This window comes from Neopsephotus bourkii, unplaced genomic scaffold, assembly GCF_033783945.1.
Source record: "Neopsephotus bourkii isolate Nb327-2 ecotype Australia unplaced genomic scaffold, CSIRO-AGI_Nbou_v1 NB_1652, whole genome shotgun sequence".
Classification (NCBI taxonomy): Eukaryota; Metazoa; Chordata; class Aves; order Psittaciformes; family Psittacidae; genus Neopsephotus; species Neopsephotus bourkii.
The window spans coordinates 234,614-373,671 of record NW_026902126.1 but is presented as its reverse complement, the minus strand read 5'-3'; the positions used below and the strand labels follow the sequence as shown (position 1 = coordinate 373,671).

The 139,058-nt window shown below is 44.0% G+C and overlaps 7 protein-coding genes across 14 annotated transcripts in view; 4 read left to right on the top strand and 3 right to left on the bottom strand.

The window, feature by feature from the left end:
- HECTD4 (HECT domain E3 ubiquitin protein ligase 4) overlaps positions 1–69,628 on the top strand; it is a 71,072-nt gene extending 1,444 nt beyond the window's left edge. Inside the window, exons 2-76 of one of the 6 annotated variants that reach the window (XM_061374722.1) lie at positions 10,013–10,530; positions 13,124–13,213; positions 13,559–13,689; positions 15,692–15,800; positions 16,440–16,578; positions 17,507–17,677; positions 18,661–18,724; positions 20,145–20,306; positions 20,402–20,515; positions 21,643–21,783; positions 22,142–22,374; positions 22,639–22,784; positions 24,873–24,943; positions 25,529–25,634; positions 26,264–26,384; positions 27,269–27,397; positions 28,578–28,702; positions 29,501–29,654; positions 29,943–30,043; positions 31,127–31,325; positions 32,766–32,912; positions 34,065–34,169; positions 34,913–35,076; positions 35,414–35,647; positions 35,880–36,072; positions 36,236–36,340; positions 36,426–36,514; positions 36,772–36,947; positions 37,408–37,543; positions 37,671–37,812; positions 37,922–38,088; positions 38,648–38,794; positions 39,143–39,327; positions 39,847–40,000; positions 40,161–40,441; positions 40,747–40,936; positions 42,019–42,100; positions 42,723–42,925; positions 43,100–43,235; positions 43,855–44,037; positions 44,305–44,475; positions 44,858–45,027; positions 45,512–45,627; positions 46,523–46,626; positions 46,905–47,066; positions 47,200–47,348; positions 47,614–47,693; positions 47,820–47,983; positions 48,543–48,780; positions 49,211–49,347; positions 49,520–49,646; positions 50,014–50,151; positions 50,284–50,420; positions 50,590–50,750; positions 51,311–51,492; positions 52,836–53,041; positions 53,347–53,477; positions 53,679–53,884; positions 54,704–54,883; positions 55,174–56,477; positions 58,146–58,353; positions 59,387–59,610; positions 59,694–59,845; positions 60,054–60,160; positions 61,096–61,219; positions 61,937–62,127; positions 62,717–62,863; positions 63,529–63,648; positions 63,786–63,941; positions 65,811–65,914; positions 66,743–66,964; positions 67,389–67,555; positions 68,010–68,205; positions 68,320–68,542; positions 69,231–69,628. In XM_061374722.1, coding sequence (XP_061230706.1) covers positions 10,013–10,530; positions 13,124–13,213; positions 13,559–13,689; positions 15,692–15,800; positions 16,440–16,578; positions 17,507–17,677; positions 18,661–18,724; positions 20,145–20,306; positions 20,402–20,515; positions 21,643–21,783; positions 22,142–22,374; positions 22,639–22,784; positions 24,873–24,943; positions 25,529–25,634; positions 26,264–26,384; positions 27,269–27,397; positions 28,578–28,702; positions 29,501–29,654; positions 29,943–30,043; positions 31,127–31,325; positions 32,766–32,912; positions 34,065–34,169; positions 34,913–35,076; positions 35,414–35,647; positions 35,880–36,072; positions 36,236–36,340; positions 36,426–36,514; positions 36,772–36,947; positions 37,408–37,543; positions 37,671–37,812; positions 37,922–38,088; positions 38,648–38,794; positions 39,143–39,327; positions 39,847–40,000; positions 40,161–40,441; positions 40,747–40,936; positions 42,019–42,100; positions 42,723–42,925; positions 43,100–43,235; positions 43,855–44,037; positions 44,305–44,475; positions 44,858–45,027; positions 45,512–45,627; positions 46,523–46,626; positions 46,905–47,066; positions 47,200–47,348; positions 47,614–47,693; positions 47,820–47,983; positions 48,543–48,780; positions 49,211–49,347; positions 49,520–49,646; positions 50,014–50,151; positions 50,284–50,420; positions 50,590–50,750; positions 51,311–51,492; positions 52,836–53,041; positions 53,347–53,477; positions 53,679–53,884; positions 54,704–54,883; positions 55,174–56,477; positions 58,146–58,353; positions 59,387–59,610; positions 59,694–59,845; positions 60,054–60,160; positions 61,096–61,219; positions 61,937–62,127; positions 62,717–62,863; positions 63,529–63,648; positions 63,786–63,941; positions 65,811–65,914; positions 66,743–66,964; positions 67,389–67,555; positions 68,010–68,205; positions 68,320–68,542; positions 69,231–69,367 — 12,984 coding nt within the window. In that variant the 3' untranslated portion in view covers positions 69,368–69,628. The other 5 variants (XM_061374721.1, XM_061374719.1, XM_061374720.1 and 2 more) reach the window with 5 other exon arrangements.
- A 2,185-nt stretch (positions 69,629–71,813) lies between these two features.
- On the bottom strand, positions 71,814–81,344 carry TRAFD1 (TRAF-type zinc finger domain containing 1). Of its 3 annotated transcripts, XM_061374730.1 has the most exons (10): positions 81,123–81,344; positions 79,666–79,801; positions 79,538–79,591; positions 78,158–78,431; positions 76,496–76,762; positions 75,896–75,966; positions 75,579–75,794; positions 74,234–74,360; positions 73,803–74,130; positions 71,814–71,947 (listed from the first exon to the last, which is right to left on the bottom strand). In XM_061374730.1, exons 1-10 carry the CDS (start codon positions 81,170–81,172, stop codon positions 71,923–71,925), a joined length of 1,548 nt encoding a protein of 515 aa, XP_061230714.1. In that variant the 5' UTR covers positions 81,173–81,344; the 3' UTR covers positions 71,814–71,922. The 3 variants fall into 3 exon arrangements, with proteins under 3 accessions (XP_061230714.1, XP_061230712.1, XP_061230713.1); XM_061374728.1 differs by lacking the exon at positions 71,814–71,947 and having other exon boundaries at positions 73,506–74,130; XM_061374729.1 differs by lacking the exon at positions 71,814–71,947 and having other exon boundaries at positions 73,506–74,109.
- Positions 81,345–81,404: 60 nt separating this feature from the next.
- NAA25 (N-alpha-acetyltransferase 25, NatB auxiliary subunit) lies at positions 81,405–109,793 on the top strand. Its single transcript, XM_061374724.1, has 24 exons — positions 81,405–81,555; positions 84,669–84,754; positions 85,178–85,316; positions 86,663–86,781; positions 88,662–88,736; positions 89,546–89,653; positions 90,091–90,169; positions 90,693–90,804; positions 91,599–91,688; positions 92,027–92,196; positions 92,960–93,072; positions 95,334–95,541; positions 96,106–96,192; positions 97,215–97,395; positions 97,990–98,089; positions 102,381–102,532; positions 102,818–102,943; positions 103,250–103,493; positions 103,717–103,840; positions 104,197–104,262; positions 104,776–104,873; positions 105,031–105,141; positions 105,533–105,679; positions 107,995–109,793. The coding sequence occupies exons 1-24, from the start codon at positions 81,498–81,500 to the stop codon at positions 108,115–108,117; spliced, it is 2,916 nt and encodes a 971-aa protein (XP_061230708.1). The 5' UTR covers positions 81,405–81,497; the 3' UTR covers positions 108,118–109,793.
- A 1,964-nt stretch (positions 109,794–111,757) lies between these two features.
- On the top strand, positions 111,758–115,754 carry ERP29 (endoplasmic reticulum protein 29). The gene is made up of 3 exons (XM_061374738.1): positions 111,758–111,946; positions 113,744–113,882; positions 114,989–115,754. Exons 1-3 carry the CDS (start codon positions 111,827–111,829, stop codon positions 115,489–115,491), a joined length of 762 nt encoding a protein of 253 aa, XP_061230722.1. The 5' UTR covers positions 111,758–111,826; the 3' UTR covers positions 115,492–115,754.
- A 1,535-nt stretch (positions 115,755–117,289) lies between these two features.
- On the top strand, positions 117,290–129,937 carry TMEM116 (transmembrane protein 116). The gene is made up of 11 exons (XM_061374739.1): positions 117,290–117,406; positions 117,511–117,557; positions 117,692–117,755; positions 121,333–121,464; positions 125,299–125,400; positions 126,929–126,978; positions 127,360–127,443; positions 127,524–127,662; positions 128,119–128,263; positions 128,378–128,451; positions 129,039–129,937. Exons 1-11 carry the CDS (start codon positions 117,359–117,361, stop codon positions 129,237–129,239), a joined length of 1,086 nt encoding a protein of 361 aa, XP_061230723.1. The 5' UTR covers positions 117,290–117,358; the 3' UTR covers positions 129,240–129,937.
- LOC133223744 (disintegrin and metalloproteinase domain-containing protein 20-like) lies at positions 129,924–133,045 on the bottom strand. Its single transcript, XM_061374726.1, is given in 2 exon segments — positions 129,924–132,565; positions 132,567–133,045. Coding segments are annotated over 2 exon segments (2,730 nt in total). The 5' UTR covers positions 132,924–133,045; the 3' UTR covers positions 129,924–130,192.
- Positions 133,046–134,559: 1,514 nt separating this feature from the next.
- LOC133223745 (disintegrin and metalloproteinase domain-containing protein 9-like) lies at positions 134,560–137,392 on the bottom strand. The gene is made up of 2 exons (XM_061374727.1): positions 137,129–137,392; positions 134,560–137,048 (listed from the first exon to the last, which is right to left on the bottom strand). The coding sequence occupies exon 2, from the start codon at positions 137,029–137,031 to the stop codon at positions 134,794–134,796; it is 2,238 nt and encodes a 745-aa protein (XP_061230711.1). The 5' UTR covers positions 137,032–137,048; positions 137,129–137,392; the 3' UTR covers positions 134,560–134,793.
- Between the last annotated feature and the right edge of the window lie 1,666 nt (positions 137,393–139,058).

The following is a 139,058-nucleotide window of genomic DNA, read 5'->3' as shown; positions in this document are numbered from 1 at the left end:
AGCCTGCCTTGCACTTCTGACAACATGGTTGTTCACCTCATGATGTGGAATCTTTATGGTATTTAGGAAAACTTCCCCCAGCCTTATCTAGGGAAAGATATTTTCCTGCTGAATGTGCGTTTTCTTTTCGGTGTGATGTGACACTGGGATGGGAACATGAGCTGCTCCCGTGAAATGGATGTTGGCAAGTATCACATGAACAGGAAAAGACACTTTTAAGGTGGATGACTTATCTCTGTGTGGAAACGTGGAATGATTCTTCCTTGTGATCAGTCCACTCTGGCATTCAGTGCAGCTTGTGTTGAAAAAAATATTGCAATTCTCTACATAGTTCTAGAAGCAGCATCTAGTCTAATAACTGTGTTAGAAAAATACACGCTCCCACAGCATTATTTCTGTTATAGCCTAATAAAGGAAGATATCCTTCAAAAATCCAAATAAAAATCTAAACCAAGCCTTTGCAAGCTAGGCCAGAAGTATGTTCCAGCATGAAGCTTGGCACACAACCTACCTTGACTAACACTTCACCTCTGGAGAATTTTTTGTTAGTGGTAGGAATGTCTATGAAACTATAGTTATTTGGGGGAGATAGGGGTGGAATTAGTGTTACTGTGTCTTGTCCTTTGTGACACTTGTATAGTGAGGGTTTCAGCAGCCCAGTGCCACTGATTCATATAATTTTTCCAGTTCCAGATATTTTTTTCTGTTGTTCATTTTTGCAGCATGAAACTTTCACATAAATAAACAAGACTTTTTGCTGTGGTGCTGACTTTGACCTATAGCCTTAAGCCACAGAATATTGAAGCATTTTATTTCCTTCCACTGAAAGAATTGATGACTGCAAGTGACATTTTTCAGATCCTGCCTGTACAATGGTTTATAGGTGTTGGTATCAAGGGGGGAGGGTTATAAAAGTGACATTTCAAGTGGTGTAAATGTAAATTATTCAGCTCAGAACTTTTCTCTGCTTTTAAAAAAATTATTATTATTATTTTCAATAAAGGGCTTCCTTTGTAACTGGCATGGCTTTGAGGAGCCATTTTGTGGAAATAGGTGCATACATCTTACTGAAGTGTGCCCATGCCATTGACTGATACATCGAGTAACTCATTTGCACTGGTTCTACTCCTGTGTGCAATGTAATAAATATATTTGAAAATGGCCCACATTGGAGTCTCTTGGGATAGGTTATTGGACAAGGGTAGGAGGTGCTGCAGCTGCTGCTTTGATTAGTAAACTTTTTTAATATACTTCTTGTGCTTCATCAGTGGTGGTCAGAACCCTGACTGAATTTCTGATATGATGTACATACTTAAAAATTATAGTACATTGAAATGGAATATTTTCTAGGGGACAGGCAGATATTCTGGTCTGGTTTGTTTGAATATCCCTTAAAAGAGTTTATTGAAAAATGTCCATGTATTTGGATGCATTTCCTTTGTCCTGTTCAGAGGTTTTGTCTATAGAAGGAAAAGCAGAGGAAAAAAGTGTTATGGAACTGGTATTATAACAGGAGAGGCTTATGAGAACTTATTGTTATTTTGACTTCCATACAAGTTCTATTTTTTCATATGTATAAATACATAGATACATGTATATAAATGTATATATTTTTTTCCTTAGTTATGTTATGAAAGTGTTAGTCTTCCCTTTCATGTGAAGATAACTTCCTTTAGCAGTATCTTTAGATTTAAAGAGTGGTGGGGAGGGTTGGTTTGGTCTTATTTTTTGTGATGTAAGTGATGTATGGCAACTTAGACTGTCTGTCAGTATATTTACAAAGAATATGTGTGATCAAAAAGAAAGGGGGCACTTTTTTTAATTTGATGGGTGTTTGTAATGATTCACGTATAAAAGCTGCTCCTGGTATGGGTTTGCCAATAAAATCTTCTGAAGAGACACCTAGATTGGTTAGCAATTATGCAAGCTTTGCACCTTTAGTTTAAAGCCTTTCACACAGAGAAATTACTTCCTTCAAAGTGCAAAGTCTTCTGCTTCTTGGAGATAACCTGAGGTGAGTAACACCTGAAGATGTTGCCATGGCGTTTCGTCCGGTCTCTGCCCTGGATGTCAGTGCTGCACCAGAGGGACAGCCATATGGAAGATGAGCTGTTCTTTAATGTGCTACAGTGGAAACTGCAGCACTGCCAGAATCCTCCCCACAAACATCTTCCACAGACAGGAACTCCTTGGAGTGGGGCAGGAGGGATGTCTGAAGGAGAGGTCCCTTAAACCATGCAGTTTCAATTCAGCTAACTAGCGAATAGGCTCACTTATATTTTTCCACAAGGAAACAAGTGGGAAGAAAGACAAATCTTCAGTATATAGTCACAGTATAAAGTAGAACAACCTTATGTGTCACTCCACTTAACTTGTAAGCACCCTACGTTTTACATAACAGCCTAACAGAGCGAATTTGGAGATCTGTTCCTGCTGCTCTGCATAGCCTGGAAAAGTTCTGAATAGCTGACTTTATTTTTCTTCCTCTGATACATTTTTAACATGAAGGTGGAAGTGTAGCTCCTACCTCAGTAGCTGCCTGCATCATGTATATGCCTGCCCTCATCTAATGTTTTGATTCTTGTCAAGCTGTTATTGCAGGGCAGAGTATGCAATGCCCACTGTGGGCTGTTGTTCTGCACCACAGGTCCTTATTTATAATCAAATGTAAAGGTAAAAAATAGGATAAAACTGAAAAAAAAGTGGTGTCCTTTCCTCTTCCCTCCAGTATGGTCTGGGCTGGCCCTCGAGGGAAAACCTGCGCAACTGGAGTCCTGTGCTCTTGTAACAGCATGTGCCAGTCCTGTGTGTTTTCTGACAAAATAATTTAGACTTCAAGGTGTCTGCTGAACTTGAAGCTTTCACCCATTTTCCTCATGGAATAGAAGAAACACTTTGTCTATTTTCCGTGATTGCTGAAGGAGAGAGCAGTTCTCTATAATTATATAGGTCAGTGCTTCCCACATCTTTCTGTTGTGACCTTACTTCCATCTACAAGCTTCACCTCTGTCAAGATAAAAATCCCTAATGCCAGCATAAACAATTGACGTTTCACTAAGTGGATGACCCCTCTTGGGGTCACGGCCTCTAGCTTGGGAACTGCTGATCCAGGCATTTATGTCGGCCTTGTATCTTTCCTGGTCCTGCCTTTGGCAGCCTCTTCCATTTCAAATAGCCCAGTATTCCTCTTGGAAAGTATTCATAGCTTTCAGAGTAACACCGGTTGAAGCTATTTCTTGAAGTTAATTCTCCACAGGAAGAGAACCTTACAAATGTCAGCAGTGCGCAGAAGTTGATGACGGTCGGGCATCACTGGAAGTCTCTCACTTGCCCTTTGAGAGGATTCTGAAATCTTGATGGCTTTTCCTTCAAGCTCATTTTCATTAGGTAATTGTGGAAACCACTGATATTTTGTGATTTGATCTCCAGCAGAGTTGCTGTTGTTATCATCAGTTGTCATAAAATAACCTGTTTGGATTTGTTAGACTAGTATAATACAGACTACCCTGCCTCTTGGCTTTTTAACTCTGAAGTCATATCCTAGTAGAGAAATATTAGAAAACTTCTAAAGGAGGATTTTGCAAATATGTTCCCCAAATATAGTTCTTACTGACTGATCAGGTCAAACTCATCTCTCAGATGTTGGAATGACAAAGATTTTACTTCACCTTTCACAGATGTTTTCATCTACTATTTAAATAAGAGCCAAAGAAATATTTTAATGAACAAATAAAGAAACACTTTCTTTTAAACACAAATTCTGTATGTGTGTTTAGCTTATCTGTACTCTGTAATTCACCTCAGATATCAAGGTTATTTGGTAAATTCATACAGTTACAAAAGATGTTTGTTACAGTGTCGTGTACTCTGTAAAAGATGCAGGTTTCTTAGTGCTTATTTCTGAGCAAGTGATTACATTTCTTTTGCTGTCACAAGGGGAAAATAGTTCATGCTTTTAGCTGAGTTGTTACAAAGCTGTTCTGCCATACACAGCATTTGAACCAGTTAAAAGGTTAAAATTTATTGGATCAGAAAAAAACAGTTTCAAGAACAATCTTGAAACTTGTAGTTTTCAACTGCAGCACCAAAAGCTCAATATAAAGTATGCAGCAGCTACTAAGAACTTGTAAGACTTCAATATCTAAAGCATCAGGATGAAAACGTTTGCATGTATTTATATATTTTACTGACACTTGGGTGTATCAAACAAAAAGCCTTATAGAGGGCTTAGAAAAATGTTTTGAAAGAAACCAAGGCAGTGTTTGCAGTAGGACAGCTTCCTACTGTGTGGCTTTAGAAACTGCTGGAAACAGAAAGGATTTTACCCAGCACAAAGTGAAAGCCTGGGAGTATGCGTGCAGTGTTGTTACGAGAGCAGTGTACATTTTGGTGTATATTTCAGTTTTCAGGGTACCTTTAAAACTCAGTTCTGGTATTTCATAGAATAATCTATAAACCTTATAATTCAGTCTTTTTTTCATAAGATTTTATTTGTATTTCTAGAGACAAAAGAGCCAAGTACACAAGTAATGCTCTCTATATGTTAACTGTGTGATACAAGAGGAACGAATGACCTTATAGCTGTAGCTTGCACTGAAAGTAACATGGTTAAATTTTTTCATGCCACTGTTAAAGACACTTCATGATTTTGAGGTTGTTTCTGGTTTTCTGTATGGTTTTGTCCTCTTGTGAGATGGGAATAATACTTGTATAATGCTCAGGGGGCTATTATGGATCTAATTGATATTGGTTAATGTACCACCACCTTCAGGAGGTTGTGATCCTTATGTGTGAAGTTCAGCTAATTTAATTATGTAGAGAAAGAATGAAAAGCTATTTTGGAGATTTAAAGGCTTCCACTTGCATTATGTAACTTAGGAGAAAATACACCTTTGTGAACAGCTTCATTCCTCATCAATTCCCTACGTAGTAGAATCAAAACAGATCAGTGAAACCACCATTTTCAGCCCAAGACTGTTGTTGAAGGTAGGATGCTGGGAGAGCTATTGCAAAAACTTTTTGTTCATGCCTGTTGCTGGCCCTGTGTTTCCTTCTTTCTTTTCCATTCTACCTGCTGTTCCAGGCCAGGGAACTGATCTAAACCAAAAATGTAGCTTAAAAAAGCCCCCCGGATAATCCACAGACACTACTGCAAGAGCCAAGGAGAGAATGAGGAGGGGACAGGAATTTTAATCAGAGGAGAAAGCTGCCTTTCAGTGGCAGCTCACATTTGAATTTACTCTATGTGGTCATAAAACCTCAGGCTAAACTCTTCGTGTAGACTAGTGTGTCTTAATTGTAGAACGTCCAGTATTTATTAACAGTAGATAAATGCTTTACACTGATAATAGTGGATGCCAGTGACTGCTTTCTGCAGCAGTATTGGCAAAAATGTTGTTTGATGGAAAGAAGTATCTGGTTAAGGTCATGTAGTGCAATGAAATAGGAAAAAAATGAGGTACGGCAGGAATGATGACATTCTGCCCATAGCTGATGATTTAAAATGAGCTACCTTTTGTGTCTCTTGATGTTGAAGATGTCAGTGACCAGTTTGAGTGATTGAACTTTGCATCAGCCATTTTCTAGTTATTTATTAAAAGGGATTGAAAATATTAAACAAGGAAATTATATCTAAGGACCAGACACTGCAAAGTTAAAGTCGTGACAATTAACTTTTTACTAACACATTTTTTAATTAAATGCCACTTCAGGCTGTGAAGTGTGAGACTTTAAACAGCAAAAAGTTTTCCAAGGTAGTCTGTGCTAACCAGAAGTAAGCAAAGTTGAGAAGAGGCAGCAGTCGCAATCCTGATGTATCCACTATTATTGCAATGTGACTGAAGAGTAAGTTTCTCATTTGCAGAAAGTGTCACTGTGATGTTTACCCTACTTAGGAAATTGGGTATAGAGAAAGATCTTCTTTAAAAGTGGTGTTGTTTTTATTTCTTCCCCTCATTTTAGTGTCCTGGTTATACCAGAATTTATACTGAAAGAGCTTTCTTGCATGAGAATTGCACTTTGTGCACTGGTATTGCATGTTTTCTTTGCTCATTAAAGTTATTTTTAAAACTCTACATTTCTAATATAAAGGGTTTTTTTTATAATATTATGGGTTGTTCTTAAGGAAAACATTAATAAAAAGCAGCAAATGGACTATTTTAACACCACCAATGAGCAATGAATAATTTTTTTTCTCAATTCTCTTTACATTTGCCTTTATGACTATGCTATTTTCACTATTTTTCATGTCCTTCTTTTCATAGGATGTTAGTCTACATTGGTTTTGTAGCTTGGCTAGTTATTTTTTGCTAATTCCGAATATAATCTGTATGTTCAGTTTCTGTTTAGTATTCTTCCTTTAAGCATATGCTTTGTGTTTTTAGCTTGACAGTGTTTCTGGTAAGCTGCTATCTCCGTTAGAGATTGTCTTTTGAGATGTAAGTACATACTTGGGTAGCTTGTTTTATGGCAAAGCAATGTGGTTGCTACATTCTTGTCATCTTCTTAGATTCTGTTTAAACCTTGTTAGTAAAAATGGACCGGTGCTGTGAAGTGATTATTTACTGGTTCAGGTGACTGCTTGTGATGTGGTGGCTTTTGGTTCTGTGCTGCTGAGATCTCCCTGACTGTTGTATAGGTAAATATCGAGTCAAGGTGCTCAAATACCACTGATAAAAGGATGCTGGAAATTAGGCCTGAATCAGAGCTCACACTCAAGTGTAAATGGTGAATCTGTGCTTATTTAACAAAGAGAATGGTCAGATCCAGATAGCAGGAGAATCAACTAATTTGGGGGGGAGGAGGGGAATATGATGATTAAATTTTGCTGGGGGATTTAAAAAGGGAAATTTGGCTGAATGTTCCTGCTTAGGTAGCCTGAGGAAACCCTCTTTAGTGGTTGCAGCCTTGGGCGAAAGATGCTCAGGGTGGCTGAGTGAATCAGCTGGGTAAAGGATGGGGAAGCCCTTTCTGATTCAGGCTTTGCACATGTTGTTTTAGCATAGATTTTCTATTTCTTCACCCTGTCTTTTAGAAACACTGGTAGTTGTGTTGTCTATTCCACAATTTGTGAATAAATGTGGTGTGTTGGTGTTTTTCCTTCTTGCATTATATTTTATCTTGCTTTGACTTAAGATAGCTTCAAGGTAATAAGCTTTGCCTGAAGATACAAGAAATGTGTAGTCAGTGTGCTGAGAAAACCTTGGCAAGGGCTGTGATTCCTTTGTGAAGTCTTTAGGCTCGCCAAAGGGAAGCCGGATCTATGGCATGGTCCAAGTGAAGCTCTGTCCTTAGCATTGGGTTAGAAAGGGATGTGTTTTGCTAACCAGAATGGTCCCCTGGTGGGCAGCAAGTGTCTGAACCCTGAAAGCTCCTGAGTTGTTTGTCATAGCCAATCGCTGTGAAATCTTGGTCCTGAAGCTCTTTTTTGGAGGTAACTCTGTGTACTTACCTTTAGTTTGTAAATTATCTTCTGAGGAAAACAGACTTTAACAAAGTTCTTTGAAGATTCCTGTATAGAAGGTGACCTTACACTGTTCTAATATCCTGTTACTATTTGGAAGTGCAAATGCCTACTTAGACCTTCAAGTGACATTGAATGGTTAAGTTTTTCACTGGTTCCATAAGCTGTGTATGAAAGCTAGATGGTGTAAATGGCTTTATTTTCAAAAAGCTAAGTCCCATTTTGGAACTGTCGCCTAAATCTCTTGGATCTAGTATACTTCATAAACTGTTAACCCAAATTAGTGCATGTTTTCTTTATGAAAGACCAAAGCACAACACTCTTGACAGTTCCAGACAGGCCATGCTATGCTTATAAAGCAAGTTATAAACTGTGAGCTCAGTGAGAAAATAAAAGTTCCTCAGGGAAAGGCTTTTCATCAGCATATCTGCAAACGTTTGACACTAACAATTTGGTTACAGTTTTGTTGGTGAGAACCCATCACACATAATATTGGTAATTTGAAGGACACTGAAGAAACATTCACCAGTTGCAGCTGGAACTTGGTCTTTGGCTGTGTTTGCGATTGGGCAGAAACAAAGCGAATTGCATGTATTTGAATATTCAAACCTTCTGCTTGTTACTACATCCTGGGTACAGGTTTGGTTCAAAGTCCACATGAGGCTGCACAGAGCTTGTGAATTAACATAGTGGTGTGCTTATAATTTAGGTGGGGGCAACTTCTTGGATTGAATTGCAGGGTTCTGCTGTGTTCATAGGAAGGGGAGAAGACAATGAACAGCTCCCTCTGCCATGGAAGTACAATCTAAAAGGGAAAGCCAACCAAGCATCACAGCTTATTTTTTTGTGGTGTCTGTGTTGTTAGCATAGCCGAAGACTACAGACCTGTTTTTTTCAGCATTTAACTCTCAAGATGAATGCACAAATCCTCTTTTTCCTCCATCTCTGCAGCTGTTATCACTTAGCTGAGGATCTGTCACATATTTAGCTTAGTTCAAGAAGGTCAGAAGCAAACTGGTGTAGAAAGTGATTGCATCTACAACAGGAAACAATTAAGCTTACTTCTGAGACAACAGAACACTCAAATTAACATGAGGTAGTTATTTTAAATGTATAATATGTGGTTTAGGGATTAATATTCTTAATCTCTTTGAAGAAATTAATTAAAAGAGGTTCATTAGTTTTAAGAAGCTCAATGCTAACATCTATTCAACTGTAATTATTATGTGAATTACTTTAAAGTGAACTTTTCATGACTCTAATGGCAAGTGTTCTACTGAAAAGCTGTTTCACTGACTTCAGGAAGGGTGTTTGTCGACGTGGCAGATGTGAGTTAGCCTGGAGCATTTTACCAAGCTTCAAAATTCTACAATTAGACATAAATATCTATTTCGTATTCTGTGTGACCATTGCCTGCCATAAAAAGAAAAACCCCAAACCAAACAACCCTGTACGAAATTTCCTGTTGCATCTCTTGATCTTTCAAATTCCCCTTCCCTTTTTTCTTTTCCTTTGTAATGAAGCTCAGGAAAGGGACAGCTTTACAGCGTGAAGATGGGACAAAGAAAGTGTGTTTGGTGGATGAGATGAGGCATGTGGAGGCAGAAGCCCTTTGGACACTGGATCCAAAGTACTGGAAAATGTTTGGCTTGTTACTTTCCTTGAGGTTGCAGTTGCTTAAGTGACTTTGCTATCTCGGCTGTTCTATGCTGTAGGGATAAAAATTGTCTGTAAATTACTTAAAATTGTGAGTTCTTTCAAGTCCCGAGCTGGCTACTAATGCATAAGTGTGTCTTTCTGTCATGATTTATTTGCTTTCTGTTGTTCCAGCTTTGTCTCCAGTTTTACTTAGAAGTGCCAGAAAGGCCCCTTTCTTCTGTCTGAAGTGATGACGATGAGACTTTTAGGTTTTTAAGCTATGGCAGCAGCTGGAAGTATTTTAAGAAAGGTGCAACTAAGTGTCATATGATAAAGTTGAGGAGGGGGAAAAAAAACAAGGGAGGGAGAGAGCATAACAAAAATCTTAGTCCATTTTAGAGAACTGGTTGGTTGGTTGATTCGAAAAGCTCTCCAGCTAGAACATACATATTCTTACTGTAGAATATTCTTGACCTGTTAGTTTCTGTAGGAGGGCCCCTAGGACTCTCCACCCCCTTAGTCCTTTTGAAGTTCTTGGTTTTAAAAAAAGCTTTGGGGAGGCAAGTCTTTATTTTCAAAGTTACCGTTTTGTCTGTATTTTTCTTTACAATCTAGATTACTGTTGGTTTAGTATCACGATTTGCAGATCTCTGTCAGCACTTCCCAAGCCCAGGCTTCAGTGTCAGCGCTGACTCAGCAGTAGCAGTCTCCATACCACTTGCATGCTCTTTGGCCTCTGATTTAACTTTATTCATGCCCAGAAATGTAAAGCAAAATATCCCACAATCTGTTGTAGAGGAGAGGTGGTCTAGAAATCATACTACCACCCATATGTTACTACTTTTTTTCCCATTAAGAAAATTAAAACCTGTATAAATACCGATTTTTTTTTTTTTTTTTACCTCCTTTCAGATACTAACATTTGAGACCAAGAACCCAACGGAGCTGGCTGAGCGCTTGCGGTCGGTGTGTGGAAACCAGAGTAATGCTTATGCTCGGCTGCTGGAATACCGCCTGAATGCCCTGCGTGGACTCTGGAATGCCCAGCGCCAGCTTGCCTTGGAAGAGCAGCATGATCGGGAGAGCTCAGGGGATGAAGAAGCTCTGGCCTTGCTCAAGCGTCAAGGCTTGTTACAACAGCCTGAACAGGCACCGTTTACTTCACGGATGGGGCTTCTGTTGGTCTTTCCCCTCATTCAGTCTCAAAGTAGAACAGACCCTTCTCTCTGTAACATAACTGCTGAGGTGCTGTTGAATTGCCTTCGAGACTGCCAACCTTTGAGTTTGACTAAGGAACCAGCTGACTGTCTTAATGGGATAGAGTCTTTGCTGTGCTCCTGGCTGGAAGACACTTCTGCTTCAGGCCAACAGATTCCATATAAGCAAAAAGAAAATGCTGCTGCTGCCCTAGTTGCCTTGGCTTGTGCAAGGTAAGGAAGCTGTACTGATGTGTCATGGTGTGGGTGATGCTGTTAGTAAGTGGTTATGTTTAACCGTAAGAACCAAATGTGATGTGGCCACACAGCTGATACTAGGTTTTGGTTTTCACTAGTCTTTGTCTTTCTAATATTTAAATTTTGGTTTGGAAAGGGTGGAACTGATAAACTAAGCATTGTTGGGTTTTTTTGGCATGTGTTTAGCATATGTAAAACCTGAAGTATCTAGATTGGGAATGCCTCTTGTGTTTATTGCTACTTCTACTACAGTGATCTGTTCTAGGAATGGTTCCAAATGTTTTTATCATGGAGGAAAGTCGTCCCATTTTTCCCTTTGTACTGCCCCATTAATCCTGTAGCTTATTCACCTTCACTGGGCTGTAGAAGACATTCCTGCCAAGTTTCAGGGTATTTAGGTTCAGATTTGATTTCAGTGTTGCCTATTAAACATCTGGAGGCCTTTTTCCATTTCGTTGCTGGGGAAGAGTTTGACCAGCATAGGTTGAACAATGCTGTGTGCCCTGCATGGGTTTAGCACAGCATCAGGTTATTGAGGATGAAGTAGCTGTAATTGCTTTTAATAAAAGCTTACTCTTTTTAGGGGATGGGGCTTGGGGAGAGGAGGAGGAGTACACAAAACTTAGCTCTGAAAACTCTATGAATGTGAGTCTAAAATGACTAGTAGCCTTTTGAAAATCCCAGCTTTAATGTTTCTTAGATTGCAGCTTTGTCTGTCAAGTTTAACTCTGATTTAAGATGTTGAATTTCTCAGATGTCATGATTTGCTTTAGAAATGGGTTTATTCAAATGTAAAACACTCAATTTCTAGTGTACTTGTTCTAATGAAGTCGATGAGAAATCTACAGTTCATGGCAAACTCTTCTGCATTGACAACTGCCTTATCTAAGAGGCAACGTACTTGAACATAGCTCGGATAAATTGGATTTGATAAACACAATCTCATTAATTTTTTCCCCAGATGCCAATTTTTAGGAAGTATGGGATGTTCTTTTGCAGCTGAATCTGTAAAAGAGCTAAATTTCAAATAGAGCTTTTGAAATGAAGGTTGATCTTATATTTTCTTTGGAAATCTGTCTTGCATTGCTTACAGAACTGTAATATCCCAATGTGCTCTGTTCACCTTTGAAAGCTTTGAATTTTTCCTTTAAATATGTAAGTCATGTTGGGTACCATTATAAAGAAAAAAGTCTGCAAAATGAGACTGTTATTGAGATTCTTAGTTGCAATCTTGGGTGCTTCATATTCCAAAGAATAAAACAACAGGGTAAATATTGCTTTTAATAATTTATTGATGTGCTTGAAAGTCCTCAGTGTTACTTTTCTCTGGGATGAGGTTTATCAGTGAAAGCATACAGCTGAAAACGGCAGTGGGAAAACAGGGTTGGGGGCATGAAGGAGGAATGTTAAGGAGCTAAGACTGGCCATGTGTGACAGCAAGCAAAAGGCTGTATTCAGCAGAGTGCGTGGAAAAGATCCCTTCAATTGATCAGTCATGCTTCTGAAAAAATCAGTTCATAACTGACTACTGTCATGCCTAAGATGCAGGCAAGGTTCTCCTATTTAGCTAGGCTGTTATGCCTGGAAATAACACCACCACGTCTTTCAGAGGATGACTTCTTCCTAATACTCTGACTTTTGGAACAGAAACTGTGAAAGATATTTTTTGAAGACCTCTACATCTCTTTATTTCTAATAAAAACCCCTGTCATTTCCCACTGTATTAACATACAGATTTCACAGGTTCTCCAAAAAAAGTGTTCAACTTAATGAATGAACAAGAATTCTAATTAGAGTTACAAACTCCATATGTTTGTGAATGCCACAATAACATTTTAAAGCAACACCCTTCTAGGCAAGATTTAGAAACAACTTCTACTTGGGTTTAATGTTGTTTTCAGAAGTATCTAGTCTTACGTACTTACAATGTACCTTATATGCATTTAAATGCATCACTTCAGAAGGGAAAAGCTTCCAAATACATGTTTAGAAGCAAAAGGAATCAGAAGCTTGCTAATCAATTAATTAGTCTGGTCTTTTCTATTTTAGTCAAGAAAGCCGTTCTCTGGCTATGTCTGCAGCAGCTCTTACTAACACTTTGGCTCAGCCCCAGGAAGACCTGCAGATTGTATTTGGAGATCTAAATACATTTAATCAGCTCCAAGAAATATTGGAAGTAGCTGTCTGTAATAAAGGCAAGGTTGAGGTATTTTATCATGTGCCCACATTGCCTTCACCATACATGTTGTTTATGACACAGCCTATGGTTGCTTGCTCTCCCTACTCGCACAGTGCTTCTCCCTCTCCTGAAAAGACAACATGATTTAGACAAGCAATTCACCAGCATTCTTCCTTTGTGTTACCCTCTCTTCCTCTTTTCACTTCCTCCACAAAAGAATGAAAATCATCCAGAAAAGAAATGCAAATTAGGACAGAAGCTTGATGACATATCTTGGATGTTCTCTCCTTATGGTACTGGATATGATACTCTACATAGATGCTGTTGTCTATGTGCATTCAGTCTTGTTTCAATAGACATCTTTAATTCATGTTTTTCTTATCCTTTTAGAGGGTCGCTGAAAACCTTTGTTCATACAGTGCATCTATTACAGAAACAGACTGATCTGGGATCCTTGCCTGTGGCTGATGTATTATACAGGTTTGTAGCAACTTTTCAGACTATAGCACTTTTACATCAGGTGTGAAGATGTGAGTGCATTTACAGATGAATGTCTTTTTGATGTGATTAAAAGGCCTTAGAGTTATTGAAAGCTCTGGGAAAGGTCAAAATTTAGTCCATTGCAGAAGGACATTAGGAAGTCAAATCTAAAAGTATCTACTAATTGTTTCTTGGGTGTTCTTATTTTTTAATCAAATATTGATGATTCCTTTAAATGAACTCTGACAAAATAATTGCTCAAAATATATCTTCATCTTAATTTTTGATTTAGCCATCTTTGCTATCACTGTTCTCTATGCATCTTATTTTATTTTCTGCTTAAAGGTTGTTGCTTTTGGAGGGAGGACCTGGATCACCCTCTTGTTTGCTTGGTGGGAAGCATATTGTGTCTTGGGGCTTTGAAGACATGTTACCTGCACCCGATGCCAACAGTAGTTCCAGCAGTGAAAGTAAAGGTGAATTCCTCCATCACTGTCAATATCAGCAGGAGAGGTCAAGATGCTTTTAGTGGGGATATTTGTTTAAAAATTAATGTAAAGCTTTAGAATTGGAAAAGGATTTCTCCTTTTCTGTTGGATGTAAAAGCAAGTGTAGCACATAGCAAATAACTGAAAGCTGAAGGGTTTAGAAGTACCGTCTTTAGAGAGAACTGGGCATCACAGGCATGTTGATACCTTGAAGCCTGATACATAATGAGAAGGGAGAGCAGCAACTACCCGAGTTTGTTGTTTTAGTCTGTGCATGCAGAACTGAAGCTTTGAAAATGTGGACCCAGTTAAGAGTTGGGTTAAATAGTTTGGTTTGGTTTCTCATACCTCTTCTCAGTCACTTCATCTAACTGGATATGTGAATGATTTGTTTGCTTTTGAAAGTTCATTTGGGGATCAGCTGGACAAAAATACTCTGTTTTGTATTAAAATAAAGAGGCTAAATCTCAAGTCTAGTGTGCCAATGATAGTATGGTGTAATGCTTCGGGGTTTTAATTATAAGATAATGGGGTTCTGAAAACGTTGCTGCTTGTTGAAGGTCAGGTGCTGTGTTAAGTTGTCCAGTAATCAGGCTGGAAGAAACAATCAAAAGCTGTAGGTACAGTCACCCTGTACAGTCACTCCTTCAGGGGGAGTTTTGCAGAGGTCAGACTGAGTTTGGGTGTTATCCACCCATTAGTCCCTCAGTAAGTAATTTCTTTGTCCTGTGCTGTACTGAGTAGCTGGTTATCATTGAAAGTTAAGAAAGTTGGCATTACTGTAAACGTATTAGTTCAAGCTTTGATGTCATCTCATAAAGTTTAATGCAAGCCATAGGAATTTACAAGTCTGAGCTGTCATTTTAGGCTATCTACAAATTTATTGTTGGCATCTATATTTTGAAGATGCTTTCTTGCTGTGAGAGCGACAAGATCCTTTTCGCTTTCCCTGTTGGCTGTTCAGGTTTCATGAACTCAAAATAGGTTGACTGGACTTGAGTCCCATCTTGGTTGTTAATAATTACTCTGTGAGCGACAAACCTATGTTTCAAAGACAGTTTGTCTTAATTTACCAGTGCTCAGAGATGGAAGGGTCTGCTTTAAGAAAAGCAGAGCTGTACCAGAAATCAGATCAAGGCTCAATATTAGGTTATTCCTTCCTCACAGTGTGTTCTACCAGTGGCCCCAAGCAGGAGGGCTTGCACAGTTTGTATTTCGTCTTTTCGCCAGTTCTGAGTTCTGAACAACATTACCTGTTACAAAAGCAGAAGATAATCATCTTTTGCTGCTTTGCATCATTCTGAAGTCATTTAATAGCAAAAGCTCAAGTTGCTTCTGATTTAAGTGAAGGAATTTTCCACCTGAAATTACTTTGTTTTGAGCAGTCCTGTGTTCCTGAGCACGGTTGGGTGTTATAGTCAGTTCCTACTCTAGTCACAGTTTAGAATAGCGTGCAGTAAAACCAAGTTCAAACTCAGTGGGGTTTTTACAGCAGCTTGGGCCGTAATACTCAAAGATGGGTCTTTAACAGTGAAATGAGAACACAACACAGGAAAAATAAATAATTTAGAAATGGATGATGTACATTTGAATCATGAAAAAACAGAGCTAATGTCATTTATTATCTTAAAAGAGAAGCTGAGTGACTAGCACCTACTTCTTCAGTTTATTTGGCAACAGTAAGGGATTTAAATAGCTCCAGTATTTGTGTGAGTGAGGTGTAATCTTGGGCACCTCTGCAAGGCTTGAAAGAAATGTACAGAAATACTGCAAAAAGGATGGACTTTGACTCTTAGTTCACAAATAGCTCTTAGAACATGGAATAATAAATTCAGTATTAAAGAAATGGCTCTGACCCCTTGACCTGTCAGGAGCATCTGCTGGGTTTCAGTTGCTGTGGAAGCTGCTGCAGCAGCGTAATGACCGTGACGAATTCCTTGTCCTGTGTGTTACAGTGGTGGTCTTGCTCTGTTCTTTCTCCCCGATTCAGATGCAGACTTAGGGCGCTGTCTTGCAGCAGATGGGCTCTATCTTTATACAACTAATTCAGTGGGCAGAGGAATAAGCAAATTAGGATCTGGATTACATGGTACTTTGCGGTAAGTGGCAGTTGAGTATTTACTATTCTGCAGTTATTGTTTTAGGAAACCTCATGTTAGACGTAACAAGTCTGGGGCATGTTATGCATTTGCATTAAATCCTATTTTAATGTTTGGTTTTCTCATCCGAAGTTCTTCTTGAGTATGTTTTCTCTAGAACTACAGAATAAATCAGGTTGAAAGGGATGTCTGGAGGCCATTTAATCCAACCTCCTGCGAAGAAGTGCATTAGCTGAATAGCTACTATATAACACCAGGACAGTAGTATTTTAGATTTCAGTTTTTTAATGTACATGGGTTTGTTCTTTGCTGAGGGGGTTATACTATAGCCTACTTTAGTGACTTTCTTATTTATAGTTTTACAATTTCTGAATTGTAAGTATTTGTTTTCTAATTATGTCATTCATTATATTAATGATTAGTGCAGATGTGACTCACTGAACCTTCTTGCTTCTTTATTGCTTGGAAGTCATGAGGCTTTCATATGCTTCAAGTCTTTTACAACAGAAATTACTGCCTTATGCCGACTTGAATTCAAGTTCAGTCAAAGTTCAAGAATGTGGTTGTGAGTTGTTCTTGGAAAGCAAAAAAACCAGCGCAGGGTTTTGAAGGGTTTTAATATCCTACTTTTTTTGCCAGAGGTTTTGTGTACTGCCGTAATGAGGAGCTGGAGAGCGGGTGGGTTGCTTTTGGCAACAGCAAACTTCTTCATCGACCCGTCTCTTTTGATAATAAGCCTCACTCCCTTTTCCAGGTTGTGGATCAGCATACCCTTCAGGTAAAAGGAACAGTTCATTGCAGAGTTAGAGTGACAAAGCATTCTTAATGAGTCACAATCGTTTCTAGCTTTAATTGATTTTGTCCTTGAAGTCTTCTTTTTACTTTGTGAAACTGCCTTTTTGCAACTCCCCATTGAAAGTATTGCATGATAGAACTTGCAAGTTGTTACAGACATTACTCTGTTTCCATGTGTTAATATATGTATATATATGTGCTTGCACACATGTATGTGTAGGGGTATACAGACTTACACTGTACTGTGTTAAGATAATACTGCAAGAGGTAGAATATCATATGGTCACATTATAAAACAGTCAAAACAGTAGCAAAATGGACATTGATTTGAGCTGAAAACATGATCTTCCTGAACAGCTCATTATTCTTCTACTGTAACAGACTTCAGATATTGTTTCTGATCTGATTGTGTTTTGTGGGTAAACAACTGTCATCCTTTGTAAAAATGGATAGTTTGTTACTTTGGGTTTTTTTTCCTGCCATGGTTTTAAGACTGGATATGCACATTACTGTGTGTTTCCTCATACTGAGAATGTTTGGATTCCCCTTTTCTTTCAGTTCCAAGTGATGTTTCAGAGAAGATGCAGAAAGTAGATAACTCTTTAGCATGTAGATTTTCCATATGGTACTGCAGGTAATGCTGTCAGCCATTACAGAAGAGAAGTTCCTTTTACTTTTAGATGTGTTAAATATTTAGATACATAAGCTATTTTTTATGCAGTAGATCCATTTGGCAAACATTATAGCATAGCTCCTTGTAACATACATGCAGTAGTACTAGTCCAATAATAAGCCTCTTCTGGACTAACTGCACTTGATCTTGATTGATTTATTTATTTTTGAGTACATTATTAATACTTCTAAGAACAAGCTTCACCATAAGAACTGTTAAGATGCTCTCTGTCTCGTAGGTCTGTCAAATAATCCCAATGCCAGTAAATCACTTCCCAGTTGGCAGCACTATGACAACCGTGCATCTTTCTTCAGATGGCACATATTTCTACTGGATTTGGTCTCCTGCAAGCCTCAATGAAAAAACACCAAAAGGCCACTCTGTCTTTATGGATATTTTTGAACTAATAGTAAGCAAATTATGTGTTTTTCCTGACTCTGGAGTCAGTAGCATCGCTCCTGCTTAATCCGATATCATTGTTTTCAAAGCAACTTATTAGGTTTGAATATTGATATGTGTGATCTGGATAGCTGTTTGTAATGTGGTTTACAAAATAAGTTTTAACTGAACAGAAGGTGTATTGTTCAATTATGTCTTCAGAGGATATACAGCTACTATATTTAGCAATATGAACTGTAATATAAAATGTATTTTATTATAATTAGCAATTGAATTTTATGCTGGGTAGTAATTCAGTGTATTAGGATTTAAAGCATTGTTTATTGTGGATGTGCTTCATTGTGATAAAAGCTAATCAGGCCCAGTTACAAATACAGTTGTTTTCTTTACACTGCATTTTATAATTTAATATGGTCTTTTATGTTGTATGACGGTCATTGGGTTTAGTATACAAGTGAATGCAGTTCAAAATACTAAGTCTGGAGAAGTGTATCAATAGTTTGAACTTCCTTTTCTCTCACTGGCTTACATATGTGTATATTTCAGATATGTGCATGCATTTATGTATGTTTTATTTGACAATGAAGCATCATCATCATCATGTAGTCTAAGAAAATAATCAGTTACAGTTTTTGCCTGGCAAATGATGTAAAGGCCTTTTACAAAACTTACTAATGAAACGTCATGAAGAATATAAAGGAGGGTTGAATACTTTTAAGCAGAGTTCCATAAATAAACCTTAGATTATGCCAAGCAGTTCTGTCTAAGGACAGACCAAATAGAAGATACTCTATTGAACCACAGAGTTGCAAACAACACATACTCATCTGTCTAGCTTTCTTGACACCTTTTCTGCAAGAAATCTTGACAGCAGAGTTTAAGTTTCTATCCCTACTTGATACGTTGTTGTGTTCAGTTTTACTGTTCATTTAAGGTAGTTTATCTCCTATGGATTTCAGTATCTAAAAGTATTTTTTTTCTCTATTTGAATAGGTAGAAAATGGTATATGTATAGCAAATCCTCTACAGGAACGAATTATATTAATGAGAAAAGAGGGTGAGTCTGCAAAGAGTATAAATGAGATGCTGCTGAGTAGGCTGTCGAGGTACAGAGCCTCCCCGTCTGCAACACTGGCTGCTCTCACTGGCTCTACAATCTCCAATACATTGAAAGAGGACCAAGCAGGTCAGAAAAGGTTTTACTGACTCTCAGTAACATTTCATGGTTGTTTCTTAACATATAGTATTAGCTCTAATAATATGTATTGCATATCTTAAGATATGTGATAAAAACTGTTCATTTTTTCCCAAAACAAGTGTTTGAAATACGTAGTATTTGCTTAATGCTTGAATTACAGGTTCCTTTGCAGGAACCTGTAGGTATTGTAAGAAAAGTGTAAGAATGAAAACCAGACAAAATGCTTGTAGCTCTTTTCCCCATGTATTCAGTTACAGGACTGGTTTGTGCCACATTTGTTCAACTGGGTTTCTTATTGTTAGGTAAAAACAGACTGCAGTGTAGGAAATGAAACTGTTACAGTTTCACAAGGAAGTTGAGTGTTATAAATGGGAGGTAATTTTGCCTTTTTGAGGTAATTTGCACAATATTTGAGTATTCTTTTATGGGCTCTCTGAAACTATGCAAGTTAATTAGGGAATCTTGAATGAACAGCATTGATGGTTTTCAGAATGATCTGGAGCTGTGTTAAGATTTGTCTTAAGATTTTATTCAGTTTATCCTGAATTACTTCTCTTCTTCCTTTATATGTATGAGTTTGCTTTGAGTTTCAAACAATTAAAGGTATTTCCATAGAAATAAATTATACAGGAAATAGATATGCTTACAGGGGAAACTGGCAAAGAATTAGCTTGAAGATCTATTTTAAAGGCTATGTTTTGCCCGATAACAACTAGAGTGCTACAGAAGAGTAAGTGGTTATTCTTGGCTAATTCTTTAGTCAGTGCTCAGAAGTGTTGATGGGCTGTCACAGGAGCTAGATCATTATGACTGTATATGTTTCATGTGGAGCAGAACTTAAAATAGTAAATGCGTAGTGAATCTCAAATGATCTCTCTATCTTAAAAGATTATTTATCTCTAAGATGCTGCTTTCCATATGTTCATCATCATAGAATTCTGAAAACAGTTTTGTTTATACTGAAACTTAGGTTCTGAATTTTCCAGGTTTGGAAGCAAGAGCTTGCTGTCTTTTTAAATGTTTAAATTGTTCTCTTTAGTTAAATAACCTGGCCAACTCTTTGTATCTTCCTGGGGATTGATGCTGAGTGTGTGGGATTGAGGCCACCCCTATATACAACCTCTTAAAGCAACTTCTAAATGCTGCAAAATTCAGCTTAAATGAATTTCCATATTGATTTATTCGAAGCCCTGAATACAAACTGCCTTGTTTGCTGCCCCTAGTTGTGATTTTTCTAATGTTATAAAGAAATACTGCATTGTTCTGTTGACTGTTTCAGCTGCAAACACTAGCTGTGGGCTGCCACTGAAGATGTTAAGGAAGACTCCAATATACACATGTGGGACATACTTGGTGATGCTGGTCCCACCCCCAGGTGGATCTGGCAGTTCAGCAACACGCTCACTTTTTGGAGGAACAAGTGCTTTATCATCCTTAAAAAGTAAGTGGGACCCATTTGTGGCAGATTTTGAGTCCTTGCCTCTCTGAAATACAATAAACTTCTCAGGAGTTGATTGGAGACTCTGTTCTGTGTAGTTCTTGCCTCCAGCTTGGTGTTCAACATTTCGGATGGGCAGTTCACAAGCAGAGCAGATCTCATTGATGCTGCAGGAAGTTCACTTGGACGTGGTGCTCTAGTTCCAGGGCTTGGTAAGAAGTAGATCTCTTTTCTAAGAATATTTCAGAACTAGACATATCCAACCCTTAGACTGTAAATTGTGGGGTTTACTGAGCAGTAAGCAGCTTTGCAGGTGGTGGGGTTGCATGTCTGTGGTGAAGTTTTGTAAATGCAGCGTTTTTGAGACTTCAGAATTCCCTGAAGGAATTTCCAGTATCTTGCTTCTGCAGCTTCAGCTTCAGGCAAGCTCAAGAAAAGTCTGTTCTGCAGCAGAAAAGAATCTTGAAAGAAGTCTGATTTATTTTTTTTAATATCCTGCGTATGTTGTCAGGTGCTGCAAAGTTCTGGGTATCTTCTCTCTATATTTAAAAACACATAAATGCATCTTGGCTGGGAAGATGTTTGTCATGAGATAAATAGCTATAAAATTCTAAATGCTGGGTATGGATAGGTATAATTGTATGTTAACCTGTTAGCTGCTGATACCGGAGGTTTACCTCAGTCATTTGAAACGTGGGGAAATAGGTTAGTTTTGAACTTCTAAAGTATAATAAATGGCCTCTGTCATGGAACAGTCCTGTCCATAATCCACTCATCCCTTTCCATATACTGTTTTGGACTTGTAGGCTTTGAGCTTTTCCAGAGATAAGTCTCTAAGTATAAAACTTTGTTGGCAGCTGGACAGTGTGAACTGTCAGTTTTATTAAAGCTGTTGTTTTTACCACAAGGCCTTTAAAACAAGTTCTAAGGTGCTTAAATGTCAATGTAGTAAACCAAATGTTAAACTTGCTTCTCTGTTTTTCTAGAAGTTACTGGTATCTGATGCCAGACTTATCTACCGTTAGTTTGTGCACTGTGACAGCATGTGACCAGTGGTGGAGGGATGGTATATGTTATGTACTTACAATGAGCACTGGAATATTTACCTGAAGCAGATGCTGTTGTACACTTGAAACATCAAAAGGGATGTGCATTTGCTTCATTCCTTTGTTAAGGAATCTCTTTTTCACGTTTTTCATTCCAAAGCACTGTTACTAAATTGCTGTCATGACAGCAACTTCTAAAGCAAATATTTTGGCTTTCTATCTGCTATGAAAATAGCTTGGTTTTCTAACAAATGTTCTAAAATTTGATATGCAGAATATTTTCCTTTTCTCAGGTGCCTGTTATGATACTATGAATAACATGATATGGACATGCTCCAATGACTACATTGATCAGTGGTGTAATCCTGGGAACCAGGCATTCCACTGTGTCTGTCAGAGGCTGGGCGTGAGTCATGTCATTACAGAGCCCAAAGGTGAGTAAACCTACAGGTCAGACTTTTATGCCAAGTGGAATTGAAATGTGACATTATCATAGACTAAATATACAGAAACTACCTTCTGAAACATACTGTTAAAAGCTCTGAAAGCGTTTATAAATATTGGTCATGGTTTCTTTGCTGTAAGAAAGGAAAAAACAAAAAGCAAGTTGTGTTTGGAAGTTTCTGGATTTTGTTGCCATTATCACATTAAAAAAGTGGGCAATTCCTTTGTCTTGTGGACACGTGTTATGAAGTTAGAGGTGATGATGATGGTATACTGCATTGTATAAGCAAATACTAATGCTATAGTCTGTGTTTGTAGACAGCATTTAAACTGCTTTTCTTCTTCTAGGGGATGCAACAAGCACAAATGAGGTTATTAATCAATTACTGCACCATGTTGGTGCCATGTGTATCCATCAACTCAACCTGCTCGCAGCCAGCAACAATCTCCCCATAACAAATTTTTTGGGCAAGCAACATCCAATAGAAGCACATCACCTCAGCAGCATTTGTGACATTATGGAAAAAGCTATGGTCAATGGAGATACCTGTATAATACGCTGCATCCTTGTTGTCTTTCAGGTACAAAGGCAATTCAAATGTACTGCACAACAATTGAGGGGAGAAAAAGAAGTTGTTTAGAATACAGGCAGCCACTTAATTTTATTAGGGTTTCTTTTTTTCTTCGTTGCATTCAACTGAATGGAGATTGACTTAGCAGTGGTTTGCAGTATCTTATACACCCATCATCAGTTTCCGACTCTGATTTCTAGTGACCTGGACAGAAAAAGAATTCATATGAGCAATGTTCAAGGTTTTAATATTGTTGTGTTTAATCTTCCTTAGGTGGTTTTTAAATTTTTCTTCAGCCCACAAACTGAAAGAAACAGAGATATTGTTAGAAGGTCTGGTCTGTTGCTCTGGCAGTTACTGATGGCACCACGGGATCAGATTTGCTCTGAAATCCAGAAGGAGGTTTGCCTAGCTATTAGGTAAATATCTGTTTTGTCAAATTAAACTCAGATTTTAGATTACTTGAAGATGCTGGAACAATGAACATTCAAATTGTATTCAGCAGTTTAATATGATGAAATGAAGGTTGACATAGTGTGATAAAATTATTATGATTTTTATCTTTGGAAGAAGGGAAATACAATCTGTTTGTCATGATGACAGTGAAGTAACAGGTACTAATTACTTTCCATTCTTCTCACTTCTTGTTTTTTAGTGTCTTTCCTAGGGATTTTTTAATGTTTAGTATCATAATTCCATTGAAGCACAGTGATGGCTAAGAATGACTTCCTTAAATAGCTCACATACTGTACTGGTGGTCAGGAACAGGCAAAGCTAATGTGGTCAGCTGCTATACTGTGTTTCAAGTGACAATACCAAAATTCTCCTAAACAAAAGGGAGTGTAAGAGGAAGCAGAATGAATAAATAATACTTGAGGAATGCTGTAAGATTGGAGGCCCAGAGGAAAGCACAAGAATGTCTTGTCAAATTCAGGTCTGTCTTTAGAAAACAGGAATCTGTTTAGGCAGAAGAGTGGGCATTATGTGTCTGGGCTGATACACCAGGTCACCAAACACTTAAACAGACTGGTTGCTTTAGCTCCACATCGTATTAACGACTACATCTCTTGAACCTGATGCTGTGTAATTTCCTTTCTCTGGCTTGTCAAAACAGCAGCATGACTAAGTACAGGGAAGCGAGCAAAAAGTGTGATTGTGTATCACGAAAATGAGATAATGAAAATCTCAAGGACAGGGAATGCTGTCTCAAATGTCCCAAGTACAAATATAATCTGCTTTTAAGTGGGAAGTGCTCCAAAGGTTGAGAACAAAATCTTCTGAAGATCAACCTGCATTTTTTTGTGTGTGAATCACGACATTCCAAATTTCAATGGCTTTATGCAACTCTGAGTGAAGAAAAATGGCATATCTTCAGTATGATTACCTGGCATTGTCAGGGTTTTGCTTTTTGACAGGGAGTATGATTACCTGGCATTGTCAGGGTTTTGCTTTTTGACAGGGAAACAAGTATCAGGAATTCTATGGACAGCTGCTGCATTTTCCCTGTGTTTAGCTCTATGGCCTCCAATTACTTCTAAAAAAAAATCAGAGGTGGAGGTTAGGTAATATCTCCTGTTTTCTCACTGAAATATTCTGATACCAACAGAAACCTCATACTTCGGTTGTAATGTATGGTAGCTCTTCCTAACGTTTGTATCACAAGTTGGTCAGCATGACCCAGAGGGAGGGAAGCTGCAATAATCCCTGCTCTCAGTGTGAAGCTGAAAAGCATACCAGTTTTCTTTCTATGAGAATGTTATTTAAAAAGAAAGGGGGAAAAGGGCAGGAGAGAAAGTCTGCATAATAGTTTCAATGCTCCAGACAATCATGAGGTATTCCTTTTAAGTTACTGTGTTCTCCTATCTTGATGTGGTAATTCATGTAGAAAGGACAAAGTTCATCACAAGTTAGAGCGGAAAAATATCTTCACAAGGAGTATTTATGCATAGCTGTGTTGTTTCTTAAACACTGATTCTAGACTCTTCAGCTTATCTATGACTTTTGTAAGGAGCCAGTCTTTAGTAAGTATAAGACTGCAACCATGGTGGCTTCTTGCTTGCCATCTTTTTGCATTTTCCATTGTTCTTACCACACATAAGCCATCCCCCATCACCAGAATTGAGGTGTTCTCTTAAACCAGCATCCATTTCTTCTGACATCTGTCCATTTCTAGAAAAAATGATTGTGCTGTCATATATATATATATATATATATAAGTGATTAATGTGGAGTTTCTCAGGGGGCAGCAAATTGCTCTGGAAGAAGCTTTGGCACTGCAACAATAAAATATAGCTGATCAGAGCTGATTTCTGGAGAAAGTAGCTGCTTATTTTATGACTAATATAAATGCTAAAACATGGAGGATGCCTTTCTAAGTTGGAAGAAGCTGTTAGGTGGTTGTTCTAAATGTTACATCAGATACTAAGGCCATTTTTCACATGTCCATTGAAATGATTTTGTTTGCTTTTAAGTACATTAAGTAATCCATGGTTTTATTTTTTCTTTAGCTCTGGTTTAAATATCCTGTATCCTGGAGAAGCAGAAATCAATAATTTATTGAAATTAGTCTTAACTGAAGGTGAGAATGTCTTCTTGACATGTGAAAGTGTGGGTGGCTTTTTTGTAGTTGAAACCAGAAAGTGAAAATACTTCTAGGAAATTACAGAATGCTTCCAGTTCTGAACCTCCTTCTGAATGGAGACGTGGGCAAATGTAGATGAGACGTAGAAAAGGGAAGTTGGTTTCAATCGGGCAGCTGTTTGAAATGGAAAAGGATTAAAGTTCTCTTTTGTCACTCTTAGTAATGTTTTCTGTCCAGGTTGTGTTTTAGAGTATCTACAGTTAGTGTTAGTCATGGCAATTACACAGTGACCAGAGGTAATTCTTATCCTTAGTGAAACAGTAATGCTCTACTTGCATTCACCATGAAATGGGGGTCTGGGCTTAGAAGCAGCTGATGCACAGTTAATATGTTACTTCATAGAACAGTGTGCATCCATCAAAATAAGTTTCAACAAGCAGTGATATCAACAGGGAATTGGGTTATGCTGTAAATATCATAATTTCTGAGAAGTAGCATATATTAAGCAAGATATGTGAGGAAATAAAAAGAAATTATTTCTGTAAAATGCTGTTTTGCCTAAGTTTTTGCATTCCATTTTAGGAGAGAGAAATAGTGGTCTCTCTCAACTCCGTGATGTTATCCTGACTAATTTAGCTGAACAGCTTCAGAACAACAGATTTGGAAGTGAAGATGATGATCACTATAGGTAAAATGCAACATTATGTTCCCCTTTTTCCCCATATATAATATTTCTGTGACCTGCTTTAAGTAATCTTGCATAAAATTCTGTTGAAGTTGCTTGTTATTTCACTGGCAGTGTGAACTGAAATCCTGTCCTTGTGTCTGGAATGGGTAGAGTCTCATTAGGACAAAGGAGAGAGAGAGGTTGGACTAATTTTAGGGGGAACTTTGGAGACTTCTGTACACAGACTTAGGTTTGGATTCTCTGCTACTTCCTGTGTATACAATAAATGTCAATGATAATTCGTAAGTGTGGTATGATGACACCATATCACTACATTAGGTGACTCTTCAGCAATAAAACTGTCAGTCTCAAGTATCTGTTCAAGCTGGGAGAAGTCCTTTTTTCTTTTTTAGGTGTCATTAGAAGCCATTGATTTATATCAGCACAGTGCAGGAAATCACTTGCAGTGATTGTTGTTTAACATTTCAGACTTGGTTTTCTTTGTGTCTGAATCTCAAGTTGAACAGGTATTTGTTTTGGTTTCACATGATTAGTGATGCAGCTTGCAGAGACTTTTGAGATGAGCTAATCAAAACATTAGACTGTAATTAGACTGTTAACATTTTACATCTTTCTTGCATTTTTTGAAGACTAAATGATGAACTTTTGCACTACATTCTCAAGATTGTTGTCCGAGAATCTTGTGTCTTAATCACCAAGTGCCAAACTGTATCTAAAGATGATTTTCAAAAGCTTCTTTCAACTGTGCCTGTAAGTAAAATGTATTTTGATCAAAGTATATGTGCCTTTGGCTTTTTTTCCTCCTTAAATCTATCATCTTCACCGAGTGTATAGAGGTGAAGCTTCTATGCTTGTGTTTCTTAACAAATACAGGAAAAGATTCTTTTGTTAATGCTGTGCAGGGAAGGAAGAAAGAATTTCTTAAAGCAAAGCAAATTGTAAAGTAATGCTAAACCGGGTTTATATGTGGATACATTTTCCAGTTGCTCTGGTAGCTGTTTGAATTGAAAAGAAATCTGTGTATCTCAGTCTTCAAAGCATTGCAACAACTTAAAAACCAAACTCTTTCTGCAGCTGTGTATAATGAGTCAAACAAGCAGAAAGGATTAGCATTTGCAGACAAAAATTTGGCATTATTGAGTGGTAAGAGTATGCAGAGATGTTTTCAGCAGGATCAGCTCCTTGAGCTGGTTGAGGGCAAAGGCAGGTGAGCTTGCATCCCAACACTGAGGAGGGAGGGATGCAGGGAGATGGGAAAGGAGAAGTAGTGTGGAACCGTTGCCTTGAGGAATGTGATTGAGTTCTATGGATGCATTATCCTTTAAAAATCAATGAATGTTACAGTGCTTGAATATTACTACGATGTTACATAGTTGAATAAAATTATACTACTTCTTTGTGTTTTGCAAGTTATTTCACAAAATGCAGTGTTTTGCAACCAGTTTCTTCTCTTAAACATGTGTTAACAAGCTTACATTAAACCAGCAAGACAGTTCTGTTCAAGGGAAATGATTCTGCTTTTGCTTGTCCTCTCCCTTAACTTTTTTCCTCTTTTACATTTCAAAGTACAAGGATTGCCTGAACCAAGGTTAAGTGGTTTAGATAATATAAAGTTCTACTTATTTATGTTAAAGGCTGCATCTTCGTGTTTGCGATATCTGATGGCTGTACAGAACCACCTCCTCAGTAACACTATTCTGATTAAACCTGATGAAAATGATGACAGTGACAGCTCCTTGCAGGGAGAGACATTGAAGGTACAGGTAAACACCAAGTTTTATTCTAGCATGGCTCTCTCCAGTCAGTGTTCCTGTGACACCTCTTGTTTCTGCAGTGCATTCTACTGACATTGTTTTGTTAGTTCTTTTCCTTTTGATATAGTCAAGTTATTGTAGATAGTTTTTTCCTGTTCTCCAGCTCAAGGCTGCAATTGTTCTGTGTTCAGGATTCCAAGTTGGGTTCTGTGTTGTTAGTAAGAGCAGGCATTTCCTAAATATACATATGGTGAGGTTTAAAACGTACTTTAATTAATATGGGTTAGTAAAAAAAGTCTATGTGCCAGGAATCCTTCTGGAGGCATTACCCCCCACTTCCTCTGCTCCAAATCACTTGGGTGGTCACTTTTCAGACATAAATAGGAAAGTTTTTCCTGTTTGCCTTTCTGGCTTCTGCTTTCTTTCAGTTACAAAGCTCATGTAGAACCTCTTTCACTTACAAAGCTCATGTAGAACCACTTACTACATCTGTTGTCAGAAATAGCAGCAGTGATGTTTGTGGCAGGGAAACTGAGGACAGGGCTTGTAGACAGTGGTTGTTTTGTTGGTATGTTTATTAAAGTGGTGTCATTTCTTGTTACTGCTGGCATAGTCTGGAATGAACTCATAGAAGTCCTGTCTTAGCATGCAGCTTGTGTCATTAGTAACAGTAACAGTTCATCTGTAATGGCATTGATACATGAATTTCTGGTGGTGGTAAGCTGGTTTTGTCTGCTACTCTGAGACTGTGCCTGTAATTTGCTGTAGTTCGAAGTTACTTGTTCAGGCTCATTGAGTAAATGCTAAATATTGTAGTACTTTTCTTGTCTCACTATTCACCCATGTTTTCATTGTTCAGTTTCTCTCTCTACAGTGATCCTCATACCTGCTAGAACATTCTGTCACCCGTGCTGTACCTTGGCTGGCTAACAGCTTGCTCTCCTGTGCTGGACTTGGGGATTCCTTCCCTCTAGAAACTGGATGTGCATCCTGTAAAACATGCACCTAGTTTCTCCCAGCACTTTGGGTCTTAGCATTAATCAAATTTAAGTCTTGGATGAATCTCCTGCTGCAGGCCTGCCAGGTCACATTATCATTATTCTCATTTGGAAATCCATCGTTTTGTTCTGTTGCCCTCCTTTTGTATTCTCTAAGAATTCAAGTATCCTTTAACTCTTTTTGTACCTAGGAGCTGAAGACCAGCATTTTGTCTCTTGCTACGCAAATTCTGACAGGATGCGATGAAGTCTTAGAAATGCTGCAACAAGTCACCACAGCACTAATAAACAGTGACATTTCGGACAGAGAGCAAAGGTAAGACAAGTATGTCAGTGCTAATAGCTTGATGATCTATAGAGACTTCAAATTGCAATGGTTTCAGTTAGAATATTATTTATGAGTCAAGTAACTGGAAAAAAACTGTAGTGAAGTCATTTTATTCCATTACAAGTCTTGGATGTTGTTGTGATACCTGCATAATTCAACAGATAGAGTCACTTTGCCCTTCCCTATCTCCCCTCCACTTAAAATATACATTGGGAATGTGATGTAGACAAAAACAGCGAACCTCTTTGCCTTATTAAGCAAACACCTTTCTCTCCTGGTCATGTTTCAGGTTTCAGCTTCTAAGCTTTTCAGTGCCTGCAAGGTTATTTTTGTTTATTGACAGCGCACAATTCCTTTGAGATACTTTCAGATGGGTTTCATACTCAAATATGTTTTTGTAGATAGAGGTTCTTTTAAAGTACTTTGAGCTGCGTGTGCTTGGAGCCTGGTATATGTACTGAACAAATACAGTTGTGTTTGATGTGGACTTTCATTGCATGCCTATGGGAGCTTACCATTTTCCAAGTAGTAAACTCTTGGTTTTTATTGTCTTCTGGTCTTACTTGTTTGTGAGAGTTGACAGTAAAGACCAGGTTTCACTTTGGAGAAATTGTAATGTTTTCAAGATATAAAGGTCTTTTTTGTTGTTTTACGAATGCAAATCTCTGCTGAATTTTGAGTTGCCTGCTTACACAGCCTATTACAAGATTAAACAGACTACGAAAAATAGTAGTGATACTCCATGAAAATAATTGTTAACTATGCAAACTTTGATTCTCCTGACAGATTAAAAGGCCTGGAGCAAATTACAAAGGCTACTATGCTTGGACATCTGCTTCCTGTCTTACTGACATCCCTGATGCACCCAAATTTGCAGACTCTGACTATGGCGGATGCCTTGATGCCTCAGCTGGTGCAGCTGGTTCTTTACACAAGTCAGGTATGGTTTTTGTGTCAGCAGTTGTCTACAAAGGAAAACAGATGTGACGTGCATATTCTGAAATACTGGAGGTCTTGGTCAACTTCCTGCAGATCACACTGCAAGAATTGCTTTAAGAGCTGCAAAAGCTGATAATGCTGAATGTTAAATTTGAATTGTTACAACAGCTATTAAGTATTGATTCGTTGTCAATAACAGCTTACAGTGTGATTGTTAATATAGTTCAATTACAAGATGTTAAAATTACTTACTGTTTGCATGTTCCTAATGCTACATTTTGTGCCACAGACTGCACTGCTGCTTAAAACTCAGTCTCCGGTTTTCTCAGAACTGAACAGTTCTCCCAGTGGTGCATCAGAGCAGAAAGGGAAGCTCTTGCCTGATGAGAGGTGATTTCCTTTACATTTGGGTCTTTTCATGGTTTAAAATATCTTAGCTGTTCATTTAACCATTGCTGAGGCATAAATCTGAAAGCAGCAATCTCATCCCCCCCCCAGATTTTAACTTGTTTGATTAAAGGTAAAGCTGTAATGGTTTGTAAGGCTGTCTTAAAGATATATAAGCCTTTGCAAAAGGCAATTAGTTCTAATTTCTTTTGCATATGGAACTACATTAATAGTATCTTCAGGTTGTTTGCACAGGGGAGGGTTTGTTTTGGTTTTTTCCCTTCCCCTAAAGCATTAGGAATTAATTCTAAATGTTCCTCTTACAATAAATTAGGCTAAGGAAGATCATCAGGAGAAAATGCAGATTGCTCTGGCAGCATGAGATACAGTATTAAAACGATTGGAAACATATTAAATGGTTTCATTTACATAGAGAAGACGATTTAAGTCTTACATTTAGGTCCTATATCACTTTGAGCTGAGACACAGCTTCTGCTTAGAAACAAAAGCATGCAGCTAAATGAAATAAAAATGCTTATCATTGCTATTTGCAGTGTTGCAGAATTTGTAACATTAAACAACTTGTGATAATGTGCCATAAACTGTCTGAAAACAGTCTGAAATAGTTTGAAAACTCTAAATTTATTTTCAGTCCTCCTCCAGATCATAAGCTTCAGTGAAACATGTTGTTTTATGACAGGGTAATCAGTTTTGAGTGCTCTTCCAGGAGGGAAGGGTTTTTTTTTATGCTATCAATCGTGTTAAAATCCCTATATAATATATAATACTATTTACTTTTCCATGGTACTACTTAGATTGCTTACCATAATTTGAAAATTAGAAAGCATAGGGAAAAGTTCAGATCTTACAGGTTAGGGCTTGGCATAGTTACTTCTAATGTACATAGTTGATGCTTTTCAAGTTCTGCACGTCCCCTCAATATGCCTAAAATGAGGGGTCAGTACTTTGTGTCACTATGTATCATTACTGAGAAGTGATTTTTAAGTACTTTATAGTATGACATCTGGATACATAGTAGAAATCTGTGTGCTAAACTGTAGGACTCATTGTTTACTCTGATTTCAGAATGCTGGAAGAGAAAGAAGAACCCGGTTTTCTGACGGGTTTGAAGATCCCAGCTCCCTGGGCTGCTGGGAAGACTGTAGAAACAGTTCATCCCGTCAGGGATAACTATAAATTTAAAGAAACTGTCCATATCCCAGGAGCCCGCTGTTTATATCTTAGATTTGACAACAGATGTTCTTCACAATATGATTACGACAAGGTAAGCAAGGGCCAATTCTGAAATGCTTTCTTTTGTATACATTTTCAGCAGCAGCACTTCCCATTTTTGTCTTTTCTGCCCCTTGTCTTTCATGATTTCCAGGATCATGCAGGAGATTTTTATTGATAGGAGCTTATTAGTGTACTGTAATGTCACAGTCAACTTGTCTGGCTGTAAAGTACAGAGATGCAGAGAGGTTATTTCTTGCATGGCATAAGTGTGAATAACTTGAGTTTCATCTTAAGACTTAGCTAAATGATAGAGAATGTACAAAGAGTTGTTGACATGAAAAGACAGGAAGATGAAGGTAAATGGCTTGTGTTTAATTTCTGTCATTCTTGAAGAAACAATCAGAAAGATATGTATTTAATTCTTCTTTTATATTGTTTCAGAACATAATATCCAGTGATTGTTTCAGTGTTTAAGACCTATCAGTTGTGAGGATCTTTTGTTAAGGGTTAGGCTCTGCAATTAGGAAATTGCCTCAAAAGATGTCGGGAGCAGTGGTAGTTACGGAATAGGAGAAATGTAGTGTGCTCCAGAGGTTCTGGAGGGGGAGTTGTTTTGGTTTTCTCCCCCTCAGAAACTGATACCAAACTCTTCCATTATTTTTCAAGTTCATTTCAAGATGGCTCAGAATGTCACAGTTTGACTTCCTGCTCATTTTTGCTGCTGTTCAGTTTTGTTTATTTCCCCAGTTTTTATCTGGCTGCCTCCAATGTCGATCAGCACAGATCGTTTAAACTGGGCAGCACTAGAAAGGTTATTTTTGTTTTTCCCTGATGATATATGCCTTTTTTACACGGATTAATATGAATGAGTATTTTCAATTCCAAGAACACAACTACTAGCACTTACTTTGTATAACTGGAGAGCTACTTGTGCTGCTTACTAATTCTTGCCTTATATTCTCTAACGTAGAACAAGTCCTGTGATGCTCACTTCCGTTAGTTATTTATAAATGTCTTTAACCAGTAATGGGTGACGTTAATATTAAACTCCTCCAGAAAACTTTGGGCCTCATCAGGTTCCCACTGAATGATAGAACTGTTTAGGCTGGAAAAGACCTTTAAGATCATGGAGTCCAAACATTAATCTAGCAAAATACAAACTTTGATGGGAGCAGGATCAATCTGTTTATTAGTAGAGAGACAGTATGTTCTATTTAGCTCAGCATGAGGAATGGAAGTTGGGCTATCTCCCAGTTTCTGCTCCCATTCCACTGCTGACTTGCTGTGTGACCTCGGGGGCAAGTCACTTAATTTCCTCTCTGCCTCAGTTTCCCCATCTGTAAAATGGGGATAATAATACTTGCCTACTCTCCTCACAGGGCTGTTGTGAGGATTTGTTAATGTTGGTAAAGCGCTTTGAGAATCTAAAGCGCGGTGGAAGTGCTAAGTATTATTATTATTATTAGATTTTCTTGTTTTTCTCTTACAGTCTAACAGTGTATTTTATGTTTTGAAGTTGGTGATCTATGCTGGTCCTAACACAAACAGTAGGAAGGTTGCTGAGTATGGAGGCAATACACTGGGATATGGCAGCCGTAGTGTCTTAGGAACTGGTTGGCCGAAAGACTTAGTAAAGGTACAGTATTATAATCCACCGATATTTCACATAGAAAATTCCCCTTTGGAAACCCTGTTGAGTCCTTTTTAGCCCTTTATAACAATGAAGTCCAAGCTTTTAAGTGTATGGTTACCCATCCTGAGATGAGTTCTTAAGTGGGCTGTTAATGTCCTTGGGGAATAACTTTAAACTTGGTTCTGTGTTATGTGTGATGCTTCTCTTTGAGCTTATCTTGCTTTGTTATGTCTTACTGGGATTCGTTATTGGTATGTTTCAGTCCTGGAGTCTCTAATGGCACTACTGTTTTCATTCATTGATCTTTCTAAGAGAAATTCTTGCACAGTCTCAGGTTGTGCATATATTCTTAAGGTCTGTGGGCATAACTGCATTTTTTGAACGGTAACCCACAAATATAACACGTAATAAGTGTAACATTTACGTTGGTTTTTAAAATGACATTGGATGCTTTTGGCACTTAAGCAAGACAGAAAAATCCCTTAAACTTCTTGAAATTTCAGTATTTCAATAGTTTTGCTGTGTGTTCCCTCTGTATGCAGCATCATTTGTTTCCTTACATGTTTGTGCTGCTGCCTTGTCCCACACTAAAACTGGGCTTAAATATGTGACAAAAAATTTCAAAAAGAAACCAAAAAGTAAAAAAGTGGAAAGCAATTTCCAACAAGCACTTAGTTGTTCACAATTAATGGAATTTCATTTAGTTTTCAGACGTAGACCTTTATACTGGCCTTTTAGCAAACTTTTCTATTAATGTGTTGATGTTGTTCTACTTGAAGAGCTTGTCTGTCTGCCCTCAGGAAGAGAACTGTTGGTTATTGCATGGGTTCTTGCAGACAAACAATCAAAGTGTTCAGATGAAAAGCAAAGCCAAGCAATACAGGCTGATAAATTCTGTAAGTGCAGTGGTTGTTATTGTTTTACTGTAGCTAGCCAGCAGCAAAATTAAAATCAAATTGTCCACTAAAAGATATCCGTACAAAAAGGGAAAAACTTTAGATCGGAGTATTTAATCAGTGATAAAAATAATACCTAAGTGTCATTAAAAGCATTAATGCATAAAAATAAACTATTTTAATGAAAAACCTGTTTGTTTGCCTCAGTTCTTAAATGTTTCTTCTTTTTTCTTTCCTTCGTCCCCATCAAAATTTGAAGGTGGAAGGAGATACTGTCACCTTCTCCTTTGAAATGCGGAGTGGTCGTGAGCACAACACTCCAGACAAAGCCATGTGGGGCTTTGCTTGCACTGTTCGAGCACAGGTACTCAAACACGACAGATGCCATGGGAAAGGCTCAGCCTTGTTTGTCTTCTGTCTGTAACACACTCCATATCAAATAGAAATGTACTTCAAAGTTGGAAGTTAATGTTCAAAGCTTACTTGTTTCTTATTACTTACTTACTTTGGCAGTAAGACAAATCATCTTTACAATGTAAAGGATCTAAGTTTTAGGCTGTGGCATGGCTTAGGGTTTTATGAAGATAGTGATTACCAAATATGTCTTATCTGTCTCTTGTCATTGACACTGGACTTGGAGGAAGTCACTGTAATACCTTTTGCTGCTCGTAGAGCAGGATTTCTTTGGAGGGATGGGTATCTTGTAACAACCTGGAAATCGGGGATTTAAAGAGAATAATGATTCCAGCCTATAAAGAAGAGAGGGGAGGGATTCTGGGATCAAATGAAATGAAACGAGTCCTTCTACCAGGAAGCTAGGACTAGGCCTGTGAGATCACAGACCTGCTGAACCAAAAATGACTTTACCTTTTCTTTTTTCTTGGTTCAGGAAAATAATGGATTGTTCTTGTATGTTATTTTTAATTGTTAAGCATTTTTTCATTATACCTATGTGTAAAAGACATATGGTTGATATATAAAGATAGCTATATATAGATGTACTTATAATCTTACGTATATATAAATATAAAATCAGCTATCTTGAAATGTATTAGGGAAGGACTTCATGGTTAATTTGAGTACAAATTATCACTCTTCCTATTACAGGAGTCTTCAGAGGATGTGTCAGGAGGGTTGCCTTTTCTAGTTGACCTGGCACTTGGCCTTTCTGTGTTAGCTTGTTCTATGCTGCGAATACTATACAATGGACCAGAAATTACCAAAGATGAAGAAACCTGTCAAGAGCTCTTAAGATCTAAACTATTACAAAGGTAAAAAGATAGTAACTTTGATCTGAGTTCCAATGTGGGTTATTTTCTGATGGAAGGGGATTTCTGTACCTGTGCTCAAGTCTTGTGTTTTAAGGTGATGTTGTGACAGTTTTTCCTGCAGTTTGTTCAGCAGCTCTGTGTTGCCTAAAACAAAGGGAATAGTCCCTAGAAGAGAGATTTTCTTTAGAGCAAATAGAGGAGGATTGGGCTATGCTTGGTACAAGCCAGATTTAATATGTTAATATGTAATCTGTCCTTGTAATGTATCTTTCTGGATGGGGGGAAGAGTTAGGAGGGAAGGAAAGTCCTTTTCATCTGTTCTTATTTCTTCTTCCAGGTGCCAGTGGCAGGTGGAAGCCAATGGTGTCATATCTCCAGCCCTTACACCAAGTCCTTCTCCATTGCCTCTCACTATAGATGAAGATAGAGAATTTACATACCCTTCTGATGTTCTAGTGCCTCCCGTTGGACACTATTTTGATCTGCCTAGAATTAGGCTGCCTCCAGGAATCATGATCAAGCTCAGGGAAATTTCTGGACGTGCTCGGCCTCAATTTAGACCTAGTATAAAGTAAGTAGTCATTGTTTTGCTCTAACTTGACTTTTATTGTTTTAATGTTCGGTGTCAAAGTGAGCTAAAGAAGCAAAATGAAGATGCGGGATGCCTGATGTGTATGATGGTATGAGTTTAATATTCTGTAAATACTTGTTTGTAAATCAGCATCTAGTGAATTGTAAATATGAATTGTCAAAGTTTGCCCATTATTCTTTCTTAATCAGTTTGGCTTTACCTATAATCCTAGGGATGTGATTCAGCCAGAAGTAATGGAGGAGATGGTAGTTTCGTGTGTGATAAAACATCTGAATTTGGTTGATGCACTCCAGTCCCTGATAAATTTCCAGTATCAGGAGGAACATGCTGAAGAATATGATTTACTTTGTAAAATTATGGGAGAGACCTTTAAGAAGCTAAATGCCATGGAGAGACAATTGCAGGTAAAAATAAAAATACTAAGAGGGTTTTTTTGAGAATAAAGGTGTATTAACAGCATTTTAGAAACACAGAAATACAAAATGTACTCAGATTTCTCCTTTTAAGACTTCTTCTGCTCCTTAAGATGACCAACTGCAGTAAGTGTTATTTTTGTCCCTTTATTAGAGTGTGGCTGAGCTAGAGCAGAAATGGCAGAACGAGGTAGATGACGCCATGCATGGGAAGCTGGAGAACAATGTCCCATTCTTTTATGATTATCACTTCAATGAGGTAAGCATTGTGGCTGCTGTGTGTGTGCTCCTGCTTCACGCTGCTCACTCAACAGATATTCATCCTTTTCCTTCACTTTGTTTAGAGCAAGATGAAAGAACTAGAACTCCTGTGTTCAATGAAAGAAGTTTCTTTTGATGGAAGTGATCTGGAGAATGTGGTCCTGGCATTAAGGTTGGTAGCTGGCTGTGGAGTGGACCATTTAGGAAAGGTACTTAAAAGAGCAGCTGTAGAATTATTTGTGTTAAAAATATTAGTACCTACAGGTACTTACTAACAATTTATTTCGTTTTTTCTGCTTTTTACTTTGTTGGCATAGAACAGGTTAATGCTGTATGTCTTCTAGAAAGTAACCTTTCTCATGGTAGCATTACAGAAGGCATTAAAACATAATCAAGTTTGCTTCTTTTATTCTTCTTTCCTAATCTTAGGGAGAAGTTTTTTCAAGAGGTGAATTCGCTGATACAGAAGACCTCTCATCCCCTAGCGAAAACCAAAACACTAGTGAAGAGCCTGATGAACAGAGCAGAGCTGTTACTGCATGTCACTATTGCAGCACAGTCCGGGATCACAAGAAGTATATCTGGTACCCCTGCAGAGACTCCAGGTATAGATCTCATGACCAACATTGTACTTTCTTTTTTACCTTTTTCTGAAAAGATAAGTTCTTCCTTCCCTCTTATTTTCCCTCTTTCACTTAAAGTAAGAAAAACGATTAATTTTAATTTATCAAAATAAATTAAGCCATTTACAGTAAATGAGGTTGAGTCTTTGTTTTCTGATTGCCCTAATGATGGTAAATTAAGGTATGGCTAATAATAAGTGGAATTTAAACTTTAGTCTCCTGAATTATTGGGAGAAAGATGCATAACCTGGTCACATCAAATCTAACTTGATACAATACCTGAAAAAAGGGAAGTCCTCAGAACTGAGTTGCAAATTCTTGCTTAAGCTGCATTTTCCCTTCTGGATGTTACAGCGTTCACTGAAATGTCCACACCAATTTTAAAACCAGTTTGTACTCCTATACCAGGAGTGACATTCTATCATATTGTGTAATACTGCAGCCTGTAAATCAGCGTCTGAAACAAAAGTGATCTCTCACGCTGTCCGCCAGCCCGTCTTCCTTCGCAGTATGTCAGCACCATCCGACTTGGAAATGATCGGTAATGAAGATATCGAGTTTGCTAGATCAAGTCAAAGGTATGCGAGGGTTTATTCCACTAAGCTGCTTTACAATACTGTGGCCTGTGTTGTTAAAATCATCGTAGCCTTTGCAAGCAAAGCCTGGCTTATTGCTGACCCTCGTAACTCATCTGTGTTCTCATAGGCGCCGCCACGTTACCAGCCACAGAAGTAGCTCTTTTACTCTTCTCCAGTCACTGACCATTGAGGACAGCAGAGATAAACCCACGTACAGTGTTCTACTGGGGCAGCTCTTCGCTTTCATTGGGACAAATCCTGACCAAGCGGTATGTCCTTTTGAATGTGCTAAATCTTCATATTTCCAAATTCAAACTTTCACAAGGAAGGGAGGTGTTTTATCATGTCTCATTCACAAAACCAAACACGATCTCATAGGTGTCCAGCAGCAGTTTTCTGCTTGCTGCTCAGACGAGGTGGCGGCGTGGGAACACGAGGAAGCAAGCCCTGGTGCACATGAGAGAGCTGCTGACAGCAGCTGTTCGGGTTGGAGGTGTGACACATCTTGTAGGCCCAGTGACCATGGTGCTGCAGGGAGGACCAAGGTTAGTTTATTTATCTGAAAAGAAGTGTTTCAGTCTCTGTAGAAGATAGCAAATTGCTTTGCACAAAGAAAAACCATGAGGAGTGACTAGCTGTGAGGGCTCCAGTTTGTAGAACTAAACTTGCAACAACCATTTGGGTGTTTGTTGGGTTAAAAAGCAGAAAATTCTAAAAAATGCTTTTATTTGGTAGTAGATGAACTTTCCTTTCATACTTGGATGATGTGTCCACAGATACATCTAAAGGTATCTTACTCTCTTAATTCTATGTCCATATTAGTTAGGTATTAGTGGTAGACTGAGCTGGTACGAATACTAAATCTGATAAATACTTTGTGTTTTGTTTGTGGTCAAATTTCAGTCCTGTTTGAAATAAAACTATCCTACTATCTTGTTTACATATGTTTCATATTAAAGCACTAAGTGATTTGAATTTTACTTCTGATTGTTCTTTGGGTAATTTTGAATATGTGCTGATTATGTCTTTAAAGCTATATTTGGAAGTTAGTTCATTTTATTTAGCCTAGCAAACCTACCATTTCAAATATCTAACTGCCAACAGAATTGAAGAGCTCACATGTGGCGGGATGGTGGAACAAGTCCAGGAAGCTTTCGGAGAGACAATGACGTCTGTGGTCTCACTGTGTGCTCGCTACCCCATTGCCTGTGCAAACAGCATTGGCCTCTTATGCACTATACCTTACACAAGGTATGAATGTGTTTCCTGCAGAAAGGGAAGGAGGGCATCCTTAATAGGTTTTGCCTTAGGGAGAAATACTACCTAGTATATGTGTACTTCCTTTCTTCATAAAGCCCTGTCCCATCTGGCCTTGAACACTTCCAGGGATGGGGAGTAATGAGGATTATCTTGAGAACATCCTGTTAAATTTGCTTAGAGTACGGAATTTTACCTGGGGAGGAGAAGGGAGAGGCAGAACCATCTTTCTGTCAGTGAAGTGACTAATGGCTGAGTTAACAGCACGTTCTGTATTTCATTGTCTGTTGTTTGGTGACTGAAAAGTTACTTAAGTAAAATCCAAATTTCTCTTTTGTACAGGAGCGAAGAGAAATGTTTGGTACGTAGTGGCCTGGTACAGCTTATGGACAGGCTTTGCAGTTTAAGCAGTCAGACAGAATCCAGTTCAAATGAAAAACAGACCAAGAAACAGAAGGTGGCCACCATGGCTTGGGCTGCCTTCCAGGTGCTGGCCAATCGGTGTGTTGAATGGGAGAAAGAAGAAGGTAGGAACACTGCCAAATAGGTTTCTGTTGTGTGCTTTACAATTGTTTAAGTGCCTGAGATGTGGTGTAAGTGTATTTAAAATAGGCCATTTGCTCACCATGACTTCAGTACTGTGTGGGTTCTTCAGAACATACAAGTAGGTACAAAAATAAGTTGATTTTTCTTGATGCTTTTTTAATTCTAGGAGTTCTTTTCCTCCTCGTGGGAGTGTTTATGTTGCAGATACAAGTCTGTCACTTGGTTCTGTCTAGACATAACCAGAGACCCTGAGTGATCCCTGACAGGTTTCTTCTGTGATAGCATTCAGCCATAACACAAACTCATACATGTGCAGCTACTGGCTGAGGAACATAGATGTTGTATCAAGTTTTACTTTTAATTAAAGACATTTTCTATATGGTTTTTTTGCTATAGCAGACCAAAAAAACTTACTAATTTCAGTTTATGTGTAAGGAATTTGTAGACATGTCCATTCACTTTGTTAATTCCAATTGTGTATTCTTGCGCTGCTGTTAAAGGTGGCTCGACAGAAGCTGTTCACTCTGGTCTGGCTCGCCAGGTCTCCAGCCTTCTTACCAACCACCTTGCCCGAGCCACAGAATGTTGCGGTAACCAAGCTGCAGGAAATGATGCGCTACAAGATGTTCTCAGTCTTCTTAATGACCTGTCAAGGTACTAGGCCTTTGCCTCTGAAGTATTTTTTTGTGTATGAAAGCAGGTGGGGGTTCTTTAGGGGTATGTGTATATATATTTTACAGTAGTGAAGGTAAGATAACTTTCAAAATCATTCTAAACTGACACTTACTCCGTCTTGGTGTTTAATCCCTTTCAGGAGTCACATAGGTAAAGCAATCCTGAGCCAGCCAGCCTGTGTGTCCAAGCTTCTGTCGCTTCTCTTGGATCAGCGTCCTTCTCCAAAGTTGGTCCTTATAATCCTCCAGTTGTGTCGTGCTGCACTGCCTCTCATGAGTGTTGAGGACTGTGGAAACGTGGAGTTGCCTCCCTGGAGTTACTCAGTACCCTCTCTGAACAGTGAACAGGATGATCCCAGTGACCCAGCCTCCAAGATTGCCTCCTTGCTGTTGGCTAAACTGGCGGATTATGTTGTACCAGGTACCAGCATCTTTCTGGTGTCATGCTAATCTGAGAAACTGCCAAGCAAGTCATGTTTCTGCAAGGAGTTTTTGTACTGACAGAACAGGAAAAGGTATATGATGTGTCAGTGTTAAGATAGGACATTTCTGTGACTTTCCACCTGGCTCTTAATTTAACTGTTCTCAGACTGAGTGTCACAGTGATGAATTAGATTCATCTCGGGTGTGTTAGCATTACTTTTAAGGGCAGGAAAGTTTGTTGATAGAACTCATGGTTGTGTGTTTTAATTCCTTTTGTTTTTCTTTTTTTCCTTTCTACTGAAGGGTGCCAGACAGTTCTTTCTCCAACTGCCTCTGAGCCAGATACTACTTTAGCAAAAGCAAGCCCTAAAAGTTCCATAAAAGGTGATAAAGATCCTGGAGAAGAAAGTGAAGCAGTGGATGGTAAACTTTCTATTTTTATTCATAAACGGGAAGACCAGTCATCCCATGAAGTCCTTCAGCCATTACTAAGGTACTCTTAACTCACTGCATTGGAATTAGTAACCAATTTTGCCATTTTCATTTCTTTTCTCTTTTTTTTAGTGCTACAGGTATAGAAAAATGCACTGTAGACATTAGGAAAATGTCTTCCCAGTTTGTTGTGTTTACTGGCAAAATAATAACATAATGCAAAAATGGCTGCTGGGGCTGATGCTTAGCATGCTGTTACCTTCGTAAAACACTGAATTTGTGGTGAGGCAGAAAGAGTAAATCCCAGTGCTTCCTGGACTTGTCTGTTTTGTAGAAGACTGTTTAGCAGTGATGACAGCAACAAAGTTGAAAAAGAGCAGGGCATACACAAGCCTAAAAGGAGGAGGAGGATATGAAGTGTGATGTTTTGGTTTGCTTACAAGCCATGTAAGCCACAGCCAAAGGAACATAAAAATATCTTGATCTGTCTGAAAACAGTGACATGAAAAATGAACTACTTGAACAATACTCCATCAGAAAAATTGAATATATCTTATTATTGTAGCCTATATAGGACCAGCAAATAGAGCTGTCAAAGCAAAATGGCTTTAAAAGCATTGCTTTTAATAATGCATACACTGGATAATAATTTCCTATTACAGCTTCTTTAGTATTCTTTGTGCACACCTGGATTTTGAGGTCTCTGAATGTCAAACAGCCAACATCAGCACCTCTTGTATTTTGTACTGTTTGTTTCATCTTCCCCCACTCCAAGCTGGTTTTGAACCAAGGCCCTAGAAATGGTACTGAAAGGTAGAGCTGTTGGGTGTCGGTGGGAGAAAGGTTAACTCAGGCATTTGTGTTCAGTAAAAAACATTGCATGATGCTTCTTTTTAAGGGGAAAAGGTTAAATTGCTATGAAAATCGCTACATTCAATAGTGTGAAATTCCTTTTGTAAATTATAGTGCAGTTGGATTTGTCTTTAAGTAGAAGTATTTCTATTACTCTTGAGCAATTCAGTTGCAAGGGTTGCTTTCACATAATTTAAAACCACACATAACATATGAAATGGAACTGTAGAGTTCAGCTGTTTTTAACACCAGCGAAAACAAAGCTGATGTGTTTTGCTTTCACTCCAATAGTAGCTCAGAAGGTCGTCCATTCCGACTGGGAACTGGAGCCAATATGGAGAAAGTGGTGAAAATGGATCGAGACATGACAAAAGTAAGGAAAGGAATAGCTAAAGAATTACTCAACATCGTAAAAATTGATGGCAAATCAGTTTTGGGTTTTGTTGATGTTATATCCCCTTTGTTTAATGTTAGTTAATTTACAGATCTCATCAGAAAGATAACTTTAAATGTAATGTTAGCATTATGGAGTTACTGATGTAAATAACAGGGCTAAATGATGGAAAAGGATTTTGGTTAATGCTTCCTCCAACCATTGTAGGTCATCTTTAAGCCTTTTAATATTCTCTGTCCTGAAATGTTTAATGCATACTGATAGTATTTAAATTAAATTTTCATGTATACTTTCAGACAAGTTCCTGAGTATTTGCACCAGAGATACTCATATGTGGCTTTTTTGATCAGAGAAACTATACTGTTGTGCTAAAAATGGAATGTTAAAGGCAATGAATCTATATTGATCTCTGATCTCTTTTTAGATGAGAAAAAGCAACAGAAAGAATTTGTCTTAGGACTGTGACTAATACACAGGAGGATGTTTTGATGTGTTCTCTTTACTTTTACATATGCAGAGGGAAGAGAATTAAATGCATCACGCAGTATGGCCAAATAGAGCTAACATTAGTATTTGTCTTGCATGGCAATTTTGTTTGCAGAGCGGCTGTTGTGAAGTGATTACAGAAGAAGCTGCTGCAGCTCTTCGAAAGGCAACTAAGTGGGCACAGTCTGGCCTGATAGTTAGTGTTGGGCCACCCATAGAAACTGTCAATCCAGAAACTACCGGTGGGTTATCCACTGGGGACAAAAAGAAGACTGCACAAACATCTATTTGCAGAGAGAGGAATTCTGAGCTTGCCAGGTAGATCACTTTGGTTCTGTATTAATCTAGATTCTGCTTTTCTATATACCAGCGTTTGTAGTGCTCCAGAAAATAATCTTCCCTTTTTTATGCTCTATATTCTTGACAATTGAAGCTTTTTTTCCTTCTCTTGTTTTGAAATTAATGGGCAAATTACTTTCTTATCCTGCATAGGACGGATCCTGTGAGGCCATTCATTAGTGGTCATGTTGCAAACAGCATGGCAGCAGAGGTGATCGCTTTGCTGCATAGCTTGTTGATGGCACCAGAATCAAATGCAGCTCAGATATGGACAACAACTGCTGAAAAAGTAAGCAAACAGAAGATTAACTATCAAATAGTATACCAAGCATGCACTGAGTAGTTGAGAGGACTTAATTAGCAACTTCCTAAGCTACTCCTTCCCAGTTTAGTTCAAACTGGGATGTATAATTGCATAGAGGCAGCCCTTTCTGGTAGATGGTGTGGAATAAGTAATCAAAAACTATCCAGCTTCAGAGAATATGTTGCATTCTCTAATTCACCTGGCAGTCTTTTCAGTAATTAATAATGCTGTTTGTTTAGGGAGCTATCTTGCCTTCACTGGGTTGTTAATTTACCTCTGCTAATCAGTCCTCTCTGCCATGACCTCTGGGGGTCTAAAGTGTTGGCTAGAAAGGGCTCTACTCTGCTTTTATGTTCCTCTGAAACCTGTGGCAACTAATCTGTTGCTTAGGCTAGATCCTTGGGCAAAGAGTTTTGCTAAGATGATGTGCATAGATCCGTGATGTTTGCACTTCAGAGAAGATGGAATATTCTAAGTTACATAATTCTCTTCAAGAGCAAAAGTAATTCTGAGGCTGTGTGTGGGCTGGAGGCTTGGGGCATTGTTTTTTGTTTGAATTGTGCTTTAAAGTCATTCTCTGCTATTTTTTTGCTTCTGTCTTCAGGTTCTGTCTCGGGCTCTGATGTACATTCCACAGCTTGGGAAATATGCAGAGAGTATTTTGGAGAATGGGAGTAGCAGTGGAAGGAAACTTGCTAAACTTCAAAGAATCGCTCGGCAGGCAGTAGCTGCCCTTTGTGCTCTGGGTGGCTTTAAGGAGACAATTAAAATAGGTTCTGAAGTTCAGGTAATTCAGTGCCATTTGCATTTTGTATCTGATATGAGAACTAGTGCTTCTGATAGTGTCTTACCTGCACCGGCATACTTGGGAAGCAGCGTGCAGATTGTCTGTGGCTGTGAAGCAGTTGAAATAACACGTGTGGAGACCGCTCTTGTGTGTTGCTCCTGTTTACTAAAACATCCAGCTCTGTGTTGAGTTGGAGTGTGGGGTTATACACTCAGTATTTCTTGTTTGGAAAGCCTTAAACCTTACACAGACCTTCTTTGGTTGTAGGTTTTAGGTAAAGGAATAGCAGGAAGCATTGGAGTTGTGGCATCTATTAATGAACAAGAAGGTATAGCAACGGTCAAATTTCCACCCACCAGTATAGACAGTAGAAAGACCTCACAAGCATCAGACACATTAACTATTCCATTATCTAGGCTCTGTGTTCCAAGATCTGAGGTACGGTAGTTTTAAGAATCCAATATTAAGTATAATATCAATTTTTTTTTGGTCACAATTAATCTACAGCATGTAAAAAGCCTGCTTCATATTTGCTTAAAGATTACTTGTAAAGATTGCCTCTTAACAGTATCTATGTGTAAGTTCTCATTCAAGTAACATGGATATTCATCTTCTTGGTGCTTAAAGATGTTTCATTACATACTGTGTTGGTTTGGGGGGGGTTGTTTGTTTTTTCTTGCTTTCTTTTTTTTTGACTGGTGTTTGGTGCTGGTTTTGTGATAGTACAAAATGAGAATTAACTCCAGGTAATAAAAACACCCTCATTTCTTAGAAACTAACTACTTGAATTTAACTTTTTACCGTGCCCCCCCACCATCAGGCATTGCCTCTTCATAAACTGTCCATTACTGAGAAGGTAGTACAGGCAGTCCAGTCCATGTTGCTCCCTCAGGAGGGAAGTCTATCTATTCACACCTCACTTCCTGCAACAGGAGATGGCTCAACTCCAGTAATGGCAGTGGTCCGGCTTCTTGCTGAAATAAGAACCAGGTGAGTTTTCGTGCAAGAACCAGGTTTTGGTTTCTGAGTCTGTTTTGATACCATACACAAATGTTTCAAGAAAACTTAGAATCATAGAATCCCAGACTGGTTTGTGTTGGAAGGGACCTTAAAGCTCATCCAGTTCCAACCCCCTGCCATGGGCAGGGACACCTTCCACTAGAGCAGGGTGCTCTAAACCCCATCCAGCCTGGCCCTGAACACTGCCAGGGGTGGAAATTGTATGGTTTCATATTTTCTTCCTCTGCGGGCATTGATATATGACAGGAGGAGACAAGGCAACAATTCTTGTTTACATCCTAAAGTACATTTATTGTCTGAATGTTGTGAAAGTGAGCACCAAAAAGAAAGTCCCCCTGTAATACTGACAGTGCATGGAGCAAATGCTTCATGTAAGTAACCATTGTGAAGCAGAGGAAAGGTGAATTCTGTGTACACTTTTGTAATGCTTTAAACCTATCATCTTTCCATTAAGAGCATGCCTGGTGATGGCTCAGCTGTTAGAAGACAGCTCTTTCTGTGAAGAATTCATTCAACAGTGTCCAGCTGCTGTAGAAGTTCTTAATTTGGTAGCACAGGAGTGCAGCCCTGGTAGGTATCCAGCATGTTCTTGAAGCTTCATTGTCATACTCAGAGACATAACAGCTTTTAAAATCACTTCACTTTGTTTTGTCCTTCAGCTACTTAGAGGTTGATAGCTAGCACGGTACAGCATGTCTTGTCATAGCTGCAGAGCTGTTAACATACAAGTTACTGTATCATCACGCTGTATCATTTCAAACATCAGGCACAAAGGTTAAACCAGAACATGATTATCCTGTGTATCACAGAAGATGCAAGTCCTGAGTGTAGTTCTCTACTGCTACACTTCTAAACCCTCTCCACTTTTCTTGCTTCCCGTGTAACTTACTCTGTATTCTCTTGACATTATCAATTCTGTTTTCTTTTTATAACCTTTTTGCTAGTATTTACAATGCTTTCTTATATTCCTGATCATTGAGCTCTTGATTTCCTTTCCTGTTTAAGGATAAGCAATAGGCCCATCAGAAGTCTTTGTTCAAGGGCAAGTTTTAGGAACGTGTCAGAGCCTTTCATTGGACAAAAAGTGGCTGAAGTGAAGGATGTCAGGGTGGGAACATGAGGGTGTCAGTATGATCTCCAGTGTAAGAGGGAGGGTACTGATTTTTTTGACAGCAGGCATAAATTCTTTTGACTTCCTGCTTTTGCCAGGTCATGAACCTGCTCACTAAAATGAATTTTATATCTTAATTAACATAGTAATGCCTTTGCTAGCCAAATATGTATTAAACATGAGGAAAATAATTGCTTGTATGCATTAAATTTTTGTCCTTAACTTTGTTGATTAGGTGAGACTATTTGATCAGAGCTCTTAAAATGCAGATATATTTGTTTCTGTTTACTGGTATTAAGATTGCCTTGTTGGACTCCAGTAACTGGATTTGCTTTGCTTGGTTTGTTGTTACAGGGGAGAGGCTCCTTGTTGTAGAAATGCAGTGTGAAAGGCTACGAATGTTGTATCGTGACTGTGCTCGGCCTCCCCCTCCTCCACTCCAAGCAGACAGAAGGCAGGTGAGCACAGAAGCAGTGCTGAGCATTCAGCCCCTTTGAAATGAAGCCCAACACAGGGTGCAGAGAGTCTGCCTGTGCTCTTGGAGCCAAACTGGCTGGATGTGTGTTTAAACATTCCATTTGATGTGAATTTCTGTAATGGGAATTATTGTGGTTGCAGTTGTGGTAGTTGTATGTGATGTATTAAATGTGCACTTCATAAAAGAATGTGTTATTGGATTTCAGTAGAAGACTTCAACTGTAATTGGTACAATAAAATTCTCTGTTGCTCTTTGTAGCCCAAAGAAATCACTTGGAGCCCATCAAGAGTATTTCCCCCTGTGCGAGCATGCATGTTTTCATCACATCTCACTGCTGTGACCTTCTTGGCTGATCCTAGTGCAGGTGGGGGACTTCCTCGGGGCACATTCATCTATGCCACTTCACCAGTTCCAGTACAGGTGAGAACTCAACCTGTACAACAGTTTGTGTAGTTTAATGTTCAATAGTACACGAAAAGAGAAAGAAAACTTCCTGTTTTAGCTAAGATCTGTAAGTAATTGTTTTTAAAATAATTATCATTTTTGTTTCTAGGCACCATCATTCTACTGGGAAATTGAAATAGTTTCCTATGGAGATACAGATGATGACACTGGACCAATAGTTTCATTTGGATTTGCTACAGAAGCTGAAAAACGGGATGGTGCTTGGACAAACCCAGTGGGCACCTGTCTCTTTCACAAGTACGTTGGAGATGTACATCAGAAATCATGGTCTTGCTCAGTGCATTTGTAAGCTCCTTATGGAAGAGGATTGTGACCATGTTGTAGTAGGCAACATGTACGCTTTCATTGTTAAAATGGTGAATTAGAATCTCTCCTTATCAAAATAAGGAGAGTTGAGTTGCCTGTTGCCAGTATCACAGCTACCTGAACTTCAGTAGATAGTGAGCTATAATCCTGATGTGTTCCAGTGCTCTTCTTAATTTCTCCTTGCATTACTTTTCAGCAATGGGCGAGCAGTGCATTACAATGGCTCCAGCCTGCTACAGTGGAAGAGTGTTAGACTGGATGTGACTCTTTCTCCTGGTATGTAAGAGTACAGCTAACTTTCTGGTTTACCAGATAAGCAAATCTTCTAAATGTAAAGGAAACAGTGGATGAGAAAAAAGATTAAATCCGTGTTCTTCTTTGGATGATTCTATTTTTCTGCAGGGGATGTAGCAGGAATTGGGTGGGAAAGAACAGAAGGGACTCCACCCCCTCCAGGGCAGCCAGCTAAAGGCAGAGTTTATTTTACATACTGTGGGCAGCGACTTGGGCCCTATCTAGAAGATGTTTCTGGTGGAATGTGGCCAGTTGTCCACATTCAGAAAAAGGTGAGTTTTTAACAGAAATACATTGCTTCATACATATTTTTTTTTTCAGGTACATTAAAATGATATAGAAAGTATTGTGCCTGCTCATATATCTATTAAAAAGTAGAGTGGTGGTTTTTATCCTTACTGAGTTAGGTTGAGGTGTTCCTTTACCCTTCCCAGGTGCATATAGATGTTTTGCCATTATTTTTAACCTTCCTGTTAGGACACTAATGAGCAGAAATGGCATCTCATCAGACCACTAATGGCTTGACAAGATAGCATTATTCTGTGCTGGTAGCCTTTCTATTAGTATTCAGTCCCAGCAATGACCTTGCTTCAAAGAATACCAGCTAATTGTGCTGTATCTTGAAGCTAGAAGAAAGGCAAGTTTGAAGTTTGTGTTTAGAAGCTTACTGCTTTCCCTGCTGCAGCCAGTTTTATAGCTAGAGCTGCTGGGAAAGCCGTATGGCATGGAGATGTGATCAGTTTCTCCTTTTGGCTGAGGTTTTTTAAAGAGCAAAGAGAAGGATCAAAACAATCCACAGCTCATCTCAATGCTTTTATGTTTATCTTCCAGAACACGAAGGTCCGTGCGAACTTTGGATCTCGCCAGTTTGCCTATGCTGAAGGACAGGCTCACAGGAACGCTGCTGATCTCTGCATTGACCTCGCTGAAGAAATCAGTGCCAATTTTGAAGCATTGCCTTTTGCCATGGCTTCTGATAGTGATAATGATGCTGGCACCAGCATCGCTTCAGATCCTGGGACACATGGACCTCCGTGTAGAATTGCGGCCGTTGCTACAGCTCAACAACGTAAAGTGATGATTAACTACTTCTTTTAAATCTCTTTCAGGGGAAATTACAGTCAATTAAATAGTGTTCAAGCATATCTTTGCTGCAGTCCTTAGGTACTGCTAATTTAGGTTAAGAAGTATGATAGGCATTGCCTACTGACTGGATTTTAGACAAGGCAATTAAAAAGATCTTTCTTTGGTCTTTCTTCTGTAGAGATGCACAAATTATTCTCAGTTAATGCAATATAATGATAAATTACCTTATCAGGGCTCTGAATACAGTAAGATACTGATTGAATCAGCCAATTGGTTATGCTGTGTCAAAATGCCTTAGACTTCCACAGACTCATTGGAGACCATGGAACACAATATATCTCAAAAACTGTATGGCTGTTGTGGCATGTCTTCTAGTGCCTTAGGATCTCACTATTGCCCTGTGTGTTTTGCAGAATATGACAGTGACACATCTTGCCACTATAAAATGGAGCTAAGTTATGAGAACTTTATCACATCAGGCCCCGATCCTCATCCCCCTCCTATTGCAGATGATGAAAGTGATGATGATGACGACGATGACATTCCCCGGGTGAGGAACATGGCAAGCTCTGCCTGTCATAATTTGTAGTCTAAATACAGATCTTGTAACTCACATTTTTAAGTTTTGCTGCCCAAAGTTTCTCCCTGCTTTCTTAGGGAAAATATAGTGGTTATTAACTTCTCTTTCTTCTTGGTGTTCTAAGTAACTTCTGTCTTTGCAGGAGGATCACTATGCCCTGTTGGTTAAAGCCTGGGAAACCAAAGTTTTCCCTACAATTAGAAGAAGATTCCGTAATGAGGCTGAGAGGAAGTCTGGGTTGGATCAGATTAAAGGAGCTTTGCAGTTAGGTATGGCCATGTTTATTTCAATGCATGTTGTCTCGTACAATGTTAGTAAGGGTGGAGATAACACCTGTGGGTTTTTTATGTTTTACTATGTTAAGGGCTGCAAAATCTAAATTGAAGAAAAAAGTACTCAGTGTTTTCATCAGGTGCTTAGAATTTGGATTTGTAAATGAACACAGGTCTAACATGACAACCTCTTTGTGGGGAAGCCACAGTAAGACCAAAGTAGGAATTCTGAGCCCTGATGAGCAGCATACAAGTGTCTCAGGAAAGCTCCACCCCCTATCTGTCAGCCTGGCAGCTTATGATGTTAATAAGAACTTACTTCAGATGGCTGGGGAAATAACAGGCGTTCCCTTCTGTCCACCAGGAATGGTTGATATAGCACGACAAACCGTAGAATTCCTCTATGAGGAAAATGGTGGCATCCCAAGAGACCTCTACCTTCCTACTATCGAGGATATCAAAGATGAAGCAAACAAATTTACAATTGATAAAGTACGAAAAGGTAAGCTCAGCAAAAAGGATTCTGAGGGGAAAGCAGCAGCTGAGGGGCTCTGGTAGTTGGGACCTACTGCATAAATTGTCAATTGGAGGAAGAAGCTGCACCCTAACCCTCATGTTGTCCCTCTCTGACCAGGTCTCACAGTGGTGACTCGCTCTCCTGACAGTAACAACGTTACCAGCAGTGCTGTTGGAACAGCTTTACCCAAGTTTGCTATTCGAGGGATGCTGAAGACATTTGGTCTTCATGGTGTTGTCCTGGATGTTGATTCAGTGAGTAAAGATACACTGGGAGGACTTCTAATGTACCAGCTTCACACATCTGTGAACGAATGTGGTTAAGTGGACTGAACTGCTTAGAATGCTGATGTGGTGCTCTTTCTGAAGGAAAAAAGTATTGCCATGACTGGGTTTATTGACAGTGTTGGCTTTGGTGTTCCAGGTAAATGAATTGGTGCAAGTAGAGACTTATCTCAGAAGTGAAGGGGTTCTGGTGAGATACTGGTATCCTATTGACATGTTGGAAAGGCCACCAGCTGGTTATAGAAGGACTGCAACAAATGGATTGGTTACCCTGGATAATACCAATATCCAAATTCACAGGTAAAAAAAGGAAAAGAAATGGAGCTAGAAGGCATTTTTATTATCTGACTTGATCTATAGGATTTCCTATAGCACAGTTATCTACTACAGCCTTGTTTTAAGCAGTTGGAAACTTTTGAATCTTACTGGAGTTGTTGGATTAAAGCTGACAAAGAGTCTTTAAATCTTAATGTAATAATGAGTAGCAGGGTTTGAGGTTTTTGGGGATCCTTTTGTAATAAAGGAGATGTATTACAGTTGTCTTCTTGGAAGGATTTTACTTAGCCATGTGCAAGCATTTACATGCTGGTACAACACGTTATCTTCCTTGAAGCTTGGGTTTCTTGTACCATCATCAGTCAGTTGCTGTCTAGAAGCTGAAGAACTCTTGACTGACTGTGAGAGTTGGCTTCTAATTCAGATGCTTTAATTTGGTACCACGAGTGCTATCTTGAGTGAACAAGAAAGATTTGTGCCTACTTAAGCCTTAAATAATGAAGTGTATATATGCTTGGCTGCTGGTTAGGGCTTATTTTAATTGTGATGAAGCAATTTTATGTTCTGATGTTTGTGTTTTGCAGAGAGCTTTTGCGCAGTGAAGCTTCCCTGGCCAAGCTGTACTGCCGCATGGCTCTCCTCAATATCTTTGCTCCCAAATCTCCACATATGTTTACTCGGCTGTTCCATATTCCTGCTATCCGTGATATCACCCTGGAGCACCTGCAGTTGCTATCCAATCAACTGCTTGCACCACCTCTTCCTGGTAAACACTGATTTTTGTCCCAGCTCTCTTTTGGTACAGTAGTTTTCTGCAGACAGAAAAGTCTAATGAATTTGTCACCTACTGATTGATTAAATACTGGTGGTGTCTGGAAAATATCTCAATGGGCTCCTAACCTTAGTGATAAAGAACTGAACTGAAATTCTTGCTAAGGATCTAATTACAAGTGTTCAAGAGAGTTCAGAGTCTTCCCTAAGATTCCATGCAGTGTCCTTCTGTTCCTCTGTCAATGATAGTCTTCTGTTTATTGCGGAGTGAAGGGAATATTCATATGGGATGCTGATAAGGAATTGAGAGTGTTTTATAGCTCCTATCCAGGGTGCTAAAACTAAATACCATTGGGGTGTCTGTGTTTTCAAAATGCAACTCCTTTCATTTCACAAAGGGGTTTGTCCTTTTCCCACTGGAATCACAGATCTGGTTAGGGAATGCATCTGATGAATCATGGAAAAGAATCTTTGGCTAATTCATGCGTGTTAACAAGGACTGTTATCGTGACAAAGCTGTTCTGCATGCAATGAAATCTGTGTGGCTGGAGCATAAGGAGGAAATGCTAAATATAGGCTATTAATAGTTGAAAGTAATTATTTCCCATTGGAAAGAGTCCTGTTCCCTCCTCCAGCTACTTTGAAACTTGGCCACCTCCAACTGATGCCACATTGTAAAAGACCCTCTTGCAGAGTACAGCACTACTTTGCATGGATTTTATTTAGTTTTTCCTCTTTACAATCTGCCCAATTCAAATCCTGCCACTATCCACAGTTTCCAAACTGGCATTTTGGTGAACTGCCCACTCCTTTGTGCACAACACTTTGCTTTTCTCTGTCTTCTCCCAGTAGCTCCAGGGTGGCAGCCATGAGATGTCAGGGCTTGCGACCCACTTGGGGTCACCCAAAAGCTATCTTGTTCATATATGGGGAAAGCTTGGGAGCAGATAAAGCTGCTTTTACCTCATCTAGGATGAGCGGGGAAGAGCTGGTTCCTTGTCCTCATTGTACTTCACAGTAAATTACAAGACACCTGCCTTCGTAGATGGGACAAAGTAAGCCCACAGCTCTGTGCATGTGAGAGACCTCCCTAAGGGTTAGCCTGAGGCAGAGGAAAAGCACAGCTGGCATTTAGAGAATCAACCCATCTGCAGCCAACTTTGTCAGGGTTGCAGGTCTAGTCTTTCTACAGCTGACCATTGGGAGGACATTTGCTCAGGAGTGAAAATAGAGGCTCGTAACCTAAAGTGGTTTAAAACTTCTCTTTGCACTGTCTGTTTCGCAGGCTGCATAAACGTGTTGATCTCCAGACTTGTCACATCTTACTTGTTATTACAGATGGAACAATCAGTTCAAGTTCTATTCTTTTGGCCCAGTCCCTGCAACACTGTGTCCACTCCCAGAACTGTGCTGCCACAGACCTCTTCTACCAGGGCAATTCACAAGCCATCAGAGAGTGGCTCACCGTTGCCATCACTCGGACGCTGCATCAAGGAGAGGAGAGTCTGTTAGACCTCACTAAACAGATCTGCTCCTTTCTGCAGGTAAAATACTTAGTAATGTTCTATGAGCAGTGGTTTTTAAGCAGCCTTTGTTTTATGTATGATTCTAACTTCCATAATACGTCCCTCATGCTGATTTGTTTCTCTGGATGGATTGTATCCCTATTCTGATCACAGTGGGCACACTGAAAACACAAGTAATAGCAATACTCTGGATCATATTAAAATGAAGTGGCCTCGGACTATGTCATTATTTATAATGCTGTATTTTATTTGAAAACAGAACAGGGAGGTGGTTTGCTGCTGTTGCTGCTTGGGAGCTTTCATTATGAAATATTATGTTACAGGCAGCACCAGAACAATTTCCTGCTGAAGAATTCCCAATTTCAGAATCCAAGGTCAATATGGATGTTAATTTCCCTGGGGCTGCATTTGTAATTGTGTCCTGTAAGGAAAGTCAGTCTGGATTCCGCAAAGAGTGAGTAATTGAGGGGCCAAGATGAAAGATTTGCCACTGAGCCTAGGTGAACCCTGAGTTATGTATTTGGTTTTGTCTTTTCAGAGGCTCATTTTCTGGGTGGTGGGATAAATACCTCAGAGTGTTCCATCTTCTGTGACTGGATTGGGATTGTTAGTAGCTAGTTACAGTCTAACCAGACTCTTCTTGCTCTTTCCTTAGTTCATCCCTGTATAAAGCTCCTTGGGCTCGAGTGCTTGTCTATGGGCTCGGCCATAAGGTCAAAAGGAATGGTCAGTTAAACCTAATAGAGGCGGTGTGCTATCCTCGAGATGCCTCTCCAACCAACACAGGCCTAACACCTCCCCCAACAACCAACCAGTACCCCTCAGTGATCACCCCTACGGACAAGGTCCACATCAAGCTAGGTAAAACAATAAGATTAAATTAAAACCCCTTTTTAACTGTATTAGGAGTGGAACAAGCATCATCATTATATCTGTAGGACCTTCCTATATTGTCACTAGTCCCACCACTGGTTATGACAGCATTTTTGTACAAGGTATTAAGAAACATGTCCTAACAGAAATATGCACTCATTCTTAACCAGCAAAGCATGGTTTTACAGACTTTGCATTCCATCTGACTGATTTGGGTAGTTCTGTTAAATCTGTCAGGATCTGCTTTTTGTAAGTAATTGTAGAGTCCTTTAATATGCAGAGTAACATATGTGCAGTATAGTAGCACATAGGTCATGCCAGCTTCTCAAGCAGGAGCAATCATTAATATCCTTTTAACTCTTCCAGCATAAGGGGGAGAGAGCGTGATTTATGTAGTGAAGGTGACTGAGGGCAATAAGCTCTTGGAACTTTCCATCAGAGGTTCTTCAGTTTCTTCTGCTGAACTACACCATCTCTGATGCTTTTCTCAGTACTGATCACACACATCATACTACAGAAAATGGGCTTGTGAAAGTCTTGTATGTATCTAGATATGTACAGGCTAAAAGCTGTTCTGTTTTGTATGCTGTGTAAACAAAACAAACTGTACCTTTATAATTATTATACTTAATTACAAGTGTATCATTATAGATAAACATTCCTATTTGTTTATTATAAGGTACTTAATAGAGAAAATTCTCACTTAGCATAAATTTAGCCTTAAAAAATCCTAAAAGCTGTGTTACTACTTTTACTTTACAAACGCCTGGAGTCATGATAAGTATTGTCTTTGACTTCTTTGCTTAGGAGTATCACCTCCTCCTGGAGCTGTACTGGTCTTGCATTCTCTTCCGCTTGAATTCCCCCTGGCAATGGCATTCACAGAGCAGCTGTTAACTTGGAAATTGGAAGATGGGGATGGGAAATCAGAAGACGAGCTGGATACTATTCCTGCTTCAGTTCTCTTGCAAGTAGTGGAATTTTTAGGTGAGATTGCAGTATTTCCTCAGTAATAAGCACCAGTAATGTGCTGCTTCAGACGGAAAGTTTGGGAAAAATGAAAAACTGCAGCAAATACTGAAATTATCTTCTAACTCCAGATATTCCCTGTTGATAGGCACTTGTTGGAATAGCCTTTCTGTCGGGCTGGCTGCTGACATGCAGCCACTGAAAGCACATTTCTTTGTGCTTTTCTTAATGTTACTGTTGTAACTCATATTATAAAGCTACTAACAGTGAAATACTGCTGACTCCCATGTCTTACCTTCCACACACAGGGAACTTTCTCTGGACAACTGACATGGCAGCGTGTGTGAAGGAGTTGATATTTCATCTCTTGGCTGAGCTGCTTCGTAAAATTCACAATCTGGAGCAGAAGAAGAATCCAGCAGGACTGTCATCTTCTATTGCCCTCCAGCTGAACCCCTGCCTAGCTATGCTTATGGCCCTGCAGTCAGAACTTCACAAGCTGTATGATGAAGAAACACAAAACTGGGTGTCTGGAAATGCATGCAGTGGTTCTGGTGTTGGAGTGGCTGACCAAGGAAGATTTTCAACCTACTTCCATGCTCTGATGGAAGTCTGCCTTGCTGTAGCAGAAGTAACCTTACCTATCAATATGAGCGTAACAGCTAATGTGATGTCTTCAACAAGTGCCCCAAATCTTAGTGACTCTTCATCCTCCTCTTCATCCTCTCCAGGACAGACACCACAGAGTCCAAGCTTGCTGTCAAAGAGGAAGAAGGTCAAAATGAAGCGGGAGAAGACATCGTCTTCAGGCAAACGGTCTTCATCCAGAGCAGCTGATACAGATGCTGCAATCCTCAGTATAGGAGGAAGCAAGCCTGAGGATATGTTATGGTTTCATAGAGCACTGACTCTGCTTATAATTCTCAGACACCTAACCAAGAAGGATCCACAAGGACTGGGAGTGACAAATGATGCTGTAGCAGATGCATGTCAGGCACTGGTAGGTCCCACAGCTCACAGCCGCTTGCTCGTCATTTCTGGGATACCAACGCACTTGGAGGAGAGCACTGTCAGAAGCGCCATCAGAAAGGCATGTAATGCACATGGTGGAGTCTTCAAAGATGAGATCTACATCCCTCTGCAGGAGGAGGATCCCAAAAAGATTAAGGACAAAGCAGAAGGAGGAGAATGCAGAACTGAACTGGAAAAACCAACTGTTTCCAGTAGTGCAGACAGTCTGGATATCAGCAGCTCCAGCAGTGTCACCCCTGCCATGAGTGTCAGTGCTTCCGCATCCACCAGCCAGGCTTCCCTCTGCAGCTCACAGGGCATATCTCGGACCGTTAGTGATATCTCAGTTGACCAGTTTCAAGCTGGATTGGAACTGGCCATCCCACCAGGATTGCTAGAGCCACACGTTGTTTCCAGCCAGGAGAGTTTGGATCTTTCCCACTGCAGTACTGGCAGCCTTGGCAGCCTCGGCAGCCTCGGGGAGCCACTGGACAATGTAGAAACGGCATCTGTGTCTGATGTGGGATCCATGTACACAGTCACATCTCTGGACAACCAGCCACTGCTGTCACGGCCAATCAAAGGGTTTGCTGTAGTGGAGGTAATGGCTTCTATCAGGAGGGGGTGTCTTGGGTTAGTTTTTTCAGTAAGAACTGATTCTAGTAACTGTAGTTTTGCGGTGTGTGTGCAACACTGTGAGCTGACTGTTGTGTGTTTCCTTCTGTAAAGATTCTTCTGCTTGACTGAGGCCACAGCTTCAGTGATGGAGAGTGAAAGGCTCTGCTAGCACCGCTGAGGTGCAGCTCAGCAGAGGTCATGGGTATAGAATACCGGTATGTGCGTGTGAGACTAAGGAGACTGGGAATTCCCATCTTGGTCAGGATGGCTGAGGGACACAGAACTTCATTCTCCATTGAATTTCTCTGTACCAGTCATCTTAGGAGCATTCACTGCCTCTCAAAGGACAGAGGGGACCTAGCAGTGGAGTTACCAGGTGGCAGTTTTGAACCAGAAGGAAGTGCTCCTGCATGTCCCAGGCTGTACAGCTTGTTGTCACAAGCTGTTGCAGAAGCCAAGAGTATAAATTAATTCCCAAGGGATTAAGTTCATGGAGGATGTGCAAATTGGAAGCTATTAAGCACAGCAGTCACTGCAGCCTTCCATTCAGGAAATCTTTAAACTGATTTCTGAAGGCTGAGAGAATATATGAAGGAAAAGATCTATTAATTTCCTCTTTCGTATAAAATCTGCTTCAAAGATTTGCTACTGGACATTACTGGCGGTTAATTTAGAGATAAGTGGCCCTTTAGTTTGACCAGCAAGGCAATTATTTAATGTTTAATGACTACATTCTCACATATTAACCCAGCTACAGATTCCTCTATGAAGTTACTTTGGGAGACATGCTTATGTTGATGGCTGGTTCCAAATTAATTTTTGGAAGCATTGGGAGTGCCTGTCATTGATGCCAGATCACTCCAGGTTTTCAGCTACACGCAAGAACCCTTCCTCTCCGTTGTTACACAGACTGCATGCTGCAGCTCTGTCGGGAGCTCACAAAAGCACAGCCATTTCTGATAGCTTGTGAATGTGGAGAGACGTTTCTGCATAGTCTCCTATTGTATCTGTTTCCTTCTTAGAAGAAAAGGAGCTTATTCAGATAGAAAACCTTCAGCTGCTATTCTTGAGCTATTAATTGACGTGAAGACACCAGACTTGAAGTAAAGCATGAAGTGTGTACAGACAGCTGTCAGCTTATTCACATTGAAACCTACTCCAAGTCTGTAGCTGCTCTGATAATGATGCACAGTGGTTATTCCTGGAATCAAAGGATGTTATTGTTCCTGTTCCCAATTTGTGCAGCTGAGACTTCAAGGCCTGTGCTAATTTAAATACACTTTTCTAAGTGGAGAATCAAAGCTAGGACAGCAGAATTGCAGATAATGACAGGTTACCTACCTGCAACTTTCAGCTTCTTATCTGCTGTTTCTAAGGGATGTCTCCAGACAGAGAGATGGAATAGCTGGTTCAGAGCTGTGCCTGATTAACTCATAGCATGGTGATTTCAGTTGCCAGGTGTTCTTAAAATGATGTTTTCTAGGCTGAGCCTGAGTTCTGGTATTGAATTATTGCTATAGAAGAATGCTGGGAGAGATGTAATAGTGATTATTTACTTGGGAAGGGAGAATGTATAAGACCCAAATTGATTCAAATAGAAGTTACTTTGCTTTGTCAGAATTCCTGGTAACTCATTTCATTATTTGTACAGATAAGGTCAAGAGCTAAAATAGAGAAGATCCGAGCCAGTCTGTTTAATAGCAGTGACCTCATTGGTTTGTCAAGTCTGGATGGTGAAGATGAACTGATGGAAATGTCAACTGAAGAGATTTTAACTGTTTCTACTGTAAATCAGAGCTTATTTGACACACAAGGGAGCCCAGCACTAGAAGATTATTTCAATGATAAGTCAATAAAAGGTAGGTGGTTTTCATATTGGCATGTATCTCATTTATGCATGTTGAGGGGGGCACATACAGGGCTCAGATTCTCCTGCCTACTGTAAATCCAGTGTGAGTCACTCACTGATGGGTGACATTGAGGGGGAGCCAAGGAGTAAGTTTAATTTCACAGCACGTTTCCTCCCTCCCATCAGCTGGCAAGCAGCTATGTGCAATCTGAACATTGCTCAGCTGTCCTCACAGCTAACCAAACAGAACTAAAAACCCTAAAAACCCCACGAAAACCTCCCCAACAACCCCCTAAAATCTACTGACTGGGTTGTTTAGTAGCTTTTTTTAGACACAGCATGATTTTAGGGTAGAAACTGTTGCAATGGAACAGGTCGTATTTTATGTTCTTTTAACAACATGAAAGCTATACAGCCCCAATACACCTGGAGTGGGCCAGAATCCAGAATCAGAGGACAGAGGAGGATTAACACAGGAAGTTCTATTGACTGCTTGTTCAGTTGATAGTCAGAGTGTTACCTCCACAGCTTCATTTTTATACTGGCATCATAAATAAGCTACTTTTTTTGTTACCACTGAAGTACTCAAATAATAATTACAGTATGTGGCCAAAGCAGGAGAAAGCATTCAGTTCTCTTTCATCAATAGGGTATTAGACTGCAGAAAGGTCAGGTCTGTAGGACTACTTCTAATCAGGGGAAGTTTAGATTGGTTCTAAAGAAGAAGTTCTTTACTGTGAGGGTGGTGAGGCACTGGAATGGGTTGCCCAAGGAAGTTGTGAATGCTCCATCTCTGGCAGTGTTCAAGGCCAGGTTGGACAGAGCCTTGGGCAACATGGTTTAGTGTGAGGTGTCCCTGCCCATGGCAGGGAGATTGGAACTGGATGATCTTAAGGTCCTTCCAACCCTGACTATTCTATGATTTTATGATGTTCTCAGAGCCAGTGGCATTCAGCTCAATGCAAAATGCTTGTTCACGTTTCAAGTTCTAAGCAGTTGTCTGTGCCATTTTGTACCGTATTGCCTTTGTTTTTAATGCCTAGGTGAGAAACTGGTGCCAGGAGCTCGGGAAGTCCTCACAGAAATCTTTAAGAGCTGTGTCCATTCTGAGCAAATGCTGAGTCTAACTCCAGCCAAACCCATTAAGGTCGCTGATATCTATCTTAGTAAAGAGCAGATAAATTCTCAGACTCCTGGAAACCTTCTGCACTTGTTCTTCACAAATGTCCGCCCTCCAAAGAAGGTGCTGGAGGACCAGCTTACTCAGGTAGTGCTTGGAAAACGCTTTTTCAGCATCTCTCTTGTCTTATTTGAAAGCAGTGGGTAATTATTCACTTTCTGTCTTGGAAGATTTTAAGGAAATACGGTGTGCCCAAGCCGAAATTTGACAAGAGCAAGTACAACAAGGCAGGCAAAGAACAGCACCCAGTGAAGGTTGTGAGCACCAAGCGCCCCGTTACTAAACCACCTACAAAGGAGAAGTCTATGCTCAACAGTGTCAGGTTGGTGCCTTCAGCCTTTTGGCAGTTGCAATGCCTTTGCTTTCCCTTTAGGAATCCAGTTTTTTATTCCTCCCCCTCTCTGTATTCCAACGTAGGGATTGGAAGAGGGACATGTAACTTTGAGGTTATAGAAGGCCTTCAAGGAACTTTTTGGTTTCTTGAACAGATCAAAGCAAGCTTGCATCCTAACATTCCATTTGTCCCTCAGCCGAACAGCCTTAAGTGAGAAGAAACCTACTGTAAAGCCCAAATCTCCTGAGAAGAGCAAACCTGAAGAGAAGGACCCTGAAAAGTCTCCCACAAAGAAACAAGAAGGTAACAGCTCTATGGAGTCATTCTGTGGTATTACATTGTAGTAAAGAAATACATCTTTTTGTGTTGATATGCTTATATGATGTCATGATAGGTTTGGTTAGTTCTTGGTTTTAATGAGGCTAACTCATTTACTTTAGTGATTTAAAATGCTGCTTTGATTTGTATATCTAAATCTGGACGCAGTGTAAGTGAAGGCAAACCATGTTCATGTCATTCATGCAACAGTGTGCATAGGCCATGTGAATGCATTGGGTGGAGAGCTGACTTCCCAAGAGGAGTAGTTTCGAGGCTTGTTTTGCACAGTGGGGGATTAGGATGTCATTAGGGGCTTTTGAACTAGGTGGGTTTAAATCATGTTTCTCAGATAGAAGAATTGTAAAGTTACAAGACGAAAACTGGATGAAAGAAAAGCTTCAGGTGCCTCATAACTGGTCTGTCCATGGAGGAAATGGCACAGCCATGCCATGACAGGGATAAGTTCCAGGTTCTCGCTTCATACTTGTTTCTCTAGTCAGGTAGAAGAGTGAATAGACACAAGCTTGGACTCTGCTCTCCATTGTAGGAAATGCCAGGTTAGTTCAGAAGAAAGGAATTTCAGCATTCAGCCAAGTATGGATTCGTGATGTACCTGCTTAGGTACATCGGTGGAGCTATCCCAGAGGGCAGCTGGTTCTGACTTTCTTGTACACAACATAGCTACCAAAATGATATGCCACGCTGGTGTCCTTGAAAGGAAGGAACGAGCAGCATTTACCAAAGGCCAGATTGGACCTGAATAACATGTTTAGAACTACAGGAGAGAGCAACCGTGGTGGGATGGGTAGAACCAGGAGAAAGCTGACAGGTGACACCTCGTACACCAACCATTTCCCTATGTGGTGTGTAAACTCTGTAGTAAGCCATTAACTCTTTGATGGTTCTATCTTTGCTGTCAGTTCCTGAGGAGAAGTATTTGACCCTGGATGGATTTCAGAGATTCGTGGTTGACCGATCGAAACAGGACATCCGTAGTGTGTGGAGAGCTATTCTGTCCTGTGGATATGATCTGCATTTTGAAAGGTGGGGTTTGCAAGTCTCTTTGCAAAGGTGGTACTGATTCATTGTGCTGACTCGATCCCAAATGTTCCTGCTCTGAGGAGCTTTAACCAGTGTGTGGTTGTTTTCTTAAAACATGCTTAAAAAGTCACTGCTGTCCAAATGCAGGTTCTGACTTTATTGTACACAGCATAGCTACCAAAATGATATGCCACGCTGTCCTTCATAGCTTCCAAATGGACAGTACATGGGTCTGGTGAGCATTGTAGCTCCATGTGTCTCTGGTTTTCTTCCACAACAGCTTCCTATTCTGTGTACTGGGTGGTTGTTTAAACTGGCAGTGCTGCTGCTGGGTCAGTAGTAATGTAGAAGAGGGCACAGTTATTTCCTTGTTAATATTGTACTGGAAGAAAGTCCCTTAAATGAATCCTCCTTATCTCCCTGTGTCAAGCCACAAGCTAATTGCCACATCCCCTTCTCCTTTATCTGCTTCAGAACATAAAGAAGATAGTGCAGTGAGTGAGCTTAATAGGCAGTTCCTTTTGTCTTATTAATTAATAACAATGAGGCAAAGTGGATGATAAATCAGTGCTTATTCTCAAGCTGGAATTTCTGTAAGGAAACAGCTCTGCTAAAGAAACGGGGAGAGAAGCAGAACAAGCCTGGTGTTGTGCTCAACATGCACTTAGTAAGCAGTACTGCAGTTAGGTTTCAACAGGTCTTACACCTTTTATGTTTCAGGTGTGCCTGCATTGATGCAAGACATGCTCAGAAAGCATCCCGCAAATGGACCCTGGAAATGGATGTAGCCCTTGTCCAGTACATTAACAGGCTTTGTCGTCACCTGGCTATTACACCAGCACGACTCCATCCCCATGAAGTTTATTTGGATCCAGCTGATGCAGCAGATCCTAGAATTTCCTGTCTGTTGAGTATGTGTGGATGCTTTGCATAGGGGCTTTCCTCACTGGAAGAGCTGGGCAGTGCTCCTGAACAACCTGGCTGTTGCTAAGGCAGCTGAAACGTTCCTTTGGAGGTTGTAGATTGGACTCTGTGGGCTGTGGGGTGCACTGAGTCTGGGTCTTCTGTTTCCCTGGGTGTGCTTGGGCACTGTGGTGCCTTTGGCAGCATTGTTAGAAACACACTGTGCTGTTCTCTGCTCTCCAAGCACACATACTAGGTCAGGGTGGAGGAGGAAGTTGAGTTCAGCTTGGAGAGGGAAGAAAGGCTGGGTTTCAAGTCTGGACCTAGGCAGGCTTTATTCACCTAAGTCATGTTCTAAGCACTAAGTTCCTTTAAAACAATCTCCAGACAATGCAAATTCAGTGATGCTAAAAGACACCCAGAGACTCAAGATCCAGGAAGGAACATCATGGATCATGGCTGTTCTTGCATCTTCAGTCCTCTTGTTGATGTGCAGGCATCGGCAGGAGGCTTGCGTGGCTCCTGGAGCGAATCTGCTGGGAAGGTGGGCTTTGCAGCAGGTAGGGAATTCTTTCTGACTGGATTTTCCCACCCCAGATGTTCCTGTTGAAAGCCTGCGCCTGCGGTTTGCACTGCTCCAGTCTCTCAACACAACCTTGGAGACGTTCTTCCTGCCGCTGGTGGAGCTCCGTCAGACCGAGATGTACGCAAACAGCATCGCTGCACTGCTGCAGGAGGCCAAAGGTCAGGGCCTGGGGAACGACTGGCATCCTCCTTGTCATTGAAGTTGTAGAATTAGATCATGAAAATCCTTATCAGCATTTAAAGTCATTTTTACAAGCCTCCGTTAACAACAAAACCAAGATTTAGGTTACTACATTTCCCAAGCTTGTTTTCATCTGGAGTAGATACAGAATTCACCAGAGGTATCAATGTGTGTAAGTGGCTTTTATATTGGCCCAGCTAGAAAAACACCTTATAAACCCAGCAAGGGAAAGGGAAGAATACTCAGAGGTTTGTCTTTATAGAGCCTCTATTTATGGTGCAGTGTGACAGCCCTGGGTTTGTCCTGTTTTGTTGCCTCTACCATTACTGTCAAAGCATCTCAGATTCCTGAGAGCTGTTTGGCAAAGTGCTTCTGATTTACAGAAATTCACTTTGCTTTCTGGTGGGGTTTCTGGGATCTATTTATATACCCTTCAAATTGTGTCCAGCAGTGCTCAGACCCACTGCACTTCTTCCAGTAAACATCAGTAACACATACTTCAAGTAAAGAAGATGTGGATTAGCCACGTCTCACCCACTGATGAAGGTGGAATCATCGTTCTGCCATTGTCCATTAGAGGGTTCAAGGAAACAAGATTGTAGAAGGATAAATGAACTGCACTGAAATGTGTTTATTTCCTTAGGTTTAATCTTTTATGACACAAAAGTAACAGTAATGAACAGAGTGCTGAATGCCACTGTGCAAAGAACTGCTGATCACGCAGCTCCAGAAATCACCCTGGATCCCTTGGAAATCGTTGGAGGTATGGGAAACCTTGCTCCTGTTCAAAATCCATTAGTACCCATTGCAACCAGTTGGGTCTGGTTTAAGCAAGCTTGGTTATTAAAGCAGACTCCTCTGTGTATGGGGACTGTAATTGTACCTTTCCCTTGTAACCAGGGGAGATCCGCTCCTCGGAGAACTCCTACTTCTGCCAGGCTGCGCGGCAGCTCGCTTGCGTGCCGTCCTCCCAGCTCTGCGTCAAGCTGGCCAGTGGGGGAGACCCTACCTATGCTTTCAACATCCGCTTCACAGGGGAGGAGGTCCACGGAACAAGTAAGTTGAGATCCAAGGGGTTGCTGACATCGGGTGCAGCCATGAGGACTGACTCCAGGTGGAAACCAAGTCTTCACCACACTATGGCTCATGTTAGCTCAGGAGCAGCGTTACCACTATGGTGTTTGTAGTGCTGCAGATGGAAATAGTGAAGCTTCCAAGAATTCGGCAAGCCAGGTGGTTAATTCCTATCTTTGCTAGTACAGCAGCAAGTGTGGCTGCAGCTCTGACTGCAGCAAGTCAATAAAGCAATAATAAGCTGTTAAAAGCGTTTAGTAAGACTGTCTCTTCAGGTGGTTTTGATGCTTGGCCATGGTAAACCTGCACTGTGCTGAGAACTAAGATGATTGGGGTTTTTTAAGCACTTTCTTGTTAGCAATGGGCTGGGTAACATCACTGTGGTTCTTATGGTTAAAGTGATGTGAGGTTGTGTAGCCACTAGAGTAAGGTGGCAGTAGGTACTAGTGTAAGGTGCATTATGTAATGTAGCCATCAGGGAATAGAAAAGCATTAACAGCTAAACATGCCCAAGCGAGGTGGCTTTGAGTATTACTTTCAACATGTCTTCACAAGTATGAACTTCTGCTTGTCCCAGCCAAGCTGAAGAGACGGAAATGGGAATTGAGTGTGATCAGGGGGTTGCTGCTTTCGAAACTGCCTTCATTGGTGCATCTTCCTCTTTCTCATGGGGAGATGTACGGCATTTCTTGTAATCATATAAATAACTTTCATGTGATGGGTTGAAAGAATGAGCCTCATAAAGGAACAGGCCCTTAACTGCCCTGATTTCACTGACCCTCCGTGGACAGGCTTCTTGTGACACAGGAGCACTGCTCTGCAACAGAAAACGCTGAGCAAGAATCGTGCTTTATTCCACAGGATTGTGTCTTGTTGAATAAAGAAACATAAGAATAAAGACACTGTTTTCATTTGTGAGGTTTCATTTTATAAGATAATCTCGACGTGGATGCTGTCCAGCTCCCTTTAGATACAGGCTCCTTTTGGGGGTGCAAGGCTCCCTTGCATCAACATGGGTTGATCTGCTCCAGGAGGAGAGTTAATTCAAACAGGAGCTGAGAAAACGTTGCTTTGCAGATCTGGTGAATAATTGATAGGGTATCAAAGCAAATATCAGCTGTGTCACAGGAAATGGACTGCTGCTCGCACAGTTAGTGCAGCCTCTGTGTGCTGATGGGAAGAGCTTCTTTAGGGAGGTTCATGGGGCACATGGGGTTAGAGAAGAAAAGCCCAAAATGAGTTTTGTGTTGCCATCTACTGTCATCTGTCAGTTGTGTAAAGGAAAACTCCTCCGTGAGCACCCATTAGCTGAACAAGGGGCTCTTTGATGCCTTCTCCCAAGGGGAATTCTGTTCTTTTAAGGTCTGTAGTGCTTATTGACAGTATATATATGGAGATAAATGTTACATCTGCAGCTCAGCATCTGTGATGAGTTCTGAGGCACTGCCGCAGTGCTGTGAGCTTGGGAAGGCTCCGTTGTGATGAAGACAGCACCACTCATCTCCTAATCAAGTAACAAATTCCATTGCGGCCCAACCACTGTAACAAATGCTGGTGCTAATCTTGCACAGGGCGCTGGAAGGCAACGCAGCACTTAGGAGTGCAGCAGGCAGCAGTTCAGTGGGTATTTGTTACATGTATTTAGACCATTTACATGTGGACTTGCACATGAGTAGCGAGCTGGTGTGGCTGGCATCTACCCCAGCCTCAATGAAGCCACGTGTCTGTGCATCCAGAGGTGAAGTGTGTGGTCTGAGGCTTGAAACATGAGTTCAGGAGTGGCAGATTTGGGGTTGAAAGGCAGTGAATGAGGCTGAGGACATTTCATGACTTCGCCCCTCTCTCTTGCAGGTGGATCCTTCCGTCACTTCCTTTGGCAAGTCTGTAAAGAGCTGCAGAGCTCCTCGCTCTCCCTGCTCCTCCTGTGCCCCAGCTCTGCAGTCAATAAGAATAAGGTGTGATCATCTCAGTGCAAGGAATGAGCTTGCTGTTCTCTCTTTGAATGCACATGTTTGAGCTGGAGTAGAACACATCCAGTCAGTGATAGAGAGAAGCTTCAAGTCCATTTCACCTCCTCCTGCAGGTCCTTGAAGGAGCAGCCATGGAGTCAAAGCTGCAAAGTGGAGCAGAATTAAGACTCCTGGGTGAAGCTCACTTAGACAACTGAAGCAGATTCACTCTGAGTTAGAGGTTGTCTGTCCCAAACTAGTGAAGTCCTGTTCTGCTGGTGTTACTCTGCAGTGTCACCAGGGAAGTCAGTTGCATTGCTAGTAGAATAAGATGCTCCATCTGAGCTATTTAATGCATATTTAGTGCAGTAGATGGATTACAGAAACAAGATAAAGCTTCTATGGCCCAAAGACTTTACAGTAGGTGAGGTAATAGTTCCTTCCTAGGAATACTCAGAGCAGGAAACAGATCATTCCCCTCAGCTTAAGCCCTACTACATCACAAACCTGGCTTTGCATGTCCAGGCTGTACCTTGGGAACATTCCACAGCTGAAATACTTAGGTACCAAACTGATAATACAAGTACAGAGAAGTCCTGTGATTGCTGCTTAACAGCATGTGACAGTGGGGCTCTCGAGGACACCAGCTCTATGGTATTGCTTTTGACCAGTAAGTGATAACGTGATATAATCTCACTGTAGAAGTGAGCCAGGCTCCATGCCACACTGAGCAAATCCATTTGTGGCCCAAAAGGACAATGTCCTTCTGTGGGCAGTGTTCATCACGTTCAGGTCAGGGTTTCACAAGCCTGGTAACCTGCTCTGTTCCCCCAGGGCAAGTACATCCTGACTCCCAGCCCCATCACCTACGCAGAGGAGCAGCTCTTCCACTTCTTCGGGCAGCTCTTGGGTATTGCAATCCGAGCAGACGTTCCTCTGCCGCTTGACCTCCTGCCTTCCTTCTGGAAGACCCTGGTGGGAGAGCCACTGGATGCAGACGTTGATCTCCAGGAAGCCGACATCCTCACCTACAACTATGTCAAGAAGTTTGAGAACGTAAGTCACCTTACGAGTCCTCTCCCCTCCTTGCTTCCACACCAGCACATTGCTGCAGTAGGCGCTGCTGGTCCTGCCTGCCCAGTGTGGAAGCCCCTGGCTTCCCAGCCGGCAGCTGGTTTTCATGTGAGCAGGATCCTGAAGGGTTTTGACTCCTCTCGGATGCAGGATTTTACATCCTGATGGCTTGGGAAAGCTGCTCGGTCTCCTCCAGTGCCGGGCACGGTGGAGTTCAGGCTTCTCAAGTGTTTACTGCAGCTTGGCAATGTTAAACCAGTAAAGAACCACCAAAACCATCACTGGCCTTTGCTGTCCACGGTGCCTCCAGATGATGGAGCGCGTGCACTTTGTGCCCTGTAGCGAGCCCTGGGCCCAGCGCAGTGCCGTGTGCCGGGTGGCAGAGCCTGGTCCTGTTTTGTGACAGATAAATGACGAGACGGAACTGGAAGCGCTGTGTGCAGAAATTGCTTCCCAGCACCTGGCAACGGAGAGCCCCGACTGTCCTAACAAACCCTGCTGCAAGTTCACCTACCTGACCATGACGGGGGAGGAGGTGGAGCTGTGTCCACGAGGCCGGCACATTCCAGTGGGGTAAGAAACAGCAGAGTCCTCCTTGGCAGGACGCTGCACTGGGTTACATGGGAAAGAAGCGTCTCTGGAATTGTTTTCCAAGCACCAGGCTCTCCAGAGGTGCTGAAGGCTGGAAGGATGTGGGAAGGGTTTACAATTGGCAGGGATGTGGAAGCACTGGTGCCATTTACTGCCTTTTGCTCTGTAGAGGCAGGTGAAGGGTAGTGCTGCTCCACTTTGTGCAGGTGTCGGCGAGCACCCACAGGTAGGAGGGGTGTGAGAAATGGGTGAGTGTGAGAGGAGAGGAGGAAAGAGGAATTGAATTGGGAAGCATCAGGATGCACTTAACCTTAATGCTCACTCCCGGTTATTCACAAGCAAGAGACTCACCATAAAGCCTCTGTCTGTAACAGTGGCCAGGGCAGGAGGGCTCCGAGGCGCTCTCCTTTCCCAGCCTGAATCCCTGCCCTTGCAGGTGGGAGAACAAGGACGTGTACGCAACAGCGATCCGGAGCCTGCGGATGCGGGAGCTGCAGACACCGGAGTGCATGACCGCGGTGCGCGCTGGCCTGGGCTCCATCATCCCCCTGCAGCTCCTGACCACGCTGACCCCGCTGGAGATGGAGCTGAGGACCTGTGGGCTTCCCTACATCAACCTGGAGTTCCTCAAGGTGAGAAGAGCTGCAGCTTCTGTGGCCGAAGGTGTCTGCCCTCCCCTTCCCACCTTTGAAGTGGGGAAGGTTTCCGAAGGGAGAAGGAGGGAACGTCCTGCTCTGTCCCCCCAGGCACACACCATGTACCAGGTGGGCTTGATGGAGACGGACCAGCACATCGAGTTCTTCTGGAGCGCGCTGGAGATGTTCACGCAGGAGGAGCTCTGCAAGTTCATCAAGTTTGCCTGTAACCAGGAGCGAATCCCCTTCACGTGCCCGTGCAAGGACGGGGGCCCCGACACTGCCCACGTCCCCCCGTACCCCATGAAAATCGCCCCCCCTGATGGAGCTGCAGGTGAGTGACCAGGGGCTGCCAGGGAGAGAACCCGTCCTGCTCACAGCTCCCCTGTTCCCCATTCAAACTGGTGTTCCATGTGCAATGACTGACACACAGGGACAGGCCAAGGGCAGTGGCTTTAACCTGCCCAAGGGGAGGCTGAGCTGAGCTCTTAGGCAGGAGCTCTTCCCTGTGAGGGTGCTGAGGCGCTGGCACAGGGTGCCCAGAGAAGCTGTGGCTGCCCCATCCCTGGCAGTGCTCAAGGCCAGGTTGGACACAGGGGCTTGGAGCAAGCTGCTCCAGTGGAAGGGGTCCCTGCCTATGGCAGGGGTTGGAGCTGGATGAGCTTTAAGGTCCCTTCAGTTCAAACCAGGCTGTGATTCTGTGAAGAGTGGCAGGTTGTTCTGGCTGTAAATAAGGAGATAAGTTGGGTTTAAACTGTATAAAAATACAATTTAATTTAAATTCATTTAAATTTTAAAGTAAAACATTGCCTTCTAAGGACACTGAGAGACTTGACACAGTGTTTGTCTGGGATGCTGTTAAAATGATTGGGAAGGCCGTTGGCTCGAGGGCTGCGGGGCAGCACGGAAGGTTCAGGACCCATGTGAGAGGCTGGGGTTTGACGCTGCTGCTTCTCCCTGGGGGCTCTGGCAGCGATGGGCAGTGCTGGTGCATCCAACCCCTTGTGGCCCCCTCCCCGCAGGCTCTCCGGACTCGCGGTACATCCGCGTCGAGACGTGCATGTTCATGATCAAGCTCCCGCAGTATTCCTCGCTGGACATCATGCTGGAGAAGCTCCGCTACGCCATCCACTACCGCGAGGATCCCCTCAGCGGCTGAGGGAGCTGCAGGGGCCTGGTGGATGGTCCCAAGGCACCGCCACCGTCGGAAACCCCTCGATTCCCATACGGACGCCTCCCGTGACGCTGGGGGAGGAGTCAGAGGTTAATTTATTTCCTGACCTTTTCTGTTCCCGTTGATTCCCGGAGGATATTTTGTATTTGTAGACTTTGTGGTGGACTTGGTTCTTTCGCTGCCTTGTTTGTGGAATATTTGTAGGATAGCTCAGTAAAGACCAGTTTGTGTCTGATTGAATTCCGAGGCGCCTCTCCCCATGCCCCTTTCTAATCCTGTAACCTCGAAGGAGATCACCCCATTGCCAACACCACGCAAGCGAGGGGGGCCCCAAGACCGGGAGCGCTCGGAGGTGAAGGCTCCTGGATCGCTCCCCCCTGGAGCGTGTTTTGAGTTCAAAACTTGGGAATGCCGGGGTGTTGGGAGGGAATTCCCTCGGGAGCGGAGCTGGGGCCGCTCCTGCTGCGGGCAGAGACCGTGCGCAACGTCTGTGGGAAGCTTCTGGGCTCAGGCTGGGTCACTTCTGCCGCTGCCTTGTCCTTGTATTTAACCAAGCAGCAAGCGCAGGCGTCGCTGCCGGTCCATGTTGGTTCCAGGTGGACGCTTTGGTGAGGAGGAGTTGTAACAGAGAACAGTGAAAGGGCTGTGATTGAGCCAGGTTCTTGCCCTCGATGTTCTTGGCTTCTGCTTGGCTTCGTCACAGAGTAATTGATTGTGATTAAAACATGAGCAGAACAAACCGGCTCCTCTCTGTACGGGGCCAGAGGCACAGTCCCAGCTCCACCTCTGCGACTTCATCCTCATCCCGAAGGAAGGACCAGCGCGTGGCGAGGCACCCGGAGCTCACTTTGTACTCACAAATGATCCAAGAACAAATCCTCCTGGCACCGTGGCACCAGGAGGGGGATGCGGCGGGGGAAGGCACCGACTCATTCCTTTGGAGAGAAAGCTTCTATGTATTATAACAGCAGACTGTGGAGAGAGAACAGCTCCCTTCAGTTAACTCCTGTACGGGGTGAGACACGGTTAGGGGCGGTTTCAAGGCACTGCATCAACCCGTTGTACCACGTTACCCTGCACAAGGATGGCGTTGCTGTGGTCAGCACCTGGAACCCAGCGCAAGCAGGAACCAGGAGCGATGATGGACGTTGCTGCTCGGCTCAGCACCGCGGGAGTGAAGCTCAGCATCGGCCCGTCCCTTCCTCCGTGCTCAGCACACATCAAGCACGTGAAGGTCAGCACTGGTGCGGGTGTCACTGCGCCTCCAGGTTGGTGTTACCCCGTCTCTTTAAAGGCACCGTACACTGATGGGGCTCGGTGGTGGTAACGGGAGTGGAACAGCTGTATTTATTGTATATTATTGTGAATATTGGGAATGACGCGTGTGTGGAACGTGGAAGATGAAGCGTGAGTAAGGGAGCAAAGCCTGCACGGGTGTGTGTGTATCCCTGGTGTGAGCGAATGGAACGTGTGCACCAGTTGTAGAGGTAGTTGGTGGCGTGCGGAGTCTCTGAATCCCGTGGTTAGGAACACTGTTGTCACCCTCCGCTGTGTCCTGCCCCTGCCAAGGAACGGTCGCACAGAGGAGGAATATTTACTCTTGATCCTTGTCCATTTCCTGGTAGAAGCATCAATGTAGCTGAGAAGTCACTGGGAGTAAGCGCAAACGTGGAGTTCACAAAGCTAAGCAGAAGGAACGGCTCGCAGCGGCTTAGTCCCATTGGGATGCGCGTTCCCAGGCCGGTGCTGCTGGGATGTGTGTGGGATGTCGGTTGGGTTTCTCTCTGCGGGTTGGTTTGTGGCGGGTGTAAATCTCCCATTCCAAGGCTGGGCTGCTCGGGGGGGGCCGGCGGGCACGGACCTCGGTGTGCCGGTGCTTCCCACCGTGGCTGCTGCCGTGAACAAGGAACTGCTGCTGCCCGTCTCCTTCCCGTGAGCCCCTGCCTGCCCTCGAGCAGCGTCGGTCCCGTTACTTGATCCGTATTTATTACAGTAATTATTTATGATGACAAATAACGAACTCTTGGTCGACGCCGTTTACACCTCGTGGTGTAAATGAAGCTGCTGAGCCAGGACCACCCTTCATGGACTCCAGTTCCTTCAGGAGCAGGGTGCCCACGCTGGAGCTGAGCTGTGCTGGGGCAGGGTGGCTCCAGGGTTCTATGCTCCAAGGAAGGAAGCGCTGCAGCGGTTCGACTGTCGCTCAAATGGCCTTTTAATTAAAGCTTTTCTAATCATCATTACTTCCTCGTGCTTTAAATGAACTCGACATTGTCTGTAATAGGCTTGTTTGTCAAAGCAAAGATTGGTTTGTGATGATTATTATTATTTTTTAATATATATTCATTCAGAATGTAAAATTATCCTTAAATAATGGCAAACTGCTGGAGCGGGGCCGTGGTTCCAGCTGGATGCTCCTGCACACGGCGTTAACCTGGTCAGTGCTCTTGGCCATGGAGTGTACACTGCATAAAGGTGATTCCTGCCCTCCCTTCGCCTGTCCTGTGTCCTTCTTTGGGGCTGGGGATCAGTAAAGATGATTAAAGAAACCCTGCACTGCTCGGGCTGCAGGATGCCTGCTTTGAAATCCCGCTTTCTGGGGTCCGGATGCTGTAACTTGTGTTTACTTGAATCAGAAACGGAAATGTCTTGCACCGTTGTGCCAGTACATCTCTTTACCCACCCCAGAAGCCCTTTGCTGAGCCACAGTGGCTTTCCCCAGAGCTGCCACTGAGTTTAAATACCTTTATTCTGCTTTTCTTGGACAAAGAAACCCTGAAGTTTGGTGGCAGCATCATTGTCACTCTTTGTGCTGTGGCACTGCCAAGGCCTCCAGCACCAGCCCTGAAGAGTGATGGGCTCATTAGCCCTATTCATGCCATCTGTGCTACCTGATTCATTAGGCTGATGCCCACAGTCATTATTTAAGACCTCCAGCTTTTCCATTACCTGTTCCCACAGCACAAGGGATGAGAACACGAGCAAGGACCTGCTGCAGGTAAGAAGAGTGCAATGTGAATGGCCACCGTGCCTGTCACACATTGCTTCAGAACAGATCACTGCTGCACAGGGGCTGGGGACAGCATCAGATAAAGTTTATTACAGGGAATTTTAAAAGCCTGGACTCTAACAGAGCAGGGGAAAGTATCTGCAAAGTATTGGGGCTTGTCCTGTGCCACCCAGAACCCCCTCACTTGTGCCCCTTGGGAGCACCCAGGGCCAGGCACCTCAGGCAGACACAGTATGGAGCACCAGGGGCTGGTGCAGGGGATGCAGTGAGCCAGCGCCTGGGTTTCCACCCCCGACTCCATTGTGCAGTGACAGCCAGAGCCTGCCCTGTGAAGGACACGGTTGAGCTCCCAGCCTTGAACGGCAAAAACTCCTTCACTGGGTGCCCCAAAGAGCCCCCATGGAAACGTAATGCAGGTGCTGCCCACGGTGCTGTCTTGGGCTGGGGTCCAGTGCAGAGCACAGCAGTAAAAGCCTATAATACCCTGTCAAAAATACAGCTATATATATATATATATATATAACACTTCCTATAAAAATTTAAACTCATAGAAAGCCTTCAATGACACAGCCATAGAGGAGTTTATGTGCGCTCAGAGAAGTAGTAGAGGGTGCAGTAACTGCAGAGCTAAATGTGCTTCCCTTTGGTGGTGGGTCTCTGCTCCTTTGCCTGTCCACGGGCTGGGCTCCGGGCTTGGGCCTTGGGGAAAGGGGAGAAAACAAAGTAAAAATGAGGTTGTTGAAGAGCTCCTGGTCAGAAGCAGGTGATGAAACCTTTGCTGGAAGGGCTAAGTGGTCCTGGTGCAGCCACCACGAGGGTAACAGCCAGGCCCTGCCCTCCCAGCCCCAGCCTTACCTTGGTGTTCCTGCACCTGAGGCTGCCTGGACTGCTCCTTCCTCCTCCATTGCTGGCCCTGTGGAGGGTGAACAGGGACACATTCAGAGGCAGGAAAGCCTACCCCCAGCTGCAGGGCCCTCCCAGCAGGGACTCTGGAATCCCTTCATGCTTCTGCACCCTGACTCTGCAGGAACAGAACCAGATCCTATGCAAGGAGTGCTGAGGGAAGCAGAGAGCGTGGCAACAGGCAGATGATGAAGCATTATCCTGTGTATTCTCCCAGTGACCAATTTCTCCATTCTGTTTTGATATAAAAGCCTGAGTTTGCTGTTTGAAACTCAGGCAAGCCCCAGTCCAATTAAACTGAGTGAAATCTTTTCAGTCACAGGCAAATAAACAGGAAGGAATCCAGATTTGGACCGTGGGGAAGTGAGGCTGAGGACAGGAGTGGGTTTGTCACTGTCAGCTGTGGCTCAGAATGCACCAGACCTAAGGCAGTGCCCCTACTTCCAAAGCTTGCTCCTCCAGCACCCCTGACCCCTTAGGGTAGGCCTGAAACAGGAAAGGTGGTACCTTGGCTGGGCTGGTGAAGCTCTGGAGATGCTGGATGTGAAGCCTTCTGGATGGCAGTTCTGAGCAGGTCTCACACGTGGTGTTATCCCACCCGCAGGCTCGCCTGCGTCCCTGCTCCTCGGCCTCCCCTCGTTGCCAGATTCCTTCCTGGGCTTCCCTCTGGAGGCAGGAGCATCTCCAGCTCTCAGGGCAGAGGCTGGGGGTGCGCTCCTGGTGTGTGCCACGCTACTGCGGGATGTGGTCCCTCGTGCAGGACAGCTCAGCTCCTGCTGCCCGAAGCTGCCTGGGCTCCAAGCAGAACCATTTCCTGGGAGGGCAAAACACAGCACTGAATAGCAACAGCAAACACAGCACGAGACACTGAGCCTGGGACACGCGGTGCTCCTGCAGACGTAAAGGAGAGCAGGGCTAAGCCTCTGTTCTGCCCTCACCTTGGGGCCGGGCCCATCTCCAAGCCAGCTCTGCTGATCCTCTTCTTTCTCTGCCGGCCTGTGGAGATGGTGGCTGCCAAGATGGGCAGCTGGTGGTGGGGCTGGCTGGGCGCAGGTCACAGTGGTGCTGGAGCAGAACACACATTTGAGTGTTTAAACGATGGCTCCAAGGACAAAAAGCAAGTTAAAAGTGCTTTGAGCCATGCTGCCCACACAACTTCCCCTGCCGGCTGCACTTGTAAAGTCACAGTTGAAATACACTGAGGAACATCAACATGAGAAGAGGCTCAAGGGACAGAGCAAAACCAGGAACTAGATAGGAAAACCCATCTGGTACCTTTGTCAGGTACCAGGAATCACTGTGTGGAACATAACAGTTTAAACATGGGGTGTCCTTTACGTGGTCTGCAAACAAACCCTATGGCCGCAACTTGGTTCCAGTCACTAAGAGTTAACAAGCACCAGCAGCTCATAGAGAAAGCAGCTTTTGCATGTCCAAAGCAGTGAGAGAGGTGAAGGAAAAAAAGAGCCTTCCAAGAGCCAACTGTAATAGGGAGTGGGTTTTAAATAAGCTTCCTCAGCTCTCATTCCTATTAGTAGTGATTTTACTGTGCCCTAGGAGAGGAAAGGCCCAGAACAAGCACACCAAACAGCTTCACTAGTGGTTAGTTAGGACTGTAAGAATGTGAGAGATGTGTTTGCATCACTTGGCTGGAACAGGAGCAAATCCCAGAGGACTGACTCTTCCCTGCACACCCCGGATCTGCTCTTCAGGTCTACAGCAGCACTGAAGCACCAAACGGTCTCCTTGGTACCTGCTCAGTGTTCTGGGGCAGCAGTAACAGCTTCAGCAGTGCCAGGTCCTGGTGTTCTTTCCACATGGGAAGTACCAAACAGTGAGGAACTGGAATACTCTGCATCACCCAACACTTCCTCAACACACCCTCCAGTATGTTCACACCTTACCCACCCTCTCTCTTCACATCTACCCTCCTGGATTTGCAGTGTGTACTCTACTTCCTTCCCTCACCGGCACAGGTTACACACTTGTGCTCCTCTCCCACCTGAGCTGATTCATACATCTTGGTTTCAACATCACTTCTGTGTTCAAATCAAGCATTTATATTGTGCAATTTCAGGGCCTTCTGTTTAGTTTTGAGCTTTCAGAACAATAGCTATTTTTCAGTGAGAGCCTCAGCATAGCCCAACATTTTAACAGGGACCCAAGAGGCTTTGTTTAGGAGGATTTGACACAGGGGATGGTTACATGCCACAACAAGGACTTGCCATAGTCCTTGAACAACTGGATGTGACACAACACATCAAGCTCTGGTTAGTTTAGTACCTGATGATGGAAGAGTGTCTCCTCTTCCAGTTGGATGCCACAAAATTCACAGGGAATGATAATATCTTCCTCTGCCTGGACAGCTTGGAGCTGGGATGAGAAGAGAGACCCAAAGCCTCTGGACCCACCAGCACACAGACCATCGTATTCCCATGGATTCGGAGAAGAACTTCTTTTACTGAACGAGGCAAAGGCACTTGCTGGGTTACAACCTGTCTGTATGCAAGAACATGGGAACATTAGCTCTCCTGCTGAGCACAGGTTGACTTGAAAAGCCACGCTCTGCTAAGACCCCTAGATCCAAGAAAGTACCAAACCTGGTGAAGAATCAGGTCCTCAGCAGGGTAGAGCTCCTCACAAAACTCACACGGCAACATGATGATCTCATCTGCAAAGTAACAGTTATACCCTCAACCATGGAGGAGGCTGATGCAGCTGGACTGCCTTATCCTCAAAATCCCTAAGCAGCAGAGCCCTGCTCTGCACCAGGGCAGCAACTGGAGCAAACAGTATGGAAACAGTCATTCTGGTCCCACTTGCTGAATTCCACATGAGCAAATTCACATCACTTGGAGTGAGAACAGTGTTTTGGGGTCAAAGATCTGTCAAATAGGCTTGTAAAAAAGCCTATTACTGCCTTTAATAAACCCTTTAGTACCATTTCTCCTTTCAGCACAAGCTGGCACTTCAGGCCTCCCCCAGGTCCTCCCTTCATGTTTATCTCCTACTCAGTTGGTATGAAGCTCCGGCCACATACCAAGGTCGGGGATTCACTACAGCTTTGACTTCTTCCTCCCCTGCTGTCATGCTTTAGAGGGACTCTCAAAGAGGCTAATTCTGACATTCCCAGTGCAGGAATCCTCTCTTTCCTTCTCCCTCCCCTCAAACATTAAGGGAACAACAGCGTTTACACTTACTTTTGCTGATGTTTGACATGCTGGAAGGCACGAAAGAGTCACAGAAGGCATCCACCTCGTCTCTTTCATTACAGTAGGTAGATGACACAGACTCTTTGGTGTAGCAGTTCTCCCAGAAGTCACTGGGACTTTCAGCTGCAGTGTTCTTGTGCTGATGATCCTCATTCTGGAGGCTGAGAGCCAACGCGTAATCTAAGTCAGGGTTCCACCCCTCGTCAAGTGCAGAATGGGCGCTTTCACTTCTCCCCAACTGCTCCAGTTCATTCTCTTCAAAAGAAAAGCATCAATTTGAGAGAACATTAAGGCAGCAACAAGCAGTACCCTCCTGGACACCAGAACAGCTCAACCGGGAGTGTTTCGCATGTGCACACTCACGGTTCAGCACTGTATCAGATTCAGGAGGAAGGGGGTGAACAGTCAGCCTACTTCTGTTTGTAATAAGCCAAAAGGAGAAACAGAAGAAATTGTTCCTCTTACTCCAAAAGCTTGAACTTAAGCTTCTTGGGAGCTTTACAGGGTCACTGAGGAACCTTCTGGGGCCTACACTGTGGACAAGGTCCAACCCACAGTCTGTAGTCATCCCCTTTACGAGGCTGAAACACTGTTTTCAGTATCTCAAGGAGAAACCAAATTCCTCTTACTGACATTACCCTTGACAACAGTGGGGATTAAACACGTCCAGAAGAAAACCATTCCATGGTTTCTGGTAGGAAAGCCCCGCTGAAAAGAAAACCAGGCCCAAGGTTCAGCCGATGATGCCTAAGGACACGCTCAGTGCTCCTCACCCATGCTGGCCTATTTCAAGTCTCTCTGGTATTTCATTTGTACTGATTATGTGGGAATCTTAAATATAGCTCCCACATGCATAAAAATACCCCCTGTGAACACTCTTCAGCAGTTACTGTAAGCAGCCTACAGCTCCACAGATTATTCAGCTTTATTAGCTAAGCCCAGACATTGTTTCTACCAGCTGAGCAAAGACTATAAGTTAGGATTCTGCAGTGTGAAACCCTCCATGTGGCCCATAGCAGAACATGAATTCAGCTCCTGGAAAAGCTGGGTCTGAAGTGTGATGCATGTGGAGGTAAGAGATTAGAGGCTTAGGAAAGGGCAGAGGCATTGATAATCGTCTCAGTGATGGCCAAACAGGATGTTCCTGCTGAAATGTGCTGTAGCACACACGGGAACCTACGTCCAGCTCTTACCCACCCACAACTGAAGGAAGAGCAGTGCAGCTGCTGAACGAAAACGGACAGAATTTGCAGTGAGCAAACAACTCCAATTTCATTTTTAAGCTAGATACTGAGAGACAAAAGAACAGGCAGTGAACTGGGCTTTCACCCCTGGTGCCTCAGAGTCCTCCATCCAGCTGGCTTACACCTTTGTAGATCTATTCCCTGGCAGAACAGCCCCACAGTGCATCTGGAGCTTCCATGATTCAGTATTCTCACAGAAAGCAATTACAAGACCTTACACTTGGATCAAGTGGCAAATGTCACGTTAGAAGCCAGGTATTGCTCTTCTCTCCACCTTACCCCCCTTTTGCTTTCTTTTTACAGCTGAAATAGTTCTTCTGCTAATGTCCCCAAGGGTTTTCTCTCCTACACAGCTGCTATAAATGTGCTTTCTGGGGCGCTCTCCACACAGGCCCAGTGCAGTTACCTGATCTGAGTTGCCTTCTGACACCTCGAAGGGCACTCAAAACTACAGCCTCATCCTCAAAGCGAGCCACTGCTCTGCTTCCTCTCACTTGCTTCACCTCTTGCCCGCAGACCCGAGGATGCTCTTGGAGATCTTTCACCATGATGTTACGCCCGCACCCTCCACACAGCTCAGTCCTGGCCCCGCAGTAAACTTCATGGTCCAGCAGCTCCTTGAAGGTAAGCTGTATGTCACAGTACTGGCAGAGGGCAGGACGCAGAGGGCACGCTGACGCCTGGGGATAGAACAGAGGGATTATTTTTCACTTACAGAAGGCAGAGGTGAAGGGAGCTTCTCAGTTTGCTTAGGAGCTGAGTGCTCCATTGTTTCTTTAGCCAGCCCCAAAGCTATGCTGAAGAACAGCCTGGAATAAGATAAGATGTGAGAAATGGAAGAAAAATGTGTTGTGTAACCTGTGTAGTCGTAAAGGTGCCAACTGAAGCACTCCCAGTACTCAGATGGGGGTTTGTTAACCTGTATTGCTTAGACAGCAGATTCACATCCTGCTTTTTGAAGTTACAGTCCTGAACTTGTTACAGATACAGACTTGAAATCCAGTATTAATCACATTTCATTGAGCACTGCTAAAAACATGTCAGTGCCTGTTCTGTTAAGGAAGAGATTTACAGCTCATTTGCTACTCAACAAGAATTGCTGGACTATGTTCTTTACCCTACTGAGTGACAAGTAAGTGCTAAGTTGCCCTTCAAAAGGGGTTAAACATGGATTATATACATGTCATAATTGCAGATGCTGCAATAATGCATCATCATTTGCTTTACAAACAAAACTAAAAGCACTACACACAAGTGTGCAGGATAAGCTGCTTGCAGGGTTTAAATGGGACTTATCTTAAAGAAAATCCTTTTCTCCTCACAGGACTGCCTGTGACAGCAGCCAGCAGGATCCAGAACCTCAGACATCCCACTGTGTCCTAGTCTAATTCATTTTACAGGCTATTTTCAAAGCCTGTTTGGACATTATGAGTTATTAAAACTCCCATAATGAGTGCAGCAGAGTCAGAACTGTGTGATGTTAAAGGAATGGGAAAAGTCAAGTTGATGATGTTCTGTACTTCTTAATTAGCATTTTCCATCTTGATCGCTGATAAGGACAAAATCACCAATTATCACAGGTACCCCTTTGATAGACTTGAGCAGGTTCCACCACTTTAAGGCAAAGTTCCAATCACCTTCTGTCGAGGGTTTGAATTTAGAAAGCACAGGTCAATAAAACGGATTCCAACCACAGGTTGGAAGCCAGGTCTGGGCTCTAGAATCAGAGCTTGGAAACACCATAGAGTACCCCTTCCCAGTGTCTAATAATATAAAGTCCACCAACCTCATGATCCTTGAGGAGACCATTTTCCATCTTCATCCTACACTTGCAGGTAACCTACAATACACAAAACCTCATTAGATTAATTGCCCCAGAAGTCAGCAATGTTAGAGGAGACATCTGTGTCTCACCTGCACGTGCTCAGACTCAATGTGGTTCTTCATCTCGGACTTCGGGATGGATTCGCTGCAGTAGCAGCATACTTCAATATTTCTGCTACAGTGGATTTCATGGATGATGAAGTTAACAGCAGGGATGTCCTTTTTGCTGTGAGAAAGTCACAGAGGTCACTTTGCAGAAAATACACGGACAATAATAATCCCAAGCAATTTTTCATAAGGAGAATAAAATCCTAAGAAAGCTTTCTATGAATTCATGGTTTAGAGAGGTGGGTAACTAAAAGAAAGGCAAGCCCAGCCAGGCCTCAGTGTTCCTTGATAGTGGGATATTAGCATGAAAGAGTCACAACTTTCACACTGCATGAAGATAAAATCAAAGTGGATTCATTTCCTTGTGTGAAAGGCAATTTTTGACTCATACACAAGCCATCGCCAGGTTTAAGTGAATGAACTAATCTGGGAAGATTTCTTCCTGAAATAACTTGGCTATGAGAGGTAGAACAGAGCTCTGCTTGGAGAATATAAATATCAGATCCTGTCAGGCCAGATCTGCCCAGTGAAGGAGCAGTAACTGCATTTACTCCATGGCCAAAGTTTCCCAACTCATTTCTAAGACAGATATTTTCCTGTCTTGAGGAGGATGCACGGCTTACAAACACAAAAGGTCCAAAAAGAACTGAGGCACTGGGAGCTTTGCTCTTACTCCTGCCTCAAGCAGGGAAGCATCACTTCCAGATGGATCTATCCTCCATCCTCTCCCCCCAAAGAAATCAGCCTTCAAAACACCATCATTAACTTTATACCCTATTCCTCAGTGCCTTCCGTATCACAAAGGAAGGTCATTACAAGCCTTCTGTAATGACCAAACATTCCGTTCTCTCCCTTGTCAGACCCCAAGCAGCCAATGCCCTGGCAAAGCAACAAAGCGCAGCAGCAGTGGCTCAGCTGCACAAAGTGGCTGCTTGCGAACCAACTCCTCCGATGCTGCAAGAAACTCGTTCGGATTCTGGTATCTCTGAGGAAAAAATAAGTGAGTTTCTGTAGCTGCTTCTGTTCCCGATGCACTCCCGAGGTTTCATCGTTATCAGTGAATGCATGGCTGACATCGGAGCCGCTGCGAAGGGAACTGTTATCAAAGAGAAACAAGGCCACAGCGATCCGTTCCTACTGACTCTATTTGTACATCTGCTGCTGAGCCGTGGAGCTGCTAAAGGAAAACTTGGGACTCGTGGAGTTCATCAGATTCACATCTTTATTTCTACCCGAACGCTCTGCTTTGGATCTTTCGGTTTCTACTCAGTCGCCTGCTAACCCAGAAACTTCAGCAGGAGTTGGGAACATCACAAGGCACGGTAAAGCCCAAACCCCCACCGTTCCTGGAGGATAATCCGTTCGTGATTACCCCGCACGTTCCAGTGCTCCGCAGCGTTTGAACGGAGCCGCCCCCAGCGCTCGGTTTCGTTTCTTACCAGTTCCCGCAGAGCCGCGTTTCCGCCTCGCTAACGGCCGCGATGGCCATTTTGTGCCCGGGGGCCGCAGGGCAGGGCAGGGCCCCCCTTCCCTCAGTCCCTCACGGCGGGCAGGGCGCTGCCGGAGCCGGGGCCGCGGCTCCCTCCCCTCAGGCGAGGAGCGGGCTGGGGCTCCCCCGGCCTGGGCACGGCGGGGTGGGACTGGGAAACACACACCCGGACCAGACCGGACCGGACCAGCCTCGGTCCCCTCCCGCAGCTCCCCCGGCTCCCGACTCCGGGCCCGGCTCCGCCCCGTGCTTCCTACCGGCCCCTTCACCCCCGCCCCGGGCCGGCCCGGCCGGCGGCTGCGCACTGCGGTTCTGCGCTCTCATCATGGCGGCGCGGGGCCATGTGCAGGACCCCAACGACCGGCGCTTGCGGCCCATCTACGGTACGGACCCCGCGAGCCCCCAGCCCCGCTCCCGGCCTTGCCCCCGCCGCATCGCGGTGCTGCCCCGACCCGCCCGGCGGCCCCTGAGCACGGCGCGGAGGGGCCCGGCCCGGCCCGGCGAGCGCTCGCTGGCTGCTCCGGCGGGCCCCGCCGCCCGCCCGCCCGCCTCTCCCGCTCCATCCTCGGGGGCGGGGAGCGCGGCCCCATCCCGGCTGCTCCCTCCGGAGGAGCCTCCCGCCGCTGCCCCGGGGAGCCTGTGGGGTGCGGGTCGGTCCCGGCTCCCACCCGGGGCTGGAAGCGGGAGTTTGGGGGGACCCGGGGTCCGTCCCCGCTGCGCGTCTTCTTGCGAGCAGCGGCGCTTCCTTCAAGGGGATCCTCATGCGGACCCCCCCCCTCCGGGTCCGGGGTGATGCGCGGAGGGGCAGTACCCATGGGGAGGGGGGTATCTGCGCCTCTTTCAGTCAGTGCAGCTCTGGTCGGTGTTTGTTTCTTGCTGCAGAGAAGCTGGAAAAGGATGAGTTCATAAAAGGAGCAGGGGCAGTCGCGGGTGCCTTAAAGTTGTATTTTGAAGTGCTGTGACACAGGTTAATTACGGTGCTCTGGGAGGTAATTGGGAGAAAAGAGCGAAGTAGTTAAAAGATGGTCTTGTTAAGAAACCTCCTGTATTAAGCTTTCGCCAATATTTCCAAGGGTATTACATGTAATTGGGGTTGCTTAAGAGACTGGAGGCAAGCTTGGCTCTGTGTATGCAAATATAGGGAAAGAGAGGAGAAAAATGCTTCCCCAGGCTACAGTGTCGTTTATTCTCTAAAATTGAGGATTGGACAGAGATTTAGGAGGATGTTCTCAACTTCTTTCACCATTAGAAGAAAATGACTTCCTTGGAAGGTGGAGAGCTGCCCTCGTTGGGATGCTTCAGGGATATCCTATGCTGTGAGAATGGTGCGGTTGTAGACTTGCATTCATGATGGTTCCAGTGAGGTGGAGGGGGATAGCTGTGTTTGGTTAGAAGAGTAAACATGCAGCTGTCTTAAAATTCACCCCATAATCACGAGTGCAGCAGCGTGGTTTGTGTTCTTGTAACAGTTTTAAGAGTTTTCCGTAGTTTTCTGTACATGCTATTGTTAGTAATGTGTGATTCTTTGTGTTATAACCTGTGTAACATCTTTAAGCCTTCTTAAAAGAAAAAGCTTGGTGAACTCAACCGACATTAAAGCAGATGATGCTGAGATGTATTTCACTGTATTCCTTTCAGAGGCAGCTTTGAAAGAGCTTTCTGCTAGTTCTAGAAAGGATTATCTGCAGTGTAAGGTTGGAATCCAGGCTTTGGTGCTGCAGAACCCAAAACAAAGTGTGTGTCCTCAAGAGGGAAACAGGACTTCACAGCAATCACAACCTGGACATGTGCAGCATGAGGCTGAAGGTCTGATTCTTGACTTAAACCAGTGTTGTGGGTTTGCACCGTGTGCCTGGTTGCTCAGGTTTCCTCGACAGCTACATTTATCTTCCATCCTGTTCTCCCTTCACCTGGAGGTTCATTCACGTGTTGCCTTTCCAGCCACTGAACATCTCCACCTCCAGACTTGCAACTAATGTAGGCTGAAGTTGCTTTCCCTTTCCCTCGAATTCCTTTGGAAGTTGCCAGTACTTTGGCTTCCAACAAACTTACTTGTTGTTAGCAAAATACAGTCTCTTTATTGTGCTGCAGTTTAGAGAAGTTTGTGGTTTATTTGATTTACCTTAAGAGAGCTGAAGTGGAGATGTTATCAGTACAGTTGTTAAGTAATCCAAGACAGGCAGTGCAGCCTGTGTGAGCTGTGCAACACAGATCCTTAAATCACAAAGTCTCTGCTGGTGTGTGAAGACATGACCAGAACGTTGTGTTCCATGGGTTTGGAACCTCTTCACTGAGAAATCCCTGCTTAAGTTTTGATGTTGAAGGTGATGCACAGGCTTTCTCAAGTTAAAACAGCTATCTAACCCATGGACAGACAGTGTCTTACAGCATCAAACTATATTTCATGCTGCAGCATTTTGTTTTGGTTGGTGTGGGCAGGCTGCCTTGCTTGAGGTTTTGTCTGCATTGTCTCAGGAGCCCAATTAGCTCCACATTAAATCTGCAGCACTTACTCGGCCATGGAAGCAAATGTGGAAGCTGCTGGCTATAAATCTCATCAGCATAGATGCACACTTTGTGCCATATCCCAGGAATTACTAAGGTCACCTCAGTAAAAGAGGTTTTTCATAATGAGAACTACAGACTTGATGAGAAAAAGATGTCAATGTAATTTCGGTTAACTCCTGTTGGCTCTGTTCAGTTTGATGGGGAGAGGCCAGGACGATGGGAGCAGACCCTTCCCTGTTGGCACCTCAGGTGCAGCTAAGCTTTTTCTGGTAGGTTTTGGTTAGGTTTTGAGGAGGGTGAGGCATAGGGCTCGTGTTCTAATCTAAAACTGCTTGTAATTGTACAGTGACGTGATGATGTGCTCAGTGGTGAACACTGAGCTGAATAAAGGAGAAAATAGTCTTGAGGCTGGGCTTTGGGGTTTCTGCAGCTGAAGCTTTACTTGGCAGTTGGATCTCCCCCAGGAAATAAAAACATTGCTGGTGAAAGATAGTGATGCTCTGTTAGGGGACACATTGGCTCTGCCTGAGGTATGGATCTTGTGGACAAGTAGGTTTACTCACTTAATGCTTTGATAGATGTTGAGTGCTTAGTTTCCAACCTGCTGCCTGTTAAAAGTCATTGAAAGTCTCCCAAAGGCACACCAAATGAATTCTAGCTTTGGCTGAAGCCAAGAGGCTCAGCATCATTGCTAGCAAAGAGCTGTTGCTGCAGAACCCGTTCTATTATGTCTCTTTTGTTGCTGTAATGATCTGTGTGGAGTAATTACAAAAGCTTGTTTGTTTGAATGACTAAAACTGGTACAGCAGATGAATACTTCATCTACAAAGTGACATGTTTCCGGAATGTTAGGCTTAGTAGTAATTGTACAAGGGAAATGGGGTTTGCACTACTGGCCTGCAGCACACACTCCACGGTAAAATTGGAGGTAGCTTTCCAGAATGGTCTTGTGTTCTGGTGTAATGCTGTGTATGTTGTTCTTCTGCAGATTATCTGGACAATGGCAATAATAAAATGGCAATCCAGCAAGCAGATAAGCTGCTCAAAAAACACAAGGATCTTCACTGTGCAAAGGTAAGTGTGACTGTGGTGCAGACCTCCTTTGGTGAGCATAGCTCTGAGGTGTGGTGTCCAGGATCTTCCAGAGACCAGCGTGTTTCCTGAGCCCTCAGGAACATCTGGGGCTGTTCTCACCCACACCGTATCATGTAGGCAGGTCTGGTCAGTTTTCAGTCTCCAGGCTGAGAGAGCTGAGTGGTGGTTGATGCCTTAGAGCAGCCTGCATGTCTGTTAAAGAAGTGCGAAGCCACACGATTGATACAGCTTGCATTTGGAAGTTTTCCTCTATGCCGTATGGATTAGAAGCCTAATAAAACCTGAAGGTCTGGAGAAGTAATGAGGTGGTTGGGCAAAGCTTCTCCCCACCAAGAATGAGAGGGTTTTCACTGGTAACTGCCAACTGTGCTCCTAACAGCTGCCTCTCCCTTGTGTCGATAGGTTCTGAAGGCAATTGGCTTGCAGAGGACTGGCAAGCAGGATGAAGCGTATGCTCTGGCACAAGAAGTAGCAGCACTTGAGCCTACAGATGATAATTCCTTGCAGGCACTCACCATCCTTTACCGGGAGATGCACAGACGTAAGCTTTCTCCTTTCCCTCTCTTCAAAATCAGAATTATTTATATGCTTCTAAAAGTATGTCACCCACAGTTTCATGGGAAACGTGCAAAGTCTGAGATTTGTGTTATTAGGATACTCGGGGGATTTAAAGGATGCTTGTTATAAATGCCTCTAAGGCTCCAGTGATCATACAGCAAAGAACCTTGTTTAGGCTTCTCATTAACACTGTTGTGTACGTAGCTCCTAAATGAATGACATGGTAATAACAATCCATCACCATCAGCCTGTGAGTTCACTTTTTAATGAAAGCCACTGGAATTTGTTGTCTGTATATGTGGTAGAGATGACAAATCACACAGGCCTTTTTTTAACCCTAAAGTTGAATTGCTGGAGCAATGGCAATGGGGTGAAACAACTTCTTTAGAAATGGCTGTTGGATATCAGTCTGCAGTACAACAGTTGCTCATGCTTTCCTAGCTTCTTTCTCTGTGTGTAGGTATATGTAGAGTTGAAGCATCATTTCTTGAATAATATGAAATGTTTCCTCTGTACGTGTGATTTCAGTATAAAGATGTCAAAAGCCTTTTGGTGATTCTAAACTTGTATAAGCATTAAGCTCAGATTTCTAACTTCTAGGTTTATAACTCAGAAAGGAAGTAGTGGGTGTCAGGCACTTCCACTTTCAGTCCTGCAAGAAAATTGTGATTAGATGGTTTATGTGTGTGTGTTGAGGATATGTAAAATGTGTGAAAGACATTAGTTTTTGAATACTACACTCAGATATGATTGTATAAGAAAAACAACTCTGGAAGGATGAAAATGTCAAAGTTTTGTGTGTTACAATACCATAAGAACTTAGTCATGACAGAGCTATTATTAAAACATACTATTAAAAAGTATTTTACTTGTTAAGACTGCTAAAATAGGCAATTGGGAAATAACAGGATATGACTAACATAAGTAAACCTGTGATAAGAGTAACTGATTTGATATTAGGTTCTGAAAATGTTCTGTGTTTTGGCACAGAATTCATGTGGAGCAGTCATTCTGCCAGGAGCAGCATCTTAATTCAATTTAATGCTCCAAAATAGATTCACTTCCTTAAGAAAAAGACTTCAGTGCTTCTGAGCAGTTCAGTTGTTGCTGTTAACTCTGGTTTGAGGTTGGTTTGTTTGGGTTTTGTGAGCCCTTTCCTCCTTTGCCTGATGTATGTAGTGTTTGGGGTCTTGGGAAGGAGAGCCATTTCTGTGGTTGATGAGTGTAATTACATTACAGTTCAGAGTATCACTGATGTTATCTTTAGGTAGCTGTGCTTTAAAATTACTCCCAAATTTGTCTTAACTCAAGCATTTGGGTTTGGTTTAGCGGAACTGGTAACTAAACTTTATGAGGCAGCTGTAAAGAAGGTTCCCAACAGTGAAGAGTATCACTCCCACCTCTTCATGGCCTACGCCAGGGTTGGTGAATACAAGAAGATGCAACAGGTATGATCAACAGTTTGTGTTCTGGTCATTTTAAGGTGTCTTCTTCTGTATATGTTACTGTTAATCACAAGTCATCTTCCAGAAAGCTCAGCTGGGTTAATGCAAAGGTTAGACTCTTATTTTTTACAGAAAGGCTTAAAAGACCATTATTTGAGGGGTGGGTTATCTGAAGACAAATGATTTCTTTTCCTTGTGTGGGGTAGGACAAAAGTTGTGCCTTTTGTGTATGTCTGATAGAAAATGTTGGTTATTTTGGGGAGGTTTTTATCGGTCTGTCTTGAAGAGTCCAGTGGTTACATATGAGCAGTGTATTATAAAGGAATTCTGGAGTAGATAGAAAAAGATGTGGCCAGATTTCTGATTCATATTTTAGACACAATTTACTCCTTAGTTTTACATTTGGGAAGAGGAATGTTGCTCATTCTCTTACCTCTGTAGTCTAATATCTAGCTAGGCTTGTATTGGTTGTAATTCATTGAAGGCAAATTAAAAAGCACTTCCTTGAAGTACATCTCAGCTGGCAGAGCAGTGTCATGCTGGTTAGTTTTATTTTCATCCCTTTCAAATTAGGTGCCTGGAGAATGCCTATAAATGGAAGATTGTTTTCAAACCATGTGTGTTCACTCTTCTGCATAAGAAAGCACAGAGAGCTGAGTAAATAAGTCCTAAACTCCCTCTTGTTCCCACTGTGTTAAGGTGACTTGAATTTTTGTGCAAATAACCAGAGGAATATATTGAGCAGAAGTGTTATCCTCCATTGTAGCCCAGCGTGCATGCTGTTTGAGTTCAAGCTGTAGGTGAAAGCTAAGTTATTAATGTACATGGAATGACAAGCCTCGTAACACAATATAAATTTCAGAGATGGGACTATGTTAATTGTGCTCCTGTCTACAGCCACACGTGGAAAAAATGCCAGTCTTACCAGATAAATAACAATATTTAACATTTATACGACCTTCTGTATGTTTAAAATGTCATATAAACATGTATCTAGTTAAGTTATCCAGACGTTGGCAGAGCAGGATTTTCCAGACTGGCCTGTGCACTCAACTGAAGGACTTAGAGATGCAAAGAGTGTGCGGATGCTGATTGATCAGAGAGTGAAAATAAACCTTAGTGTCCTAGGGTATTTCATTTGAAAGGACTGGAAAATGCAGTCTGTAGTCAGGAGATAGGCACACATGTCCATCTATGTTAGTGTACTGTATTATATGTAGTTTCTTTTAATTAATACAGATTTTATATAGGTAAAAGTGTTGTTCCTCATTATATACAGGCACTGAATTTTGTGAAAAAATGTGTGAATAACTCTGTATTAGGCTAGGAAATCTTCAGTTCTTTGACTCTGCTTTGATGCATCCAAGCTTTCAGCTCAACCTTTGCTTTTAACCACAGCTTTGCATGTTCAGGTGACCTCATGTTTCAGGTATCTTGAGTATGCGTATGTATGACATGAGTGTTGAGGGTCTGTTGCTTACATGAGGGAGGTGTGTGGTTTGCTGTGCCTTTTAGCACTGAGTGAACATTCTAGTGCAAATCAGCACTGGAAATAGCCCCTTCCTAAAGAGTAAGTTTTCTGCTTCCTCATGTAGATACCACTTCTAATTAAAGCTGGCATCTGTTTAGGCAGTCGTACTTGCACATGCTCATTGCTGTTCCCTGTCAGACCAACACAGAGTACTTCAAAACATTTTCACCCTGTTCTCTTCTTTAGCAAAGTGTTAGGATGGAAGGGCTCACAGGCTGATAAAAGTCCTCCCATGTAGTTGCTAGTTCTGTGTTGCCTCCTGCCATCATTGCTGCTTAACTTGTGTTTGTCATGAGAGCTTGTGAAAAGAGACATTTCAGGAATGATGAATACTTTGCCTTATATTTTTCAGGCTGGAATGGCACTTTATAAGATTGTACCCAAAAATCCTTACTATTTTTGGTCTGTGATGAGCCTGATTATGCAGGTGTGTACAGAATTGCAAATGAGTTGACTTTTGCTGCAGGTGCAAATATAGAAATGTTCTGAGTGGAAATATTGGGGATTATGTGTGGTTGAGTGTAACTGTATGATGCTGGGAGAAGGCCTGAGCCCTCCTCAAGTAGCACTATTGATGTGGTCCAAAATGAATGCCATAGTGTTTTAATAAAGCAACATAACTGGTCTGCCTTACCACATTTATGTAACTTGAATTCTCCTCTCTCTGGACTGTCTTTTTAGTTAGCTCGCGAACAGAACTTCAGATATCTGCAGCTCCTGAGTCAGAACTGTTCCTCTCCAACTAGGTTACAAAGGCTCTAGGAGGAAAGAAATGAGAGCTCTGAGCTTAGCATCTCTTTAAGACTGCAGAGTGTCTGCAGGAATAGACAGCAGATTGGCTGTGCTGCTGCTGGTGATAGCAGATCTGGGCGCTGTTCAGGCAGCCCAGAAGCGTTGGCCAAATACAAAATAAGCATGGGGGCATTAAACACCTTCTCTAAACCACTGTGGAATGGAAAACAATGCTGTGTTCTTGCTGTATGTTACCTGCCACATGGGTATTGTGTGCCTGAATGCGTAAGTGTGGACAATGAAATCAAGAGTAAGGTTTTCTGTGTGTCAGTAGTTTTAGGGCTGCCTTCTAACAGAGGCAGATGGCAGCTCTGAGTGTGTGGGGTTGGGAGAGGGGAACTGGAGCACCTGGGTGGGATTTTTCCTCTTTTACTGTGGCAAAAGCAATGGGAAAGACAACCCATGAAGCTGCTGAGCTGGTCCAATAACTCTTCTCTTCTTCAGTCTATTTCAGCCCAGGATGAAAACCTCTCAAAGACGATGTTTTTGCCGCTAGCTGAGAGAATGGTGGAGAAGATGGTGAAGGAGGATAAGATTGAAGCTGAGGCTGAAGTAAGGCTTGCAGATACTTTCAGCTTGATTTGGACATTACTGAGGGAATGCACTGTTAAAAGAAGTTGATTATTGTAACAGTTTTCCAAGATAACAATCAGTAGTGTCCTGGAAGTCCACATGAATGTAGTGGGACAGAAGGAGCAGAGGGTTGAGAGGGATTTGGAATCCTGTGGCCAAGGAAATACTTTGGCACTTGATTTGACTGATGAAGCATTTGATTTTGCTGCCTGGGAGGCCCCAGGAGAAACTTCAGGACCGAGAATGGAAAAAAGACCTGAATTCCTGAATGCTCCACCCTCAGGGATGCTAAAGATAGCTTTGCAGGCCTGGCTATCTCTTCTTCTAATGACAGGAACACAAGCCTCTTTATTTCTTGGCACACCTGGGTCTTGTTTTACTAGCAAATTTCATTGCACTCTAATCTTTCTTTTAAGGTCGAGCTGTACTACATGATCCTGGAACGTTTGGAGAAGTATAAGGAAGCCTTAGATGTTGTGAGAGGAAAACTGGGAGGTAACTTATTCTGTCCATTAATCATCAGAGTTGTGTGGAGGGCACAGCGAGTTCTCCTTTGCTTCAGGCTTGTCCACTGCCCAAAAAAAGTAAGAAAGCTGTAGGAAGCCTGACTCTTGGCATCAGTTTCAAACATTGATGCAAACTGTGGAGGTGCTCTTGTGCAAGCTGGTTTTACCCACCTGATTATGGTATTTTAAGTGTTATTTGTTAATGAACTTAGCAGCAGTGTGCTTAGCAGTAGTAAATTGATAGCATATTCGTTTGTAGCTGCCATCTTCCAAAGAGGTTGCTAATATCTTACTTTTTTGAGGGTTTTCTGGGCGATTAAAATGCACTTCCAGTTTTAAGGAATTGGGATGTAAAAGCTTCCATAGGAGACTTGTCCTTTCTGTCCTTTGAGGGCCTCTCTTCTTTTACACTTACTAATTTGCATCCTGGGCTATAATAAGAAGCTTTCTGCAGAAAGTAGAGAAGGAAATGCATTGATTAAATCAAACTTGCCCTTCTGTTTTTAATATAGAGAAGCTGACAAGTGAGCTCCAAAGCCGTGAGAACAAGTGTATGGCAATGTACAAGAAGCTGTGTAGGTGGCCAGAGTGCAACGCGCTGTCGAGAAGGCTGCTGCTGAAAAAGTGAGATTACATTTCTATTCCAAAAACATGGGAGAAAAATTCCTGCCTGGCTGTGAATTGCCTTGTTCAGTGGGTTTGTAAATGGTGGTTAAGCCAGAACATCGGAATCTCCAAGCATTTCCAAATGTTTGCAGAGGGATGGAATGTTAAAGGATGTGGTGACAGGGAGGGCCAGTTGCTTCTTTTTGAAGGCTGACTTTAGCAACATGTAAATGCAAATTGTGTTTACCTCCTTGTTTCTAAAGTCTGTGCTGCTGGTGCAGCTCTGTCTTTCATGGTGGGAAAGGAAGAGAGCTGCATTTACATTTAATTTTCTGGAACCTCATTTCTCTCACTTGGCCAGACTTCATCCTGGGAAATGCTTTGAGCAGATGCATCAAGAGGGAGTGTACTGATATGAATGAATCTGTCTCTTAGAACTGTCAAGAGAGATTTGTTGTTTGCTTTTTGTATTTAGTTGTGAGTTAAACACAGAAGAGAAATTTTTGCCTTAGCATTTTGGGGATATTAATGTGCTCTGACTGGATTATGAATGTTAAGAGGAGAGAGTTTGTAGCTTGCCTCAGTTTTGTGTTGAAATTGTTTCCTTTAATACACTTCAAGAATTCAGGACAATGATGGCTCATAAGATGTGAGACCTTTTTGAGGAGAAATGATTCTTATTACAGTTGTTTTTTCTTATTATGAATATGGCTATTCCTTAAATCCAGCTTTTGCAAGGAATGCCATTTTAGCAGTAAGTTACTGTTTTGGCAATTCCCTAAACTTTGTCCTGTGCCTGATGTTTGTTTCAGCTCAGATGATTGGCAGTTTTACATAACTTACTTTGATTCAGTGTTTCAACTCATTGATGAATCCTGGACACCTCCACCAGAAGAAGAGCAGTAAGTTGACAGCTTTACTGTTGATTTGGTTCCTTTTGTGCTACAGTGAATTGTTTCTATTCATATATTCAGCACCGCACTGTCTGTGTCTTTTGGATGACTTCTTGACATCAGACCCTAAGCGATGTGTCCTTCCTACTCTGTGTTGGATACTGGCAATAGTTTATTGGAAAGCACTGTTTAAATAGTGGTTTGTACTCTATAGAACTCTTCCAGTGCTTACTTTCCTGGTGATAAGTTAAAGAATCCATCATGCCAGATTTCCTTAAGAGGAATGCCCTGAACATGTGTTATCAGTGAGAAAAATCAAAGAACCTTTTGTCTCTTTACCTGCACAGCTCTTTGGAAGGAGAGGTACATTATTCTATAGAGCAAGCTGTGAAATTTATAGAAGAGAGGATAACAGAAGAATCTAAGAGCTCTCGGCCGCTTCGTGGACCATATTTAGCTAAACTGGAGCTGATCAGACGTTTGCGATACAGAGGTTGTAATGATGAGTATAAACTAGGTAAGAGCCACTTAAGTAGGTGGTGAATTGATCTTTTGGAGAGAACACAAACTCAGAACAAGCTCTTTGTTAAATCACTGAGTTAAATACTATTTCTGTTATGGAAATGTATGTGCTGTTTGTATGTAGAGTTTTGAAAGCATTAGAAGATGAGCTTTGAAGAAGGGCAGGTAGTTCCCAGCTACTCCAGGGCTTGTACAAGAAAGCAGGGAACCTTTCTAAAGGGCATTTCTAAAGAGCACACAGTCACCGATACGACAGTGAAAAGCTCATTCCTGATGCACTGCTTTTGTAGAAAGCCCTGCTGTCACACTGTGGTCTCAACGTAGTTTTTCAGTTCAACTTTTTAGCAGTAGCACCAGGTTTTACTTTTTGAAAACACTGCATTTAAAAATCACATTTAGGGAATTGGTGAGGGACAGAATGTGATTAGAGCCACACCTGTGGTAATTACTACTTCCTTTTGTATTTCCATCCAGCCGTAAGTTGCTGTTAGATAAGCAGAGGCCTGTTATGCTGAGCTCTTATCTGCCAGAGTAGCTTGAATGAAGCTCTTGGGGTTTTTTTTTCATGTGTCCTTGGTTACCAAAGACATTGAACCTCTCAAAATCTGCAGTAGTGCAGCTCTCTTATCTAATCACTATGTACTCTCAAAGTGTGTGTGTGGGGGGGAAGGCATTAACAGAGTTTTCTTATGTTCAGTGATGTTACAGATTCAACTTTTAACACAGCATATTAAAAAGACGAACTGGCTTTTTCCTAGGTGATCCAGAAGAACTAATGTTCCAGTACTTCAAAAAATTTGGGGACAAACCCTGCTGTTTTACTGATCTCAAAGTATTTGTGGATCTCCTCCCATCCAACCAATACACAAAGGTAAGGAAAGCTAAAGAAGTGGTGGCAGGAACTGCAGCGCTTGTTTGTACTGTGATCCCTTTATCTTAAAGTACCTGTGGTTCATATTCAAAGACCTGAAACATCAATTTCTTTTACCTTCTTTTTGAGATTCAGAGAACTCTTTGCAATGTAGAAAATGCAATGAACATCTGAATACACTGAGCAATTTCATTCTGAGGAGTTCTATTGCAGACTAAAAGCTGAGTTTGATCCTGCAGGTTCTCAGACCTAATGTCATATACATTTGGCCTTTTTACTACCCTTCGAAGGTGTCAGGGTGCTTTGGGGTGATCTTGGTTGAATTCTCATCTCTTGTAGTGAAAAGCTCTCTAGGAATTGCAGTTCAGTTAATGAGCTGTGTGATAAACTCATTTTAAATGAGTAGTCTCTCATCACTTTTTGTTTATAGATCACAGCTTACAAACTGGAGTAATGTAGCACTACAGAAAGCCCATCCTGGTCATCCCTCTGGGTTCTCTTTGCTGTATTCTGTAACTTGTTCTACAGAGACATCCTCCTCTTTCCCTTCCCATCCCATCCATCACTTGTTTTTCCCATTAAAGTTACATGTTTAACGGGAAAAATCTGCTCCCTCATCAGTGCAGACAGGGTCTCACAGAGATGTTTTGGTTCTGCTGCAGTGCTAAGGAGTGGACATGTTGATACTGATCAAGGGGTGATCCAGAGACCTGTGGCAGCTTTTCCAGACCCTCTCTCTGTAACCAGCTGTCTTTCAGTTAAAGCCTATTTGTGCAGAGTCACGAGCAGCTCTTTGAGTGACTTCAGCCATTGGGAATCCTGCCACTCACCCCATTGTTCTTCTGAGCCATTATGTGAAGTTATCAGAGCTGGGGAGGGCTGGACACAGAATCCTGGATCAGCCAGAGGCGGCTGATAAAATGGAAATGGAATGTAGGTAGTGGTGGTGTTTATCTTAGGTTATTAGAATACTTTTTGACTGCTAATGTAGGCTCTTCCTGCAGCCTCACTGCTAGTGAGAATGGTAGTCCCTGTACATGTGGGTTGCTGATGATGTTTTATGTTAAAAGGTGTGGTTTTACCCCACTAGTAAGAGATGTGGTCAGAAGGAGATTTAACTTGTAGTTCTGGAAATGGTGATGCCATTGCAAGGTAGCCCTGAAGTACTAAATAGATTTAATCCTAATTTTCCAATATATAAATCCTAAACCTGGAGAAAGGAGGGAAATTATCTTAAAAGTTGAGGCAACAGTTTTGTCACAGTGCTCATAAAACCATGACTTTGAATAAATGCTCTAAAATGTTCTGATCAGCCTTAAACCTGCTGCTGAATTAGTGACTATGTCATCTTGTGTCATACTGAGAATATGGGGATCTTGCAAGGCCACTAGGCACACCAGATGTTGCAGTGATTATTTCTGGACTATCAGTCTTGATTTCCTAGAGGCATAAATTGGAGCATGTGGCCCAGTGATTTGTTTGACCTTGCTCAGCTTGGCAGAATCTCAAACCGAAAAGATTTGTCAGCACAATCTACATTAAAGGCTATGGGGAAAACTGGAATTTGTTGCATGGAGCCTGGTGTTCCTCCTAGCTAGCTTTTTGTCATGGTTTTTTTCTTCAGGCTTCCATTCGATGCCATTCTTGTGTTTCGGTAAAGCTGAATTCATTGCCTTTAACTCAGTTTGAAGTCTGTAAACATTGTTGGATTTTAGGGCAATGTCCAGCCCTGGCTGTGTGTTGTGAGAACTCTGCTGCCTCCTGTTAACATTGTAAACAAGGAGAGGCTGCTTTTCCTACAAGTGAGTTCAAACCAGAAGTCGTGAATCAAAGCTGACCTCACTGGGGCCAGCGCACGACTTCAGGGCTGAGAGAAAACGTAGCAGCTCATCGAAGCCCACCATTCCCTGGCAGTGTGATGGGAAGCCGTTCAGTAACTCATTATTTTAATTGCATATGTTATTACTGAGAGTGTTAACAGGTGCTTGAACTCCCTCGTGTGTCAGTGGATTGGAAAGTTGCCTGGGATTTATTTTTTCCCCTCCATCTGTTTGATGAAATGCCCTAAAAGCTACTGAATGCAACCAGAACTGTGTGCTCAGCACCTTTCAAATTATATATAAATAAAAAGCATTGAAGCCAGCTCTTTAACCATGAATTCAGTGTGATGGCAGGGTTGATGCTGACAGTTCCACCTTGATTTAAGGGAGGAAGTGATGGCCAGCTGCCCTGCAGACTCACCAGCAGTGTTTCTCTTCCAGTTCATCAGCCAGTTGCTGGCAGTAATCCCTCTATCAGCAGCAGCAGAGGGTGAACTCTCACTGCCGAGTGACATCAAGGCTCTGCAGCAGCACTTGTGTGTGGTGCAGCTCTCCAGGTTGCTCGGTATCTATCACTCCATGGAGAAGAAGCAGAAGCTGGCTGTGGTGCAGGAGTTGATGTTGAGATACCGCCATGGACTGGAGTTTGGTGAGGAAAAGCTTGAAACTGATGTTGCAGTTCACTGCAGAGCTTTTTCATGGGGATGGAGCAGCACAGATGCTGGTGGCACTGGTTGTGCTGCTTGATTATGCTTTGCTTTCTCCTGTATGATGCTACCCTTGGGACAAGCTGAATTATCTTTTTCCTTTAATGGTTTTACTTTCTAGTCACGTATCTTAAAGATGAGACATTGCTGGTTCATTCAGATGGCACATTTGTATCTATGCAAAGCTGCCTGTGCCTTTAAGCAAAGCCAGGCTTAACCATTGGTGTACACAGGACAAATACACCCCCAAGGATATTAATTTGTAAATCTTGCAGCTGTAGGAGTGTCTTTTCTTCTTCCAGCAGATGTCAACATGTGAAGTGGCCCGAAGTCCACTCATGTGATGAGCAAATGCATTACGTGTATAGAGTTGTTGAAGTTTTTAAGAGAGCTCTGGATTTTATATGTTAAACTGTGGTTATCTGCCATTTGGTAACACTGACGGTGTGAGAAGCACCTGACAGCAGTGTCAGCAATTCAAGGGTAACTTTCTTCTTTCTTTTTAGGGAAGTCTTGTTTGAAAACTGAATTGCAGTTCTCAGACTATTACTGCCTGCTTGCAGTTCACCTCCTGCTTGACCTGTGGCTGGAAGGTACGGTCCTAAAAGTGTGACTTGCTTAATCCCACCCTGGATGGCTGTCACAGGGAGGCTGTGTCCCTGTGGCCAATGTGTGTACCTGGCAGGGCTTGTTTAGGCCTGTAGTTTTGTGGGTTTTTTCCTCAATACGAGGTATTTCAGGAGTCCCTCTATCAGGTTGGTGTTTGAGCTGAATCTCACTGACCTCTAAAGGGATTTAATTACTCAGATTAATCCATATAAGCCCTGGCAGAGCCTTGACTCCTGTAGCTCAGTACTGGCTGTCTTCAGGAGCTTGTTCCAAGTTTCCCATGTAGGGAATGTTTTCTCTGCCTTTGCACAACTTATGCTGACAGCTCCTTTCTGGAATTGGAGTTGTTTTGAGAGCATTTCTTTCCCTCCCTGAAATACTTTGTCTTTTGGATCCCTTGCTTCTAAACCTCCTGCTGGGACCTGTTGCCCTGTGTTGAGTATTCCTGTACTCCACATCTGCTTTGCCTGTTAGTCTCCCAGTCCCACAGAGTCAGTCTCCAGTGGTGGCTGTCCATGGGCACTGTTTGTATTCCCATCCTTCAGAGTAGCTTTCCTTTATGCTTTTCTTTCCTGGGGAAGATTTAGTCTTTAACCTGAGTAAATCCATGGTCAGATTCCTGGCAGGCGACCAGTGGAGTGTTGAGTTCCTGGCTCTGTGCTTCTCTCTTGCATGATGCTTGGGAGTGCTCTGTATGTATAGGCTAAAAATCCTGAACAGTCCAGGATTCATCAGAGAAGGTCCCTTAGTGTAGTGATCTCACGTGTGAGGGTTGTGCTCTGCAGAGATACGAGCTAGATATTCCCTGTGAAGTTATTCCTCCACCTTTCCCTCCAGGAGCAGCTGTAGTGTGTTATGTTCAAGAGCAGCAGTGTGGCTGATGAATGCTGTCTGCATGTTTAAATGCATTATGAGAGGAGTGTAACATAAGGAAGCTTCAATGCCAAAGTGAATTGTGCTCTGTTTAGTGCCTCTCTCATCATTCCTGTTTTGTCTTTGTCACCAGGTGAAGAGACAGCTGTGTGGCAGTGCCTGACCCTTTTAGAAGAAGGGTTATCTCATAGTCCTTCTAATGCTCAGTTTAAATTGCTGCTCATTCGAATCTACTGCAGGCTTGGTGCATTTGAACCTGTTGCAGAGCTCTATTCCAGCCTTGATGCAAAGCACATACAGCACGACACCATCGGGTGGGTAGTATATACTGAGAATAATTGGTGATGGTGACCCTCCGGTGATCACTCCCAAGATCTGCAGTTTCCTTTGCTCCCCAAAGTTAGCACATCATGGATTTTCATACAGTGTCCTGTAAAAGTGTGTTGGAATTTTGAGAGACACATGTACTGTGTATGCTCCCCTTCTTGTGGAGGATCTTTCCTGTGTGGTTCTGATCTGGTTTGGGTTTTCAGAGTATTAACTAGGGGGAATATGAAAGAAGCTTGTGAAATGTATGTCTCAATTCCAGTCATAGCTTGGTGTTCCTGCTTGTGTTACTGCTCAGCAGAGCTTGGGGGTGCTAGTGAAAACAAACACATGAAATGGCCTTGCCTTGCTTAGTGTGTTGTGGGTATCTATGTCAAGCTCTTGCACATTTAAGGCGGGTGGAGTAACTCTGAACCCCCACATACTGGTTTTAAAAGCCTGAATTTTAACATGAATGTTCATATCTCTGTTACATCTCCAGACTGTGCGTTAAAGCTGGGCTCTGCAGAGCTGTGTTTGAAGTTCAGGTTTCCCCAGGGCTGTGTGTGCTGGTGTTTGACTTGTGCTGTGTTGTGTTGCAGCTACCTTCTGACGCGCTATGCAGAGGCACTGGGCCACTACGCTGCTGCATCCCAATCCTGCAATTTTGCACTCAGGTTTTTCCACTCCAACCAGAAAGATGTAAGTTGAAAGAAACCTGTGTCCTTTAGCAGAGCAGTGTGTCAAGATGCCTTACAGAAGCCTAATGTAAGGGCTTACGGAAATGTAGTGGTTGATAACAAGATAACAAAGAGGAATAATATGCGTGCAACTTTGTAGTAAAGGTTGCCTCAACTTGTGTTTCTTGTTGCAAGGATTTGTAACTTACTGTTACATGGGGCTTTGTTTTAGCTTTCTATTTATAAAAGCCAGTTTTAATGCTCCTCACAAAAAAACAGATCTGATGACTTTTAAATGAATGGATTGTGATTTTATGCAATAATTGAAGTGAAATGTCATGTGGCAAATAAATCCTGGTGTTACAGCACTTTGAAAAGGCATACAGCAGCCAGGGATAGTGGGTGAAGATGGTTGTGGCATACCTATGAATCCCTTATGTTCCAGTCACTGAAGCTGCATGTTCTAGTGATGGCTGTCTTGGGCACACAGGGATAGTGGGGAATGCACATCACTTTTAAAAGGCAGGGAAAGCAGGAGAAACAAGGTGGGAGGATTTCAGAGGGGGAAAACGGTCTGGAAGTCTGAGCTTCACTGAAGGCAGAGCAGAGCCCATGACTAACTGCATTATTTTGAAGTGATATGATTGAATTGCAAAACCTGGCCTTGAGCTAGTGGGAACTACCTGTTTTATTCAGGTCACCCCTAAAAGTGATGTGAATGAAAAAAAAGTTGTCTTGAATGTGACAGTCTTAGCACTGGAATGGAAGACATAGTGGAGAGTAGCTGAATTCCTCTAAAGAGATGGGGTGCTTCCTAAAATGCACACTGAGCCCTGGCATCTCTCCTGCTTCAGCTTGCTGATTAGTAACTGGACTTGTCAGTGATCTTATTTGGGAATTACACTCTACATCCTGATCCATTCATAGGGAAAATACCAATTCTGGTTGAGAATTCCCATGGAATCCATGAAAAATGGGCTAGGTAGGAGAGCAACACGCTTTTGAGGCTTGCTGGAAATTAATTGAGCAGATAGGAAGAGAAATAGTCCAGAACTGTAGCAGGGAAGTATATGCATGTCAGACAATCTCTCTAAAACTTACAAGGCAGTTCCATTCTGAGAAGTGGGTCTAGATCCAATATGTTTATATTTTACAGTTTGAATGCTATTGAGAGGTAGGTGAAGCAAATGACTTTTTCTTTACTTTGTAAGACCCAAAGGTGCAATCCAGTTGTAACTCTGCCCGTCACCCACAGGCAAAGTTGCTCTTAAGTCTTTGCAGCCATACAGCTTGCTGTCCCACTATCCCAGCAATAAATAGAAACACAGGACTTGTCTGTACTGAGTAGTAAGAGATGTCAAAGATGCTGACACAGTAATCCCTCAGGAAAAGTACCTTTGCTGTGTTGGCAGTCCACATTATTCCTATGTACAAGATACCAGCTGCCATTTGTCTGTGCCTGGAAGGTAGATGCTGTTACCTGTGTCTGACAAATTTTACTATAGTGAGCAGGAAGAGCACATGGATTGTACAACGGGAACTCGCTCTTGTCTGCATCCCTCATTTGCTCATTCTTTTAAGTGCTCATTCTACTTGCTGAGAGTCTTTGGATTCCTGGGTGCTGTGGTGAAGCCCTGGATCCAGGCAGCTTTCTCTTACATGTCTGTTGTGGTAGTAGTGGCTTTATATTTGTTGGGTTTTCTTTTTACCCCCTTTTTTAAAAGTCATTTGGTGGATATTAATGAAAAGCGTATCTGGAACCAGCTGCCAGAATGAGATGCATGACTGCTGGGTGCCACATGGAAGAAGTGGAACTGAAAAGCTACTGGATGTGATTTGTCCGCTTGAGAACACTGTGCTGTAAAGCATCAAGAAATCACCTTTCCCTGGAAAGCAAGCTGAAGTAATGTCAGGTGTGGTTACCTTGGAAGAAGAGTATTCTCTTCGGCATGAATAATGATGGTGCTTGTAGCAGAGAAGAGCTGGTTGTTTCCAGTAGCTCGACATCTGCACACAGATGAAGACAGCCAGGTTCCAAATGCTGTTGCCAGGAAATCGCTACTCAATTTGTGTTCTAGAAATCCTGAGGGGCCTGACCTGCCTCACTACTACAGCTTTAAAGGTTGAAACTGCAAAGTGGTGCAATCGGCATTATGTACTTCATGCTGCAAGATAAGGATGTGACTGGAATAGACTCGCATCATGATTCATCTTGAAGACAGAGTATTGCAACCAAAAGACCAGGGTAGCCAAACCTCTTGTGTTCTGGATGCTTCCAGTATCACCTTAAGATCATTTTAATTGGGAAATGCATCAAAATCGGTACTAATTGGCAAATACCAAGTGTCCTTTGAGCTTACTGCAAGGTGCAAATTATAGGAAGTGGAGGGCTTAGTTCAGTGTAGTGTTCACTAAGGATGGTGATATGACAAGACTGGAGATGAAAAAAGGGGTTCTTTACCATAAAATATGTCCTACGTCTCACCAGGTCAGAATCTGCTACCAGTTTCTGTGCTGCTGTGATTCTACTGGGGTTGCCCCTTTGTACTCAGGGTCCTGATACCAGTTTCTCATTTGAGTCCCATAACAGCATCTAACTGCAATGTTAAAGGAAGACTGTCCTTCAGAAGTTACCTTTTGACATCATTTGAGATACTGCCTGCTCTTGAGGCTGATGCTGGAGGTAGCTGAAATGTCTGCTGCAGCACAGAGAATGTGTCCTGCAGCACACTGTGCGTGGGATTCTGCCTACAACAGGAAGTGTGAGGTATAAACCAAGTGCTCTGGCATAAAAATACAGCTCCTGATTCAGACTGTTTGCTTTGGAGAAATCAGTTTTCCTTCTGACTTGCTGAACTTCGCAGCCTGAAATGAATCCTGTTTAAGAATGGGTCCCATGAGTAACAGCCATCTAGGATGCTGTGCAGTCCTGACATAGTATTTCTGCTCTGGGAGAGGATGCCAAGGACAGGGAGGAGAGAGAAGGCAGTATTGCTATATTTAAGCAAAACTAAAAGGCAACTTTCTCTGTCTCGAGATAGTCCTCCTTTAACTATGCAGAATCACAAGTAATTTCTCTAATTTTCTTGTGTCCGTCCGTCTTTAATTTCTCCAGATACTGCAGGCACACAGAGCACCAACGTGTCCCATGGGGATTTAAAAACCACGTGGATGCAGTTGACTTAGCACCCATAGCGCAGCCCTCAGCCTGACAATGAACTCTGCAAGGCTGTTTATCACAGGGTACGTTGCTGACTATTTGGCATATTTTTTCCATACAGTGCAAATGACCAAATTTCTTAGGGGAAAGAAAAAGATAGAGCACACCTAAAAGCCATTCCTGATTTTGGAGGGAAGGAAAAAAGGTGGCTTTCATCTATGAGTGCTAGCTTCTGGTGTCTCAGAGCCTTCCAGATAGGTTGGGTCTACTAATACCATATAAAGTTGAGTTGAGCAAAGGCCTTTTTTTGTGCTTCTCAGTGCATTTCCTAGTCTTGTTCAGAAGGAAATCCTTGACTTGCCAGAATTTCTCAGTTGTGGAGTAATTCTGATGTAAGAAATGCAGCTGTCTGTCTTGACTGGGAGCATGAATAGTTCACTCTGTCTCTACAGGGAGAAAGTTTCATTAAAACCTAGTGCTTGTCTGCTTCACATCACTGGGCTGATGTGAAATACTAGCTGTGTGCCTTGTGTTGCTGCAGTTCATCAGAGGGGAAGCAAACTGTCCCATGGACCCTGACAGTTTCCTTTGGTGTTTAGGTTGTATTGTAATGCGTACACACTGTGTGATGTTACCTTGTGATGCTGTACTGAAAAATCTTAATAAAAAGGAGAAACAAAAAACCAAATGTGTGAGTAATTCTTTTTAATCTGTGTTGTGGTAACACGTGATGCACATCCAGGTCAGTGCTAGAAAATCTGGGGTGTATTTATTTTGCCTGGAAGTACTTCTCACAATGAAAGAATGGTTTAATCATTTGAATAACGCAGAGATAGAGAGAGAGGAAAAAAAAAAGCCTTCCAAAATCATCTCTCCCCTCTAAGCATTTATCAGTCTCAGTGGTGACAGCAATGTGATGTACCTTAGTGCTGGTTTGGTTGGTTGGTAAACCACCTGCCTGGTAGAGCATTTGGGTGTTCTCAAAGTAGCAAAACTGCTGGGGTGACTTGGACAAGCAGAAGTGCCAGATTCTGTCCCTCTGGGATAATGACAACCACAGAAATGCAGTTTCTTGGCAGTGGCCTTGTTGAACTCTGGTTGTTCTGAATGTATGCAAGTCACTAATACAGGGACAACGTGTGTTCTCTTCCAGACCTCAGAATATATCATTCAAGCCTACAAGTACGGTGCGTTTGAGAAGATCCCGGAGTTCATTGCGTTTCGAAACAGGCTGAACTCTTCCCTTCACTTCGCACAAGTTCGCACAGAGAGGATGCTCTTGGACCTCTTACTTGAAGCAAACATGTAAGTGCAGCACCTTGAACCTGGAAAAACTGGGAAATTTGTGCCTAAGCAGATCATTGGCCAAGTGGGACTTGGTGAGTTGCACTTGCAGCTCGAAGGGCAGAAACCTGTGTGCTGCCTCTTTCTGCATCTACTTTGCTCTCCCCTTTGGTGTCCTTGCTCATACTATGTATGTGTTAACACTTCTGACATCATAAGAGTTGACAGTGTAGAGAATGCGCTCTGTTAGTGAGCTGTTTCCAGTGATCAAATGTTTGATCTCATGTCACTTGTTCTTACGTGCAGATCAACCAGTTTAGAAGAAAGTATAAAGTCCATGAGTCTGAGCCCAGAGGAGGATGACATTCCTTGGAATGATCTGCGTGACAACAGAGACCTGACAGTCTTGTTTAACTGGGATCCAAAAGACAGGTGAGTAGAAACACCCTCAGCTCTAGAGTCACACCTTCTCCTTACACATGGCAAAGAAAATCCTTTGAGGGGAGCTGCTGTATTGGAATGTTCCCTGGGCTGGCTACCTGCACACTTACCAAGCATCACTCATCATTTCCAGCAGTGCTGCCTTTTGACATATTAATACAGTTCTCTGAGTTTCTGCCCACTCTTTCCTCTTCATACAATGTTAAATAACTTTGGGAAGGCTTTTGTGCCTGAGTGAAGCTAGCTGCTTTGCACAGTTGAAGCATTTGCCTGAAAACATTTGGTGCCTTTCTCTAGGAACATTTCTGAAGAACATAAGAAACTCTCTCTGGAGGAAGAAACCATGTGGTTGCGAATCCGGTCTTTAACTTTAAGGCTAGTAAGCGGACTCCCAACTCTTAGTCACACTATTCAACCAAAGAACTCTGAAAAGACTGCAGAGAACGGCGTCTCATCCAAGATTGATACAATCCGATCCCTGCTCCAGCAGTTGGAAGCGGCAGTGGATTCAGGGAAGAAGTTTCTAGAACAAAAAATTCAGGTACCCATTAAGGAAAAAGCTATCCCCAAATATTAAGTGAACGTGAATGCAAGCAGAGAAACTGAATGCATCTTGTAACGTCCAGCAGGCTGCAGAATGCACTTAACTGACCTTGAGTTTGTAGTGTATGAATCTGCCTGAGAGATGTGCCAGAGACAAAACACTGTGTTCTGGATAAGGAAAAGCTGCAACACCTTTATCTTTTTCTTTGCTTCTTGCCTAGTATCCTGTCCTTGGCCCTCCTCCTACCCGAATGGCTGGCTTCTTCAGCAATGGCAGCTGTCAGTGCCAGACTAGCTTGTTTTATCTTGTTAGTGATATTTATGAACTAGATACCAATGGCTTAGGTAAGTGTTTGAGGGGCAGGGGCTGAACCAGATTGTCATGATGTGTGGTGGGAGGGAGCGAGCGAGACATGTCTCTGTTTAGTTAGAACACTGCCAGGCACTGGATGATGTGGACCCAGACTGTTAATTTTTTGATTGACACTAAGTTGCCTGGGAGATGGTGCCTTGATTTAATGTTTATGCAAGTCTTTATTTTTGTACAGTACATACATGTTGGTGTAATACTGGATCCTCTTTGAAAGCAGTTTCATTTGCTTTTGACTGCTAACACTGAACTATATTTAAATGCCTCTTGGTTTTTTGGAAGCAGAAAATAGAGACTTGTAGTTTATAACCTTTTCTTTTTCTTTTCCCAGAAGATTCAGCAGAAATCCAGGAGAGGATAGGGAATAGCTTCAAGTCTTTAGTAGAACGACTGACAGGTAAATGGTAACTCGAGAATAACCACTGACAGCTAAGGTAGTGCTTCATGGTGCTCTGAGGATGTGCTGCTGAGTGTGCTGCAGTTATGTGATGGAGTGTGTGTGTTGATGCAGCTGCAGACCCTTGTGAATGATACTTGAAAACAAGGCTGAGAATCTCCTTGGCTTGACTGGTCACCAAGCTGTTGCATGCCACAGAATATGTCCTATCATTTCGCTTACCCTGCAGCCTTCGCTTACCCTGCAGCCTAGGCTTAACAGCTGATGTCCCCCTGGTACTTGGTCCAGGTGTGCTAATAAATGGTGTGGAGATACTGTTTGTAATGAAATATAATTCAGAGAAAACTTGAGAGCTGGACCTTCCTGAGAGGCTTTGGCCAAATTTATCATTAACTGCTTAGTGGTCAGTTCTCTAACAGCTTTGCATACTACGCTGAGATACTTTTTGTGCAGAAAATGCACTCAAGTTGATCTGTGTGTTCTTAATATTGCTTTTCTTTTTTTCTTTTTCAGACTTATTCAATAAATGTAAAGGTGATTTGATTGAAGTCAGAGATGGCACCTTGAAAACTCACCCAAGCCTGTTAGAAAACCTGGTCTTCTTTGTTGAGGTATTTTTTTTCTTTGGAGTACTTTTGGACTAAAACACTGAAATTTCTTTGATCTCAGTCACTTATGAAAGCAGAGGGTTTTGTTGCATGTCCTACCAGTAGGAACATTAAAACAAGGTTGTAAATGCAGCATGTAACTTTTGTACCTTTCTTCCAGACGATCTCCATCACCCTGTGGGTATCGAGTTACTGTGACAGTGTCCTCCGGCCTTTTAAATCCAACCTGCAGAAAAAGAAGAAGAAAAAAAAAGAAAGCAGTTTAGCCACGGTAGAGACCATCTTCCTTTTTGTTTTCCCCCACCTCAATCCAATGGCATAGCTATACTGAAAGAAAAATCAGGACAGATAACATGTTAATAAAGTGTTTTCCATAAACTTTGCCTTGTGGAGGCTGCTGAGAGAAATTACTCATTCTGTAACTCCTTTTCTCTTTTAAATGGTGATGTACCACGTCTCTGATGTCAGAGATGCTTTTTAATAGGAAGCAGAGTTTAGAGCATCAGAGGCCTTCCTCCCTTGAATGCAGTATAGTAAACTTGTCTGGGTTATAGCTTAGCACTGGGGGAAGGAGTAGAATGATACAGTTGTCATATAGAATCATCATTGGAATGGGCATTAATATGTGTTTATGAACTAAAGATGTGTATTTGTTTTTATAGCCACCTGTATTTACACATTTCCTGGATTACGTTACTGAGCTACAGACGTTAACTTCCAATGTAATAGATCACATCAAAGGGCTTGAAATCATTCTGACTGCACTGAAACTTGAAGAGCTGTCCCTCAAAGACACTCTGCTTTTACAGGTAAGAGCTTGTGGTATTGTTTGTGTGTGACTGATAATGACCTGTATGTACACACTTATGGGGTGGCTTTGTTGAAAGCTGCTTTTCACAAAAATTATTTACTGGAAGGAAGAAAAGAGAGGAAAAATAATAAAAAACCTGTTATGATTGAATTAATTGCTCTTAACCAGAGGGTAGGGACAGACTGCTGGAAAGCTGAGATTCAGAGTGCTGAGTTAGGGTTTGTTTTCATGGTGACACAGTGACTTTGTCCCATCTGATCAGCTCCAGCTCACTGCACAGAATGATCTCAGAAAACAAGATCTAAACACAGGGATTATAAAATCCTTTAATTTTGTGGGGTATATTAGTGAAGAAAAACTTAAAACTTTAACATTATTTTGTTCTCTGGGATATGAGTTGTTCTGTTATCTGTGTTTTAGCAGAATGGATGCAAATAACATATTTCAGGAAGCATTTGAGATTCACCTACTGCTGATTAGTCACTTCCTGGAAACAATTTCTTGATCTTTATGGAAAAACAAGTGGCAGCTCCTCCCCTGCCCTTAGCTATATAGGGAAAACCAAAGGCAGGAGTGATAGGTGCTACATACGACAAACCTCATGCTGCATTTAGACATGTGAAACACGGGCTTAATGAGCAAGCTTGGGAGTTTTTAAGCCATGGCTGTCAGATAACTTGCCTATTGCAAATTTTAACTCTTAATGATACTTTCTAACAGTTTGATGTTTACTAGGCATGTATTTGCTTAAAACAGTGGTTGACATACTAAAAATACCTTTGAAATAGTGAGAGTCCAGCTAAAAAGCCTCAAAGTGATGGAAAGCATAGAATTGGGGTTTCATTGATGGTGCTCTGGAAGGGTGGGTGGAGGTACAAGGTGCAACGTAGCACAGTGGTGGAATAGGCATCATCTGATACATGGAGGAGTGAGGAGTCATTGTTCCTTCTCAAAGCAGGATTGCAGATTCCAGGTGAAATGTTTGAGAGGGGAATTGTGTCCTTGCCAGTGTTGGTTTGTGGGGTGGGAGAACACAAAACCAGGTCTCCAGGATATTTATCTCAAATGGGAAATCCAGCCTGCAGGGCACTGGTGTTTGGGTTTGTCTAGAAGGGAGGTCTGGAGGCTTTGATTTGGGAAGGATTTAAATGCTGCACCCATCTGTTTCAGAGCTGCACATCTGCCCACAGAACCTGCGTTAGCCAGCTGGTATCTTTTTCACTTGAATTGGCCTGTTTATTTCACAGCACAGGATTTAAAATGGCCCTTATTGCTGTATGAAGCTGATGTAGAAGTATCTCATATATATATATATATATATATATATAAAAGAAACTGCAAAAACACATATATATAAAAGAAACACACATACATAAAAGAAACTGCAAAAACTGGTAGAAAGCAAAGAAATTCCTTACTGTATTTAATGCAAATATGAATAAAAGCTATGTGGTATGTTTTCTTAATACCATCAAAGAATCTTCACTTTAAAGTCAAGATTCACTTTAAAGATAACACACTTTAATCATGTATCTCTAATTTCCCTGGTTCCTCACTGACTCAGCAAATTCCTCTTCTTCCCTTTTATTGGCATCACATTACTGCATGAGGCAGATGTGGAAGAAATGACTTAGCACGTGGATTTGAGCAGAAGCATCTGGGAGAGTCTGCAGCTTCTCCTGTGTTTGCACAGAACATTTGTCCTGGTGTTTGACATTGTGACAGTAAATCCTGATGAACACAATGTCTGTAGCTGTGCTCAGATTTGAAGCTGGGTTTGCAGCTCTGTGTCTAGAGCTAAAAGATGCTTTTGAAGTTCTCTTATTCAGGTATTAGGATTAAATTGTGGTGATGCTGGTGATGGGCCAGTTGAACCCTGCCACTGGTGTTAGGTTTTCTGACATGGGATTGGTTTACTTGGGTGGTGCCTCCCAGGCGTTATCTGTGTCTGCAGAAGGCATCCTGGTATCAGGTCACCCCTTGATGGAACAGCACTTATGGCTGTTACATGCTTTGGCATCAGGGTTTGTTCTCTCCGTATGTGTCAGCCACAAATATTTTGCACAAGGATGTTTTCAGCAGTTAGGACGAAATGTTAATGTGTTACCAACCCTGTCTGGGCAGCACCAGTATCTGCAGGAGTTATTACTGCTGAGCTGGTGCTGCTTATTCTGTGCTGACGACATTCCCTTCGTAAACTTACACTGTGGGCTTCATGAATTTCTTACTAGCGCTTGAGATGGTGGGGGAAAGGTAAAGGGAGGATTTAAGCAGTTGCCGTAGGGTGAATGACTTCTCTTTTGCATTTTGCAGGAAGAAAAAAAGTTTACAAAGACTGTGCAAGGGAAGGTGCAGAGCAGTTACCATCACTCAGTTCAGGAAATTGGAGAGCTGCTGAAAAAGAGACTCGATACCATTAAAAAACTAAAGATTTGAGAACTGCATCCTTGACAGACTCCACAGGGGAGTGACACCAGAGTCCCAGACAGAAGCAACATCCAATATACCATCACTTTAATCCAGAACTTCCTCATAATGCATGAAGGACTTCAAATCATAAACCAATTTTTTTTAGGTATTACAGATGTATTGAGGTGATTTAAATTATTGTACATAAATGAGAAGCAGGGACCCTTATCGGGGTTTGACCACTTTTTATACATGTTCATAAGCATATTGCAACAGGAGAAAATTCACTTTCTTCCCTTCCAATCTCTAGAAATAACTGGAGATGGTCTTTAGAAGCAGCAATAGAAATCCAGTGTAAAGCATATATCTCAAATGAGTTGTATTTTCATCACCATACAGTGTTTATAATTTTTGTATGGTCTTTGCCTTAGAAATGCAGAAGTTGTAGATGCATTCGCTGCCTCCAGTGAAGTGAGCCTGTTTTGGAGCTGTTGTGTCCTCAAACCAGTGGGTCCTACTGAATGAATTCAGTGTGGTGGTCCCACAGGGAGGTGAGGCTGTGCTGGAGGAACACTCTCAGTGTACAGCCAGCCAGCAAGGGTGGGAGTGAGCCGGGTCTGGTGGCAGGCAGGTTCCTCTAAGGAGAGAGCTGCTGGAGGGGAGAGGTGGCAGTGGTGGTGTGTACATGGGTTGTTTCCTTGTTTGGAGTAACTGCAGACCTGCTGAGGAGCAAACCTGGCTGCTAAGCTTGAGAGAGAGAGATGTGAATTGGTGTTTAAGCAACCAGGAGAAAACCAGAGACCTTGTATATAATGGCTGCAGTGAAGTCTGACGCTGTGGCCTGGTTCCATGTTGGTTCAATGTCAAGGCAATCATCATGACTTTTACAAAGTGTATTTAGATTACTGAAACTTTAAGACGTCAATATTTTAATAGCAACTGAATTGGGTTTAAGTTGGCAGAGGTAACTTTTGCTTCCGCTGTGGTATGAGGCTGAGAATACTTTCTGTAACTGTTTGCTTGCTTTTTGCAGTTGATCTTTGATGATTTGAGTGCTTGCTCATTAGGTGTTCTGTTAGAAAGTGCAGTCGCATCATCTGCTCCCACTGCATCTGCATTTCTGCAAGGGTTTTTCTTCATTTTAAAGGAGTAACGCAGCCTAAATTGTAGGCAAAAAGGAAATTATGTGAACCTGCAATACAGGGGCAGGTCGGACTTTCCAGATTCCTCATTTCTGTTTTAAAGCAGCTAGTATCTGAGGTCTATATTTAAAGTTTTAAGAGCTGACAATCCTGCCTTTGTCATCTCTCTCTGTTTTATTAGTGATGTTAGAATGTTGAGGAGAGTATTTTTTTAAATAAATCCCCTGTATAAAAAAAAAAGGAAAAAAAAAATACTAATTTGGCAGAGCTGCTCTTGCTGGGTTTAGTTTTGCTTTTCCCCATCCTGAAAGGGAAAGAAGAATGTCTGCAGGTTGTCACAATTGTAGTGGATGTCTGGATGGTTTAACTGCAATGTCTGGTAAGTGCTCTGGGCCGGAGGAATACCAAAATGTGTTAAGTCTGTTTTATAGTAATACTTTTCCTTGGGGAGAAGGAAAAAAGAAAAAAAGAACCAAGTGATCTCTTACATGTTGTATAGAAATACCTTTTCTGAAGAAAGAAGAGTACACTTCTTAAATTAAAGCAAGATTGATGACTGAAGTTGATGCTTTCAAATGTGTAGGGTAAGTGAAAACAGTCCCGTTCCTGAGCTGATGCAGTTCAGAGAGAAGCACTGAGCCAGAAATCCATCCCTCCCCGCCCTCTCCCATGGCAGTGCTTCAAATACCAGCATTGAATGCAAAGTAGATGCAGCACCCTCATCCAGAGGCCTGGGTCATGCTAGAGTTTCTTTCTAGTGCTGCTACAACAGGTTGAACTCAACCAGTTGTATCAAGCAATGATGAAAGTAAGTCAAATGTAAGGTTAATATAACCAGGCTTTTAAAACCCTGCCACGTGCCTCAAAGCAGAACTTGCTTTTAAAAAAGAGTTTCTGCATCAGCTCCCTTAAAAGCAGAATTGAAACTGCTGGAGGGGGGGATATGTGTCATCTGAAGCAGAGGCTAAGTGGAGATGTATCCATGGCTGGCTCTTGCTTCCTGTGGCACAGATTAGCCAGCCCTGTGCCAGCTCAGGGGCAGTACTTGCTGTCACAGTGTTGGCTGCTGCCCTGTTCCCTGTTCCAGACACTGGCAAACAATCAGCTTGTCAAACAAATACAGGTTTTTGATTACGTGGTGTTTTATAAACCCAGATGCCATCTCTTTACAAGCTGTAGTTTCTCCATAGGAGGAAATGGTGTACAATAATGACTCCATACTGACTGACTGGGGCTTGGTTGAGGGAGACTTTCTCTCCCCCTATGTATTGTGTACAGTTAAATATATTATATATTTCTTACAGAAGAGCATTTCCCCTCCAGAATATGTCCCACAGGGACAGGATAAGAAATTGAAGCTGTAACCCATTGCTGCTGCTCCCCCTTTTCCACTCTTGGGACTTGTTTTTGTGTGTTTCTGGTTTTATTCTTTGGTGGGGGAAGTGATAAATTGAAACCATACCTAGAAGAAGCTACCAAGACTACTGTTTACAGACTGAAAAATACTGCTTTTATACTACTGGGATCATGAGCCACGATCCTTTTACTGATTTCCTCAACTGCTTAAAACCGGTGTGTGATGTAGATAAAGGTCAGAAGTCTGCTCTGCTTTGTCTACACACAGGACAAACCCTACAATGCCTGTTTGTGTTGCCCATCATTTTTGTACTTTTTAACTGTTCAAAAATTGCATTTATATTTTGCAATCATTGATAACGTGACTTTAACTGCTAGTAACCTTAGAGGGGTTTTTTTTGTTGTTATTGTTGTATCTGCAGCCTTACCTGACCTTTCTCTTCCTGAATTATTCATTGTTAATTTATGAGTGTAGGAGATACGTTTGCCTCAGCCTTCTACGGACTTAAGTGACACAACTGCAACTGATCTGCTTTAAACTGGATGGGTTTATAATTTATATAAAAGTCAGTTTCGTTACAAACCAGTATTGCTGCCTCTTCCATTTTCCTGTCTGCATGGTCTGGAAGTTACTGACGTGCTCGCTTGTGTTGTGTAGCTTTGTGCTGAAGCTAGATAATCCCGGGCTGGGCAAGCAAAAAATCAAGTTGCCTACAGCGAGGGAGGAGACAAAGGGGAAATATGCCCGTTACTTTTCACCTGCGGACTGGCTGTAGAATGATGTTTGCAGAGGCTGGAGCTCCGGCGTGTCTTTTGACAGGGGATCATGTTGATGTGCTTTTCGGGTTTTGTGCAGTGCTTGCTTGCACTTCAGCCTAGCTTTGAGTTGTAAGGAAGGTAAGGGGGGCGGTGCAAGAGAAATCTCTACTAGAACAATAAAACGGGCTTGAGAGGGCTGTGGCCATGCCATGCAGCGGCTGCCCTGCTGCTGTGAATCAATACCGACACCAGCGCTGCTCTCTCCGTGTCTGGCCCCAAGCGCTGCAGGCTCCTGCAGAGCCAGCTCCTCCCTTCTGCCCCCGCTCCTGCCTCCATCGGCTCCTGTTTTGCAGCTGGAAGCCGCTCGATACCCGCGTACCCGGTTGCCCCGGTCGGCCGCGGGGCGGGGCAAGCCCCCGGCGGCGCCGGGCTCAGCGCGGTCACGTGTCCCAGCAGCCTCGCTCTCTCCGCGCTCCGCCATGGCTGCGGCGGCCGCTGCCGGCTCCCTGCTCCTCTGCCTGCTCGGCCTGGTGCTGCCCGGCGGCAGCGCGCTGCACACCAAGGGCTCCGTGCCTCTCGACACCATCACCTTCTACAAGGTACGGGCCCGCCCGGCGGGGGTCTGCCGGAGCGCTGGGGATGGGAGGGGGAGGACGGGTAGGAGGCCGGCACCGGAGCGCAGAGGCCATGTGCACCCCTGGCTCAAAGCAACAGGCGGGCAGCCCCGGCGGTCGGGAGCGGGCCGGGGTGCGGAGTGGGCCGCGGGGCCGCGCCCCCCCCCCCCATTGCTGCCGCTACCGGCGCAGGGCCCGCGGAATGGCCGGGGCGGCGGGCGCGCCGCGCCACAGCCAATAGGAGAGCGGTAGCCGCGGCGGGCAACCAATCAGTGCGGTCCAAGTGGAGCTGGGCAGCGCTGCGGCCCGGGGCGAGCGGAACCGGCCCGGCCGGCGGCCCCTGCGGCTCCGCGGCCCAGCGCCGGTGCGGGCCCTCGCTCCCTGGCCTGCGAGCTGACAGCCGGCGCCCGCTGGTCCTGCTCTGGTGGAGCCGGGGCAGGACCGTGCCCGGGCCGTGAGCACTCATTGCCTGGGCCGGTTTTACTTCTGTTCATGAAACAAAGCAACAGGCTGGTGCCACACTGAGTCTCGCAGGTTTTTGTGCACTGAATCACTTTGAAATGAAGGGGTCTTGCCGGAGCACGGCGGGATTTTGATAACGGTGTCGCAGTCCCAGCATGAGGCAGACACCTGAGACCAGAAATCCTGGTGTGGTGGCGTTGCAGCATGTGCTGCACCGGGAGAGATGAAGAGGCCGCATGCGGCCAGCCCGGCTGCTCGGGCATGGGCAAGTGTTTGTCACACACAAGTGAGTCTAGAGGCTGGAGCGCTCTGCTCTGGAGACAGGCTGAGAATGACAAGGGGAAATGGCTTTAATCTGACAGAGGGGAGATTGAGATTAGACATCAGGAAGAAGTTGATCCCTGTGCAGGAAGATGAGCTTTAAGGTCCCTTCCAACCCAACCCATTCTATGATACAATTCATGAACCTTTAGGAGCTTTTCTGCAACAATTTGAAGTGATTGGCAGAACACTGCAAGAGGGACCTGCAGAGAGCAGCAGAAATACCGAAGTGTGGTACCTGCCACATTCATCCCTTACCAGGATGGCAAATACAGTGAGCAGCAGGCCCAGGACTGAAGGATCCTGTTTGCTGTTGCAATGAGCTGCTCTGCCTATGCCTGAGCAATGCTCGTAGCACACTTCGTAGGTGGGGACAGTGTTGCAATCAGACCCTGTTCGTTAGACAACAGATTTTGTAAGGCAGGACAAAAACATCCCAAAGCAGGCAACAGATTCCGTTTCTGAGCTCATTTGAAAGGACATAATCTGGGCAGAGCAAAATTCAAAAACAACAGGACGAGTGAAGAGGGATCAATTAAAAGAGGAATTCTCTGTTGATGGAACCAGAGCAGCACCAGCAGTACCTCCACACCCTCCCTGTGCCCCCCAAGAGCTGTAGCTCTCATGCTGGGACACCTCAGAATGCCTTTGCGTTCAGCCTCTCTCCTCTTAATGTCCCCCTGGAAACTGTTGAGCTGACTTCCCTTCAAGATGCTAATCAGCTTTGCAGTAAGGAAATCATGTGTAATTAAAAGCCTTATCAGATCCCCCAAACCTACCACGCACCATCTATGTCATCTGGTGTAGGAGCACATAGAGCCGAAGCTCAGTCTTTCCTCCACACTGCAGTGAGTCAGTTTTGAAAAGCCATAATTAGCAAATTTCCATTCTCCCTCTGCAGTTCCTCATTGCACAGGAGGACAAGTGACAGCAGCTTTAGATGTCTTGTGGATTGCTAAAACCCAAAATGCTAAAGTTTTGTGCTTTGCTTTTCTTTAGGTAATCCCAAAGCATAAGTTTGTCCTTGTGAAGTTCGACACTCAATATCCTTATGGCGAGAAACAGGATGAGTTTAAAAAGCTGGCAGAGAGCTCAGGCTCCAGTGGGGATCTTCTGGTGGCTGAAGTGGGAATATCAGGTGAGGAACTCTGGGCTGATTAGCACAGTGTGGGCTGGTGTGGGGGAAAGAACACTGTGATTTCTGGTGGAAAGAGGCTCCGAGGTAATTCTGACAGTGTGAAACAAGAGAGGCCTGGTCCCTGCTCTGGCTGGTGGCTGAGCTCTGCCTCCTGCCACCAGTGTGGGTGTGCTGCTGATCTCCTTCCAGCTGCTTAATGGAGCAAGTCAGCCCACGCTGCTAAACTGGATGCCCTCCTCCTCATGCCAGCACTTCCTGCCTTTATGTTTTTCTGTCTTTGCTGAGAGAAACCTTTCTGTCTATTTCCAGGAAAGAGACTTCGCAAGAATCATGCTTTAGCCACAAGTCTGGTCAAGCAAAGCATATGTAATCTGGTTAATTCATCCCTCTATTGCTGGTGAAGCAAAGAAAGTCCTTAGTGCACTGTGGCTAGTGTAACTTCAGTTCTTGCAGTTGGCTTTAAGAGAAAAGGAGTGAGGATTGGATCACTCCCCTTTCTCACTCTTGCTTTGTAGGGAGAATGATGTATTTAAGCTCATAGGAGCTGTCAGACTGAAGGTTTCACCCACACCCACTGACATTTCTCAACACACATGTATTTACCTAAGTAACATAGTTGAAATCTATTAAGTTATGTTTTCTGTCCTCAAAAATAAATGTAATTTATGTAAGATAAGCAAACATCTTGTAACTTGGCATGCTGTCAAAACTAAAATGTGTAAGTGTATGCTCTCTGCACACAGATCAGGAAAAAAGTCCATTTAACTGTAAAATCAAATAATACGAATGGATAGAGCAACACAAGTTAAAAAAATGGCTCTTAATTCCTATTAGAAGGATGGTGTTTGTACACGGAGGTCCTGCCAGTGTCTTATGCTGTCAAAGTCACAGCAAAGCACCATTAGAATCTTGTATTTGGAAAACCTATCGATGGTTTGCCTTGCAGAAGTGATTTTGTTTCAGTGTGTGGCATTTCTTAGCAAAAAGGTCATTAGGACATGTTGAACCTGGAGATAAATATTTATCTGTGTACAAGAGAATCCTGGTTTCACTTTTCCTTTTGATTAACCCACTCTTCTTTTCCGTGTTTTGTTTTCCCGTGACAGATTATGGTGACAAACTGAACACTGAGCTGGGAGAAAAGTACAAGCTAGATAAGGAGAAGTTCCCTATTTTTCACTTGTTCCAGGATGGTGACTTTGACAATCCCTTACCTTACAGTGGCCAAATCAAGGCCGGGGCTATTCAGCGCTGGCTGAAGAGTAATGGCATCTACCTGGGGATGCCAGGCTGCCTGAAGGAGTACGACATGCTGGCCAGCAAGTTTGTGAGCACCACTGAGAAGTCAGAGCGGCAGTCCCTCCTCAAAAAGGGGCAGGAGAGCTTAGAAAAGGCAAAAGAGAGCGAGAAGAAGTCAGCTGAGCAATACTTGAAAATCATGAGCAAGATACTGGAGCAGGGAGAGGAGTTTGCTGCTAATGAAGTGGTCCGAATCACCAAACTGATCGAGAAGAACAAAATGAGTGATGGGAAAAAGGAGGAGCTGCAGAAAAGCCTCAATATCCTCGCTTCTTTCCTGAAGAAGAATAATGAAAAAGATGAGCTCTGATATGCTGGAGAACTTTCTACAAGCTGTGAAACAATGTCCTAACCAGTTCTCCTTATGCAAGCAAACTTCCCGCTGACTTCAAGAGAGCAGCAGATTCCCCTCTGGTATTCTCAGTTTAGAAGATCAAGAGGATGATGTTCCTTAAAACCACAGTATTCTAAATGTTGGGAAAATCACCTTAAAGCAAGACGCCAGTATTGTGTAATACTACTCAATAACAGTGTTAAAGCAGACAACAAAAAAAAGCACTAGATTGGCCTGAAGCACATTCCTGGTGGTTTTTACAACTGTTCCCTGGCAAATTAATGACAAAATTTGGTCTCATTCCATCTTCCATATTGTTAAAGGTACAGATTGGGTGCCCCTTGCATCTCCACCTTCCCCTGTCCTTAGTGTCTGTGGGGTTTATGCTCATTAGTCTGCTCCTCCTCCCACCTTGTGTCTTCCCTGAGTGTTGTTCTCCTTACCTGTTGTTGACCAAAAGACCTGGAGCTTCCTTTTCCTGCCTTCTCCTGCAGTGGCTCCTGTCTCTGTTTGGGTTGGGTATCAGCCAAGTGCTGGCAGTGAAGACAGGTCCTCCACGTATCAAAACCTTCCCCTCATCTGCTGGCCAAAGCAGCCATTTCAGCAATCATGGTGGTACGCTGACAGAGCACGTGGTGTTTGCTCTGAGCAAGGGCAGAGGCTCCTTGAGGTGCTATTACATTCAGTCTCACCAGTTCATGCAGAATCATGTTGTTTCAGAGGTACATGTGAGTGAGTCTCCTTATGCTTGAAGAGCACATGCAACACCTGAATATTTTGCCTGGCCTTCTCATCCAAGCTTCATCTCCCAGCTTCAGAATAAGGGGGTGAGACCAGTACAGACATTGAGAAGTCTCAAGCCATAGTGAGCACGATTCTCCAGCCTCCCCTTCACAACCAATTGACAGTCACACTAAAGCTTCATCAGCATTTGGTAGTTTGGAGTACTCGAACATGAGGTCTTGTTACAGGAAGCATTTGTGTCCTTAGGATCCCATCTGTGTTATCCTAATGGCGATGCCTGGCTCGGGGATGAGGTCCATGGTCAGAACTCGATGCTGTGTGTGCTGTTCATGCTGTGTGGAACTCGGATGGCCACTGGAAGATGCTGTGCACCTGGTCAGGGATGTAGAGAAGAGCCCCATGTGTGTGTTTTACCTGAAGATGTTGCTTTAGGCCGAGCAAAACTGATTCTGGTGGGAGCTTTGCTGCCTTTTGAATCCTGGGGTGGGTACAAGGAGCAGATACTGCTGCCAGGTAAAATGTATTAATAATGCTATAATAAAAAAGGTCGTTCCAGTTAATAGCTGCTTCTTAAGGTGCTTTCTGGAGGAGCTGCTGCTGCTTGTGTGGTTGGAAGGGGCAGGTGAAGGCAGATCAGTCGGACGGTGACTTTCACCTGGAGGGATGGGGATGCCCTAGAGGTAAGGCTTTTTACCCGAGGCACCTGGAGGGCGTCCTTGGGATCCAGCGGCCTCTCCCCGGTACGAACGGAGGAGGAAGGACCCGGCGGGCCCCCCCTCCCGCCCGGCTCCTGAGGGAGCAGCCGTCATGGCGGCCACCGCCGCGCGCTCCTTCAGCCTCGCCAGCAGGCGGGTGCCCCCGGGTGAACAGCCCGCTGCCAGGCTACTGCCTGTGAAGCTAAGCAGGGCCGGTTCGGGTCAGCGCCTGGAGGGGGGACCGGGATACAGCCCCCCTGTCAGGGCTGGGTGGTGGCGGAGCGTCCCCTCTCAGACCGTCAGGGGCCCGGCGTGGGGCGGGCCGGGCGCGGGGTGGCCCCGGGGCGGAGCGCGGGCGGTGCCCGCAGCCCCGGGAGCGGTGCGGTAGCGGCGGCGGGGTCCCCATGGCCCTCCCGGCGGAGGCGGCGCGGCTGGACCGGGACTGGCAGGAGGTGAGCGAGCCCCGCCGGCCCCGGGACCCCCGAGGGCAGCGGCTGTGCCCCAGCCCCGTGTCCTGGGCGGCTGTGTGGTGCTGAGCTCCCCCGTTTATCCTCAGGTCTTCTCGGCTCTCCAGTGGATACAGTTCACCATGGCCATGCTCAGGTACAGCGCTCCTAAACCCCTATCCCTGGGGGGCCGGGATAAGGTTCCCACTACAGTGACAGGCAATAAAGAGGAATCTCTCACCCCAGGTAGGCAGACGTGCTCCTGTTCCAACCTGTGCTTTGCTTTCTCAGCGTTATAGGTTCCAGCTCAATTATTGCCTATGCCGTCTTTCAGAACGCAGTGAGGTCCCCCGAGGTAAGGTCTGCGCCTCCTTGTCCCTCTCTTGAGTCGAGGGGTTGGTACCTTGCGGATGGGGTGTGTGTGTGCAGCAGAGACTTTTGTAGGTGAGGAGCAGCCGCAGGTCTCAGGCTTCTGTGGTTAAACCTCATCTGGGAGGCAAAGGGCTTGCCAAGAGTTTGCCCCTTTGTCTGTGAGAGGAGGTGGAGGGACTAACCTTGAGCTGCAGCCACCAAGGAGAAGCAGGTTTCTTAGCCCTGAGCTTCCTGCTGCTCCAGGAAAGTCCTCCGGTTGTTCCTGGGAACAGGGATTTGCTCATGTGCCCTCCTCTGAGGGGCAGAAGGGCTGTGGAGCTGTGCACAGAGCTGCAAACGGGAGACCTCCCTATAGGAAAGGCTTTTACAGGTGGTGGTCTTTGGGACTCTCAGAGGGCTTTTGCAGGCAGGTGTGCTACTAAAACCGATACAGCTCAAAGGTGCTGCACAAAGAGGCCAGGCTACAACAGTTTGTGGTGCTGGATGCTGCAGTGGGGCTTTGGGTGATTCACCCTGGGGTGATCCTGTCCATGCGTGCACTGCGGATCTGCCATGATCACGGTGCCAGGCACATCCCAAGTGCTTCATGTGCAGGGAGCCTGGTGTGTCGGGTAGATCAGATGTGCTGAGCAGGTCACTGGTGTGTGCGCTCAGTAGTTGGAGATCTCCATCCCAAGGCAGGCTTTTGCTGCCCACACATGGTCCCTCTGTCTGTGCAGGATGTGCTGGAGGCAGTGCACAGAGCTGATCCATGTGCAGGTGGGGTTTGCTGTCCAGGATTTGCATCCCAGTCTGATAACAGGTTACTGCTAAGGGCAGTAGGACAGTCGAGCTGGCAGCTAAGTTGTAACAAAGCTGTATTATTTCCCTCATCTTCAATGTTCTTGGTACATCATGGATTTGCTCTGCAGAGAACAGGACTTCCAGGGAATGCCGTGAGTTATCCCCAGAGAAAGAAGGCATGCAGTCAGGCTAATGACTGGCACATCACTGGATGAAGCAGGGTGGGAAGGAGAATATGAGTCCAGGTTTGCAGGGCAAAGTTGTGCCCCTAGAACATGCAGGGCAGCCTTGCTCCCACTAGCAGCCTCCTGGAAATGCTCTGCTGAGCACATCCAGAGGGAGCCGTGCAGATCTCCATGCATTCCCGGGGAGGAGAAAAGGCTGGGACTTCACCTTGGTGCTGGGATGGAAAACTGTGCTTGTGCTGCCCAAGGTATATATCAGGGGTCATTCTACCCCATCTCCTGCACTTGGAGAGTTCCAGACATAGTCCTCTCCCAGGGTCTTCCACCCTGGTATATTGATCTGGATCTGGGGGGGTCCTGGTGTGATGCCACAGCCTCTTCCCATTTACTTCCATGGTTGGAAGTCTGAGTTACTCAGGAACCCTTTTGGTGTTAGTCATACGCTGTGGCTGTGGCTTAGGAGCTGCACTCCAGACACTTGTAAGCCACACATGGCTCTACGTCACAGATGGACCCATCCTGCTTGAGGGAGTGCAGATGTTTCTGCTCAGCTCATTTCTGCAAATCCATGTAGGAGCAATGGATACCAGCTGGAAGGACTCCTCTGCATCAGGCTCCCAGGCTCTTGCTCTGCTGCCCTGGGGAGATTCAGGGCTGATGTTTCAAAAGCAGTGAAATCTTCAGTAACTTCCCCATCGCCTCATCCTCATGGGTCTGGTCTTAACTGGAGATCTGTAAACAAAGGGGCTGGAAGAGATCCATATCAAAGCTTGCAACAAACAGCTTCTTCCCTGAGTCATCATGAGGCTCCAGAGTAAACTGCTTAAAAATAAACAGCTCTGGAGGCTGGGAGGAAAGCGATGTTATAAACACTTCCCCTCCAGCTCCCAGCCTAGGAAATCAAATATTGCATTCTTGAAGCTGGTTCTTGTGTTTCTACGGGGTCAATAAAACTGCAGCCTGAGCTCAATCATTCAGAAGAGATGATGGCAAGGAACAAAGAATTTCCCCCTCCTGTCAACAGGTTCTGTGCCAGCAGATGTCCCTGGGCCATGGCCAGGCAGAGCTAAATCAACATGTGTGCTCCAGCCTGGCAGCTCCTCTGAATCGTCACGTCTTTACATTCCCTTCCTCTATTTTATAAATACCATTTGGGTTTTTTCTTTACAAGTAAGACCCAAGCTGCCTTTCACTGAACACTGTCACCTACTTTATTTAGGTCTGTGCCAAAATAGCTCCTCAACCAAACTGTTTCTCCTCGCTCCAAGGACACTTGTTGCTTAGAGAAAGGGTCACCTGTTTGATTGCAAAAGGTGCTGCTTTGGTTCTCTCTCAGAGCTGCTTGGTTTTCACCTGCCATGCTCACAAACTGGATGCTATCACAGCCTGGCTTGTCTACGACTGCCTGTCAGGGCTTCAGTTCCGCACCAGCAAGGAAAAACCTGATTGAAAAAGACATTTGTGAGTGTAATGATGTACAGTCTAGCTCCAGATACTTAGTTAGCAACAGCAAATTGATCTCCGTGTTTGCTGGTTGGATGGTAAACATGGAACTGGAAAGACAAGGATGTTGAAGGACACAAATCCTGAAGAAGGAGAACACACCAGGCAGATCTCCATCAAACTATGCCACAAGGCCACATCTGGGTCAGTCAGATCCACTTTACCTCTTATCAATCTCACTCAGCTCTTTCCCATTGCTCACAGGAGCAAGACACAAGTAACACAACATGGTAAACATTTACTTAAAGGACAGTTTTGAGGCAAATAGTACCAAAAGCTCAATTTAAAAATCAAGGCCTCCTGAAATGTTTCCATGCTGTGGTTAGCATTATAAATTCCTGGGGGGCGGGGATGGGGATGGAAAAACCCCATGATTTTCCCTCCAGGATGCTGAAAATGAGGTACCAAAGGCTACAATTAAGACTGTAGATAATGAGCTGCTCTGCCAGAGTGACTGCACTCCAACTAACAGCAAAATATTGGCCAGGATTTTGTACAGATGTTTTCCTGCAGCATTTACAGTCCTTTTGGCCAGTGCATGCAAACTGGAAACGGACTGGAAACTGCCGTTAGAGGGGACGCGACTCCGTTCCAGCAAGGTGCAGCATGAAGCACAGAGAGTGATGGCTCTCACAGTGAAAATTAATCTGGCATGTGAAATAGATTCAGCCTCAGTCACCAACCAAAATGACATGAAACACGGGGGAAAATGTCTGGTTTGAGTTATTGCAGACCTGAAGGAGGGTTTGTGCTTACCAAGAGTTTGATTTCTCTCACAGTTGATTTAACAAAGAGCATCATTCCACCCTGCCAGCCTCTCCCATTCTGTAGCATTCTGAGATTTGCTGTAAGAACTGATGCTGCTCTTGGATGCTGGGGCTCTGTTAGTGTCAGAAAGGGTGATTAGAATGGGATATCTGCATTGGAACAGCTCCTAAGAGCAGGAATCAGCATGGGATTTGTGTGCAAGGGGAGCTGCCCTTGGGGACGAAGGTGTGCTTAGATGATGGGGTGAAACTGCTGCTGTAGGAGGTAATGGCAGTGTTGTGGCCAGCATTCAGACCTGCTGCTCAATATCCCTTTTCCCAGGTTCGTCCACTCTTCTACCTGAGCCTCTCCGACCTCTTCCTGGGCATGTGCTGGCTCGCTGGGGCGCTTCTCTACAGCACACCAACCTCCAAGCAGGACCTCGTCTGCTACAACCTGCAAGCCACAGGACAAGTGAGTAGCTTTGGCACCACTGTTGGTGCATTCACTGTGCACCCATGGCTGTAACCAGCCTCGCTGGTGATCAGAGCGTGGCCGTGGGGGCTGTTTCTAGACAGACTTTGGCAGAGACTCCCCGTGTGAACTTGACTTACTAGAGCTCTTCACCTTGTGTGTAAACCAGAGATAACGATGCTTGGGTTTAGGTACATCTGGTCTGGGAGAGGCAACGAGGAAGGAAAAGAGAGCATGGGATTTTGTGGTTGCTGTGTTTGGGTTGCTTGTGTAAAGTGAGTAGATGGGTCCAAATCTGTTTCCTCTTGGGCCCATGCCAACAATGATCTCTGCCTCTCACACTGCAGCTTTTCTATTCCTCTTCATGCTTCCTTCATCCTGGGCAGGAACAGACACACTCTGTGTTTGGCTTGAGCTCAGACTTACCACATTACTCATATATACATCCCTGCTCTTGCTGGCCTGGCCCTATCCTCTCTCAAACAATCCCAAGGGTTCTTAGGGGCTGCCCCATCAGCACAAGCTCAGCCCCATGCCGCAGCGATTCGGCTGAATTCCAGCTGATTCCGTGTGCTGGAGACTAATTGGAGTGGAGTGAGTGCAATACTGTTTCCCTGACAGTTCGCTTTTGTCCCACCGAGTTCCCATTTCAGCATTAGGCTTTGCAAATGACTGCTCCCAAAACACTCTGCAGGATACGGCCAAGCTTGGGCCAGGGCAGTGGTTCACAAGTGGTGAGCTCTGGGTTTAAGAGGGGCTTTTTTAAGGACCCACAAAAATGTGGCTGTTGAAGCCTTGATATGTGTTGTGTGGGCTCGGGCAGCTCCCTGGGAGCATGGTGGGTACCCACAAATGGGAACTGAAAGCTCCTCACTCAGTGGCAGTGTATGAAGCTGGAGAGGTTCTCCACATACCTCAGAGAGGGCAGGGAGGTAGCTGGTATGGAAGCGGTCACACTGACGTTGTCCAGGGATGGGGACCTGCAGCCCAGGGTTGTTTCAGCAGCCGGTTTGGTGGGTAAAAGCGGATTACTGGTGATGGTGAGAGCAGCTGTTCCACTCCTGGCTTATCTCCGGTCTCCATAGCTCCGCTGTGGAAGCACGGCAATATGTTCACGTTGGGAGAGGAAACAGTGGGGAGTGAGTAACATGGCCACTTGGGAATGATGCAGAACAGTATCAAAGATGGCTTTTAGGTGATGGAACAGAGGGAAATGATCAGGGGAAGAGCTTTGGAGAGGCTTTTCAGAGCCAGAAGGTAGAAGGAGCATGTGGGACTGAGGGTGTTTCTGAGCTGTTTCCCTTGCAGCTTTGCCTGGGGGACAGTTCTTAATATTGCTGTGATCTTTTTATGGCCTGGAGAAGACAGGTTGCACTGCTAGAGGAGCAGTAGGTTGGATATGGATAATACACCATCATTTCTCAGTGGAGACACTGGGAGCATGCTATGCTCTCACCCATTTCTGTCTCTTTTCTGCCCTTGCATGTGGCCATGCTTCTCAGGGACACCAGCAAGGTATGGGGGCAAGGTGGGAGCTTTACTTTCACTGCTGGGAAGGGCAGAGCTGGCCTTGGAGAGCTCCTTCCAACATTTTCCTTTGCCTCAGCCCCATGGGGGACAGTCAGGGTGCTGTGGTGGGGTGTGCAGGGTGTTTGCCACATCCCAACCTCAGCCACAGCGTCACTGGGCTTCTCTCCTGCATGCCAGCAGCAGACCCCCCCGCCCGGGGGGGCAGAGCTGGCTTGTGTCTGGTGAGAGCTGTGGCTGCTGTTTGCTCGGGGAGAAATTAAAACAAACGGAGCTCTTGCCATAGCAACTGTGCCCGCACGTGACACAGAGCAGGACACCTCCTCACTTAACACCACAGCCGTGCCCTGGCGAGGTGGGTGCACCTTGTGCATAAGTAGGAGCTGATAACAGGTTTAACCAGCAGCTTCTGTGGGGTAGGAGTGATCTGTAACTGAATGAGTTAAATGTCTCCTGGCCCCATGTAAAGGTTTCAGCCCTGCGTGTGTCATAAACACAAGCAGCTTCTTTGTACCCAAGCACCTGGAAGATGTAAAATGCACTAACAAGGGTGAGGGCAGGCTGAGGACTGCTCAGCAGTGGTTGCAGATGGCAGCCTTTGGAGAAGCTCACACCACAGTTCATGGGATGTGGTTGTCTCAAGGGATTGCCTTAGAAGCAATACAGTATTTTGCTTTATAGTCTATTTACCATCACTTTTATCACCCAGGGCTGGTGTTACAGCAGATGGAACTCCCCTAATGTTCATACCGTGTCATAAAGGAGATTGCTTTGTTTCTTGGACTCTCCCTATTTCAGCTCCAGCCTCTTGTTTGATATAAATGTAAATACTGCTCCTTTCCGCTGCCCATTGAGCTTGTTCTCCTCCCTGCCTTGCCTTTGCATGACAATAATAAGGTCCAGAATAGAGATTGTGGTTATAATTGCACAATTCCCCCACATTCTTCCAGTTCAGTTCCAGTGGCCTAATAACATCCTGGCAGGCCCTGCTCATGCTGATGAGCACAATGGGGAGTCACAGAAGGGTTATAATGAGGGACTCTTATGTTTTCCAGCCCTTATGTTATCTCCTCATGGTGAGCACTTCAGGACTGTCCACAGTGCTAAAGCTGGATCCCAGGATAGCAGAGTTCCCTTCGCTTTCTGCTGGCATCTTCACAAGTGGCTTTTGGTTCCCTATTCCAAAAAGAAGGCAGTGCTGACACTCTGTGAGCCTCTCTAAGGCACTCTGAAGAACAAGAGAATGCTCTTTGTGCACTGTTTTGATGACCTTCCCTGGAAGTAAATAAAAAAGGGCAACAAACCCTCATTAAACCTCATTTAATGAGCTGGAAAGTCAGTGTAATGTTCCTGCTGCAATGTAGCAGTTCGTTGGCCTCTTGAGTGAGCCAAGAGCATTTGCAACCTGAAGGAGAGCCAAGTTTATTTAGCGACTGCTTTCCCAGACTTAGATGCTATCAGGGTGGCAAACCTGTGCTCCTTGCCTCTTTGGCAAGAGGTAGCAAAGCCGCTTGAAAATTCACTTGTCCAGCCCTTCCTCTTTGCCTTTGCCATGGAAGCATGTGTTTCCTGTAACAAGCACAGCACCCACATATATATAGTCTGTTTTGGCAGTGCTGTTTATACTCGCCTGCCTGGAGCAACCTTGGATGCAGAAAGAAATGCAAGAAAGATTTGGGAGTTTTTATGGGGAATTTTAGATACTTGGTCTCGTCTCAAGCTGGAATCAAGGGCTGGGAAACTCTCTATGGGAAAGAGTTCTGCAGCTTTCCTTTCCCCCCTTTTCCCATGGAGAGTAAAGGACTCTCGAGGTGTTAACTGAGGCTCAGTGCAGATATTCTCTGTCCCCGCTTTCCTCTTTAAATATCTCATTGTTTTCTGTTTCCGTGAATTCACTGTGTAGTGAGCTCATGATGCCAGGAGCAAATCTAAGAGCTGCATTTGTATTGCGTTTCCTAATGGATGTAGCATAGGGAGGGCCCAAGTGCCTTTGAACCCTTCATTGCCAGGATTTGGGACAAAAATGAGCCAAGTCACGCATATTTGTATTTTTAAGACAGTCCTGTTGTCATTAGTTCTCCTGTCCCCTGTTTGAGGCCAAAGTCAAACTGCCCTTGTGCAGTTTGAGGTGGGAACCCCTTCTCTTGGTGTCCCACTGTGACTCAGTAGACATGAGCACAAGGACCCTCACCTTTGGGAGTTCATTATGCTGTTTAGTATCCTGCCTCTGGCCTGTGGGCTTTGGGTTCATCAGTGATGCTACAGGAACTACTATTGTAGGACCGAAATATTGTCTGTATTTCACAGATATTCTACGTGGCCTCTTTTCTATACACTGTCAACTACACCTGGCATCTGTACATGGACCTAAAGATGAAATACAATCAGAACCTTTTCAGGATACCCCAGGTGAGTAGGACTGGCATGCAGCAACTGTTGAGTACCAAGATCTAACTGTGGGGTTGTGGTGGGGTTTAGGAGGTGCATATGCAACAGTAAATATCACCGTAAGGACTTAGAAGGCCCTTCTGCCCCATGGCTGTATGAATTGATGTATCTTGCCCACTGAGGTCAGAAAAGTTACTGCTGAGTCTGCTGTAGTATCTCAGTGGAAGGTTAGGCTTGCAAGACTAAAGCAAAGGCAATGGCAGTGTACATCTCAGAGGAGAGAAAGCTCAGCACTGGCTGTTGAAGTTCTGCAGGTAGAAGAACAGCAGTTTGCAGCAGCTGAGTAACCGGCTTGGTGCTGTCACTGCCTTCTGCCAGTTGGGCATGGCAGAGAGGGCAGGAAAGCAGGGGCTGCCTGGAACTGAGAGCTGGCAATTTCTGTCCTCCCTGGGTGTCATGCAGTGTTTGAGAGCATCAGTAAGATATTGTAAGAGTTTGGGGTAGGAGGTGTGATGGAAGTGAGCCAGTGATAAAAGGAGCAGTTGGCCCTGTGAAGAGCGGCCAGGCCTCACTTCGTCATCGCTGGCCTTTACAAAAGCCCTTTGGGGAACTGGTAATCGCTGGGAACCAAGGGACAAGGACCTCATAGTCAGAAAAACACTCTCTGCATTGTAGGCTAAACAAACACTTCACATACCTCATGACCAACATCTCTCCTTGGGGTTGTTTCATTCTTCCCACCTGGCTAAACAGTGTGGCACCACCATCGCTGTAACCTGTGTGTTGCTCCTCATGTGTTGTTGCAAGATAAGAGATTCCTTGTGCAGCTCTTCCCATACAACCCATTATCCACATTTATCTATGTAGTCTTTCTCTTCCCTAGGCATTCGCTGTGCACAGCAAACTGTATCCCAGGCATTCTGCTTGGTTCAGGAGTAGCAGGCTGGGCAGATCAGTCTGTATTTCAAGGGCTCTTGTTCATAGGGTTTGGGTCCACTTGTAGGACTGGTTTCCTTCTTGCTGGACTCTCATTCAAAACACAACACCTACCATATTTTCCCACCATTACATCTGTGCCCACATTGTTTTGTCATAGCTGTTGTGTGGATCCCAGCTGCCAAAATACATTTCCTGGTGAGTACATACCAGGACACTCCAAATCGCCTTTATTTCTCCACTGGAACATGGAGTTAGTGAGGAACAGGGCTAGGTTAAGTAAATAAGCTGTATAAAAAAAATGAGTAAGTTACACCAGAGAGCTCATCAAGTGTCTGCTCCTTGTCCAGTTCCAAGTTCCCTTCTCAAATCCTCTAGTTTTGAAGGGGAACAAGGCAGTGAGCGGGTGGAAGCTTCAGTTGTTCTTGTTGCAAATCAGCACAGACTGAACTCAGTGGTGTTGATTCAGTGCAGAGTGGAAACAGACATTTGTACTTGGTCTGGGGATGAATCAGCATTCAGAGAGCCCTTGGCTGCTAAAGTGGGAGCTGGGTCCTGGGAACCAGAGGCTGTGCAGAAACACTCATTTAATAAAGCTCTTTGGATTTTGCAGGTTGTAGATTATGCGAGTTGCATTGGCCGAATAGCAACGATCTCGTCTAGGTAAGATGTGAGTCTCTGGGGCAGAATGATGTGGTTCTGGTAAACTGCAGTGGCCTGATCTCTGCTTCCTGCTTATTTTGAAGCAAGCTTTAGTAAAACCTGTAAAGCTCATGAGTAACAGCTGTCACCTAACAAACTCAGAGTAGGAGGGTTTGGATGTAGGGGTCCTTCTCTAACCAAGTTAGTTAGGACTGTATTAACTGTATGTATGTTTTTAAGGAGGTGCTCCATTTACCAATGTATTGCCTGCATGAATGTTAATAAATACAGTATTTAAGTTAGTCCTCTCTAGTGACAGGAGAAGCAGCAGCTAGTGTTTGCTTGGGGATGGGAACAGCGTAGTGCTAGTAACTACTAACTGTGCTGTTGTCCTTTCTTTAGCCTGATTCCTTTTCTTCTTATGGTACCTGTTTTTTGCCTGGGCAACAGCAGTAATTGCTACCAGAACTTCAGCCAGAAGCATGGGTAAGCTGCACACATCTCTGAACCAGCCCTGCTGCTTATGAGCCACGGCAGGAGCTCAGGCTGTTCCTTTTCTCCCACAGATGTCTCCTGATGCACACAGAAATAGCCGTGCCCACCAACGAGCCGCAGACCCTGGGTGGCTCTGTTTGCCATGCGATGCATTTCTATGGCATTGGGGTCTTCCTCATTTCCTTTCTGGTCAGCTTCATCGCCATTCTGGTAAGAAACACAGTCCTTGCACACTAGCCATTGCATCCAGATAGTCAGTTTTCATCTTCACATCTTTGGGTGGTACCAGAGGCCAGGCAATGTCAGGGGAAGGATTGCATGGTGCTGGTTCCCTATTGGAAGGCATGGTAGGGGAGGGAAAATATCATTATGCCACCATATAAATCCATCTGAAGTCCTGTGTTCTGTCAACCCATCTCTAAAAGGATTTAGCAGGTAAGGAAGGCTCAGAGCATGGCAGCAGATCACCTACTGCATGGGTCAACAAGAGCCCAAACCAGTTCAGACAAGGAAGGTCATGTACAAAGCAACTGCTCTCCCTCAGGCAGCACACTGTTGCATGAAAAGGTTTGATAGGCTGAAATGGGATACTCTGTCCTAGATGAGCAAGGCAGATCAGAACATTGCACCAAGTACAAACAACGATGTGTGCTTGTTCCTTTTTAGGTTATACTCAGTCAAGCCCGAGGCTTGTACAAGAGGTTTGTGAACTCCACAGGCTTCCTCGGGGATCAGCAGTGGGCCATGATTAAGATGGTGGAACAACGAGTGGTTTTTTATCCTGTTGCCTTCTTCTGCTGCTGGACCCCAGGTGAGCAGAGAGCTGAGTTACTCTCATGATATTCCCCTAGGACACAGAGCCTGGCAGTGGAACTTGGAAGAGGTGGGATTAAAGTAATAGCCTCTTTTCCATCCTTTTTTACAGCTGTCCTTCTTGGAATAATGAAGCTGACTCTTTCAACAAACAGCAAAATCTACATGGCTCTTCTCATTCTACAGGTAAATGTGTTCCTCTGCAACCTCCTATGTTTTGCCTTCTCTGCTTGCACAGGGATATTAGTGTCTGCCTGCTTCTGTCTCTGCTGGACAAAGCATGCTTCCAGCTGCAAAGAGCATTGCTGTATGAGCCTAAGTCTGATTTATGCTTTTGGTTGAAAAGATCTTTATTAGATGTTTTATGTTTTTCAAAGGCTTGAAAAGGTCTCAGTAACCAAAATCACAGCACCATGGCAATTACAGAAAGTAGAACTAGAAAGGATCCCTAGAAATCATGGGGTTTTTCCACTCTTTTCATGAAAGGAGACTTCCATAAGTCTCTTTTATTTGGAGACTTTTGTAAGTCTCCAAATGCAGTTCCTCCACAACACTTGGCCAGCTCCTTGCTGTGCCTGAGGCAGCATTTAGCAAAGAGTATTAAAATAACCATGAGATTCCTCTATCACATGGGGATCTGCATAGATAAAAGCATGCTGGAAGTGAGAGGCTTGCCATAACGTGCTGGATTTGACAGCCTGGTAGGGAGCTGTGTTGTGCTGTGCAGTGCTGGCTGACAAGAGAACGCAGCTCTCCCCTGTGCTCTCTCCCAGGCTCTAACAGCAGCTTCCCAGGGCCTTCTGAACTGCATCGTGTATGGCTGGACACAGCACATCTTCCTCTCCCTCAAACGCAATGCCTGCCGGGATGTTGACACTCAGACTCCTCTCCTGCGCTCCCAGAAGAAGTCCTACTCCAGCACACTCCCCATTAGCCCGCCAGACACAGAGAGCTCCACATCCACCCTGCTCTGATGGATCCCTACATCCTAGGAAAGCCTCATCGTGGTTTAGTAACATCAGCCAGACCTGGCATCGGGCTGTCTGCTGCGAACTGTTGTGCCAGCAGCAGTTAGCTGTAGTGCTGGAGGAGCCTGGGCAGACCTGTCAGAGACAGACCCTTCAGTGAAGAGAGTTATTTATTTTACAGGTTTGTATGGACTGTAACTGCATTCCTTAAACGTGGTAAATCTTTAGTACAGACTTTCTCCTCATGGAAATATCCCTAGAAATGCAGCAAATTGTATGTAACAGCTCAGAGATCTGGTACAGCTCCGAGGGGAGGTGGTCAAAGGATGTTGCACTTCTCTAAGTCTTTGCCATTACAAATTAACAGTAAAGCAAAAGTGAGCATTTTCAATCTCTGACTTTTAATCCACTATATAAGAACATGTACCGTGCTGATAGCCAACTGCAAGGAATGAAGAATTGCAAGGTAGCATAAAAAAAACCAGTGCTCACTTCCGTGCACATTTCCCTTCTGTTCTCATGCAACTCCTGCTCAGCTCCAGTACTCAGCAAAATAAGCCTATGGTGGAGCATCTCTTAGGAACCAGGTGAGAAGGACTTTGCGTGAGTCTATCTATACTCTTCTAACTGCTCAAGTGAATTATTTACTAAGGTTCCACCACTCTATGGCAAATAAAACAGATCTTTAGCTGCACTGGAAACAATTCTCTTAACTTTTACACTCTTTATTTTCTAACAGCTTCACATTTGGGGCCCAACCCTAATTTATTTACATAGTAGGCAATACAAGAAGAGGAAATACTGAAGTTTGGTGTAATTAACTTTTGTACAGTTTACACAGGTACGTTGTGTAAATCACTTTGTGGAAAATCTCCTAGGACTAGCAGTCCAGCTGCAGGGGCACACACACAGGACCTGTAGTCCTTTCCAGATCTCAGCTGGTGGGATTCCCACTGCTTTCATGGGTTTTTAAACATACTTTTTTCTCCTCCTCCTCCTCCTCCTTCTTCTTCTCCTGCTTCATCTCCTTTTCCCCCTTCTCCTCCTTCACTTTCTTTTCCTTCTCCTCCTCCTCCTCCTCCTTCACCTTCTTTTTCTTCTCCTCCTTCTGTTCCTTCTATACCCTGCTCCTCATCCGCAGAAGTCTCACTTCCTTCTGCAATTGCAGCTTTTGCCTTTCTGTATTTGGTTACAGCAATGACAACAGCAATCCCAATGACGGTAAGGGGAACTGTGATCCCCATTACTACCTTAAACACTTTAGTTTGGACAACCTCCCCCATGGTCATCATGAGAGCTGGTGGAGGGCCACTGTCCATGCTCCCTCCCAGGCCATGGAACTGACAGTCTGGAGGAGCCCAGCCAGCTTCGCAATGGCACTGTTCAAGGTTGTTGCAAACCCCTTTGCCCCCACACTTAACCTTCCCATCGCACTTCATCTTGACCGTGGCATCTATGCATGTCTTGTTAATACAGATCTTTTTAGGCCCACATCTGGTGCCATCAGTCCCTCCTCCGACATCAGGTGTATCAATGCTGGCATGGTAGGCTGTGCCCCAGCACCAGTCGTTTGGCCCTGGTGTCTGAATGATGGCTTTAGACCTCTGCAGAACGGGTATCTTCTTCACATTGACACACTGCAGCCTTCCACACAGAACATTTTGGGGTTTACATCCCACAAAAGCCGTTTTGGAGCCATCACCGCCGCAGTTGCCGAACCGATCCCCTCTCATGTTCTGCTTTTGGAAGCAACTCTCTGGAGCACCACGAGCTTGCTTCCCAAAGACTTTTCTGCACAGGTTGTCATGGGTGGCACATTTGCCATGGTAGCAGTAGCCATTGTTGCTGCAGGGTGTCCCATCATGCACGTACAAATCCTCCGGGCACCAGGCCGAAGTCCCATTGCAATATTCAGGCAAGTCGCACTCATCCGCCTCCGCCCTGCACTTGTGTCCTGCAGCGTGGAAACGGCAGTTGTGACAGCACTGCCCACCGGAGCAGACAGCCCCCAGCTGCAGCCTGCAGCTGGGGAGGCAGCACGGGTTGCCTTGGCAGTCCTTCAACCCCCCACAGTCACACTGCTCTCCCTCATCCACCACCTTGTTGCCGCAGTGTTTCAAGTGGAAGAGGCTGTGGGGCTCGGGGATGTTGCACAAGCAGTGGCCGCGGCCTCTGTTCATGAGGTCTAGGTAGTACTGAGTGCTGCAGTTGCTGAAGCCCTTGGCACCGGTGAGCGAGCCTCCCGTCATGTAGCACTTGGGGGCTGCTCCGCAGGCGCAGTTCTCCTTGTCATGCTCCATGCCCAGGTTGTGACCCAGCTCGTGAGCGAAAATAAGCGAGAAGGCAGTGAAGTCTCTCCGTATGTGTGAGACCACACTGGAGCGGTACCCCGGGAAACAGACGGTTCCGACGTACGCCAGCCCAACAACGAGCCCGAAGTCCATGTAAGTGAATAGATGCGCAACATCATACGCCATCCGCTGAGAGAGATCCCTGTTTGCCCAGTGGTTAAAACTCCTGAGGACATCTTCTATATCCAGGCTGTGCCTGATGAAGTTGCTGTGTGTCCAGATCTCCATCCCGATCAGGCAGATACGGATCCTCAGGCTATAGAAGTAGGTTTCAGCTAAATTGATGGTATCTGTAACCAGAAGAATCACGGAGGTCTCGTTGCTCCCTTGGAAGGAAAACAGGGAGTAATCCACCACGACAAACACCTCGACATAGGTGGTGTGCTTTAGTCCCTGACACAAAACGTGCTTCCTCAAGGCTACTTCAGGTCCTGTCTCCTGCAGCTGCGGTCGCATCGCCTCGTTCGTCACCCCGCACATCAAGGGCTTGCTCTGGGTCACCTCTCGCCGATAGAGAAGGTGCTGGAAGCTGAGGGAACCCGGCACGGGCTCAATGGCGTAGCTCCGGTTCCCCAGCTCCAGCTGCCCCCTGAGCCCCCAGCAGACGCTGAGCGTGGCGGTGGAGCCGGGGCTGTCCTCCACGTAGCCCCGGTAGAAGCATTCCTCAGGGATGTGGGGCTGCTCCATGACCCTGCTCCCCCCTGGGCTGTACGTGACCACGGGCAGGTTTTTCACCAGGAGCCCTCTCTTTCGGGTGAGGTGGACGATGCGGTTCCTGCCCTCCACCCTCAGCACGTAGGACACATCTGCCCCCGCGGCTGCCCCCGCCTTAGGGGCCAGCTTCCTCGGATGGACGATCTCATAGACAGCGTAGCCCGCTGGTGGATGATGGCCACTCACCCCAGGGAGGAGAGATGCCACCAGCACTGCCCAGACCGCCAGCCTGAGGAGAAGGGCTTCCCCCCCGGCAGACATGATGTGCCCGGAGCCACCTCATCGCCAGCGCCTTCAAAATGGCGGCGAGACACCTCAGGGAGCGCCCTGCCAACCCTCGCATGGACATCTGGACCCTGTATGCCCTGAGGCGCTCAGGCAGCGGCCAGGCCAGGGCTGTCCCCTCCGGGCTGGCACAGGTGAAGGTACGTGGCACTCTGCTGCCCCGAGGGGCAGCCATTCCCCTCAGGGCCCTTTGAGAAGGCACTGCCAGCGCTGCCGCCTCTGCCAGCTGCCATGTCGCGGCCGGGGTCTGCAGCATGGCGGCCATGGGGGCACCTGTGAGGTAACAGGGATGAAGAGCACCCGTCCCTGCTGTGCTCCCCTTGTCTGGGGTGCCCGTCATGGCCAGGGAGGTGGGGTTGTCTTCATAGCTGCTCCCCTGTCACTCAATGGGATGTGGGAGTCACACGTCCTCACCCACCTTCCTCCTCCTTCTCCACAAGTGGAAATCCCTAAAGCTTGTCTGTGGGTCACGAATTTGATAGTTAACCGCGATAATGAAGCAAATTAACTTAAAATTGACAAATTAAGTTAAATGGCCCCCAGTCCCTGCCTCACCTCCTTCAGCAGTCTGTAAAGCAGTGGCTCCAGGTAGTTCTGTTTGTCAGTGACACCCCCAGCAGTAAAACTCCTAGAACCATGGAATGGTTTGCGTTGAAGGGACCTGAAAGCTCCTCCAGCCCCAACCCCTGCTGCGGGCAGGGACCCCTTCCACTGGAGCAGTTTGCACCAAGCCCCTGTGTCCAACCTGGCCTTGAGCACTGCCAGGGATGGGGCAGCCACAGCTTCTCTGGGCACCCTGTGCCAGCGCCTCAGCACCCTCACAGGGAAGAGCTTCTGCCTAAGAGCTCAGCTCAGCCTCCCCTCTTTAAGTTTAAACCCATCATCTATCGCTACAGTCCTGATAAAGGGTCCATCCCCAGCACCCAAATACTCTGAGCATGTTCCCCCAATGTCTCTCCAGTATTGAGTTATCTATAAACCACACGCTGTTCTAGCATTTTCTTTGGGGAAGCCTGCTATAAACACCACCCACAGGGCATAAGTTGGTAGTTACCCCCACGTGCCCATCAGACATCAGGCACAGCTCTTTATACACACACACGCCCCCATTTCATATAGACACGTGCTCAACACCAGCTGCCCGTGAGCACCAGCAGGCAGCAACATCTGCAGGGCTGAATTTAGCATCAACCAGGTGGAAAATACCTCTTCCAGCACGAAGCGCTCCTGCTCCCCAGCGTTCAGCTGGGAGGTGCTGCAATGATGTCTTAATTGGGCTTTTTATACCTGTTCTGTTCCAGTGCTGCTCCTGCTGCTCCCAGCCTCCACAGACACCTCCACAGCAGCCTGGCTTCTTTGTCAGCTCAGCCTGGCACAGATGGGATGCTGCTGACAGCTTCTTTACCTGCTCCAAGCCTTCCTGCAAGCTTCTGTCTAGATGATGCTGCCAGCTTTGTACTTCACATAGAGGAAACTGATGTGAGTAGTAATGATTCCCCCCCTCTTCTTCCCTTATTTCCTTTCAGATATATTCCCCACCTTCTTGTCTCATAACCAAGCCTCAGACCCCTTTCTCCCCTCCTCCTGTCTCCTGATGTTTTCAGCAGCTCATGTTTGCTCCTGGGCAGCAGTGCCACAGAGGAAGAGCTCAGGTGTGCCCAGGATGGGCTCAAAGGTGGGCACTCTGCCTGGGATTCCAGCTCAGGAGGAGGTGACTATAGGGTGTGAAGTTAAGGTCCTATACAGTGGTGTGGACAGTTTGAACCCCTTCCCCTGAGCCATAGCAGAGGGTCTGTAACCCAGAAGTTTCTTTGCTCAGAGGGAAGAGCAGGTGTCTTTGAGGACTGCATGTTTAATAGAGAGGGGGGTTCGCTGCTGCAGGCCCCCATGCCCTGGGCTGGGAGACAACTGTCACTCTTGCCCTGCAGAAGGCTCTGCTTTAGCCATCCCCAGGCTTATCTTGCCCAGCCTGTGTCTGTCAGTGTAAACCAGCAGTCAGACTTCTAATCTGAGCTCCCCTGACACTTTTCTCAATGACTTCTCCTACAGAGTGAGGTCGAGCAAAACAATTTCATTTTGATATCGTACAGAATAAAAGCCAGGTCCCCTATAACTGCACTTGCATCTAAATCAATTTTAAATGAGTCCACTGCAACTGGAGTCTGAAGCTGGTGGCTGAGTCCAGCTTTCCACTGCTGCCACATAAAGTCCTACACAGTAGTCTCAGCTGGTTTTGAGTTGTCTTCTGCCACCTGGTCATTTACATTGCCCTCAGAAGCCCATTTTTTAACCCAAAAGGATCCAACATATGTGTGTAATGCTTGGGTTACTCCGAACTTTCTTGCTTGCACGATGCCAATCGCTGCGAGCACCAGAACAGCAACAGTTATCCCAGTAATCCCAAAGAGCAACCTCCAAAGCCCGTGTTTAGTGACGGGTGCAGGCCCGCTGTCAATGCTTCCTCCAAATCCAACGTACTGGCAGTAGGGAGGTGCCCAGCCACTGTCACAGTGGCAGTTCCCGTTGGTGTTGCAGACACCTCTTCCTCTGCAGGTTTTCTTGGCAGAACAGCGGGATCTCAAGTACCTCCTCTCAGGCACACATGTCTGGTTAATGCAGATCTTCTTCTTCCCACACCGCGTGCCATCCTTAACAAGCCCAGGATCCAGAATGTCCACACCCAAGTGGTAGTCTGTGCCCCAGCACCAGGTATCACCCACCGGGGTCTGGATGATGGTTGTGTGGTCTTCCAGCTGAGGCAGACGTCTCACGTTCACACATTGCATCCTCCCACACAGGACATTCTCTAGCTTGCATTTCTGAAAGCTGACATCTGCCCCATCTCCAAAGCAATTGCCAAACCGATCCCCTTTCATGTTCACCTCCTGGAAGCACGACAGTGGAGCAGGCTTTGCTCCCTTACCAAAGATACTCACACACTGTAACGTGGGAGACTGGCATTTGCCTGAGTAGCAGTACCCATCCTCAGCACACACAGTCCCATCTTGCTTGGCCACATCTTCTGGGCAATGCTCAGATGTCCCGTTGCAGTACTCAGGCAAGTCACATGGTCCAGCACTTTCCCTGCACACTTCTCCTTCTGGAAGAAGTTTGCAATTCCTACAGCAGCTTCCAGAAGTGCAAAGGGCTCCCTTTCTCTGACAGGCAATGTCACAACAAGGGTCTGATTTACACATATCCCCAGGCCTCAGGACATGATTCTTGCAGCGCCTCAGTGCAGATGTCATTGCCGATTCTGGGATGTTATTAAGGCAGAATCCTCGCCCTGATGATATAAAATCAAAATAGTGCCTTTTGCTGCAGTTGCTGAATTGATAGTTCACTGTGCCATTCACATTCATGATGCATCTAGAGCTGTTTCCACACGTGCAGTAGCTGTGGTCATATGCCATGCCAAGGGCATACCCTAACGCACGAGCAACGCTGACAGCAGTCTCCACGTAAGGCTGTCTGGCAAATGACACAACAGCAGAAGCCCGGGTTTTATCACAAGCACTGCCCAGGTTGGATTTGCCACTCACGTGCAGCCCACCTGTACCGTGACCAAAGTCCATCGAGGCAAATAGACACCCCACATCATGCGTGGTGTACTTCAGGCTTTGCTTCCGCCAATGATTGAAGTCGTAAAGGACCCTGTTTATGCTTTTGGTAATACTGATAGGGTTCTTCTCAACCCAAATCTCTAGTGCAGTTACCATAACACGAAGGTGGAAAGATTTAAACATCCCATCCACCAGATTGAGTATTTCAATAACTTCCAATGTGACATTAGTGATACTTCTGCCAAAGGCATCAAACCCTTCCTTGTCCACCACGACAAAGAGCTCCACATACCGTGTGTGTCCCCGGAGCTGCCCTTCTGCCTCCTTACTAGGCCGTGGAAACCATTGACGTTCAATGGGCATATCGTATACGTACATGGCTCCAGGAACCGCCGCATCCCTCCGCAGCAGAAGATGCTGACCCTTGGTGGCACCTGGCAAGGGCTCAATGCTGTAGCTTGAGTTTCCAAACTGCAGCAGTCCTCTGAGCCCAGAGCAGACAGTCAGAGTCACCCTGGAGTTCAGGATGCCTTCCACATAGCCATCATAATAGCAGTGCACTGGCACATGGGGCTGCTTGGTCTTCATTTTCCCATGGGAGTCACGGGCAAATACAGGGAAGTCTTTTGCTATCAAGTCTTTCTGCCTGAGGCGAAGCGTGTAAGTTATCCCTTGAATGTTGATGCCATAGGACACTTCCTCCTTGCTGCTTTTCCCCACAATGGGAGCAAGTTTCCTTGGAATGACTATCTCATAGACTGCATAGTCCCAAGTGGTCTGGGAGTTGCAGTCTGCGCAGGGCAGCAAGAGCCCCTGCAGCAGGAAGAGGAGGAGAACCCCTCTGCCCGGTGGGGTGTAACTTGGCTGTGTCCAGCTTGGAGCCATGGTCACTCCTTCCCTGGCTGGAGGAAAGGGTAGAAAATATGGATGATGAGACACCAAAAAAGCTACTTTTAACTCAGCAACCAAGATCCCTTCTTACCACCTTCCCTGAGGGTCTGTTCTCTTATCCCCACTCAGCCTGAAGCCAGGTTCAAGCCCTTCATCCAACATGTCTTTTCTTAGCTCTTCCTCAGCTGTCCACCAGAGAGGTAGGACACACCAGGAGGCAACCAGCCTGCCATCCAACACCATCCAACTGCAACAGAGCAAAGCAGCACAGGGAAAGACCTGGCACAGGGTGGGAAGCCCCCGAGAGCTGCCCTTGGGGCTGGAATGGAAGGGCCAGGGGGGCATTGTTTCCTCAGCTCCACTTCAAACACAAACGTTCCCATGGGGAGGGCGGGACCTGTGCCCTGGTACAGGCAGGAACAACAGGACATTAAATATGCCCTGCCTCATCACCAAGAGCCTGCTGCACCCTACTTGTGCTGACCCCGTTTGCTGAGAGCTAGACAAGCCAGTGCTGCTACAGCAATTTGTCTAAAAGGGGATTAAGTGGAAAGTGATGGGAGATTACCAGGGAAACAATGATCTGGTTGCTAAGGGGACCTTCAGCTGCAGCAGCAAGAGCCTTCAGTGTCTGTTGACAGATACCCTTGCAGTGCTTCTCACTTAGCTGAACACATCACTGAATGTTTTAATTATTGAGGGGACATTTGTTGCTGGAAAGGGAGAAGCATTCTTTGGGGGTGAGGGAGTCTTTCTTGTGCCACTTCTACAGTGCCCTTGCAGCTGGTTTGGCTGCCTTAAATATTCCCAGGATGCTTGGAAATTGCTCTCCGACTCCCCAATTCTATGGATGCTCTGAGGGTCACTGACTCTTAACGCGCTACTAACTCCTCAAAGATGGATTTTAACTCCACCAAGGAAGGGGCACGTGAGCACTCACAGCTGTCCCACTGCCTCTTCTCTCTGCCCCTTTTGTTTCAAAATGCCCATGTGACAAGGCACTGTCTGGTTGCTGCCAACAAGTCAAACCATGCTTAAGGACAAGAAAAGTATTTCCAGAGCCAGCAAGCATATAGTGCCATGCTTGGTGGCACAAGTCTGCCTGCCTAAGAGATGAGGAGAACCCCAGCACTCTCCAGCCAAGTGCACTGCCAGCCTGAGCAAAGGCCAACCCATTTCTCACCTCCTGGTGACTCTTAAGCTGCTGCTCCTGCCCCAGATCCCTGCAGGGCTCCTGCTTCTGTTGCCTTCAGGTGAAGCCCAGTGCCCTGCAATGATGGTCATCCTGAAGAAACAGGTTCCTGGCTCCTGCCCCAAAGAACATACTTGGCAGGATGGAGGAGCTGTTCTACTTGATGGGAAACGTCATGGAACACAGAACAAATCATTCCTCCCTACCCTGACTGCCTACAAGACAAATCCTACAGACCTTACAGGGTTCACTGCTAGCACTGGGCATGTACTGCTGCCATCTAATGGAAAACAGTGTGGAAAAGAGGCAATTTCAGGTTATGTTATGTTGCCAGGCAGAGAACACTATTTCTAGGGCTTTATCCAGCTCATCCTGTCAGTCATTCTCTCATCTCAAAGCCCCATGGCAACTCCTGCAAAATATAAAGGAAAATGCTTATTCACATTTGTAAGGCAGGTAGGATGGGGAAACTAGAAGGTGCTGTTCCCTCCAAGCCACATCTCTCCTCCCCACCTTCTGTACTAAAGGACTTGGGAACCAAAAAAAAGCAGCCAGTAACTTTTAAGTTTAGTAAAATCATTTATATACACCGATGCGTAATATTTACAATATAATACTGATCCAAAATAAACTAACACCTTACAGGTAACACCGAAAAGGAGAAATGAAAACATCTGAATACACAGAAGTTCAACACGGCAGATGAGGACAGACTTGGATTTCAAATTAAAGTAGTGACAGCAAAACTCTGACATGTTGCTATTTCCAATGGAAAACTCTTTCACCTAATCAAGGTTTTCTAACTCTTTAATACAGATATAGAGCTTCA

Excerpts from the sequence above, each read along its gene's own strand:
- TRAFD1 (XM_061374728.1), bottom strand. The coding sequence starts at position 81,172 with ATGGCCATCGCGGCCGTTAGCGAGGCGGAAACGCGGCTCTGCGGGAAC. Across the intron at positions 79,592-79,665 it reads TTGAGTCTGAGCACGTGCAG|GTTACCTGCAAGTGTAGGAT; the intron begins GTGAGACACAGA and ends TGTGTATTGTAG. Across the intron at positions 78,432-79,537 it reads GTCTCCTCAAGGATCATGAG|GCGTCAGCGTGCCCTCTGCG; the intron begins GTTGGTGGACTT and ends TTCTATCCCCAG.
- TMEM116 (XM_061374739.1), top strand. The coding sequence starts at position 117,359 with ATGGCCCTCCCGGCGGAGGCGGCGCGGCTGGACCGGGACTGGCAGGAG. Across the intron at positions 117,558-117,691 it reads TTCACCATGGCCATGCTCAG|CGTTATAGGTTCCAGCTCAA; the intron begins GTACAGCGCTCC and ends TTGCTTTCTCAG. Across the intron at positions 128,264-128,377 it reads CTTCTGCTGCTGGACCCCAG|CTGTCCTTCTTGGAATAATG; the intron begins GTGAGCAGAGAG and ends CCTTTTTTACAG.
- NAA25 (XM_061374724.1), top strand. The coding sequence starts at position 81,498 with ATGGCGGCGCGGGGCCATGTGCAGGACCCCAACGACCGGCGCTTGCGG. Across the intron at positions 93,073-95,333 it reads CATCCAACCAATACACAAAG|TTCATCAGCCAGTTGCTGGC; the intron begins GTAAGGAAAGCT and ends TTTCTCTTCCAG. Across the intron at positions 103,841-104,196 it reads ACTAGATACCAATGGCTTAG|AAGATTCAGCAGAAATCCAG; the intron begins GTAAGTGTTTGA and ends TTCTTTTCCCAG.
- ERP29 (XM_061374738.1), top strand. The coding sequence starts at position 111,827 with ATGGCTGCGGCGGCCGCTGCCGGCTCCCTGCTCCTCTGCCTGCTCGGC. Across the intron at positions 111,947-113,743 it reads ACACCATCACCTTCTACAAG|GTAATCCCAAAGCATAAGTT; the intron begins GTACGGGCCCGC and ends GCTTTTCTTTAG. Across the intron at positions 113,883-114,988 it reads GGCTGAAGTGGGAATATCAG|ATTATGGTGACAAACTGAAC; the intron begins GTGAGGAACTCT and ends TTCCCGTGACAG.
- LOC133223745 (XM_061374727.1), bottom strand. The coding sequence starts at position 137,031 with ATGGCTCCAAGCTGGACACAGCCAAGTTACACCCCACCGGGCAGAGGG.